Raw genomic sequence first — 135630 nt, 5'->3', positions numbered from 1 at the left:
AGTCATTTTGGGGCCTCAGACAAACACAGGCATGGGGACATCCACATCCCTTGTTCTCCCCCTTTTTCCATATGTAAGAAATACCTACTTGTACCTACTTCTTTCCACCAGTCTTCACACAGCAATGACATCCAAATATCTGGAATTGCATCTGTTAAAACAAAACCCACCCATGGTAAAATCTTATTTTCCTCAACAGTATGATCTCTTTATTGTAGGATTGTATGTTATTGTCCATTCACATGGAAGATCTGTCAGTGGGTGTCATCATTTACAGTGTCTTGCAAAAGTATTTATCCCCCTTGGTGTTTGTCCTGTTTTGCTGCACTACAAGCTGGAATTAAAATGGATTTTTGGAGGGTTAGCACCATTTGATTTACACAACATGCCTACCACTTTAAAGGTGCAAATTGTTTCTTTATTGTGACACAAACAATAATTAAGATGAAACCCCCCAGAAATCTGGAGTGTGCATAGGTATTCACCCCCTTTCATATGAAACCCCTAAATAAGAGCTGGTCCGAACTTCATAAGTCACATAATTAGTTGATTAAGATCCTCCTGTGTGCAATCAAAGTGTCACATGATCTGTCACATGATATCTGTATAAATCAACCTGTTCTGGAAGGACCCTGACTCTGCTACACTACTAAGTAAGCAACATGAAAACCAAGCCGCACTCCAAACATGTCAGAGACAAAGTTGTGAAGTATGGATCAGGCTTGGGTTATAAAAAAAATCCCAAAATTTGAATATCCCACAGAGCACCATTAAATCCATTATAGCAAAATGGAAAGAATGTGTCACCACTACAAACCTGACAAGTGAAGGCCGCCTACCAAAACTCACAGACCAGGCAAGGAGGGCATTAATCAGAGACAATTTCCACCTTTAAAGCTGTAGGTATGTTGTGCAAATTAAATGGTGCTACCCCCCCCCAATCAATTTTAATTCCAGCATGTAATACATCAAAACAGGACAAACACCAAAGGGGATGAATACTTTTGCAAGACACTGTACCTTGGTTTTCTAGCAGCTTCTTTGATAGAAGTTGTTTTTGGTACTCTGTCTTCATTTTTGTGTTACTAAAGTGAGAGGATATATTTATTCTATCCACATTCACTGGATATGAGCAATCGCGTGCTTTGATTGGCTACTCTACTACTAGGATATCAGCTCATATACCCTGAATAGAGAAAAACAAAATGGCGGAGTGTGTTGCTGAACTAACTGAGGAAGAAATAAAAACTCTCCTCAAAAACAAAACCCCAAACATTATCAAGTATTTAAAAGAAACAGAATAGCTAAAAGAATATAGTGTTAGGGTTTTGCTGGGATTCGAACCTGGTTCGTTGGTGTGATAATCCAGCAAACCCCCACTAGGCCACCAGGGGGATGACTCAAATGCAGAGGCGTGAGGCGGAAGTAGAAAAAGAATCAAAAGGTTTATTTAAACTATATACAGGGCAAAACAAAAGACAAAAAAAAAAAAAACAAAGAGTATAATCCAAAAGAAAAGCAAAGTGCAAAAATTCAAAAGCTAAGAAGATCAAAAAACACAGTACAAAGGAAACTGGAGATAAACATAACAGCACAAAGACTCCGTGACAAGAGGACTGAACTCAGGGGTATAAATAGACAAACTAATTAAGGACACAGGTGAAGATAATTAGGCAATTAACACAAAACACAGGAACAGTGGCGGCCTCTAGAGGCCAAAATAAACACGACATGAAAAGGAAATAACAGCGGCCTCTAGAGGCCAAAACAGTCCTAGTCCTAACAGGACCCCCCCCTCTAGGAGCGTCTCCTGACGTTCCCAGGGCGATCCGGATGGGCCGAATGGAAGTCCCGACATAGTTCTTTATCAAGGACATCCCGAGCAGGAACCCAGCAGCGCTCCTCAGGACCATAGCCCTCCCAGTCCACCAGATATTGCAACCCGCCGCGGACCCGGCGGGAGTCAAGCAGGCGATTCACAGTGAACACAGTCTGCCCCTGGAAGATGCGGGGGGGTGGGGGGTTCCTAGGGGCAGGGGCATACGTAGACGTCAGTACGGGCCGTAACAGGGAAACATGGAAAGTGGGGTTGATCCTCAGAGTCCGGGGCAACTGGAGCCGGTAGGAGACAGGGTTCACCCTGCGCACCACCTTGAAGGGGCCAATGTAGCGAGGAGCAAGCTTGCGGTTCTCCACCCGCAGTGGAAGGTCCTTAGTGGACAGCCAAACACGCTGCCCAGGGCGGAAAGCGTGTGCAGGTCTTCTATGGCGGTTGGCCTGAGTCTGGTTGGTTCTGGAGGTCTGTATGAGGGTCTTCCTGACCTTGCTCCAGGTCTTGCGACCTGGCTGAGAGAGGGAAAACAGTCTGCCACGAGGAGGGGTAGTCCCAGGGAGCAAGTCAATGGCACAGTCGTAGGCCCGGTGCGGAGGAAGAACGGCGGCCCTGCTCTTGCTGAATACCTCCTTGAGATCCCAGTACTCTGTGGGAACTTGAGATAACTCGGTGAGATCAGGGGGCTCGGCAGGAGACACAGGATAGCTAGAGAGCAGACAAGAGGCATGGCATGCAGGGCCCCATTCCACAACCTGGCTTGTTACCCAGTCTATGCGAGGGTTGTGGCGAGTAAGCCAAGGAAGGCCTAGAATAACTGGGAACTCAGGTGAAGGAATCAGGTGCAGGGATATTTCTTCCTTGTGACCTTGAGACTGGAGGAAGACTGGAGAAGTAACTTGGGTGACTCTTCCATCACCTAACGCTTGGCCATCGAGGGCAGACACAGACAGTGGGACTTCAAGAGGTGCAGTCGGAATATTGATGCTTTGGGCGAAGTGAATATCCATAAAGTTCCCAGCCGCCCCTGAGTCTATCAAAGCTTGACAAGAGTGGACAGACTCACCCCAGGAGATGGAGACCGGGATGTAGATTCCTTGGCCAGGGAGTCCGGGAGAGAGGGCAGGCCCCGTCACAACCCTCCCTCGGCTGGACGGGGCGGTCCTTTTCCCAAGAGTTCGGGACATGATGCTCGGAAGTGACCAGGCTTACCACAGTAGATGCAGCACTTGTCCCTCCTTCTGCGCTCCCTCTCAGATGCAGAGAGGCGAGTACGACCCACTTGCATGGGTTCTGGACAGTCACTGAAGGAGGTAGATGGTCTCCAGGTAGAGGTAGGGAGGCTGGGGGGGCTCAAGGCTTGGTGGCGTTCTCTCATCCTGTTGTCCAGACGAATAGCATGTGAGATGAGGGTTTCGAGGTCACTTGGGCATCCAATAGAGGCCAGACCGTCCTTGATGGGGTCAGACAGACCATGGTGGAAGGCTGACACCAGGGCAGTCTCGTTCCATCCACTTACTGCTGCGAGTGTTCGGAACGAGATGGCGTAATCTGCGACGCTTCCTCCTTGCCGGATGGACATGAGCTTTCGGGCTGCGTCGGTACTGATGTCTGCCTGATCGAAGACCCGAAGCATCTCTTCAGAAAACAGCTGGAAATCAAAGCACTCAGGTCCCTGTCTTTGCCAGATAGCAGTAGCCCAGGCTCGCGCCTTACCAGCTAATAAGGTGATCACAAAGGCAATCTTGCGGCGATCCGTAGTGTAGGTGGTAGGCTGAAGCTCAAAGGTGAGTTGACACTGGGTAAGGAACTCTCGGCACTCACTGTGCTTGCCGTCATACCTCTGTGGTGCAGGAAGGCTGGGCTCGCGAGGTGAAGGCAGCATTGCAGGAGGCACTGGAGCAGGAGTGGGAGCTGGATCAGGAGCAGGAACTGGATCAGGAGCAGGAGATGCAGGCAGAGATGTCAGCTGTGCCAGGGTTTTCCCAATTTGCTGAAGCAGTTCCTCGTGGCGAGCGAGGGCCTCACGTTGGCTGGTGAGCGTACGTCCATGAGCGTCCATGGTCGCTCCGAAGCGTGTCAAAGCTGCCATAATTCCCTGAAGGTTGGCCGGGTAGACAGTTGAAGCAGCCTCTGCTGAGTCGGTCATGACGGAGTCTTTCTGTTAGGGTTTTGCTGGGATTCGAACCTGGTTCGTTGGTGTGATAATCCAGCAAACCCCCACTAGGCCACCAGGGGGATGACTCAAATGCAGAGGCGTGAGGCGGAAGTAGAAAAAGAATCAAAAGGTTTATTTAAACTATATACACTATATACAGGGCAAAACAAAAGACAAAAAAAAAAAAACAGAGTATAATCCAAAAGAAAAGCAAAGTGCAAAAATTCAAAAGCTAAGAAGATCAAAAAACACAGTACAAAGGAAACTGGAGATAAACATAACAGCACAAAGACTCCGTGACAAGAGGACTGAACTCAGGGGTATAAATAAACAAACTAATTAAGGACACAGGTGAAGATAATTAGGCAATTAACACAAACACAAAACACAGGAACAGTGGCGGCCTCTAGAGGCCAAAATAAACACGACATGAAAAGGAAATAACAGCGGCCTCTAGAGGCCAAAACAGTCCTAGTCCTAACATATAGTGTTTTTTTTTTTAAATTTCTCCTCAATATCTCCTGTTCCATATTCCAGCCCAGTCGGTGGCAGTAATACACTTTAAGTTGGTTTGCCAACTGCCAAAAAAACCCTAAAGAAGATGAAGGAAACCCCCCCCCCCCCAAAAAAAAAAAAAAAAAAAAAAGACAACAAAATATGGAATAAAAATATTTGATGGTAAGAACGTATCTTTTTATTTTTCAATAATAATTATTATTATTATAGCATTTTTCACAAATTGCTACTGTAATTTCACCAGCTTGTTGACATTCTATTGGAAATGATTTTGTTGGACATTTTGTATAAAGTTTTTATTTATTGAATTTGCAAAAATAAAAATAAAAATGCTCTGTTTCTCAAAGTTACGGAGCCGTAGAGGGGACATGGTGAATAAAAAAATAACAAAGCGTGGGAACGACTTATAAGGCGTGTGCACGAGATATTAATGCGCGCGCACGAGTTATAACCCGTGCGCACGCTTTGCGGTAAGGCGTGCGCGCGGGTAGTTAAAAGTGAGGGGACGAGTTACAAATCGTTCCCTCGCTTTCATTAAGGCGTGTGCACGAGATATTAAATCGTTCCCTCGCTTTCATTAAGGCGTGAGCACGAGATATTAATACGTGCACTCGAGTTATAAAGGCGTGCGCACGGGTTATTAAAAAGTGAGGGAACGTCTTAAAACGCGTTCCCTCGGTTTATATCCAAGGCGTGGGAATGATATCCTATGTCGTTCCCTCGACTTATTAAAATATTCCCACAATATCCTTGTTTTCGTTGATCTCGTTGCCTACACACACACACGTACACACAGGCTGTAGGTCACCATGGTAGCTCCGGAAATACTAGACGCTATTTTATTATATTTTAATACTGGACTCAGATACACAGAAATCCTCGATGCACTGGCATCCCAATATGGCTTTATTATCAGAGGTGTCAAGTAACGAAGTACAAATACTTCGTTACTTTACTTAAGTAGAAATTTTGATACTTTCTACTTTACTGGAGTAATAACTTTTCAACCTACTTTTTATCTCTACTCGTTACATTTTCAAGCATTTACTTTTACTTCGTTACGTTTATAATAGTCTCGTTACTTGCATTTCATTGCGCCAATCTTTATATTACTTATATTACTTTGTCCACCTAATAAACTGCCACTCAGGGCGCTCCAAGCACACAGCAATCAGAGCTCTGACTTCAACACCGTTAGTAAATTGCGGGCTCTCGTTCGTTTGTCAGGAGTGGAATTCCCCCCCCCCCCCCCCCCCACGAACCATGCGGCATTCTCTTTTCTGAGTCAGGTTAAGTTTACAAACGCAGTTATGGTATCTTGGTGGGTGTTAGTGAGTAAAGTGACAGGTCTTAGCTTAGTAAACGTTATATGAGCTTGTAGTGTGTCGGCATTCCAGCGGCCGCCCTTTCTCTCCTCGCCTGTGTTCAGCCTCGCATTGCTGGAACACAAACATTCTGTTGACTTCTCTCGGTGAGCCAGTAACTAGTAGGGATGAGAAAGTGTTTTTCTTGCATTTTAACTGGAACCTGCTGCCTCTACTGCACGTCTCATATGAAAAAGAAAAAAACTGTAATTTTACAGTAGTGTTAGTGTAGTATTCATTCATTCATTCATTCATTCATTCATAGCATTCAAATACTGTATTATTACTGCCGTTTAGACAGTGAATGCAATGCAACTTTGGACACAAAATGATTGCCAGCATACTGCAAAAATATTGCGTTATACAATATTTTGGACATTACAATGCTGCAATCTTTTCAAATAAATCGTATTACTTTAGTTGTTTTTTCCATCTGTGTGGATCAGTAGGATGGGGTGATGTGGTCGAGACATGTTTGTGTGTGTGTGTGTGTGTGTGTGTGTGTGTGTGTGTGTGTGTGTGTTAATATATACATTTTCAATAAAAAGGTTTTGATAACTTACTTCTGAGGTATGAAGTTTTACACCATTACAACACTTACAGACAACAAGTCATTATTACTTGTGCTCCATGAAACACATTTTAATGGGTCAGGAGAATGGACTGTATGTGGACTTCTAGGCTGCGCCTTTGTCCTTAATAGCATTTTTTCCTCTTTCATTACTTTTACTTTTGTACTTTAAAGTAGTTTAGAAATCAGTATACTTTTTACTTTTACTTGAGTAAAAAGCTTCAGTTGATACTTTTACTTCATGAAAAGTATTTCTAAACCATAGTATCTATACTTCTATTTGAGTAATAAATGGTAATACTTTTGACACCTCTGTTTATTATCAGTCTGAGACACCTCAAGAGAGTTCTGAGAGAGAATGGGCTTCGCCGTCGTAGTTTTTCTGACCTAGGAACGACTATAGATTTCATCATCAGCCAACTAAATAGCCCAGGTCGCCTCCACGGGTACCGCTGGATGCACGCAAAGTGCCTGGAACATGGCATTCAGGAAAAAACAGAGGATGTACGGATTATCCTTCAACTACTGGACCCAGAGAGTGTTGCGCTACGCCGTCGTCGTACACTTCAGCGCAGACAGTACTTTTCCAAAGGACCCAATTTCATTTGGCATGTCGATTCTTATGACAAACTAAAACCGTTCGGAATCTGCATAAACGGATGCATAGACGGGTTTTCCCGTATAGGATCGTCTGGCTGAAAGCCGCACACACAAGTAGTAACCCGCGAGTGATTGGCAGTTACTATGTGGATGCAGTGGAGAGGTTAGGTGGATGCCCGAGAACTGATTTTGGAACTGAGAATGTGACTGTGCGAGACATCCAGAAGTTCTTCAGGCGTGACGGAGAAGACGACAGGGCAGGGGACCGAAGCTACATCTCCGGGGCCAGCACTGCAAATCAGCGTATTGAATCTTGGTGGGGCCAGCTGCGTAGACAAGGGGCTGAATACTGGATCGAGTTCTTCGGAGAGCTGAAGAACTTCTGGATGTCTCGCACAGTCACATTCTCAGTTCCAAAATCAGTTCGCACGATTCTCGGGCATCCACCTAACCTCTCCACTGCATCCACATAGTAACTGCCAATCACTCGCGGGTTACTACTTGTGTGTGCGGCTTTCAGCCAGACGATCCTATACGGGAAAACCCGTCTATGCATCCGTTTATGCAGATTCCGAACGGTTTTAGTTTGTCATAAGAATCGACATGCCAAATGAAATTGGGTCCTTTGGAAAAGTACTGTCTGCGCTGAAGTGTATACGACGACGGCGTAGCGCAACACTCTCTGGGTCCAGTAGTTGAAGGATAATCCGTACATCCTCTGTTTTTTCCTGAATGCCATGTTCCAGGCACTTTGCGTGCATCCAGCGGTACCCGTGGAGGCGACCTGGGCTATTTAGTTGGCTGATGATGAAATCTATAGTCGTTCCTAGGTCAGAAAAACTACGACGGCGAAGCCCATTCTCTCTCAGAACTCTCTTGAGGTGTCTCAGACTGATAATAAAGCCATATTGGGATGCAAGTGCATCGAGGATTTCTGTGCATCTGAGTCCAGTATTAAAATATAATAAAATAGCGTCTAGTATTTCCGGAGCTACCATGGTGACCTGCAGCCTGTGTGTACGTGTGTGTGTGTAGGCAACGAGATCAACGAAAACAAGGACATTGTGGGAATATTTTAATAAGTCGAGGGAACGACATAGGATATCATTCCCACGCCTTGGATATAAACCGAGGGAACGCGTTTTAAGACGTTCCCTCACTTTTTAATAACCCGTGCGCACGCCTTTATAACTCGAGCGCACGTATTAATATCTCGTGCTCACGCCTTAATGAAAGCGAGGGAACGATTTAATATCTCGTGCACACGCCTTAATGAAAGCGAGGGAACGATTTGTAACTCGTCCCCTCACTTTTAACTACCCGAGCGCACGCCTTAACGCAAAGCGTGCGCACGGGTTATAACTCGTGCGCGCGCATTAATATCTCGTGCACACGCCTTATAAGTCGTTCCCACGCTTTGTTATTTTTTTATTCACCATGTCCCCTCTACGGCTCCGTACAAAGTCCATTGAATGAATACATATAATATTTATTGAATTTGCAAAAATAAAAATAAAAATGCTCTGTTTCTCAAAGTCCATTGAATGAATACATATAATAAAACAGTTATTCCACTCAATCTCGTCGTACATGGCTTATAGCCGACTCGGTGCTATGCACCTTATCGGCTATCAACTCATGTATGACTCACTAACATGGAATAACTGTTTAATATATGTATAGCAGGGGTTTTCAAAGTGTGGGAGAGTCAGCCCCCCCCCCAGAGAGCAAATAAACAACAGCGCCCCCTTACAATTTTTGTTGTTGCTATCCTTAATGTTCCATTCGTATTTAAATAAAAAAGGTTGTTGTACACATTTTAATTTTTTTGTTTTACACATTTTAAACATCTGTGCTTTTTTTTTAAAAAAACATCTTGTTTTACACATTTTAAACATCTCATAGCATCGTTAGCTAGCACCTCTTGGCAGACAACACACTGTGGCAGTGGAGCATCTTCAGATCCAGTCCATGAAAATCCAAACTTTAAATAATCATGGTCATACTTCCTTCTTTTTTTTGCTTGGCCCAGACTCTGTCTCCTCACTCACTGTAGCTTTAGGTACTAAAAATCGATCCATTTTGTCTCTGGCAAAGGCTAGCTGAAGTTCGCTAAATGTCCGCAATAGTCAGTCCCCCCAGGATTTCGCGGGCCTTTTTTGTGATTGTCTCATCTCATCTCATTATCTCTAGCCGCTTTATCCTGTTCTACAGGGTCGCAGGCAAGCTGGAGCCTATCCCAGCTGACTACGGGCAAAAGGCGTGGTATATATAGCCTGGGCCCGCCCATCCTAAGCGTGACGCAACATGAGGGCCTGTTGTGAGCTTAGTCTGGCAAGGCAAGCTATCTACAGCTCTTCCAAGCTCCCGAAAAATTGGGAGCCAATCAACTTTGAGCATCTCCAACGGCCCTGGGTAGAGGCATGTTCAAGGCAGTGATGTAGTAGAACTGCGACCGGAAGCCATAGATTGTTTACAGAATCTATGCCGGAAGCGCTTCATTCACTAGAAACATTACAAACATGGAGCAGCGGCAAGCCTTTGACACAGCGGTAGATGCTGTATTGAAAGCAACGGGAAGTTCTCATTGAAAACGGAGCAAAGAGCAGCCCGGGAGGTATTTATGTTCTTCCTGTTACTCAAGCAGTTTCCGTCGCGTCACATACATCAGAGGAAAGAGTGATGTGATTGGTTTAAGCTTCATCACAGCCTTTTCTGGCTTTGACCAGTAGCAAACTGAGGCATTTCAGGGAGGCGGGTCAACCACGCCTTTGGGAAACGGTTGGGCTTAATATCTTTACCAGACCAAATGCTCGCAGAGCTTTGAAGTCGCGTTAGCCAGACTAGGGTATATATGTCTATGGTCTGAATAGTAACTTATTCTGGTTATTTTTCCTCACGTTGCGCCCCCCCCGAAGAACTCTGGCGCCCCCTAGGGGAGGCGCGCCCCACACTTTGAAAAGCCCTGATGTATCTTTGAGTGGTGAATATACAAGTGAATAAAGTGAATGAGTGAAATATTTTTCAACACGAGAAGATAAACTTCATATCTTTGCACCACCATGTAATGTTCTTCATATTATATAAACACACACACACACACACACACACACACACAAAAGTAAGTTAATCAAAAGAATTTTAATTTTGAACCAGTTTGTCATTTTGACAACTGATGTTTAGTCAGCGGGAAAATACTGGGAGTGACATCATTGGAGTGAAATATCAGGAATTATTATACATACAGGACACTTTTTTTATGGAATAAAACATGTAAAAGCAGGTTTTATTCATTTGATTTGATAGCATGCAATATTCTTAGCATATCGCTTATCCTACATGTATTACATCACTCTCCCCAATGGAGAATAAGCATTGAATATGGTTTATGATATTGCATGGATGTCAAGACAACATGACGTCACACCTCGGAGACGTAAAACTTCCATGCTAGCGAGCGACTGTGACAATTTGTAAACAAACATGGTTGCCAGGTTTGCTTCATTAAATATGGAAAATTTTGAGAGAATTTTAAAAGAGAAAGATGCATTGAACACCCAAAAGGAATGTGTATGTATTATAATAATAGTATTGGCTGGCTTTTTTTTGTGATATATCAGATATGTTCCATTCATCTTGCATGATACTGAAAGAGTCAAAGACGAGTTCAGTATCATGCTAGCTGAATGGAGTATATCTGATATAGCATGAAAAAAAGCCAGTAAATATTATTTAAATAAGTCACTCAGATCTGCAATGCATTTTGTATGAAAAATGCAAGTTTTTCAACACAAGAAGATGAACTTCATGTCTTCAAGCCATGTGATTTTCTTTTTATTCTCTAGATGCGTTCACAAACAAAAAGTACCCAAATTTATCAAAACAATTCATTGATTACCTCACGAGTGACATATTAATCAAATATATCATGCACTGAGAGGCTCCATTTGAAATTATGGATTCTCTGAGGTGACTGGCATCATACTATTTTCTGAGGGGCACAGACTATACCAGTCACAATCTTCACGAGGTAGTCACTACATTACAGACGCTCTTATCCAGAACAATGTACGACAAGATACAAGGTCCTTTAGAGGACCACATTGGAAATAAGTGCATTTATACTTTTATGTGTTATTTATACTTGTTTTCTATATGTATGAATTTTACCAAATCAATCCATACTATACCAAGCTCGGCAATTTGTAGTGGGAGGAAACCCATGCAGAGAAAATGCAAACTCCACACAGAAAGCCTCCCCCCATCAGCCATGAGGCTTGAACCCAGAACCTTTTTGCTGTGAGGCGACAGCACTAACCACTGCACCACCGTACAGTGAGACCATGGAATATTCCAGTGTTGTGGAAACTGGGGGTGGGGGTGATCCGTTTATGAATTCAGCATTCTGAAGCCATTTTAGCAAATGGATTTTTAGAAAGATGTATTTATTGAAAAGTAATTTAAAAAAGATAAATTCTTAACAATAAATGTATGAGACGTTTTATGGGGCCCCTAGTAGCTTGGAGCCTGAGGCACTTGCCTATCTTTGCCTAATGGTCAGTCCGCCTCTGGGTGACCTCTAGATCAGGGGTTTTCAAAGTGTGGGAGAGTCCCCCCCTCGGAGAGCAAATAAACAACAGCGCCCCCCCCCCCCCCCCCCACACACACACACACAATTTTTGTTGTTGCTATACTTAATGTTCCATTCGTATTTTTAAAAAAAATGGTTGTTGTACACATTATTTTTTTCTTTTTCACATTTTAAACATCTGTGCTTTTTAAAACATCTTGTTTTACACATTTTAAACATCTCATAGCATCGTTAGCTAGCACCTCTTAGCAGACAACACACTGTGGCAGTGGAGTATCTTCAGATCCAGTCCATGAAAATCCAAACTTTAAATAATCGTGGTCATACTTCCTTCTTTTTCCAGTCCCCCAGGATTCCGTGGGCCTTTTTTGTGATTGTTGCGGGCTAAAATGTCTGATGTTGCGGGGGTTTCCAAAAAAATTGCGATGAAAGTTGCGGTGTTTAGGTTTTTGTTGCGATTACATTGCGGGAGGAAGTGAAAGTTGCGAGAAATTGTTGCGATTTTCTCTTTTTGTGATTAAAATTGAGTGATATGTTAAATATTAAGTTATTACTGAAAAACTATTGATTAAAAAAACAAAGACACTGAGAAATGGTCCTATAAACAACTTTACCAATATAAAAGATTACCAGGACTGCAAAAATGCAAAAAAAATAGGCTTTACTTATCCAAATGCACCTGTTGGTTCAAAAGTTAAAGTGCATAGAACCTCACAGCACAACATGAAGTTACCTTAAAATATAATATAAATGCCTCAGCTTTCATGTAAGAAAAAAAAACTATTAATACTAGTACTGTGTGCAGGCAGTCTCTCCTGAAGACTAAATTAAACAATAATTATAAACTAATAAAATAAATGGCTCAGGCTTCATAGAAGAAAAAAAAACAATTTGAACAGAATCTCACAGTATGATGCTGAAGCTGCTTAAACAATGGAAAATAAAATACCATTTTGGCAAAAATGTTGGCATCCATTAATTTCTTGTATTAAGTAAAAAAAAATAAAGTGCACACAGTCCTTCACTGTAAACATAACACACTTTCAGTAACAGAATTTAAGCCTATATAAACACTGACTCACACATCATGCAATGTTGCCAGATACTGCTGACGTTTTCCAGTCCAAAATATGTTCAAAACCCGCCAAAAAGCACTTGAAACCGCCCAATCTGGCAACACTGCGCGCATGCTGCTTCTCTTGAACGTATACACGGAAGTAAGGCGGAAGGTAGTTTGTTGACGTCACCTCAAGACGACGCCAACGATTGGTCAAATTTGCGGGAAAGTTGCGGTGATTGGATATAATTGCAACACCGCCCTGAATTCGCGGGGATTGGTTGAATTTGCGCTGTAGTTGCAAATCGCAACATCCTGGAGGCTCTGTTTTTTTGCTTGGCCGTCTCCTCACTCCCTGTAGCTTTAGGTACTAAAAATCGATCCATTTTGTCTCTCACGTTGCGCCCCCCCTGAAGAACTCTGGCGCCCCCCGGGGGGGGGCGCGCCCTACACTTTGAAAAGCCCTGCTCTAGATGATTCAAGATTCAAAGATTTTTATTGTCAATTCACTATATATCCAGGACATACAGGAGAATTGAAATGCCGTTTCTCACCCTACTTGTAAAATCATCCATCCATCCATCCATCCATTATCTGTAGCCGCTTATCCTGTCCTACAGGCAAGCTGGAGCCTATCCCAGCTGACTATGGGCAAGAGGCGGGGTACACCCTGGACAAGTCGCCAGGTCATCGCAGGGCTGACACATAGAGACAAACAACCATTCACACCTACGGTCAATTTAGAGCCACCAATTAACCTAACCTGCATGTCTTTGGACTGTGAGGGAAACTGGAGCACCCAGAGGAAACCCACGCAGACAGGAGGAGAACATGCAAACTCCACACAGAAAGGCCCTCGCCGGCCACTGCACTCGAACCCAGGACCTTCTTGCTGTGAGGCGACAGTGCTAACCACTACACCACCGTGCCGCCCACTTGTAAAATCAGATTTAAAAATATATATATATTTTATATAAATTAATTCAAGCCATCCAGCATGGTGGTGTAGTGGTTAGCACTGTTGCCTCACAGTAAGAAGGTCCTGGGTTCGAGTCCAGTGGCCAGCGAAGGCCTTTCTGTGTGGAGTTTGCATGTTCTCCCCATGTCTGCATGGGTTTCCTCTGGGTGCTCCAGTTTCCCCCCACGGTCCAAAGACATGCAGGTTAGGCTAATTGGTGGCTCTAAATTGACCGTAGGTGTGAATGTGAGTGTGAATGCTTGTTTGTCTCTATGTGTCAGCCCTGTGATGACCTGGCGACTTGTCCAGGGTGTACCCTGCCTCTTACCCATAGTCAGCTGGGATAGGCTCCAGCTTGCCTGCAACCCTGTAGAACAGAATAAGTGGCTACAGATAATGGATGGATGGATGGATGGATGGAATTAGCCTAATTTGGACTGTGGGGCAAACCGGAGCACCTGGAGGAAACCCACATGGACATGGTGAGAACATGCAAACTCCACACAGAAAGGCCCTTGTTGGCTGCTGGGCTCAAACCCAGGACCTTCTTGCAAACCACTATACCACCGTGCCACCCACTAGTAAAATCAGATTTTAAAAAATATATATACAATGGTGCTTGAAAGTTTGTGAACCCTTTAGAATTTCCTATATTTGGAACCTTTATTTAAACAACAACAGGGTAGTCCAATCAGTGGCAAAATGCCTCTGCTATCAAAAGGAGCCCTGTTATACACACATATACATCTTACAACAAACAAAAACCACAAAAAACCCAATTATAATAAAATTTGACTACATTATTTACAATATATATTCAATATTCAATCTAACAATAAGTACAAAAAAGCTAAAATATAAAAGGATTATTAAATGTATAAAAGTATAATTATATTGGAATAGACCCCTCCCGAATTCGCCCGGACGCCCACAAAACAAAGGCCAAAAGCCAAGACTGAACCAACTACCCATCAAAGCCAACCTCGACCCGTGACCACCGCTCCGCGAGCATCCAAGTGAATCCGGGAAAGGTCAAATAATCATCAACTATAGTTGTAACCTATTAAAAATTATACATCCATGATAATAAAATGATTTCTTAGCCAGCTCGGTTCTTACCCTTGGTAAATGTAACATATTGCTTTGTCTAGTGAACCTGTTGTGTATGGCATTATTAAAAGTAAAATGATTTCCAAAAAATTGCGGGCAACTCCCATTAATACATTTCTTAAAAAGTTTGAACACGTGGTCGTCACGCCTATTTTGTAGGGTGGACCAATGAACTGCATCTAAGGCCCTATCACTCTCACCTATTCTAGTAACTATCCTTGCAGCACGCCACTGAAATCTCCGATACCACAGCACCCCCATACATTATCACAGTATTCAAGAACAGGGCGAATGAAAGATGTATACATAATATTCGCACAGTGTAACGTTAAATTATTCCTTATGTGCCCTAGCATACCCAGCCTTTTGCCAGCCTTAGATAATATATACTGGATATGGGAATTCCATGAAAGGCATTCATCAAAAATAATTCCCAAATATTTAAATTCAAATGCACGTTTAATAGGGTGACCACTAAATAGTATATTAAAATCAGAAACCTGTAAAAGCTTAACATAAGTTCCAAATAGCATGGACTCGGTTTTTGTGACATTTAGAAACAAGCTATTTTCACCAAGCCAAGATCCAGCCAACTCAAGGTCAACATTAAGCTTTCCTTCAATTATAGATGCAGTTGAACCAGAACAAAACAAAACAGTATCGTCTGCATACATAAGTATGTTGCATTGCCTAACGACAACTAAATCATTGATATAGATAACAAAAAGGAGAGGAACGAGTATTGAGCCCTGAAGCACACCAGAAATAATGGGCTCAGATTCTGATAATACTTCTTGAAAGTGAACAATCTGAGTTCTACCACAAAGGTAGTTTTCAAACCACTTATATTCTCGATCCATAATTCCCAAGGCAGACAACTTATGTACCCGTATGGCATGATCAACACTATCGAAGGCCTTGCGAAAATCGATAAAAACTGCCCCTGTCATATGACCTTGATCGACATTCCTACGTGTAGTGTCTGCAAATAATAATGCCATAGACTCGGTCGAATACGCCTTCCTAAAACCACATTGATATGGACTCAAGATCTTATTCTGGTTCAGATATTCATAAAGCTGAGCATGAACTGCCCTTTCTAACAATTTAGACGTAGTAGGAAGGATAGAAATAGGTCTATAATTATCCATATCCTCAGCCCTTCCTGTCTTAAACAGGGGAATAACACATGCACTTTTCCAATCATCAGGAACTTTACCTTGACATAAAGATGCGTTAATTATTTCTGTTATTGGCTTGGTAACAATATCAGCAGTGTCTTTAAGTAGACGTGGAGAAATATTATCAAGACCGACGGACTTGCCATTTCTTAACTTTCGAAGCTGCAAATGAATAGAACTCTCGGAAACGCTCTTAAATTGAAATGATGGTCGATTCACTTGAGGTGAACTAAAAGTTTTCACATTAAACGTGCTGTGAATAGTAGTTACTAAATCCCCTGTAGGATCTAAAAGACGAGCTACAACATCAGCAATATTTCTGCATAAATATGACCTAAAACATCATCAGATTTTCACACAAGTCCTAAAAGTAGACAAAGAGAACCCAGTTAAACAAATGAAACAAAAATATTATACTTGGTCATTTACTTATTGAGGAACATGAGCCAATATTACATATCTGTGAGTGGCAAAAGTATGTGAACCTCTAGGATTAGCAGTTAATTTGAAGGTGAAATTAGAGTCAGGCGTTTTCAATCAATGGGATGACAATCAGGTGTGAGTGGGCACCCTGTTTTATTTAAAGAACAGGGATCTATCAAAGTCTGATCTTCACAACACATGTTTGTAGAAGTGTATCATGGCACGAACAAAGGAGATTTCTGAGGACCTCAGAAAAAGCATTCTTGATGCTCATCAGGCTGGAAAAGGTTACAAAACCATCTCTAAAGAGTTTGGACTCCACCAATCCACAGTCAGACAGATTGTGTACAAATGGAGGAAATTTAAGACCATTGTTACCCTCCCCAGGAGTGGTCAACCAACAAAGATCACTCCAAGAGCAAGACGTGTAATAATCGACGAGGTCACAAACGACCCCAGGGTAACTTCTAAGCAACCGAAGGCCTCTTCTCACGTTAGCTAATGTTAATGTTCATGAATCCACCATCAGGAGAACACTGAACAACAATGGTGTGCATGGCAGAGTTGCAAGGAGAAAGCCACTGCTCTCCAAAAAGAACACTGCTGCTCATTTGCAGTTTTCTAAAGATCACGTGGACAAGCCAGAAGGCTATTGGAAAAATGTTTTGTGGATGGATGAGACCAAAATAGAACTTTTTGGTTTAAATGAGAAGCGTTATGTTTGGAGAAAGGAAAACACTGCATTCCAGCATAAGAACCTTATCCCATCTGTGAAACATGGTGGTGGTAGTATCATGGTTTGGGCCTGTTTTGCTGCATCTGGGCCAGGACGGCTTGCCATCATTGATGGAACAATGAATTCTGAATTATACCAGCGAATTCGAAAGGAAAATGTCAGGACATCTGTCCATGAACTGAATCTCAAGAGAAGGTGGGTCATGCAGCAAGACAACGACCCTAAGCACACAAGTCGTTCTACCAAAGAATGGTTAAAGAAGAATAAAGTTAATGTTTTGGAATGGCCAAGTCAAAGTCCTGACCTTAATCCAATCGAAATGTTGTGGAAGGACCTGAAGCGAGCAGTTCATGTGAGGAAACCCACCAACATCCCAGAGATGAAGCTGTTCTGTACGGAGGAACGGGCTAAAATTCCTCCAAGCCGGTGTGCAGGACTGATCAACAGTTACCAGAAACGTTTAGTTGCAGTTATTGCTGCACAAGGGGGTCAAACCAGATACTGAAAGCAAAGGTTCACATACTTTTGCCACTCAGAGATATGTAATATTGGATCATTTTCCTCAATAAATAAATGACCAAGTATAATATTTTTGTCTCATTTGTTTAACTGGGTTCTCTTTATCTACTTTTAGGACTTGTGTGAAAATCTGATGATGTTTTAGGTCATATTTATGCAGAAATATAGAAAATTCTAAAAGGTTCACAAACTTTCAAGCACCCATGTGTGTATAATATAGTTTAAAAAAAATTAATTCAAGCTATCATTCAAAGTTTTGACAGCAGAGGGAGCACTTTATCGGGAAATATTTCCTAAATTGAATTACGCCGCTCTTCCTGCAGGAGGCGCTGTTTATCTGTTTAACTAGCATTAATAATAAAGACAGGCTTTTCCACTTCCTCTCATGTCGCCTCACTAGGCGGAGGCGTCAGTAGAGACGGGCAGTAACCCGCTCCGACCTGTGTGTCAGTCTACGCCGGAGTTCAACCCGAGCCTGTTTTAACACCAAAAACCCGTGAGAGCGGTGTCACAAACGGAGTCGTTTGGGTTTTGTGTGAAATGTTCTGAGTGCATGTTTAAGCGCTGAGGCAGTCACGGTCCCCAAAAACCGCGATAATAAACAATACCCGCGCGCGAGGAGCGGTGTGTGTGGAGAGAAAAGACGGCATCCGGCCTGCGCGAGAGAAGAAGCCGAGGGCTGGGACTCTGCTCTCAGCGGCTCTTTTCGTTTCTGGTAAGTGTGAGATTGATAGCATTTTTAGCTACTCGTGTTTCATGTTGTTTTTTGTTGCTAAGCTAATACCGCCCCCGGATACCGTGTACCGTCCAGGCGACCGTGTCACCGCGGGTTAGACTGTAGCATAGCAGCAGCTTTCACTGAGTTAGCGTCATTCCGTCCATTTAAACACCTGAAAACATGACTCCTGTCGGCTTTATTTACCACAGGAAACATATTTATGTTCCTGTCGGGTATTTTTTCATTTGGTGGGTAGAATGAAAGCTGTTTACTAAAACAAACCGAAAAAAAGGTATTTATTCAGCCGTTAGCTGCTGAATTCCGTCGCTCCGGTACAAAATACCGATTCTGTACAGAAACATGTGAAGGGAAGACATTGTGGCAGGTTTGTGTGTGTGTGTACACTAAATGCAAGTCCTGTGTCAAAGCACTCTGTAAAGGTGGGATATGGCTTATAGTTTTAGACAGACAGACAGACAGACAGGATCCCTGTGTTGTTGTAGTTTAATTTCCCTGAATTTAATGACCACCATATGACGTTTATTCTTCCTCTTTCACCATAACAGGAATTTAAATTCTCAGCCTTTTTAATAACAAGGCCTGCTTTAAGAAAGAGAGAAAGAAAACACAACTTTATTCATCACACACTTGTGAAATTCCTCTCTGAAGCAGTGAACACACACACACACACACCCGGAGCAGTGGGCAGCCATGCTAAAGTCAGTGTCTCTCTGGGCTGTGACTAGTTGGAGACACAACAATTGCGATAAAATATGCGAATTAGCGACAATTTTCACTTGGAATCACATTGAATTGATATTCGCATATTTTATCACAATTGTTGTGTCTCCAACTAGTCACAACCCAGTGAGGTACTGGCTGAACTCGGACTTCCTGTCTCACGGAAACTGACTTGAGAAGGGTTTGTGACGGCTTTGCGACACGTTTGCAGCTATTTTGAGAGAGATTTTGTTGTGCTAATTTTTGAACATGTTCAGAATTTTAGCGGCGAAGGAGCGACACTTTGCGACTCATGCGAGGAAATTGAGAAGCCCTGCGAGTGTTTCAAGACACTTTTGAAACTCTCTCGTGAATGACTTTCGCAGTTTGTCGCAAGCTGTCGCAGCCTACACTACGTTCAGACTGCACCCTGAAACGACCCGTATCCGATTTTTTTTGCCCGTATACGACCTGTATCCGATCTGTTATTGACAATCTGAATGACACAGATCCGATTTTTTTCACATGCGACCCGGGCCGCTTGGATATGTGGTCCTAATTTCGATGCATATCCGTTATTTTCACATGCGACTGCAGTCTGACCGGACAGGTCGCATTCATGTGACCTACACGTCATCAACAAGAGACAAACGTCACTATTCTGCGTTGGCTAATCCCGCCTCTTTGGTGGAAAACAGCAATTTGCGCATGCGGGACACTTTTGGGTCGTTTTCCGTTCATATTGGAGATTGCATACAAGTCTCATATAATTGGTAATGTGAACGGCCTAACAAAAAAATCGGATTTCACAACAAATCGGATATGGGTCGTTTCAGGTTGCAGTCTGAACGTAGTGCTAGTGAGATACTGGCTGAACTCAGACTTCCTGTCTCATGGAAACTGACTTGAGAAGGGTTCGTGACGGCTTTGCGGCTATTTTGAGAGAAATTTTGTCGCGCTGATTTTTTGAACATGTTCAAAATTTCAGCGATGAAGGAGCGACACTTTGCGAGGAAATTGAGAAGCCCTGCGAATGTTTCAAGACACTTTTGAAACACTCTCGTGAATGACGTTCGCAATTTGTCGCAAGCTGTCGCAGCCCAGTGAGATACTGGCTTAATGGCGCCCGAGGAGAGAGCAGTTGGGAGTTAGGTGCCTTGCTCAAGGGCACCTCAGCCCAAGGCCATCCCATATTAACCTAACCGCATGTCCTTGGACTTTGTGGGAAACCAGAGCACCCGGAGGAAACCCATGCAGACAGAGAACATGCAAACTCCACACAGAAAGGCCCTCACCGGCCGCTGGGCTCGAACCCAGAACCTTCTTGCTGTGAGGCGACCGTGGTAACCACTTATACCACCGTGCTGCCCTTTATGATGGCATCCAGAGGCACTGGAGAGCAAATTAAGGAAAGAGTAACTCTTGCTTTACAACAAAGTGGTATCCAGCATTCTGAGCTGTTATACAGTCTGTGCTGTTCATTTTGTTGACTGATAGATGTGTGTGTGTGCTGCCAGTGAAGCATGGACAAACATTGATGTGAACCCTGGACAAACACTGATGCTCAACACTGAGGCTGTGTATTTCACTCTGTAAACTGGAATACTGGATATGGATGAACATGTTAAGCAATGTGTTTGTGTGTGTGTGAGAGAGAGAAAGAGAGAATGAATGAATGAATTACTGCTGGTGTCAGAATGGGCTGGTGGCCAGAGTATTTTTTTTTATACATCTTTTTTTAAGCTCGTCTCTTTCTCTGGGGCCCTTCAGATGGAAATGAGGGCACATTCAACAGCCTGGCATACAGCCAGTGCACAAATGACCCAAATCAAGAGCTGTGTGATGTTACCCTGTGGATGTGCATACATGCCTCGGAGTCCTCCAGTATTTTGTAACGTGACCCACATGGTAAAGTGACTAAAGTTCTTGTGTCACTTTGGAGAGGGAGAATGAGCATATCAGGAAACAGTGTGTGATGTGCGAGTTGCATGTGTACATGTTCAAGGACATACGGGCAGCTGGTGATGAGGATGTGAAAAATGGGTGATAGCCTTGTTGTAGAAAAGCAGTAGACATTTTTGTCATCTGTTGTTGTTTCAGAGTCTTTTGTAATCTGTTGTATTTGATTATGTACTGTGTGTAACACATCGTTTAGACACTCATTGAAATACGCGTGCTTATTTGTTTTCTTAATACACTTGCTTAATCACGGTTTACTACTTCTTTTGTTACAACATAACAAACCTGTGACTTAATTTGTGCTTTGCACTGTTGAAGAGAAGAGACCAAACTGGACTGCTTACTTCAAAGTTCATATCATGGGTAAATTCAGGAGCGAGATCAATGTAATTCTCCTATTTTATATTAAACTTGGGTCAAATATCTGTCACATTTTGCATTGTGTGCAATATTTTTTTTACCTTGCGCAATACCAGAAAAATTGAGTTGAAATCAAGCCATTTGAGGCGAATTCATCCGCCTCTGAAAAAACTTGGCATTTGGATTTCCCGGGAAACGTTGATTTTTCGTGACGTCACGTGCGGGACGCCTCCCTCTGAATCCTACGTCAGCGCTGGTTTGTTTGAGAGAACGACCTGGTGGTTTTCTGCAAATTTCTTCAATGTTATCATGTAATTATTAAAATGGTTAACAGATGTATCGTAGGAGGGTGTAGCAACACCTATCTTGATGGGATTAGTACTCATCGTTTCCCACATTGCGCTCAGGTGACAATTCCATATTTCAATGCAAAATCGCTAGTTGCTAAACTTGGTCTACACAGGCTGTGCACTGAAACCGTGCAAGCTCTCGTAGCCTGCTGGCGGTTCCGCAGGTGATGTCACAAATCTGGCTCCAGACTCCCTTGGGATTTTTCCAGATGCGTTTTAATTTTTTTCTGCTGTAGACAGATGGCCTTGTGCAAAATTACCCTTCTGGATGAGTGTGTAAAGGGACATTCTTTCATTAAAAAAACAACACGAATTTGGTTCAGGATATGCACTTTAACCGTTCCTTTTTAGTATTTCTTGCAAAATCTTATGTTGTGATGCATATGGTTTTTAAAAAAAATTAATTTTCTGTCTGATTTTCCTGGTGTGAGTCACTGTGGAAGCAGCCAGAGAAGAGCAGCCCAGACTTCTCTATCGCTGGGAATCCCCAGGAGTTCCCAAGCCAACTTTTGAGATATAACATTTCGACTGGGTCCTGGGTCTGTCCCAGGGTTTCATCCAGTGAGACGTGCCTGGTTGTTGCTTTAGTGGGAGCGGGCTGGTGGACATCTTTGTAATCTCAGCTGGCTGCACTTGATTCAGAGTAGCAGCCATATCACCCTATCGGAGAGTAAGGCTACATCTGTGTTAATGTGTTTTTAGTTTTAAAACGCATCACTTTTGCTGTATTTACGCCTTGTGTCCATACTACTCTAGAGTTATCATGGATCACCATCTCAGTTTGGCAGCCCAAAGGAGCTTCCACAGATTTCCAACCTCAACCATGTCCAGTGCCTTGATGAGGTTCAACATCTACAGTTGAAGCTCATCAAACCATCACCGTAACCTCAACCAGCAGAAACAGACTCCAAAACACTAGAGATTTCTGCCTCCTGAATGAGAGTATGCACGCTGGGTTAAGGAGCTCCTCACAGTACTCCTTTCATCGTTTAACAATATCCCCAGTAGAGATAAACACGCCCCTGCATTTGCTCAGCAGAGGCTGTGCATGCTTTTGCCTCCATGTGATGCTACATTCATACAATCCATCACTGACCCAAAGTGCTCTGGTACCATGTGTAATTCAGAGCAAGCTTGTGTTCATACGAAGTGCTTGCACAGTCATCTAATAACATTTTGCTCTTAACGGTTAAATCCATTCCTCCCAAGCGTGCCTCTTGCCAGCATTCCCAGTGTTGGCATGGAAGTTCCCCAGTAGCACTACGGAGTCAGAATGAAGTACTTTCATGAGTACCTGCTCCACTTTCTTCAAGAAGGCTAAATATGGTACTGAACACTGCTGTTTGGTGCATATGCAGAGTCCAAGTTTTCATCTGAAATGGCTTGCCTGTGGAAACTACCTCCAGAGAGAGAGGTGGTGTTTTGTTTTGTTTTTTTGGTAGCGTGTGCTTATTATGTAACAGAGTTTAGTGATTAACTGCAGAGTAAGGGAAAGAAAGTGGGGTCAGAGGTGCTTGTCTATCAGTCACACATTGATTAGCACCGTTTTTTTCCTTTTAGCCGTCAGTGTTTTCTGTGTGAGAGTGAGTGAGGAAGACACAGACACTGGGTAACCTGAGTACAGAGCAGCTAACAGAAGGTCAGTAGGTGCTAGGTACTGATACTCAAGCTCTCTCTCAAGGAGTTGACAGTATGGACCATTAACTTCTTGCATATGTTGGAAAGTAGGTGGTGTACATGCACACGCTCCATTTCTCCATCGTATCACCACCAAAACAATGATCTAGTTGTGAGATTACATCACACATTCTTTATTTACCCCAAACCATTTCATTAATACTGACTGAAATATGATCTGCAAGTTTGGAATCTTTTAGAAATAACCCTGCAACTTAAATTTCCAGCTTATGTTAATCAAATGAAAAGGTTTTTCTCTTTTTTTTTTTTTCCACACAATACATCCTTGTATTGATGGTTGTACAATTTGATCACACAAGTTTGATAGAATATGGCACAATTTTTCAACTAAGGTCTCTGTCAATTGCATCTGGAGCAGATGTTTGATTACCACAGGCTAGAATTCCCCTGTTATATCTGTCTAGTTTTCCCAGCACTGGAGCAGTACATGAGTCTACAATAGAGTACACTTTTCCAATAGTATCCCTGTACGGTAAGGCTAAAACCGAGGCTGTGTGTTTATTTTGAGCTACTTTAGCTATGTTGGTTACATAACCACAAATACTTCGGTCTGGAAAAGTAGTGGTGTACTTTTGAGTTATAGTGTTATGGGTTAATTTGCAAACACATTTCTTTGATTGAGGAACTATCATCTTTAAATTGCTGTAAGTGTAATCATGAATGTGCAATAGAAATTAGGTTGAAAAATTCTGTGCATATTGATTTCTAGGTTTTGTATGCGAATTGTAAAATATACAGTAGGTGAGCTATTGTTAATGTTTTTTCTTTAATGAACTGGTCATGTAACACTTTGCGCACATTTTCAGTTCATATTGCTCAAAGGGCTTATACTTTTGTGTGTGTGTGTGTCTGTGCCAGAGCTCCTTTCAGTAGACTACCATACAGGAAACTTCAGTTGCCAATGACATTTTCTGACATTTCCTTTGCTCCGGATTCTTAAAGTATCATATATGAGCAGAATATACACACCATAGATTTCACTGTGACCTTTGCTGACTGAGTAATTCAGCCCTATTTGTGCTTTAAGTAGATTCAGATCTTGTCTCAGTAAGTAGAAACGCACTCAGCTCACAGGAAGTGGGCTCTTGACTTTTTGAATGAATTTAGAAGCCACTATTTTCTCACTGATTCAGTGAGATAACGTCATATCTGTGTGACTTGATTAGCCTGAAGTGTTTGTGTGTGTGTTCTCTGAGTCATTTTATATTAACCAACTCAGCAAAGTGTCGTTTAACCATACTGGCTTATCTGCAGACATGTGAACTTTGGGCAGCTGCTGAGCATTTGGCTTCCAATCTAAGCCTGTAACTCCACATCATGTTCAATGGAAGCAATTTCAACCATGCAGAGAATGCATCACTGCATATTAGTGAGTTCTTGTCATAATTTTAGTAAAGCCTTTTTTCTTTTCTTCCACAGTTTATCATCAAAGTGAACCTAATTTAAAAGCCCCAAGCAAGCGAAATCTATGATTGCTTTCTTATTGGGTCTTGCCGTGCACTTAATATGCATGAACCTGTTAGGAGTTATTGGGGACTTTTCTAATGTCTGCATGTATTTGGTTACCTTCATCAGAGAGTTTTTAAAACTTTGTGCTTAAATGTTCTCCTAGAATAAACAGCGTAAGAAGAGAAAGCAAGTTAGTGAGTAAAAGTTAAAGTACAGTCTACTATAATCGTGTAAATAATTTTGTAGGTTTGTACACTTGTGTACCTTTTGAGCAGCATTTTTCATATTTCTATCTTTTTATTCAAACGTGTCAGTGTTTTAGTATAACACTCGGGTACCATACAGATGATGATTTTTTATTTATTTATTTATTTATTTATTTTTACAAATTTATTTTCTGGGACTTTGAATGCTAGCCCCACTCGTGTGTGTGTGTGTGTGTGTAATGTTAACCCCCCTACCCCCACCCCTCTAGGTTGTGAATTATTCCTTTGTATACTGCCACTGAGAGTCAGCCTACGTCCACATTTTGTGCGCGCGCGCACAATCAACACAGTGCCATCCAGTGCCTATTCCTTAGTCTCACACAACCTCTCTGTCCCCCTTTTCCTGCTGCATGCCATTCTCAAGCTCTGTGCCCCCATATCAGACACTGACAGATCTCCCTCTTTTCCATGCAGTCTCTTCTTTTTCATGTGTAGTCATATCTCTAAGGATGACCTTGAAGGTGTAGGTAGTAGAGACCAAACTCTGGCCTGGATTTTGTTTGCACACTTGAATAAATATGACCATAAAGCTACATAGTGCTGTTTTTATTTTATTTATTTATTTATTTATTTATTTATTCCTCCCTCCCCAATTGACTCAAAAATATTTAGGTGCACACAGTGAAGGTGAATTGGGGTGTGTGTGTGTGTGTGTGTGTGTTTTTTGGGGGGGGAGGTAGTTTACACAGTGGAATGAGCTCATTGCCACTCCATGCACATTGTTTACATTCTTTGTCAGTGCTAAGCAACAGGAGCATCACAGATCTTTTCCTTTGCTGAAATTGACTGTGTATGTCTTCATAAACAGTTATGTCTCCCAAAGGGTTTTTCAAAGTAACAATCTCCTATAATCAAGTGATAACAATGACAAGCTTTATTACTCTACATTCATAGTTCTCAAAGTTTGTGACATATTGTCAGGGGGTCTCTGATTGTCTTGGGTGGGTGGTGGTTTTGTTTTATATATATATATATATATAAAATATCTGCCACCATAACCAGAATCAGTGTTTTATAATTTAGTTATCATGTGGTTGTAAGTTTAATTGAGGGGTTGCTTGAAAGGAAATGGGTTCACTTAAAACTTGATTACTAGAAACCATCTTGACTTCAGTTTAAGTGAAACTTTAAAAATAAAACCCAGAAATTGTTAATGACACACAGCATTTCAACTCTGTATCTGTATAGTGGAAAGCTCAGGAATAAAAAGCTCTAATGGATTGTATAAATTAATATAATAGTATTTATTTGCCTTGTTGTCCTTAAAATTAAATCTGTGGCCATAAGGGAGTCCTTGAAAATTTTGTTACTCTGGAAAAGGTGTCTGGCTGCAAGAAGTTTGAGAACTGCTGCTCTACATGGTTTTATAACTATTCTGCTATTATTAACTGTTACTGTTGCAAAGGGTCACGGTCTCTGAAATCTGTCTCTTTTGTCTGTCTGTCTGTCTGTCTGTCTGTCTGTCTGTCTCGGTCTCTCTCTCTCTCTCCTCTGTGTGTGTGCCTCATCTGCAAAACCCAACCATTCACTTCCATTTGTCTTTCCTTCTTTTTTCAGTCTGGCCTCGTATGGAGACACACACTTGAGCCTTGTTCACATGAGGGTGTGTTTCCAGGGGAACACGGTTCGCCTGGTTTAAACCTTTTCCTCTCCCTCGGCTCTCTGGCCAGCCTCATCAATAGCAGGAATTCATCCGCCTTTTGAGCAACAGTGTTCTTTCGCTTATTGGCCATCTTAAAGAAGGGTGTTTGAAAGTAACCAGTCACCCTTGTGGTTTTTTTTTTTTTTTGTGCTCTGCTCTGGAGCTGAATCTCGTTCCAATCCCTACTGGCTCCATGACAGAGTTGAGACTTGCTGTACTGGGCCAGAAAGCTTCCATATACCTGTCATTGCACTGCATGTCCACAGTGAAGGTCACATAGTCACTGAAGCTGATATCTGTATACGATGCAGGTTTGAACAGATTCAGTATTCTTGCTGAAGGTTTGTACTGATTATTTGTATCTCACTTGAGGCTTAGTACTTTTTCTTTGCACTTTGAGTGCAAATTCATCTGAAGGGTCTCAGAGTACAGTCTGTCGTTTGAAGACTGCTGAGTGTTAAGACTTTGAGACCCGCTGTCCAAAACTGCATTATATTCATGGTATAGTGTGCTGTTTTTTGTAAAATTCATTTTGAAGTCCTGTGCAAAATTTTCTACCATTATGCATTGTAATAAGTAGTGCTGAAATACCCATAATGCACTGCAACATGATGATGCAAATCATATCGTGACTGGGATGGTATTTTTCTACCAGTCAGTGAGACTGTACCATCTCAAAATGGTGAGCCGATTGTACAATATACTGTGTTTACTGGAATCACAAATCCTGTTCCTTAAGTTACCGTGCTATAATGTGTGCTCTTTCAAACATAGTGCAGCTTTGATCTGGATTTTGTTGGTAGCTACAGGATGATGTACTCCTTTTACACAGTGGACTTTCAGAATTTGTGTATGAAAATGATCATGAAGAGGTGATCCATGAAACAATGTGAGCCTATATCTTTGCAAGACTGATCTATTCATATCCCATTTCGCACACGAGCATGGCACATTGCATGGCACATGGCACATGGCACATACAAAATTTTTATAAACTATAATTCATGAACACTTAGGTTGGCTGTAATTAGATAATCGGGTTTCAGCAAGCATTTGACAGTGTTTGTGTTAAATGACTGTCAAGAAACTTGTATGGGATATCCATCTAGCTACGTTTTAGTGTTCTGTGTAAATGTTCCTAATTTGTTAATGAAGACACTTTGCAAAGGAGTGCTTGGATATTATTTATTATTATTATATGAATAAGAAAATTGCCATGTTGGAAGACAAATGCATGTAAAAATGCAGCAGTTGGTAAATAGCAGGAGATGGTGGAGGAATGATTAACCATGGACAAGAGGGTCAGACTTGCTCTGTGCAAGGCTTGCTTACATTTTCATATCTGCCTCAATATACCTATTGTCCTGTCTTAAATAGTCACACGTGTCATGTGATGGGCTGCACTATTGGCTCTAGATTGATTATGAATTATGTAATTGCTGGGCAATAATTTGTGAAATGTTAACTTGAGAGAACAGGGCATGTAAAGCATTTATAATTTTAGCCTGTGCCGTTTTTGTGAACCTGAAGTGATGCTAGGATCCTTGTTTTATGAGCTTAGGTATAGTTACATTATGATGCTTTTAAAATAAATGCATGCAGTGCCACTGATTAGGAATACCTGTGTTAAAAGTACATGACCTTGTCTAATGTCCAGAGAAGTACAATGTTAAGATTGTGGTCAGAACACCTTTTGTAAATTAAACACTTTGTAATATTAGTCTGTGCTCTGATGAAAAACCCCAATATTTGCAATGCTCTATAAGGAGCCGAAAACCAAAAAAATAATTATATGGACCACCATCTCATAGCTAATCATGATAAATAGGTTTCCTTACTTGCCCTGCTGACCCTACATAGGTTTTGAGCTTAAAAACCATTAATGTCCCCAAACATCACAGAATATATATTTTTAAAAGTTAACAGACTTGCTGTATAATTATAAAAATATTGACGTTGTCCACTTTCCAAATAAATGTATTGTTTAGTACCAGAAGTTTCTGAATTGCATTATATACTTTTGCAGTTGGGCATTGAAAGCCTGTAAGCAGTTATGCCGTACTTGGACAAACTTTCTTGGACATAACGGCTCCCTTCAATTTGTATTGAGCTTTTAACATTGTCACAGAGCGTCTTAACAGAAATCTGGACGAATATCTAGATCCTGAGTGAATAAGCCAGAAGAAAACGTGAGAGGAATCCAACTTAAAAGGGAACCGGTCCTCTTCTGGGTGACACCAGATGATGGGATGATCATTGCCCTATACAGTAATATAGAGATTCAATCTTATTCTGTCAATTTTTTTTTTTACATAAACTAAGTGTTCAATAAAATCAGGCATCACAGGAAAAAGACATGGAATCTTGCAAGTAGTGGGGTTGAATTGCACACATTTACACACATGAAAAACTCAAATCAGCTGGCTGTCTATTATTTACTAATTTCCCACCAAATTTGAGAACAGCAAGATATAAGGTGTTGTCTGCCGTTCACTGTGTAGTCAGACTTCTTTTGTGCCTGAAGTTGGAGTGTGATGACCAGTCCAGGCAGCTTATTTGAGTGCTGAGCTTGTCCTGGCATTTATGGGCATATTGAGTTGTGCATACAGTGTCTTGCAAAAGTATTCATCCCCCTTGGTGTTTGTCCTGTTTTGTCACATTACAAGCTGGAATTAAAATGGCTTTTTGGAGGGTTGGCACCATTTGATTTACACAATGTGTCTACCACTTTAAAGGTGCAAATTGTTTCTTTATTGTGACACAAACAAGATGGGGGGGACCCCCAGAAACCTGGAGTGTGTATAGGTATTCACCCCCTTTCGTATGGAACCCTGAAAGAGCTGGTCTAACCAATTCACTTAAGTCACATAATTAGTTGATTAAAGAGCCACCTGTGTGCAATCAAAGTATCACATGATGTCTGTATAAATCAACCTGTTCTGGAAGGACCCTGACTCTGTAACACTACTAAGCAAGCAACATGAAAACCAAGGAGCACTTCAAACAGGTCAGAGACAGAGTTGTGAAGAAGTATAGATCAGGGTTGGGTTATAAAAAATATCCCAAACTTTGGATATCCCACAGAGCACCATTAAATCCATTATAGCAAAATGGAGAGAATATGGCATCACCACAAACTTGACGAGAAGCCCGCTCACCAAAACTCACAGACCGGGCAAGGAGGGCATTAATCAGAGATGCAACAAAAACACCAAAGATAACACTGAAGGAGCTGCAAAGATCCACAGTGGAGATGGGAGTATCTGTCCCATCTCAGCTGTGGACCACTTTAAGCTATACACTCCACAGAGTGGGACTTTATGAAAGAGTAGCCGGAAAAACATAAGAAAACACATTTGGAGTTTGTCCAACAGCATGAGGCAAACTCCTCAAACACATGGAAGAAGATTCTCTGGTCAGATGAGACTATAATTGAACAACTTGCTGTCGTGGGAAATGCCATGTGTGGCGCAAACACCAATTCCCATCACCCTGAGAACACTATCCCTGCAGTGAAGCATGGTGGTGGCAGCATCATGCTGTAGGGGTGTTTTTCATTTGCAGGGACAGGAAAGTTGGTCAGCATTGAAGGAAAGATGGATGGCACTAAATGCAGGACAATTCTGGAGGAAAAGCTGCTTGAGTCAGCCAGAGGTTTGAGACTGGCATGAAGGTTCACATTCCAGCAGGGCAATGACCCTAAACATCCTGCTAAAGCTGCACTGGAGTGGTTTAAAGGGAAACATTTAAATGTCTTGGAATGGCCTAATCAAAGCCCAGACCTCAATGAAATTGGGAATCTGTGGCATAACTTGAAGATTTCTGTACACCAACTCAACCCATCTAACTTGAATGGGTTGGACCAGTTTTGCCTTGAGGAATGGGCAAAAATCCCAGTGGCTAGATGCGCTAAGCTAATAGAGACATACTCCAAGAGACGTGCAGCTGTTATTGCAGCAAAAGGTGGCTCTACAAAGTAGTGACTTGGCGGTGGCACATGCCAGATTTCTGTTTTTTCATCTTAATTATTGTTTGGGTCACAATAAAAAAACAAAAACAAAACAATTTTCACCTCTAAAGTGGTAGGCATGTTATGCAAATCAAATGGTACTAAACCCCCCAAAAATCCATTTTAATTCTAGCTTTGTAATGTGACAAAACAGGATAAACGCCAAAGGGGAGAATACTTTTGCAAGACACTGTAGCGCTGTGTGTCGTGTGCTTGTCTTCTGGAATTAAATGTTGGCCCTGGGACAATGACAGGAAGGTTTGAGTCATCGGAGCCATTGGGGCAATAAAGAGGACTATGGGTTGGGTCGTCTCCTACTGATATAATTGAAGTGGGACAGTGGCCACTTATCTGTTGTCAACTAGCAGGTTTCAGTCCAAGCCAGTTCATGGTCATCTGGTGACTAAAGACTTGAAGTAATGGCAGTAAAGGAATTCTTATTCCCAAAAAGGAAGAAAAAAAAAAGCAACATTTACCTTATGAATCTAAGCAAGAATTTTGATCCTAGTGTATAAAGTCTGCTTGTCACCTTCTGGATTGCAATGAAAAGTGACTTTTAACAAGTGAAAGACTGACCAATGTACTGCATTAATCTGCTGCATGCTGCAGTTTAAATATGGAGTCTGCTAACTGGGGAAGTGGAGCATCCCTCAGGTGGGATGTGTGAATGCAAGAGAGAGATGGAAAAGGACAGAACACGAGCAGCTGATAGATAATGTGTGCCAGTGTCCTCCTTCTGGGCCCTGAAGTGTGACATTTGGTGTCCTCCTTCACTGACTGTTAAATCAGCTGGGTATTATTTCCATTGTGTGCAAAACCAAAACCCCATCCTGTGCTCTCTTTCTCTTTCTTCTCTGCTGTTTTTGTTTTCTCTCACTCTACAAGGTGTTGACTTATTTGGCCCAGTGACGGGTAACAAATCAAAGGAAAAACCTGAATAAATGAGTGGAGAAACTTGGTTGAAACTTGGCAGTCGCACGGTCGGCAGTGGTGATTAAAAACTGACCAGGGCCACTAAAAGTTGAGGTTTGGTTGCCCAAATGGCAACTACGATTTGAGAAGTATAAAGAAAAATTACAATAAAAATGTTCTTTCCTTGGCTTACCTTTCTTTTCTTTGCTTTCCTTTCCTCAACGAAGTTCATGAATTCTAGTAAAAGTTTAGTTCTAAAGTTCAAATTTCAAAGCTGTTTGAATTTTCAGATCACTCCACGATATTCACAATTTTCCTGAACTCTGACCTTTCCCATGATTCATTGCTGTGTCATAGCGGAAGCCGATATCTTTCTTCCAGTCCGCTATGTTGACTGTTTTGTCGCTAACTGCTAGGAAGGTAAGATCAAAGGTGATTAAAAGATGGTTACATGGGTCCCGTTTTCTGACCTGCTCTAGGGATAATACAATCAAAATGCCCTGTCCATCTACCCTCATGGAATGGATAGATGAAGTTTTAGCCCGTCAGCTATGTTGACGTCAGTTATTTTATTCTTGGGGAGGGCGTTGATGGTGAGGAGTTAAGGAGCTACAAAAGCAAGGAGGCATACAATTATCTACACAGTAATAAAATTGCCAAAATTATGTGTAAAAAGAGCGAGTTAAAGGCTGAGACTGAGCCTAGCCAGAGCAAAAAAAAAGGGAAGTCATGCAGTAGCTATCATCTGGAAGGTAGGCCATGTCAGAGTAGAGCAATTTTTGTATTATTGTATTGGTTTACTAAGAATGTAGTATTTTTATATATACTAAGTTGCTTTGGACAAAAGCGTCTACCAAGTACCATGACTAACCATATTAACCATAAGTGCCTAGCTCTAGTGTAATAGAACTCTACCAGCCTACTGTACCATAATGTCTCTTGTATAGGCTCAAGAAGCAAAAGCTCGGTCAGAGAAGCATAGGCTAACCATTTTAATGCAGGTGCAAATGCTGTCAAACTTTGGAAACAAACATACCATACTTAAATAATTCCTTGTCTATGTATTTGTCCAAGTTTCTAAAACTACTTAACTACCCTGATCATTCCAGATATTGGATGGTATTTGTAGGCTATTTGTTTACACCAGTACTTCAGCACTGGTCACGTTTGAATTCTCTTGGCTACATGCACTTGTTAGTCCCTTTAAACAAAAATGTCAGCTAAATGACAGTAGTAGGCCTCCGTCGGTCAGCGTTGACCATGCATGACGTATCCTAGTTCTTGTCTTGGTATGTGTCTGATTGTCTGGGACAGCGTCGTTGGTGGCTGAAAAGGCCAATCCGGGACAGGCATTCTTTGCCGCAGAAGTCGCATCTGTAGGTGGTTCCCTGACTCTTGTTGTTCCGCACCTTTCTGCGAGCTCACTTGTCTTCTGATGCATGCATCATGTTCTTTTTCACCTGATTTGAGCTGTTTGGGTAGGGTGCCCCTCCACTTCGGGTGGTCTGCTGTGAGGTCTTCCCAGGACAGCGTGTTTATCTCGATGGCTTTCATGTCTCTCTTCACGACATCTTTAAATCGCAGGTTCGGGTGCCCTGTGGTTCTCTTCCCAGATGACAGTTCCCCGTAGAGGATGTCCTTTGGGATTCTCTCATCCTCCATGCGGCGCACATGGCCAAGCCAGCGCAGGCGACGTTGTCGGAGCATGGTGTACATGCTGGGAAGGCTGGCTCGAGTCAGAACTTCAAAGTTGGAGACTGTCTTGCCAGGTAATGCCCAGGATGCGGCGCAGACCTCGTAGGTGGAAGGCGTTCAGTCTCCCCTCTTGTCTGGCGTATGTGGTCCATGTCTCGCTCCCATACAGCAGGGTGCTGATGACGCAGGCATTGTACACTGCTGTCTTTGTTGCAGTTGTCAGCCTGGGGTTTGTCTACACTCGGGTTGTCAGGCGGGCTAAAGTAGAGGCTGCCTTCCCGATCCTCTTGTCAAGCTCAACGTCCAGGGAGAGGTTATCGGTGATGGTGGAGCCCAAGTACATGAACTGGTGGACGACGTCAAGCTGGTAGTAGTCTACTGTGATGGCTGGTGGAGTGGCAGTGTCCTGGCTTAGGACATTTGTTTTTTTCAAACTGATGGTCAGCCCAAAGTCTTTACAAGCCATGGAAAAACGGCTCATCAGCGACTGTAGTTCTTCCTGGGTATGTGTAGCGACTGCAGCGTCGTCAGCAAATAGCATGTCCCTGATCAGCGTCTCGCATACCTTCGTCTTGGCTTTGAGGCGAGAGAGATTGAATAGCTTGCCGTCCGATCTGGTGCGGAGGTAGATTCCTTCCGTTGCTGAGCCGAAGGCATGCTTTAGGAGCAGGGCAAAGAAGATCCCAAACAATGTGGGGGCAAGAACGCAGCCTTGCTTGACGCTGTTGCTGATGCTGAAAGGCTCGGAGCAACTGCCGTTGAACTGAACTGTTCCCTTCATGTCTGTGTGGAAGGATTCAATCAAACTCTGCAGTTTTGGTGGGCAGCCGATCTTGGGGAGGATTTTGAAAAGTCCGTCTCTGCTGACCAGGTCAAAGGCTTTGGTGAGGTCAATGAAGGAGACGTACAGGGGCATCTGCTGTTCTCTACACTTCTCCTGGAGTTGTCGGAGGGAGAAAATCGTGTCTACGGTTGACCCTTCTGCGCGGAAACCACACTGTGACTCCGGGTAGACACGTTCAGCCAGCTTCTGCAGTCAGGTCAAGATGACCTTAGCAAATACTTTGCCTACGATGCTAAGAAGGGAGATGCCTCTGTAGTTGTTGCAATCACTTCTCTCGCCCTTATTCTTGTAGAGGGTGACAATCTTAGCATCCTGCATATCCTCCGGTATGGCTCCTTCTTTCCAGCACTGATGGAGGACTTTGTGAAGAGGGTGCAGTAGGGAACACTTGCACTGTTTCAGCAGGTCTGGAGGAATCCCGTCACTGCCGGGGGCTTTTCCTGAGGCCAGTTTATCGACAGCCTCGCTGAGCTCTTCTACTGTTGGCTCTGCATCAAGTTCTTCCATGGTTGGCAGGCATTCAATGGCGGCTAGTGCTGCGGAGGTCACCGTGTTCTGTCTGGAGTAGAGGTCGGAGTAGCGTTCCACCCATCTCTCCAACTGTTGTTGCTTGTCGGAGATTATTTCTCCAGCAGATGGCTTGAGGGGTGCCGTTTCGCTCTGGGTAGGGCCCAGCGCTTTCTTGATGCCGTCGTACATGCCTCGTGTTCCCTGATATGGCTGCTTTCTGGATGTCGTTGCTGAGCTCCTGCCAATATTCGTTCACACAGTGTCTGGCAATTTGTTGAGCCTTGCTCCTAGTAGCCCTGAGAATTTGAAGGTTCCTCTGGCTTGGTGACCGCTTGTATTCTGCCAGGGCGGCGCGCTTGGCTTCTATGACTGGGATCATCACAGAGGACTTTGCTTCAAACCAGTCGTGCGTCTTTGTGGTCCTCTTTCCAAAGGTTGCCAGGGCAGTGCGGTGCATTGTGTTCTGCAATGTTTCCCACTTTTCCAGGGTAGAGTCTCCTGTCTGTGCGGTGTCAAGTTCCTTCTCAAGGGCTTCTGCGAATTTCTGCGTCAGGTCAGGCTGCGACATCTTGCTGACGTCGATGCGAGGATTTCCTTGTTTTCCTTGAATGATGAAACCTCTTTGGGTTCAGCCTGATCTTGCAGCACACTAAGGAGAGGTCTGTGTCACAGTCAGCGCTGTGATAGGAGTGTACATGCAGGACGCAGTTGATAGCTGAGCGGCGAACTAATATGAGGTCCAACTGGTGCCAGTGTTTTGAGCGCGGATGTCGCCAGGAAACCTTATGCTGGGACTTGGTCTGGAAGTAAAAAAATTTTTGTTTAAAGGAACTTGTTAGTCCCTTTAAACAAAAATGTCAGTTAAATGACAGTAATAACTGAATAATGTACAATATCTAGCTAAACAACAATTACATCGAACTAATATTGTTGATTTCTGGGGGCATAAGTTAAACACTAATTTTTTTTGTGTTCCACAAGAGGAAATTTGAGACCCACTTTATTTTGGTCTGGGCCACTAAGAATTCAGGGATACTGGCCCGAGTGGCAACCAAGCCATTGAGGTTAATTTTTAGCCCGGTGTAAACTCATGCTTCCAAACAGCTGTCCTGCCTGATAGAATTAGGCAACACACTGGCATGTATATGAAGTCTGAGCAGGCCCAGCTGACCTGAATGTTGAATCAATATGGCTCTGACTTTGAAAGAGTTCATTATTTGAGCCAGAGCTTCAATCACAAAGCCTGGTCAGCTGACTGTGTTTCAGTAAGAATAATCACTAAAGTGACATTTGGCATTTAGATCTTTGGGAAAGATATAAAGTTGGAAATTGTGATGTGGTCTGGTGGCTGTGTTATGTTGTGGGGGACGTCACTGTAAATCAATACGAAAAAATTATTCTGACTGATCACCCTTTTTATTCCTTTGATGAAACATTTCTATCCTGAATAAAATGGTCTCTTTCAGGAAGTCTCTGCCCCATTCACAGGGAATGATTGCTCTCTGAATGGTTTGAGAATGAAAATACTGGAAATCCTATTGGGTGGCCTTCAGTCACCAGAACTTAAATAAACATCTTTGGGAGATTTTGGGGTGACATGTTAGAAGGCAGTCCCCACCAACATCATCAAAATGCCACTTGAGGGAATGTCTTTGGAAGAATGGTTATCGTCTCACCTGTACGGTTCCACAGATTTGTAGTCACTGATCGGTGCCAAGGTGCACTGAAGCTGTTCTGGTTTGTGGTTGCCCAGCACCTTACTAATACTTTCCTTTCATTTGTGACTTGTCTGTAAAAAGACATAGTTTGTGTGTTGAGAAAGTACAGCAGCAATATCATGCTAGAGTCAATCATGGAGATTAGATGTGATTATCCACTTATCTACTGCAAATATGCACACGCTTGCAGAAAATCTTTCAACCATTCTTTACTGTTTATTGTGGCAGGTGGAGTGGGTTTGTGAGTCTGTGTTTTAAGAACGGATTGACGGACAGGCTGTGTGTGTGTGTGTGTGTGTGTGTGTGTGTGTGTTCAGGACACAAATACCTAGAGACATGCAAATTACTGTTAACGTTACCTGAGAGACAGTTGCTTTAGTAGCATTGACCTAGGAATATGCCGTTTGTACGTCAGCCAGTCTCTTTTTCTCTTGTTCTCGCTCTTTCTCTTTTGTTCTCTTGTCAGAGTTTACTGACATTAGGACACACAGTCTGAAAGTTCAAGTCCTAAATCTTAGTGCTGTATTCTTTTCTCTGTTAATTCTCAGCCTTTGAAATGTCACACACAGAGATTACGTAAGGGATGATGTACGTTCATGTTCTGACTTGCTTACAACATTGAGAGTCTGTGGCAACATTCCTGTCCTTACAGCTACTGGGGAAAAATTTAAAAGACCACTTTACAATCCCAGTTCCACCCCTGCACTATCATTAGTTTTGGAGTGCCCTAGACTGGGTTGTATCTCTTCCAAACAGAGCTGCAAGGGTTATGGGCTGAAATCTTTACCTAGGAAGTGGAACACCACTTATGTTAGTAGCTGACGATGTTGCATAAGTAATATACCAGTGATGAGTAGGGGTGGGTATTGCCAAGGACCTCACGATACGATATTGCGATATCAAAATTTTGCGATGTATTGCAATATTCTACATAGTTCACTTAAAAATGTAAAATGCATTATGCATCTTAAAATCCGAGTTGTATGTACATCAGATGATGGTGATAATTCATGGAACAAACTGAATCAAAACAATGTAATTCTAATTATCCATGCCATTTTATTGTAACTGTACAAGCGCAAGTTACAACATATTTGCAGGAACAACACACTGTCTGAAACACATTGAAAAGTGCAGTGTGCATCTTAGTCTCCCTGAGCACAATTATGAAACAGTGCAGTGTGGGTTAGTGTCCACACACTGAAACTGAATTGAAACCTCAGTGAATCATGTTCCTTCTGAACTTAGAGTAAATACTCAAAATAAAATGCAGTGTCTCTCACACACTAAAATTGAAAATGCAGAATAAAGTGCAGCTTCTTGCCTTTGGCCTTAAATGACAAAATTAAGTTCACAGTTACAGTAAGTCACACATCACTCAAGTAGATGGGAGGACTTTGGCGCTGTCCAGTGTAGTTTGCTTCGGGTCGGGTTTCGGTGGCTCCGGCTGAGCTAATATGTCGGGGTGGTGTCGTGCTAAGTAAGGCTACATCCACACGACAACGGCAACGAGATGTTATTAAAAAAAATATCGCGTCCACATGGGTAACGGATCAGTAAAATATCAGGTACATATGGCAACGCAACGCTTGCTGAAAACGATGCAATACACATGCCATACCTCTAGGGGCACTGTAAGACGGTCCCTTCGGAGACACCAGAACAATAGAAGTAGTAAGGATGCATGCGCATAAACTATTATGCGCAAGACTTCATATTAGCCACAAAGTCAGAAAAATCTGTTCGTAAAATTACGTTATAATGACCAAATACAATGAAAAGTGTTTTTCCAGTCTCACCTGTGAAAGGTAATCCCATGTGATCTTGTTTGGACGGCAAACCTGTTGGTACAGTTAAACGCAGCACATGAATGAGGCATCTTTATTCTCCGCTTTGACCCATCCAATATGGCGGCGAGGATGACGTATGATTCTACGCGGGAGGCGGCGTCTTTAATGGTCCAGAATAAATTGAATGCTACACGTTGATGGATTAATTTGTTCTTCTACGCCCTTTTTGAGGAATGTATTGTAGGACTTAAACCAACATCTGAAGAGGTGAGATCACTCCTTTTTTTTTTTTTTTTTCCCTATTTTTGCTGGCGGGATTGACTCTGCCCTAAGGGCAGAGTCTCTCTCTCTCTCTCTCTCTCTCTCTCTCTCTCTCACTTTGCACCATTACACAATAAATATTCACAGTGAAAATATTTTGTAAGCGCGTTTCATGAACCAAGTTATAGGATTTGTTGACCACTCGCATCGAGTTCGTTACACTTCTACCCGGCGTGAAGCACATGTAGTTGTGACGTCATCGTAAACAAATCCGTTCTACTCATCCAGACGACTTCGCAACGGCGCCGTTGCCAGATCTTTCCACTCTGGAACCCGTTCTCAAAAGATTTCGTTTTGGGGCACCCAAAACGCCGGTGCCATGTGGACGCCAGGCCGAAACGATAAACAATTTTATCGGATTCACCTGAATCCGTTGCCGTGTGGACAGGGCCTAAGTTTGTTGTTACCTGAATATCTAATTAGAGCGAAACAGGTTTTGCAAAGTGCGTACTCTTTGTCCAGCTCACTGTTTTGTTTTGTTTGGTTTTTTTCCCCCTCCTTTCCTTTGGAATCCAAAGTACCTCCAAACATCTGCCTTAAAGTTCGGCGGCGTCTTTAGGTTTACGTTAACAGCCATGTTTGCTTGTGTTTTTTTTTTTTTTTTTTTTTTCCTCGCTGCAACTGCCGGGGGGAAAAAAGAGAAGACGAAGAGTGCCTTGCAGTGAGGTAGCAGCACAGCAACACCTCGCGGAGCGGAGGTGCGGAAGTCGTACTGGGTTTACAACCCGTCTGAAACATGATTTATTATTTGAAAAAAATATCGATATTGAATCGGAAGACAAAGTATCGTGATATATCGCCGTATCGATATTTTTGCCCACCCCCTAGTGATGAGGCATTCCCATTCCGGGCAGAGGTTTCCACAATGCTGGCACCAGGTGTGGTGTTACCAGTTTCATAGACTGTAATCATCATGCTCTGTTTGATGAATAAAAAGAAGCGCAGGAAATTTTCTGCTGGATCATTTTTCAAGCTTCATACATGGGACATGGAAATAACGGTCACTCACACCTCGTTGTTTACACAAAGTTTTGTTACCTTGTGTCAGTGCTTATTATAACCGGGCCAATTGCATATTCCTTTGTGTCGCTCCTATATTACTTAATTATTCACCAATGGCAAGGTGAAGATCGGTGAATAATGACCAAGACGAAGTAAAGGTTATTATTCACCGGTATTCACTGAGGCAGATAATTTTTAGTATAAATACACCAGTGATTATTTAAAAAATAATCGCATTTTAAAATTATTTCAAACTTCAAAAGCGGCGTGCAAATGTAATAACGGCACGTGCAGACTTGTCACTTATCTACACTGAGTCACATTAAAATGCTTTGTTTTTTAAATGGATCAAATAAATCACAATTCCACCTTACCTTTTGAATAGTTTTAGACCAAACTTCATAGCATCTTTAGTGCTTTTAGGAACAGTATTTTATTTCATATTTGTAATTCTTCCTCACTTGCGGCGATTGGCAGCCATTTTACTGAGCTGCTCGGGGTAATTGAAAAATGGTCCAAATTTCTCAATCAGCACATGCGATTTTCTATAATCACATCCTGTATTTACAGTAAAGTAAGATTCCAATGAATAAAAAAAAAAAAAATTTGCATGGTTTTGCGAGGGTGCCCAAAAGGGAAACCATATTTAGAACAAACTTGCTACTCCTGCTTTCTCCTGAAGTGTTTTCTTTTGTTTCGCCTTCATCAGGGTAGTAAAATTCGCTTTCGCTGTGAACGCTGTCATTATCGCTATCCATGCTGTAAAATTAATGCTATTATACTTAGAAATGTGAATAAATGTTGACAAAAAATTGCTACCATGTTTGTTGTGAACGAGCGAGTCGCCAAAGGTCCGTAACCGAGGTCCAGATCGTAGGATTCCAGACTGCTTGGAAGCCAATCAGAGCTCACGATTTGATGGAAACCTGACCGCGAAAAAAATAAATACATTTTATGGACTTCTTTTTCTGTACCACTAGCCATACACTACCCCATTTAGAGTCTGCATCTGAAAATGCTTTGTGTGGAGAGCTAGATAACCACTACCCCTCGATCCTCAAAAGAAATGGGATACCCTACCCTACGTGGGAGAAAAATGGAAGGGTAGGGCTGGGGGGATTGGGAAATGGCCTTAATGGTAACTGCTATTAAAAGTGGTATCTTTTTTTTTTTTTTTTTTTCCCATGAAAAAATCTGAATAGTTTAATTCAGTGGCAGCCTAGGAAAGGGACTTGAAATTTTGACATTTTCTACTATAAATAGTTCTGAGAACTGGTTTTCCTGAACTGGCTTTCCTGAACTGGCACATGTAGAAGTAAAGTACTAGCACTTTAAAATCTGTTTACGCCCCAAAAGTGCAATGATTATAATTTTAATACCACTGAAATTGCACCTCACGCACCTCCTACATTTCATGACCTAATCTCAGCGCTCGAAACTAACGGTGTCCCGACGTCCCGGGGACCATAAAAAATGTCATCGGGACACAAAATTATCATATCTGGGACAATCCCGGGACAATGGAAAAAAATAGATCTAGAAAAAAAGTTCTACATTAATATTATTTACAAAGTCGTAACACATGCGTAGACATTCACCTAATTTGTCAATTTTAATTTTAAAACGTTAACAGCGAAAAATACATAGTAGCTACACTTTCGATGCACCTGCATCAGTAGGCTACAGAGCAGCGCATTCTGTTCTAGAATCTTCGTCCGGAGTCCGCATTATATGGACTTGGAATGGAATTGCTACCGCACACGCTGCGCCGACTCTTGCCAGAACAAAAATGCTGAAGTGGTTGAAGCGGACCGACCGCGGGGAAGAAACTGAAAGCCCAGACATAACGTCTCCGGGACCTTCAGGATCCAAAGTGTCATCGCCTGGTCTGCAGGCAACGCTAGCAACTGAATGAACTTAATGAACACTGTTAGACACGTTATAAAATACAACAGGAATGATGTGGATGATATTGACGGAAGATACCGTTCAACAGAATAAGTGAGTTTTCTTGGTGTCTTTCTAGTTCAGAAAGTTTAGTCAGTCAGCAGCACAACTAGGCTCGGACCTGGCACTATGTTGATGTTGCTAATTTGCACCCACGTTTCGGCAGCGAAAGTTCATAAAATGGATAACGGAAAGTTCATAAAATGGATAACAGAAAGTTCATAAAAATGGATAACGGAAAGTTCATAAAAATGGATAACGGTAATGGTGAAAATTATAAGTTGGCCTTATAAGTGCCAACAGATATTCAAGGTATAAGTAGATGAAATGAACATAAAAGGGGTCTTATTTTCAACTAAAGTGTACTGCAGATGTAGGGAGTTGAAACATTTTCTGAATGAGCTAGTTGGCCCCTTTAAATAAACGGGTATCTATTCATACAGTGAGATCGCCAAAGTTTAATAAACTGAAAATGCAATAACTGTAATTTTGAAGTAGATGATGTATAGGACATGTGTCGCTTGTGTCTTGTGACTTATTGTAAAAATAATAGGGTTCAAAATCACATAGTTACAAATATAATAGTAACTTCATATGATAATATTAACCACTGGTTATTTCAGAGAGGAAAAAAATGGGGACACTATTGCTTCCATTCGGGACAATACAACACAGAATTCGGGACCACTGGGGGACACAAAGAAAAAAAGTTAATTTCGAGCCCTGCCTAATCTACTCATGGAAAAACGCTAAGTACTGCCAAATTTTACTCACTTGAGTGATCTATGTTCACACTAACATATCTCATTAATTCAGTCAGTTGTGTTCTGATGGCTCAATTTTGTATTTATTAGATAATTAAAGCTTTGAATAATTGTCATCTGTACAAAGTGTGTAAGCGTTCTTTTGCTTTGATATTGATATGATGGCGCAGGCCTGTCATGGACATTTTGACAGCTAATATCCTATTTTTTGAAAAAAGTGAGATCACACTTGACTAGCAAACATCTTTAGACAGACTGACCTATATAGTTTAACGTAGCTCCTTACTCAAACCAGTGCAAGGTTAGAAAGTAATCTAAAAACAATATTTCAGATCAACTGTAGTGACCTCAAATAGCTGCAGTTGTCATTGCAGCGATAGCTGTATCACTAAAGCCTGCAGCATACAGATGAGCACTCTTAACACACCATGATGTACTTTTATAACAAATCACTTTTTCCCCCCAAGTAAGCTTTCTGTGGGTGTGTTTGAGAAATTGTGGTCAGATTTATGCAAACGAATCTTTACCCATCATGCATCATTGGTTCTAAAGTTTTAATACAAGATTTATTGCAGTTGCAATATAGTCACAATATGGATATTTATTTATTTTATTGTTATTATTATTATTATTATTATTATTAGTAGTAGTAGTAGTAGTAGTATCATTGTCTAACATGCAGTAAAGGTTATAGACTCTGAGCCTTGATTATCAGAGACTGGGATGAAAGTGAGCTTTCTTCCACTCCCAGGTAGGGGATGTTGTGTTCTTATCAGAACTTGGCCACAAATCGCAAGTGATGGACTGAAATCCTATCTTCAGCTCTAGGTACATATGTATTGTCATGCAGTCCTTTTTAACAGCTCTAGATCTCCTGCGGTTTAAAAGATAAGATGTTGCATTAACACAGTCTGTAACATGTTTAACTTCCTGTTTGATCTTCATTCTTGCTTGCACTTTTGCTTTCTTCTCACATAACTAACCAAGCGCAGACCTTTGGGCTCTTTCTTTGTGCAAGCACTGCTGTGATCGCCTGTTCGCAGGACCCATTCATCTTTCTTCATGATGTGTTGGTGTGGGTAATTGAGTTGAGGCACACACAGGAGGCATTGTATGCATTTGTTCAACCTGGATGGGTGGCTGATGGAGACATTTTTAGATTATTATTGGTCTGTGTTCCTGTATGTTCTGTTCAGTAACAGCTTACTGACTGTGAGCTTATATATTGGCATAAACATGCTAGATAACGCTGTGCCATCACAGACCCAGTGGAATAATGTTTAGTGTGTGCTTATTTTAAGCTTTTTGACTTAAGCTTCAAGCGCTATGACTGTCTATATAGTTATGATTTAATTCCACCCAAATCAATATTTGTGTGGGATGATGGAGTGGGGATGCATCCTGAAGTCATATTTTGTACTGATTTCTCTAGAGTTCTTTTAGACCCATTATTCTGTCTCAAATATCATGAAGAGGTCAAACCTCCCCTCTCCAGAGTTCTTGTTTCGTGTGTGTGTGTGATTTGTATGAATTTGTCTCCCGTTGGTTGATTACGGTCATTATTCATGCTGACCAGTCCCTGTACAATTTCTGACTCAGACAAAGGATATCGCACTTCCTGTGGTTGTCATTGAAACGCTGCTGATCTGTGAGCTGCTGATGGGTTCATATTTGCAATGTGCCACAATGTGAATCAATATTCATCTATGCCCTAGTGATCCACAGTGGAAGACGGTGTATATTTGGCATTGAAGTTGTCGAAGTTTCATTAACTGGTTTACAATGGGATGATCTAGGGATTACAATCTAGTGGAACTAGAACATAAGGTATTAGGCAGAGACCCGTCCACCCGTAAATTTGACGGGCAATTGCCGATTTCAACGGGCAAGTATACACACAGACGGATACTGAAACGGACGATAATGCCGAAAATTTTCGCACATGAGTACTCCCACATGTCATCCGATAAATCCAGTTATGTTCCGCCCACACACGGACTGGCCATCGGGAGTAGCGGGAGTTTTCCCGGTGGGCCGGTGGTTCAGCGTGGGCCGGCGGAGAAAAAAAAAAAAAAAAAAAACAGTTGCGCGCTGGCCTTTAATATGATAAGCAATGTTAACAGTTTCTTTAACAAACTGTTAACATTGCTTATTACAGTTGCGCGCTGGCCTTTAATATGATAAGCAATGTTAACAGTTTGTTAAAGAAACTGTTAACATTGCTTATCATATTAAAGGCCAGCGCGCAACTGTTTTTTTTTTTTTTTTTTCTCCGCTGGCCCACACTGAACCACCGGCCCACTGGGAAAACTCCCGCTACTCCCGATGGCCAGTCCGTGTGTGGTTCCGCCATCATTTACAAATCGTAAGAAACACAGTTTAATACGAAAAATACTGAAAACTTGAAATGAAAAATCAGAATATTTCATCGTTTCCGCCATTTTGGCCCGCACTGAATCTTGTAACATGCGGACTGAATAAATCGCGAATTCTGATTGGTCGAAAATTGCCAAACACCCTGCGTTGTAGTTTCCTCTTTCTTGGCGGGAGAACCGCATTTTTTTTTGCTGACTCACTCTTCTGGATCAAGATGAATCCCAACAAACGCCCCAAATTGAATGTGACAAAAACTGATTCGTTTTTCCACAAAAAGACAGAAAAGGTATGTGTGATACATTGATTAACAAGGGGGTTTCATTGGGGTATGGTAAAATAGAATACTGTTGGTTTTTTTTTATTATTAAATACTGTAACTAGATCAAAAGATTATATACAATTCATTGTTGTTTATTTTCTTTTCACTTTTGTTACCAAATCAAACACCATACATACATCTGATACATTCAGGAGTGAAACTGAAAAAAATACAAAGTAAAAATATGCAATATTTCTGATCAAAAATTACACGCCATTTCACCCTGAAAATGTCCTAGAATGCAGGAAATGAAGTCTAAATTTCAAAAATTTTCTGGGGGGGCATGCCCCCAGACCCCCCTAGAGGGACTTCGCGCCTGCGGCGCTCGTCTTCGCACCTGCGGCGCTTATCAGGATTATATAAAATATTATTTTTGACTGGTAAATTTCTTTTTCTGCCTAATACCCTACTAGAACAGTGTATATTTTCATTTTATTTATTTATTTATTTATTGGTCTTGGTACGAGTACATGTAAAGAGATGTAGAACTTTATTAAGGATTAAGGTAAACCCCATGATTTTTGTAATCAGTTGTGCTTGATCATATTTATATTTTAAGCAGAATTTTTCATGATGTACCTTACTATCCTGTATTCTTTAGATATCCATGTCTGTGACTCAGAATAAGACTGTCCAATAAGCAAATAAATAAGCCACCGTATATAATGCAGATATGCACATTAAGTTATGAATGGGGAACTTGTGGATTAATTCACCTGAATGATTACAAAACAGTGCAATAATTAACCACCAAAATCGATTGTTTTTAATTGAAGAAGCCAAAAATATGATCATGGTATAATATGGTATGATTAATTGAGCAGGACTTGTAGTGAGATTATCGGTCTGTCTGCTGTTGGCGTGTGGGGTAATATCATTATCCTGTACTACAAAGCATTACAGGTGGAACAGGTGATGTAGTTGATTACAGCTAAATAAAGCACTGATTTGATTTTGCCTTTTCCACCACGGATAGCCATGAAACGGAATTTTGGAAAAATTTACAAGGACCTGAGGTGGTTTAAGTTTTAGATTGCAGAAGCCTGCAAATGCATGACGTGAGTGTATCTGACTGACCATGTGGCTATGATAATGTGCAGTTTCTCTGGTTGCCTTTTATCCCCTTCCACAGTAATTGTATGTCGTGAAAGTTTAAATATTAATTGTTTTGCTGTTTGAAATAGATTGGAATCGGATCAGGAGTTTTGTATCTCTCTCGCTCGTGTGGGTTTTTTTTTTTTTTAAACCTGTCATTTTATTTTCAGTTAAGACCTGAATCCATGCTACGTAGATATGTGACCAGTGTTTCAGAATAGCGTTAATGTGGCGAAGATCCACTAAATTGGTTTAAACATCGTGTAGATTAGCAGATACAAGACTCTTAGTCGATATGTCCACCATTTTCCCCCCTCCCTACCTCTCCATCCTGTTTCCTTCCCTCCCTTTCTTTGTTCTGTCACTCATCAGGTTTGTCTGTAATTAAGATAAAGACATTGCAGATAAAGATAAATGGAGCAAAAATCAAATGTGTGCTAATGCACCTACTGTTCTAGGGTTAGCCTGTGCACGTGCGCATGCACAGATAGATACGGGTGGATCTGATGACCTAGACGTCACAACAGACACACCATTTGTTGTGGTTTCCTCTGTTTCAGGTTACTGAATGTCTGTGTGTAAGCAGCCTTTGGCTTTGGAGGTGACCTAGTCAGGAAAACTAAAGCACTTTTTATGGAGAAATATAACAATAAGGGGTAAACATTTGATGAGTAGAGAGACAACAGAAGAAAAAAAAATAACAGTAGAAATGGCCACAGTCTGGAGTGCTTCTGAAATGAAGGAACCATTTCCATTTGTGCCAGGGTCGCAAGGTGAGTTGGGGCGTGTGTGTGTGTGGGGGGGGGGGGGTGTTTTTTGCGGGGTCATCAGATGAGTGGTGCAGTGGGTAAGGGATGAATCACTTAGGCCAAGTTTACATTAGACCGTATCTGTCTCGTTTTCTTTGCGGATGCACTGTCCATTTACATTAAAACGCCTGGAAACGCCGGGAAACGGGAATCCGCCAGGGTCCACGTATTCAATCCAGATCGTGTCTGGTCCGGTGCTGTGTAAACATTGAGGATACGCTGTGCTGAGCTCTAGCTGGCGTTGTCCTTGGACAACGTCACTGTGACATCCACCTTCCTGATTCGTTGGCGTTGGTCATGTGACGCGACTGCTGAAAAACGGTGCGGACTTCCGCCTTGTATCACCTTTCATTAAAGAGTATAAAAGTATGAAAATACTGCAAATACTGATGCAAATACTGCCCATTGTGTAGTTATGATTGTCTTTAGGCTTGCCATCCTTCCACTTGCAAGTGGTAAGTGATATGCACTGAGATCACACACACAGCGGCTCAGTCCCGAATCACTGCTCGTGCGCTATACTCGCGCGCTCTGTGAGCTGCGCAGGGCCGGAGTGCGCACCCTCCAGAGGGCACTCGCTGTTCAGGGCGGAGTGATTTGGAGCGCAGGATGCCTGCGGAGCCGAGCGTATCCGTGTATTGGTGTTGCTGTGTGCACGCGAATCGTGTATTGGTGTTGCTGTGTGCATGCTAATCGTTTTAAAAACGTTAATCTGATGATCCGCTGATACGGTCTAATGTAAACCCCACCTGAGCCAATCACCAGCAGGATCCAGGATTGTGGCTTCATTAGGGGGTATATGCAAATGTTAGCCCTGGTAAATACTAACGGATTTTCAAGTTGTGTGTGGTGGGTTTTTTTTTTTTTTAAATAAATGTGAGACCACAGATGTAATGACATATTTAACTGATTTTTAATATTTTAATCTCAAGAACTTGCGTACCAGACAATTAAATTGAGACACAGGACCACATACTTGATTTATACTGAATGATTTCAGTGTGTGATTCCAGGGACTTGGAATCTCTCAGAAATTCACTCTGAAAAGCTCAGAGTTTGAAGTACTTAAGGTGGCCGAAAAAAAAGGCGGAGCACTCTGAGAAAAATAAGACTGCAGTGCGTGCTCTTCTCATTGGGAATAACTGAGATGCTGGCACTTGGTGGGGACAGGGAACGCTGTATGGACACCTGCTTTTACATGTTTTGCAGCGTGAGCTAGTGCAAGCTGGCATCGTGTACACAGGTGGAGAGGAGAGTGAAACATGATCATGAGAAATGTAATTATTTGTATACGTTCTCTGACCTTCCACTGCTTTGGAGATGCTGTGCTAAATGTGACCCTTACTGGTCAGCTCGCTCTCTGCTCAATATTCCATCATTTTTCCTTTCATGCTATGCAGTTTCTAGTCATCGTCTTTCAGCTGTTCCTGTTCGAGGTCGCCACAGCAGATTATCATCTGCGTATTTGATTTGGCATAGGGCTTTTATTTATTTATCTATTTATTTATTTATTTTTACACTGGATGCCCTTCTTGGCACAACCCTCCCCAGTTTGTGTAACTCCAGTGGCTGGGTATTTTTTTTTTATTTTTTTTTTTTTACCTAATCTGCATATCATTTGAACTGTGGGAGGAAACCAGAGCTCCCAGAGGAAACCTGCACAGACGCAGGTAGAACATGCAAACTCCACACGGAAAGGCCGTGAGGTTTGAATCTTCTTGTTGTGAGGCAACAGTGCTAACCACCGTGCTGCCCCACACGCCACAATTTCTAGCTGTAAATACTGGAGACGCCTTCCATAAACATTAAGAAAATGTCTCATAACAGAACCCTTCACCATATTAAAGATGTATTTTACTTGTTTATTTTTAGCTTTAGATTGTGTGGAACGCCTGCCATATAAGTCTCTGTGAAATAAGTTACTGTGCTAATAATAACAGTCTATTAATATAGACCTATCGTTTTAGTTACATCTGGTTTTTGTTATAGAAAATCGGTCAGAACATGTTGATTAATCACAAGAATTTAACAGTACTGTGGTATAAATAGAAAATGAAAATCATCACAGCTACACCGTTTAAGTGACTTCTTCTCCACATGAGCAGAAATAGCAGCCAGTAATGTTGCATTGAGCCGCTTTAGCTGCTGGTGCAGAGCATTCGGGTAATATTAGAGTGTGATCCATGTGTTAAGTTTGTGTGCGTCCCTCCATCTTTGTTTTATTTCTTTTTAATTTTGCATTGCTTGCCTGCCATTTGGCTCAAAGAGCTTTGAGTTGCTGTGGTGATTTCATGCCTTTTACTTAAATACAAAGGCATCTTTCTTTCTCTCTTCTTAATTCACTTTTTGCCTTTCTCTCTCTGTCCCACCATGACAACCCCCACCCCCTCCAATTTTTTTTTTTTTGGGGGGGGGGAATAGATTAGATTCTAATCTGTGAGAAACAGAGGATGCTGATCATTCTCAGGGAGGAGGGTTGCCATAGTGATGAGAAGAGATTCTTATGTTTCTGGGAGAGAGGGAGAACAGCAAGTACCTTGATAGTCTAGTCAGAGAGGGCAATTCCAGTGTTTATGAACCTTAACACCGTTTCTGCCAGAAATCTTCATAGTAAGTGTAACTGTGATCTTAATCATGCAGTCTTTTGTTGACATTTAGGTGTGTGTCTGTGTTGTGCTTATATGCCTGTGTGGCTGAGGGGAGTGTATGGAGCTGCCTAACCCAGTTTTCTCCCTCTGTAGACTGTGATTAATGAGGCTGCTGTGTGATGCTGCAGTGTTTGAAGTCAGACATTAATCGAGCTCCATCTGTGGAACCACCAGACAGAAAAACCAAGCCCTTGCAGGAGTGTGCGCGTGTAGTATGTGCATCTGTATTTCTGAATATTAATGATTGGGAACATGTTGCTCCTAACATTCTGCTCCTAAACTACACCGGTAAAAAACATAGCCCAGTTCACATCTAGTTAGGGGAAAGATGTGTCAAATAAACTTTGGCACGTTGCTTCCAATTGGATGTTAATTGGATGTGAAATAAACAAATTTGTAATCTTCAGTATAATAGGTCTGCGCTCTCTTTACCCCAAGAATAATGGAGCTAACAGTACTCCAAAAATGAGACTTTATTTAAAACTGATGGCTAAGCTGCACGGGCTTTCTCAAAGTAGAATCACATGAAAGAAGAGAAGTGGAGGGCCTAATTAATTATTTAATTTGTGTGTTTTAGAATTAGGACCCTTGAATGCTCATAATTATCATCTATAGCTTCATCACACACAGGCTTTATTTGGACTGGGCCAGTATGAGCTCTCTGAAGGCAATAAGAAGTAATGTATGTGTAAAAGCACATATTGAGACATCTGTAAAAGCAACCCCTTAATGTTTTGGATTTTCACAGGCAGGTTTTAATGAACTAGTGATTAGAGAGATTGGGAATTCACTGGAAAGTACTAAGACACTCACTGAGCAGTGGAGAGAGGGGAGTAATAAACAGATGCCTAGAAAATACAAAAACTGTGAAAGGGAAATGTTCATATTTTAAGTTTCTAACATTCCCTCGCTCTGAAGTATTTATAACAAGATTGTTAATCAAAAAATTGCTTTTTCTTAGTGATGTTTTGCTGAATTGTCTCGCCTGTGGCGGCACGGTGGTGTAGTGGTTAGCACTGTCTCCTCACAGCAAGGAGGTTCTGGGTTCAAGCCAAGCGGCCGACGGGGAGCCTTTTCTGTGTGGAGTTTGCATGTTCTCCCCGTGTCTGCATGGGTTTCCTCCAGGTGCTCCGGTTTCCCCCACAGTCCAAAGACATGCAGTAGGTTAACATGGGGCAGCCTTGGGCTGAAGTGCCCTTGAGCAAGGTACCTAAAGGCCAATTTATGCTGACAACCCAGTCCTCGTAGATAGCGTCGCATACGGTGTCTGTGTAGCCCCCCCACCTTCGCAGACGCTCTGCGCGCATCTCCCAAATTGTGACCACCGCAGAAGCCTCGCAGACAAGAGGGCTCTGATTGGTCCACTCTACATCTGCTGTACACGCACTTCCGCTTCCCTACTTTCCCGGTTTGTTTTGTTTTCACGACCGGCATTTTTAAAAACACGAGCGAAGATGGAGCAGCATGAAGAGCGGTTGACTGAGGAAGTACGTACATCTATACGACTCCAGTTCTAGTCATTATAAAAAAAAAAGTTCTAGTCATTATAAGTAACCGGAGGATAACCACACCCACCAACTACTCCTAGCGACTTCGCGCCCCCTTGCGTTGTGCCGGTGAATAACATCGCACACGCCTATTACTCCCCGCTCAACAATAAATTATAACTGTCTGCGAAAAGCTATCTGCGAAAGCCTTGTCGCAAGAGCATGCAGAGGCCTTAACCCCTAACTGCTCCCCGGGTACTGTAGTATGGCTGCCCACTGGGGTGTGTGGGGGGGGAGGTGTTCACTGCTTCAGACGGGTTAAATGCAGAGGATGAATCTCACTGTGCTTGAAGTGTGCATGTGACAAAGGTTTATTATTCTTCACTGTCATGTATCCTTTCACATTCTCTAAAAAAAAAAAAAAAAAAGAGTACAGAAAAAAGTTGAACAAATGACTAGTCCAGGTGTCCAGGACGAGCAGGTTTTCATGTCTGGGCTGTTACCTCATAGTTGCCCTGTGGACAAATAGTGCTGTTTCAAGAACAAGAAACGGTAAAATCTTTTCTCCTTATTGACTTGCACTAAATAAGTTTTCACTTGCTCTGCATGTTGAAGTGCATATCATGGGTAAATTCAGGAGCAAGATCAATGCAATTCTCCTATTTTATATTAAACTTTGGTCAAATATCTGTCACATTTTTGTGCAATTTTTTTTACCTTGTGCAATACCAGAAAAAATCAGTTGAAATCAAGCCATTTGAGGCGAATTCATCCGCCTCTAGAAAAACTTGGCATTTGGATTTCCCGGCAAACATTGATTTTTGTGACATCACGTGTTGTCACATCCCTGGTGTTGTCTTTGTCATCTTCACTACTTGAATCGTCATCAAATCCAAACAGATGAAGCCCCAATTCTGACATCTCATCATATTCTTCATCCAAAGGTGAAGTAACATTGCGCTCAGGTGACCATATTTCAGTGCAAAATCCATATTTCAGTGCAAAATCACTAGCTGCTAAACTTGGTCTACAGGGGCTGTGCACTGAAACCGTGCAAGTTCTCGCAGCCTGCTGGCGCTTCCGCAAGTGACGTCACGAATCTGGCTCCAGACTCCCTTTAGATTTTTCCAGACGTGTTTTATTTAAATTTTTTTTTTCTGCTGTGGACAGATGGCCTTGTGCAAAATTACCCTCCTGGATGAGTGTGTAAAGGGACATACTTTCATATATTTAAAAAAAAAAAAAGAAAAAATAAATTGGTCCAGAATATGCCCTTTAAAGCTTTATCAAATCAAGTTTATTTGTACAGCGCTTTTAACAATAAACATTGTCGCAAAGCAGCTTTACAGAATTTGAACGACTTAAAACATGAGCTAATTTTATCCCTAATCTATCCCCAATGAGCAAGCCTGTGGCGACGGTGGCAAGGAAAAACTCCCTCAGACGACATGAGGAAGAAACCTCGAGAGGAACCAGACTCAAAAGGGAACCCATCCTCATTTGGGCAACAACAGACAGCCTGACTATAATATTAACAGTTTTAACAGGTATAACCCTCAACTGTCCTCATGGGGCCGTCCTTGACAGGAGCGGTGCGATAAAACTCCGACCAGACACAGGGCACCAGGATGGATCAAGCAGGTCCGAGGGGCAGAAGAGGCCAGCATCTCAATCCCAGGATCAACATGTAACTCAGAGGGACAGATGGGGGGGGAGAGAGAGAGAAAACACGTTGTTAGGTATGCCCTAAAAATGACAAGTATTAAATCTGTGTGGTAGGCTCGCAGAGACGAGAGTCTTTACATCAGGCATAACACACAATGGCATGTTAATATGGTAAAAAATATATCATGACCTGCTCTGGCTGGATGCTTGATTGGGTGATGGGAGCACACTCCTCAGCAATGATGAGATGCAGATGGGACCCTTAGGCCTGGCCAAGACAATTCAGTTACATTTCACCGGGTCTGGGACATGCGACAGAATGTCTGACGGCCGATTCCCTGCAGGCTACGATAGCCAGTCGAGGTCCCCACCGTCTCCACCAAAAGATTTCCTGTTGACTCCATGTAACTCAGAGGGACAGATTTGGGGTGGGGGGGGGGAGAGAAAGAAAACACAGGTGGTTAGGTTAAGCTTTATGCGCTTCACACTGGTGTGAGGTACTTTAGTGCTGTAACTGTAGCACATGCTTTTGAATTCTGAAGCCTGCTATTCTGTAAACATCAGCCAAGGAGTGATCGACGTGACGCAAACATTTTTAGTAGCACATTGAATAGTCAGATGACACATGCTCTTTTTACAATTGGTAGAATGCAGGTATGTGGAAACACCAATCAAAATAAAGTTTGACACACAGCTGTCCTGCGCCTCATAGTTAAACATTGCAATACAAGATGAAGATTCCAGGGAGACCTGACTAAAATCTTTTACATGTAATGTGAAGAGTGATCAGCACATCTCATAGCCAATGATTTTGCTGACTTTTTTTTTTTTCTTGAGATTGAACACTCATCTCATCTCATTATCTGTAGCCGCTTTATCCTTCTACAGGGTCGCAGGCAAGCTGGAGCCTATCCCAGCTGACTACGGGCGAAAGGCGGGGTACACCCTGGACAAGTCGCCAGGTCATCACAGGGCTGACACATAGACACAGACAACCATTTACACTCTCATTCACACCTACGGTCAATTTAGAGTCACCAGTTAACCTAACCTGCATGTCTTTGGACTGTGGGGGAAACCGGAGCACCCGGAGGAAACCCACGCAGACACGGAGAGAACATGCAAACTCCGCACAGAAAGGCCCTCGCCAGCCACGGGGCTCGAACCCGGACCTTCTTGCTGTGAGGCGACAGCGCTAACCACTACACCACCGTGCCGCCCAGATTGAACACTGTGCTACTTTAAAAAAAAAAAAACCTCACATAATACATTGCAAGCTTGTTAACTAGTTCAGTACACTCATACAGACCATGAGTATAAGAGAATTATCTGCTTCTCACTTTTATTTTTTTAAAAGTGAGAAGCAGATAATTATCTTATGCTCATGGTCTGTATTAGTGTACTGAACTAGTTAACAAGCTTGCAATGTATTATGTGAGGTTGTGGTGTTTTTAATAGATCATGCTCAGTCTCTGGGTAACTAAAACATCAAATGAAGCACATTGAAGCTTGCCTAGTGGGCTAGCGAATAAATTTGATTTGTCCAGCCCTGCAGGCCAGTCTTGTAATGCCAATGATTCAGAATGCCTGATCATGTCGCCCTGATGCAGTTGTGGCCTCTTCTGTAGCCTGCCCACTTTCCTGCAGGCTTACCCACAAGACTCATGCTGTTAGGGGCATGAGAGAGTGCCAGACTAGCATGGCATGGAGGCTCAATGGAGAATAGAGGGTAGAGGAACAATAGCCGGCACTGTCCTGTGTACCATGTTCTCACTAGCTAGGAATGTACCAAGAGCGTATCTGAGCACTGCAGCCCTGTTTTTTTTTTTTTCTTTCACATCTTGACTCAAAGGTAAGGGAAGAGAAAGGGAGTTGAAGGTGTTGCAGGCTTTCATGAGGTAGGTGTGTGTGTACTTGAGCTGTGTTTTAATGAGGTGGCCCCCAGCAGAGTAGAAAGTGCTTAGCTTTAAAGAAGCAGCCCATTTCTGCTCCCTTGTGTGCCAACATCAAAGCCTGGTTTCTCATGAGGGGTTGGTTACAAGTGTGTGTGTGTGTGTGTGTGTGTGTGTGTGTGTGTGTGTGTGAGGTGAGAGATGAGTGAAATACCTATAATATAAAGTGTAGAGGCAGTGAGCATGTGGGGTTTGAACTGTAATTCTTGCACCGAACCCACCGGAATGTCGACTGTTCCTTGTGGTAGGATTTCAAAAGGAGTGGGATGCTTTTAGGCGGGTGTGTACAAAGGGGTGTTAGTGTTCAACAACTGCAGTGTGAATGAGCCGCAATTGTACATAAGTCAACTCGATCATATTCATTTGTTTCATGAGTATTGGCCATTTAAACTATGCCAGAAATGAGCTTCCTGCTATGCATCTTTTTGTGAATCCTAAAGAATAAACTTGTACAATGCAGAAATTTCATTACATATGAGTTAAACAGACCCCTCGTCAATCTGAAGAAATGACTAGAGATAATGTTTTGCATTGAGCGGACAAGATCCCTGTGAGATTTTTTTTTTAATTTATTTTTTTAAATTGTATTTTTATTTTTTTTAAACCTTAGTGTATATCCTGGACCAATATTTTGTGTTTTTTAATATGAAAGTATGTCCCTTTACACACTCATCCAGGAGGGTAATTTTGCACAAGGCCATCTGTCTACAGCAGAAAAAAATAAAATAAAACACGTCTGGAAAAATCCCAAGGGAGTCTGGAGCCAGATTCGTGACGTCACCTGCGGAACTGCCAGCAGGCTGCGAGAGCTTGCACGGTTTCAGTGCACAGCCCGTGTAGATCAAGTTTAGCAGCTAGCAATTTTGCATTGAAATATGGAATTGTCACCTGAGCGCAATGTTACTTCACCTTTGAATGAAGAATATATGTCAGAATTATTTCTTACCCTGGCAACAGTCAACTTGTGAATTGCCAATTTTCTTGGTCTTTTTCTTGGCTCTGCTTGGTCCTCGGCTTCGAGGGCCTCAGTGGATGTGGCACTTTTGCCTTCTGTCAGGGGAGACGAACATGGCTGGCTCTTTTGGTGACGCTGACACAGATGGAGACGGTGTTGCTTTGGGCATTCTGACAGATGGAACTGCGTCTTTTTCCGGATCAAGTTGCCTTGCGAAGCCCATTTCCCACTGCAAATAGTTCTCAAAGTCATCGGGCCTTGTGAAGTGAGCACCGCAAATAATGCTGTAGTCTGTAGCATGTAGCCAATTTTTCTGGGTGCCTCGCACGAAGCACTCCCATTTCTCTCTCGTTGCCCGGTCTTTTGGAAAACAATGAGTACTAATCTCATCAAGATTGGTGTTGCTACACCCTCCTACGCTACATCTGTTAACCATTTTAATAACTATGTAATGGCGAAGAAATTTGCAGAAAACCACCAGTTCGTTTTCTCATAAACAAACCAGCGCTGACGTAGGATTCAGAGGGAGGCGTCCCACACGCGACGTCACGAAAATCAGTGTTTGCCAGGAAATCCAAATGCCAAGTTTTTTCAGAGGCGGACCAATTCGCCTCAAATGGCTTTATTTCAACTGAATTTTTCTGGTATTGCGCAAGGTAAAAAAAAATTGCACAAAATGCAAAATGTGGCACACATTTGACGAGTTTAATATAAAATAGGAGAATTACATTGATCTTGCTCCTGAATTTACCCGTGATATGCACTTTAATCAGTAAAGCTCTTCTGGGAGCTTGGTGTCCCTCTTGCAGGCCCTGTGTATCAATTTGATATTTAATTCAGCGTCTGAGAAGCAAAAATTTTCAAGGCCATATCTGCTTCCTGGAATCACAACTATAACCTTGGCTTTGCTTGCTTTCTGTTTAACCTCAATTTCCCACAGTATACGGTGATATTTTCAGCCAAATTGTTTTGTTTGAATTCTTTACCCACAGATGATGCTACTTGGACACTGTGTGTGATAATTTTGACTTGATTTTAAATTGTTAATTTGTGAGCATTCACCACATGGAAGTTTCCTTTTTAGAACTCAAGTTACTTTTAATAATAAGTGTGTGCGTGCTAGTTGGCGTAGTCACGGCCTGTCTAAGCAGATCTCGCACATCGGAATGACAGCTGGTCATACACTCAGTGCGTTTACATGCACATAGAGAGAATCGAATTTCTGCCGTCGCTCGACTGAAATCAAAGTTCAAAATGCCATGTATACACCTTAATTCGGCTGAAATTGAACCGAACTTGATTTCTCGGAATCGAGCTACACGACCTAGATTATGCGATTTCTGCCGAGCTACTTAGTGCATGTATACCCTATTGGGCTACGTATTCGAGCTACTTACTTCAGCACTGCCCCTTCCGGAAGTGACGTTTGACAAGACCACAAGCGGGAAACACAACAGCCTCGGTCGGCATGACAACGAATCATGACAATGGCATAAATCTTTTTTCTTTTTGTGGCATTGTTTGCACTGTTAAAATTTAGCTCACTTGCTGTATCACCAAATACATCTGTACAGCTGTTGCATAGCTGTGAATTGTGTACATAAACAAGTCATTGTATTTGTGTGTGTATGTGTGTATATATATATATATATATATATATATATATATATATATATATATAAAAAATAAGTGTGAGATATATATATATATATATATATATATATATATATATATATATATATATATAAAATAAGTGTGATATATAAAATGTGCGTGTATGTCCAACATCTGAAGAATGTCAATAAAAACAAAACAATTGAACTTTGTGTGTTTTTATTAAGACACAAGTTAAATTGTAAGCAAAAAAAAATATTTTTTCGTAAGCAAAAAATGGACTTTAGAAAAATATATACAATTGTGCAAAATAAGTTGTCTTACAAAACAGTGGTCTGCGCAGGACAGTTTGTAGCCATACAGTCTGTTAGAGCAAGCCTAACAGCTTGAGCACGGAACTTGTGAACACGGAACTGCCAGATTGGGCGGTTTTAAGTGCATTTTGGCGGATTTGAACATGTTTTGGGCTGGAAAACGTCAGCAGTATCTGGCAACACTGCTGATAACTTTGTTTATACTCTTGAATAGCTCTTCATGACGACAACCGGAAGTGTACCAACACGATGGGGCGTGTAGCGCCACCTGTGGCTCAGGTGCACAATGTACCTCACACAATAGCTCGATTCCCTTGTGTGCATGTAGGATTGGATTTCTCTGGCACCCCTGCTGGAACCCTTAGCTCGATTACCGACAGCAGCTCTATTTGGATGTGCATGTAAACGCACTGAGTGACTGACTGAGCTTCAGGGTGTGTTCTTACACGTGGTTTTACAGTCAGTGACCAGCTGTTTTAAGATGTGCTCCATCAGCATCTACATGGGGGTGTACATCTTTGTGTGCACAGGAATATGTGCATGTTTCTTCTGTAATCTGTAGAACAGGGGTACTCGGCCTTTTCTGCTTCAAAGCCCACCTATTCATACTTGTAATGAGTCGGGATCCATTAAAAAAAGATTAAGTGTTTTTGGCTCATCTACTCTATTAGAATCTAATAATCTATTGTAAAGTGTATTAATGGGATGCAACATCACTCCCTGTCACAGATGGGAGTCCAGGAATTAAGTAAATGCAGCAAAAACAAACTGTTTTTAATGATCGGTATTGTGTTTAAAACTGTATGGATGTGCCAGAAGCCAACATAAAACCATGCATGCAGGGCATTCTCACGCAAAAGGGATTAATGGTCCAAAAGTGGAGTCTGGTTGATTTAACACAAGAACTTATTGCCATGTTTGTGTACAGCAAACAAGCAAGTTATTAAAACCAAGAAGTACACTCAAAAGAAATGGCTATAGAAACCATTCAATGGGCTAGATCCTTACACGCTAACAAAGAAGGATTTTTCCTATGAAAGAGAAATTTAGTAGCTAAATTTGACATTAGTAGAATATTTTCTACTCCTTTTCAGGAGATTAAATGTTGCTCAGTTGGGTTAAGGTCTGGTGATTTTTTTTTTTTTTTTTTGGTCAGTCTGAAACCTTGCACGTTTTTCCCCTGAGGAAGTCCTTATGTTGGGCGTGTGTGTTGTCTTGCTGCATGATGTTTCTCCCAATTGGCTGTACTTCCCTGTAAATTTAAAGATGGGGGTTCCTCTGTGTGGGGGGGGTGTTTGTGTGTTTTTTTTTTTTAATATAAACAATTCTATTCTGGCCTTCTGAATCTCACTACAGGAGTTTTCTTCTGACTCCTTGTTTTTCCTCATAGCTCTCATATTGTCATCAATTGCTGTCTTTTCCTTGGTCGAACTGCCTGGTTAGTACACTGATGGTTCTTTTCTTTTTCAGGACATTCCAAATTGCATTAGCTTTGCCCAATGTTTGTGCAATGGCTCCGTTTCATTTTCCTCCTTTTCTCTGCTTCCAAATGGCTTGCTTCTCTCCCGTAGACAGCTCTCAGGTCTTTGTTTGTTCTTTTTCACAACAAATGCGGTCTTCATAGGTGAAAGCCAGAGCTCAACCCGAGAGTAGACATTCAGAGTTATTAATTGTTTAAACAATCGAGCTAGCAGGGCACACCTGGACAACAAGAAACACTTGTCAGTATCATTTTCCAATATTTTTGAGCACTTGAAAAATAGATGGATTTAAACAAAAGGCGCAATGTTCGAAGTTGTTTAACACATTGAAATGTAAAATCAGGAAATGAAAGCTGAACTTTTGAGCTCTTTTCTTTTGCTGATCTTCAACCCAGATGTTGGTGTCTAGCAAAAATAAAAGAATTGGCTGTTCCACTGTTTTCAGAAGGGACAATATATTAGTCCAAATCAGGAGAAAACAATAATTCGGATACCTCATTTTAATACAAGCTAATATCTTGAGTTTTATTATAAGCACTTTATTGTACGGCTTGCGGCTGCACAAGTGTTGTTGTTGTCAGATAATAAGGCCAAAAAAAAAGTGTGTTTCCGGTAACCCGACCGATCGAGAATTTCCACGTCGAAATTGCCGACCGTCAAGTTTTTATTACAATATTTTAGTGTAAGCGGCGTTAGTTTGTCGTCATTTTTTGTTTCAACGCATTCAAGTTGTGAAAGAAACGATAAAAAGTGAAATGTTTCGCCACTTCTATCAGCCCTCCTGCATAAACATGGAAGCGCACTTGTATACTGAAGGAGGAAGGGAAAACTGAGCCGAGCCACCATTTTGAATCCTCATTCACGGCTGTAATGCAAATTGCTTCCTCTTCAGTATACAAGTGCACTTCCATGGCAGGGAAAAACACTACATTTTGCTGCCTATGTAGTCCCATTTTTATACAAATAGGAGTCATTCAGGATTCAGCCGTATTTTTGCTCGACCCAAGTTCTACAGTAGGCTAGGCTAGGCCGTCTGCTTTTAATGGAAATAGCCTAGCCTAGGACGTTATTTTCACGTTATTTCTTGATAAGGTGTTTTCACATTATTACATGATAAATATATTGTAAAAACATGATAACTTTGTTAACAATATCGTTTCACGTAATTACTTGATTCTAAGCCAAATTTTTTTTTTTTGAGTGTGGCAGCAATACGCTTCCGTAGATCATAACTCGAACTCTTGCGATATATTTTTTTTTATTCGTTTAAAGATTTAAAACATTTTATTATGATGTGTGGTATAAAGGATTCTGTGCCAAAATACTATTTTGTAAGATGTTTACTTGTGTTAATTTTTTCGAACAAAATAAAAAAAAAAAAATTAAGAAAAAAAACCTTTTTCCTACCTACCGACCTTATTTTAGTATTTCATGTTACCTGAAACACACTTTTTTTTTTTTTTGGCCTAACATGCCTAAGCTTTACCTGTGCGATGAACACAACAGTTAACTACAACCTCCAAAAAGCGTCACTTCTCACAGTCCTTAAAAACACTCCTCTATTTTATTGTCTGGAGTTTGAAACCTGCCAAATGCTTTTTGGTTTGGTTTGCAGTTTTGTTTTGACATTAGACAATAGAGTGAGTGCTTCCTGCAGTGTCTTTGTACTGAAGGAAAAAAGTGCAAAAGCTTTTATTTTCCACAGGATGTAATAGAATCTTTAACATGTCCCAGATCCATCAGATACTCCAGTAATAATTAAATTACCCACCTCTCCATGTGAAGGTAGTCTCATCTGAGTAGGGCTTTAGAGAGCAACACTGGTGAAAATCACTACCTGTTTATTGGGCGCACTTACTGCCAGGGGTTTTAGCTTCAGTGGAACACCATGACCTCTATCCGTGTTCTCTGATGTATCTAATCTTATTGGAAGCAGTCACCCCCCCCCCCCCCCCCCCAAATAGATAAACAATCCTTCCCCTCCATCGTGTTTGTTAAATTTCCTTGCATGTGAGAACGTACTTGGCAATAAAATTGATTGTAATTCTGAGACTGGACACATGTTTAGTGAGTAACAGCCCAATGTATTTGCTGTTAAATATGTCAGTTTAACATGGTTCTTTCTAGCACCCACATGTATACTTTTAGATTTTACAGGTCCAGAAATCAGACTCCAGCTGAAGCCTATAACTTCAGCCAGATTGTAAGAGCGTTTCATATTTCTTTCAATATGTCCATGCTGACTGTGCAGCTTCATTCAGCAGGAAACACCTTGTCTAGGGAGGTAGCAGAAATGTTTCTGCCTATTGTGTGTGTGTACACACATACTTGTGCACCAGAAAAGGCCCTTTTATTAAGAGTGGAGTTACTGTGATGCGGAGTCACTGACTGTTGCCCCCCCCAGTATTCGCTTTTTGTCATCCTACTTGTCTCAAAATCCTCTTCCCGATTGGGCCGTAAATATGATTACAGTGTAGTGCTTAGTCTCTGACTTGACTTGCCAGTCACTGTAGATATTCGGTGCTTTCCAAAATAGTGTTGTAATTACGTTACCTAATATTTGATCACCTCTAATTTACTGCATTAAAGACCATGCCTTTGTCAAATTTTCACCAGGCAGACAGGATTATGAAATCCCTAGCTCGTATGATGCAGGTATGTAGTATAAGCAACTATTGGTTAAAATGAGTGCAGCTTTGCAGAGAAGTTGTGGCGGATTGCTGTTTTCAGTTCCTTCCCATCCTATTAATTAGATCTTTTCCTGCTCAGAGCAGTTTGTTTGTTGATGTCTGCAAGTGAGGTCGTGCAAGTTCTCGCGTATGCTTGTGTGTTTTATTAATGTGTCGAGGTGTCTAGAACCACTGAATTCTGCCTCCCTTTTAATGTTTTATTAAAAGCCTCTTGGTTATTCATGACTGAAGGTGTCGTCCCCCCGCACCCATCACATGACCCACTTTCAAAGTCGTGTGTGTGTGTGTGTGTCCCCCAAAGGAATTTGCAAAAAAATTCAGCAGCGCATGGATACAGCCACAGAGTCGTGTCTCTTGAATTGCATCCTTCAAATGTGATTTTTAAAATTTGATCTTAATGAGAGAACTATTTCAATCATGCTGCTATTTCCTAGATATAGCCTTTGTTAATAATGAATGCTTTCCCCCCATCCCTAGGCCTCCATTGCCTCAGAGGCCCATGGAGAAGATGAAGCGGATTAAGAGGCGTTTGTCACTCACACTGCGCGGCAGTCAGACCATCGACGAGTCCCTTTCAGAACTCGCTGAGCAGATGACCATAGAAGAAAACAGCAGTAAGGACAGTGGTGAGTGGGACTGAGGGTGTTGGTATGCGTGTGTGCAGTTTTGTGCTGCTTATGAATGTCTGTCCATCCTTGCAGCTCTTTTGTGTTTTGTTTGTGCTCACTTACAGTTGGCCTTTATGCCGGAGATTTCTGGCTGCCTTAGCACTTTTTGATTAGTTTGAGTCATAACTGTGCAGTGGAAAATGCCTTTTTTTTCTTTTTTGTATGTCACTATATGTGTCAGTCTACAAATAATGAAATTATTCGAGAGTGAGATACTTCCTGTGTATATTTTAATTCTGTGTTCAACACAAGTTGACATGTAATGATGAGCATTAATCTGTACATCAGGGTCATCCGTTGCATTTGATGAAGGGTAGCGATAATTAATTAATCCCCATTAAAATTATTCTTAGAAGTACAGTTTATTTGAAATGCCACTGCTACATGAGACAAAATCTCCTGTACTTTCCTTTAAAAATGAGCAGTTAACCATGTGACTTGGCTTTTCACTATTCCTTTTCACTAGTCCTCACTTACTTTCTCACCTCACTGTGTTTGTTTTAATTTAATTAAACATTTATTTATCTTTGCTATAGCAATAAAATATAAAAATACATGCATATGTACATACATTATGTCTGGGGAAACGCTACAGCTTGCACCAATTACAGTGGCCCCATTGTACCTAATCTGCATGTCTTTGAACTGTGGGGGAAACTGGAGGACACACACGGGGAGAACATGCAAACTCCACACAGCCACACCCCCTGTTGGCTGTGAGATCTGAACCCAGAACCCTCTTGCTGTGAAGCGGCAGTGCTAACCACTGCACCACACCATGCTGCTCATGAAGCTGAAGCTTCTGAAGCTTGGCCTAACAGCATTTTGTCTTTTTCTGTATACCGGTAAGTAGCATTTCAGTCTTGATAGTAGGACAGTACTCGGGTCTGTCTGTCGTTGCGCCACCCCCGCCCCCCAGCCTTTTAAAACAAGGTCTACATAATGTTAACATTAAAGTGCATATTCTGGACCAATTTCGTGTTTGTTTTTTATATGAAAGTATGTCCCTTTACACCCTCATCCAGAAGGGTAATTTTGCACAAGGCCATCTGTCTACAGCAGAAAAAAATAAAATAAAACGCGTCTGGAAAAATCCCAAGGGAGTCTGGAGCCAGATTCGTGACATTACCTGCGGAAGCGCCAGCAGGCTGCGAGAGCTTTGCATGGTTTCAGTGCACAGCCTGTGTAGACCAAGCGCTCCCATTTCTCTCTCGTTGTCTGGTCTTTTGGGAAACGATGAGTACTAATCCCATCAAGACTCGTGTCGCTACACCCTCCTACGATACATCTGTTAACCATTTTAATAATTACGTGATAACGTTGAAGAAATTTGCAGAAAACCGCCAGGTCGTTTTCTCATAAACAAACCAGCGCTGACGTAGGATTCAGAGGGAGGCGTTCCGCACGTGACGTCACGAAAATCAGTGTTTGCCAGGAAATTCAAATGCCAAGTTTTTTCAGAGGCGGACCAATTCACCTCAAATGGCTTGATTTCAACTGAATTTTTCTGGTCTTGTGGAGGGTAAAAAAAATTGCGCAAAATGTGACAGATATTTGACCAAAGTTTAATATAAATAGGAGAATTACGTTGATCTTGCTCCTGAATTTACCCGTGATATGCACTTTTAAACTGTTGGAGGATGAGCTGTGGCCAGAGAAAACTTGCACTCGACACCATTTGAGGTTCTCTCTTGCCTAGTAGTTTCACCCTCTTGAGGATGTTCTTTGGGGTTACGTGTTTTACTCCAGAATCACTTGTACTTTGACTCCATTATGAGTGTAGCACCCCCTAATGATTACACTTCCTCCAGCCCTTTCCCTTAGTTGTGCCTCTCTTGTTCTTTCTACAACTACCTTGAACTTGCTTCTGGTAGAAACTTGGTTTTGCCACAACTGATCAAATTTATAAGTCAGTTACTAAGTATAAAATTTGTCAAATTAATTTACTTATGGTGTCTTCTTAATTTTCAACATTCGTGTTCAGTGTGTTAACTCGCAATCTACAAACAGTGGAATGGTATCTGGGTTTTATTTATTTATTTTATTTATCTTTTTTTAAATTCACTGACCTATTTTATACAGTGACCCTGAGGGAACTCATAGCTGTGTAAGTTGGACCACCAGACAAGTTTAAGATCAAATTTGGTGACCAGTCCTGTGTTTTGGTTGTATGGTAATGATATTTAAAAAAAAAAAAAAAGTGGCAGCTAAAATGATATATAAACTAGTTTGCTAGTTCAACACATTTTGTTTCCTTTTGGCTGTAATATGTTTGTTATTCTAACAAAGTTTCTGATGTGACAGATGCATATTGCTGCCGTCAAAAACGTCAAATGTTCTGACCTTGCGTTGATGCATCTTATATTTTTTGAGAAGTTTAACCATGTGGTGAATGCGAGTTGTTCTAGCGTGAGAGTTAAATGAGTGGTGTACTGCATTTTATTTTGCCTTTCGTCAGTGTTTCCCAGATACCTCCATGCTCAACGTGAAAAGATTGTGTTGTCTACGTGCACCAAGTAATCCACTATAAAGTTCTACCATCGACCAGATTGCTCCTTGGGTATATGTAGTGCAGCAGGCTGTGGGATTCAGAAACGCACACTGTAGTTAGAGCATCGTGGTCCATTGCAATACTGCAACTATGAAGCACGTTATGTTTAGATATACTTGAAAAGTGAAAAGGTGTTTTGCAAAAGTCTAAGGGGGGTTCCTCCCCTTCTCTCTCCTTCCCTGGTTGTTGAACCTACTTGTCTGCTGGAAATAAATGAATGAATAATGGGGGGGGAGCCATTACATTAAATTTGTTCATGCATCTGTGAGCATGGGATGTTGACCTACACAGCCATACATGTCAACCTTTGGTCAATCAAACCTGTATAACCAACCTCCAAAATCCGTATTTCCCTTATAAAATCCGTATAAGATGCAAATTAAAATAATTTACCTAAAATTTGAATGATAATTAATGATATATCCCAGTTACTTTTTATTCAATATTAATAACAATAAACCTTCAGAATGAATACAAAGCTCCAATGTTTGACAAAAACACAGTGTTATCAGCGTAGTTACGAAGGAAATACTTTGTTGTTTGGAGACAGGTTTCACCGAGCGGCTATTATGCACGAGACTTCATATTAGCCACAAAGTCAGAAAAATATGTTCGTAAAATTACGTTATGACCAAATACAATGAAAAGTATTTTTCCAGTCTCACCTGTGAAAGGTAATCCCATGTGATCTCGTTTGGACGGTAAACCTGTTGGTACAGTTAAATGCAGCACATGAATGAGGCATCTTTATTCTCGGCTACTGTCTAGACGCTATACCAGAGACGGTTGAAGAATCTCCACTTTGCCACATCCAATATGGCGGCGAGGATAACGTATGATTCTACGCAGAAGGCGGCATCTGTTTATATGTCTATGACTTCATGGTTGGCGGGATTCTCGCAATGCGGTGTGCGCATGATCAAAAGTGGAACAAAGTCTCGCTACCACAAGATAACGCGCGATTTCATAAGACTCTTTACTGGCTGTCTGTGGTGTACAGTACGTTTGTAAATGTTATGCGCTCTTATCATCGTGGGAATTGATTATAGTGCTAAATATTGAAGTTTTTTTTAAAGAATCCGTATAACTTTATTTATACGCCCGTATACTACGTTTATTGAATCAAATCCGTATAAAATACGGACATTCCGTATAGGTTGACATGTATGCACAGCACAGATTGTGTCATGGCAGAAGTGTCATCACGTACTATGTTTTGCATCACTTGGCAGCATAATGCCAAACATTGTATGACTACATAGGTGTTAACTGATTTTGTTAAATTTAAAGGCACAGGGGAAAATATTCAGTCTCTTTTTAAAAATTATCTGTTAATGTAAACATTGTGGCTGGGGTGGGTTTTTAATTTTTATTTATTTATTTATTTTTTGAACTGGCTAAATATTTAATTCCCTAAAATATCATTTTAAAGAAATTGTAATAATTGAATCACACACAGCTTAATCTGACTAGTTTGTGGTGACCTAACTGATTATTCACTATTAAATAACCAGAGCTATCTGAGAGTAAACATGAGATCTGCTGTTAAACCGGAGATGCAGATGTACCCAAGAACTCGTGTTCCTGTTTTTATCAGCAAAGACAGCCATGCTATTAAGGCTGGAGGGAGCGCATTATTTCTTCTACTTCTGTTTTTGTCCCCCCTTCATTTATTCTTTGGTTAGTCAGATGGTAATTACATAAGTCACCACAGCCCTGTGAGCAGGATTTGTGAAGTGCAGTGCATGTGACACAGAGCAATGGGCAGAATTGGCTCCTCTGCCTGTGGGTGATTGATGGGCTTCGTTCGTAAACAGGCTGGTTCAAACCGAGCAGTAAGATTTACATGAGGTCATTAACTGTGTAAAACCATCCCACTTTCCTTTGCTACCTGGCCTGAGGACATCTTGTGTGATTCATAGCCAGTATCTTATTGCACTTGATATGCGTTTTGCTTTGGCTGCTGCTGAAAAGCTTTGGTGGAAAACATTACATGTTGTGGCTCTTGTGCCTTGATCGACTCACCCGAGAGGGGAAGTGCAGGAAGGTGTGATTTGAATAGCGTCTGGTCCATGGCGTGCATTGTCAGGGCATGATGCATGTGAGCTGGCTAATTTCATGCCTGAAACCTTCCTGAAGGTTTTCTCTTAACTACACCTCTAATGAGGAGAAAACCCCTATAGTAATCCAGTAGAAGGCAACAGGAAACCACGACTGTAATTATTCCCTCGAACCTGATGGCTGGAGCTGTCAGAGTGGCCACGTCACTGTAGTGATATTCTAAATAGATAGCGATACACCTGTAATGGTAATGAGGACACATGCAGCTTGCAGCTTCTGCTAATCACGCAAAAAAAGTATTTCCGTACTACGTGTGCGCGCGTGTTATGTCTGGTAGTGCTTATGTATACTATTTATGGGTTTTTACTGACCAGACAGAGCCTTATCTTATTTATCTTATTCAATCTACCTCAAGTAGATAAGATGTGTGCTTTGGCTATTTCCTTCTCAGCTGTTCCTTACAATGCTCGTCTGTGTATGCAAACTAGGGCTGGAACGTTCCGTTCGCAAATGCTATTGAATTGTAATGACCCACAATTACACTTTAGCAATAGCACTTCCCTGTACGCTTGTGTGACGTACTGGACGTTGATGGTAAAATGTTGCTTTAAATGTTAGGATTCTGTCCTAAACTTTTAAAGTGCATATCACGGGTAAATTCAGGAGTAAGATCGATGTAATTCTCCTATTTTATATTAAAATTTGGTCAAATATCTGTTGCATTTTGTGCAATTTTTTTTTACCTTGCGCAATACCAGAAAAATTCAGTTGAAATCAAACCATTTGAGGCGAATTGGTCCACCTCTGAAAAAACTTTGCATTTGGATTTCCCGGGAAACATGGAAAAAAAAAAAGACTGGACAATGAGAGAGAAATGGGAACGCTTCGTGCAAGGCACCCGGAAAAATTGGCTACATGCTACAGACTACAGCATTATTTGCGGTGCTCACTTCACAAGGCCCGACGACTTTTACCCCTTTTCCACCAAATCAGTTCCAGGGCTGGTTCGGGGCCAGTGCTGGTGCTGGTTCACAACTCGTTCAACTTGCGAGCCAGCTGAGAACCAGTTTGCTTTTCCATAGCTCGCGGTGCTAAGGGAAGCCACGTCATTACGTCGCTGTATACGTCAGTTACGTCGTTGTATACATCAGTTACGTCGCTACGTTTGCATAAACCTTGGCGCGAATATCGAAGCAAAAACAACACGGAAGAAGCAGCAGCAGCAACAATAATAATAATAGATGACTTTGCGTTTGTACAGCTGCTGCTTCTCATCGCTTAAAAATGGCAATCTTTTGCCGTCTTGTTATTGTTGTTGGTCTTAACTCTGCCCCCCACTAACGTAAGCGGTTCTTTCCTCTGGTCCAGCAAAGAGTTGGTGCTAGCCTGGAACCAGTTTTTCTGGCCCCAGAGCCAGTTCTTTGTCAGTGGAAACAGAAAACCCGGTTCCAAAATAAGCACTGGCCCCAAACCAGCCCTGGAACTGCTTTGGTGGAAAAGGGGCTTTTGAGAACTATTTGCAGTGGGGAAATGGGCTTTGCGAGGCAACTTGATCTGGAAAAAAACCACGCAGTTCCATCTGTCAGAATGCCCAAAGAAAAACAGTCTCCATCTGTGTCAGCATCACCAAAGGAGCAAGCCGTGTTCGTCTCCCCTGACAGAAGGCAAAGTGCCGCATCCACTGAGGCCCTCGAAGCCGAGGACCAAGCAGAGCTGAGAAAAAGACCAAGAAAATCGGCAATTCACAAGTTGACTGTTGCCAGAGTAAGAAATAATTCTGACATCTCATATTCTTCATTCAAAGGTGAAGTAACATTGCGCTCGGGTGACAATTCCATATTTCAATGCAAACTCGCTAGCTGCTAAACTTGGTCTACACGGGCTGTGCACTGAAACCGTGCAAGCTCTCGCAGCCTGCTGGCGGTTCCGCAGGTGATGTCACGAATCTGGCTCCAGACTCCCTTGGGATTTTTCCAGACACATTTTATTTTATTATTTTTTCTGCTGTAGACAGATGGCCTTGTGTAAAATTACCCTCCTGGATGAGTGTGTAAAGGGACATACTTTCATATAAAAAAACAAAATTGGTCCAGGATATGCACTTTAATGTAGGTAGATAAATACGTACAGTAAACCTGAAATGTTAATGTTTTCTTGTCCCTGATATCTAACTGCATTTTACATGTCTCAGGTAATCTCTGGATTATTTTATTTTATTTTATTTTTTTTGGCCAGTGAAACACTTTTAAACAATTTGTTCTGACAGCACAAGTGTGTAGATGTGCACTTTTTTTTTTTTTTTTTTTTTAAACCCAGGATAAATCATTTTATAGAATTATTTCTCTCTGACTAGATGGTGTTGGGTGAGGTGACAGGATTGTTACTGTTTTAAGTTTATCGGAGAGATCATTTACAAGACCTAGCGATTACATAATCATCTGAAGTTGAGCATCATTTTCTGTTTCTCTGTTCGCTTCAGTAAACACCTTCTGCCACCCACACACACACACGCACACATGTTTTAGGGCTCAGAGATGCCACAGAGGCAGGTTCTTCAGGGGTTCACTGACGACTGAGAGCTTGTCATTCTCACTTTAGCTCCGTTGCCTAGCAACAAGCCACGGTGAAACGACACGCAAGGAGTCGCCTAGATATTATGCGCTTATACCAAAGGAGTCAAACAAAACGGCATTATTTTTACTTTGTTTTTTAAATGGAAAGGAAGTGTGTTCATGATGATGAAGGTTGAAATAAAGAACTTCTGCCATATAGTGACTTGAAATAAATCAGAGACCAAAATTTCTCTGTTTAGGAGCTCCTGTTTATCAGCTTATGTAACCCAAAGTTACACAGTTCTGTAACCATGCAAGAGTGGATTAGAGGTTAAGAGGGTGATGTCATGTATAGGACAGCAGGACAGGTGGTGTTGGCAGGAGTGTGTGCAGGCACAGGTGGGAGAGACAGGTGGAAAGTGGAGGACACGGACGTACTTTTCATACAGAAGCACACGGTAAGTTTTCGGATAGAGAATCATAGTGGAAGCTGATCTGCTGTTTGTTATGCAATGACAAACATTTTTGACAGTAATTTAAGTGCACTTAAGATAAAATGTAAATATCTGTAATTGGCCTGTACAAATGTCTCAATTTGTAACCGGAACTATGAGGAAGGTTAGCCTGGCATTATTCGAGGCAGGACCTCCTGCAATTGTCTCAACTATTTTACCTGGTATTTGATCATTTTGTGTCATGGATTCACTAGCTGTGATGACTTGCAAAGATTTTTGAGAGTCCAGGTAAATATATTGCATCCCTACGAGAGTCTGAATTCCAAATCAGAAATACTGTGTTTCCTGACGGGAAATTGGTTGTTACAATAGCCAGCTTTACATTGAAACTGATTTTGAAAAAATGTTTTTTCAAATTGCAAGAGCTACACTTGGCACACTAGCACTGAATTAGCAAACATGCTGTACTATTGAGTGTCCTAAGTTTTACCAAAGAAATTATACCCAATAAGAACTAGTGTGTGAACTGACCAACCATGTGTCATGCATGACACAAAAGCATAACTACTCGTTTTAGCTCAACAAGGATTGAATGTTAGCAAAAAAGATGAGCACTTCATCTGAGCGAGTGAGTGAGAGGTCAAGTGGAGGAGTTGGTGACCTGAAAAACAATAGCGTGTGTGTAGTGGGGGTGATGTTTTGATTTCAAGGGGGACTTCTTCAAAAATGGATAGTGTGCACAGGATGGTTCTGGTATTAAACCACACCTTAGCCACAGTTTCCAGATGTGACTGCCAGGGAAACATCAGCTACACAGGTGTTGAGGAGCATCATACCACATGACAAAAGCTCACAAAGTCACCTTGAGATAATGGATGCTAGTACATAGTACTTCTCTGAAGACATAGTGCTGATTTGCAGTGTCTAAAGGTTTCTTGAATCCTCTCCAAACACTTTCTTTCTTTTCTTTTTTGCATCAGCTTAATTAATATATCAAAAGAATAATGCACTGTAAAAATAAGGGATGGCTTTTTTTTTATTGCAGACATGGAGACCTTGTATAGTTTTAATGTTTGTTTTTAGCACAGTGATTTTTTTTTTTTAAAATAAATATAACATGCATCACTGCCAATGTGCGTCAATTCCCATTAGGTTCCTAACCGTTTCAGACGTTAGATTTTTATCCCTCCCCAAGAAGAAGAAAAAGCCCTAATTTTGTTTAATAGTATTTTAAAATATCCCTTATATCCAACAACCACCTCTGTCCTTTCTGCTGAAGGCATAAGGGACAACAAAGATTTTTACATGTGGGCAATTTCATATATTTATAACCCAAGCACTGAACAAATTCAGTGTTTTCCCCAGAAAAAAATTAAAGCCCTAAATTCTGGCATGGTAATGCACAGACAATTGAGTGCTGAAGGCGCGAACCGAAACTAGGGGGATCTGGGGGCATGAATAATTGTGTAATGTTTATACAATCACTTGTTGATTTTTATGAAGGGTGCCAATAAAGCTGGAGGTAGGGCTGTGCGATATGGGAAAAAATGAATATCCCGATACATTTTCTCCATTTCACGATATACGATATATATCTCGATATATTTAAATCTCCTCTAAAGGACCCCATGAAATCTAACTTTTACTCTTTACTGTTTTCACTACAATCCCTGCAGATTAAATAACATTCTTGGTTAATTTTACAGGTGGTTTTCAACAACACATTTTAAATTTTCATGTTAGTGATTAATCACAATTGAGTTGAAATAAGACTATTTTTATTCAACAAAGATGTGGCACAAACTGCAAAAACAATCTTGAAAATTGCAACAAAGGGGCAATTCAATACAGAGCTGCTCAGAGCTGAAATCAATAAAGTGCAAGCTCAACACTGAGACATTTAGCCTAAATAAGAAAAGTGCTCATTCATTAAATTATTTTAAAATAATAGATCTCCAAGCTATTAACCTGACTACTGAGAACCACTGGAACATTCACAACAGAGAGAGAGAGAGATTGAGGGAGAGAAGAGAGAGATCTGCAAAACATAATTTCTCTCTTTGCACACTTTTGAACTGAATGTTTTCTGGCTCTGCCTCTCAGATGTGTATAATTCCTGTATCGCCTTCTCTGTAAAATGTCTGCGACCAGGCAACTCATATTTGGGATCGAGTGTGTTTAGTAATTTTTGGAAGCCTCGTTTTTCCACTATACTAATTGGGATCATGTCTTTGGCAATGAAGTTAGTGATCGCATCCGTTATAGAGCTCCATCTCTGACTCGTTTTCTCATATGGGGTGGCTTTGGAGAACGAGGCCGCTATGGTCGTTTGTTTAGCTTGTGGGCAAGTAGTTCGGAGTTTAAGAGACTCTGCATACTGTACCGGGTGAGTTTCAGGTGATGGAACATATTTGTAGTGCTGCTGCCTTTCGTGATGACGTTTTTTTTTTTGCACACTTTACAAACTGGCATTTGCTGTTCCACGTCCTCCTCGCGATATCCAAAAAATGCCAGTTGACTGACCCCTTACTAGTTCTTTTAGGAAGTAATTTGTCGCTGAAATTGCCAGAGCTTACACGGTAGCCTGTGCAGCACCAGCGATTGCACGAACTGAGTCAGCGCTGTAAACCGGAACCAGGAAATCTTCCCGCCGGCAGTGTTGCCAGATACTGCTAACGTTTCCCAGCTCAAAATATGTTCAAAACCCGCCAAAATGCACTTAAAACCGCTCAATCTGGCAACACAACCGAAACTAGAAAATCTTCCCGGAAGTTCCTTTCAGCACCGGGATTGGTTGGCGAGTGCGTGACGTTATTGTTTTCTTTACCCTTAGGCAGCCTCTCACGTTACTGCGTGAGGGACAGAGAGAAAACCACCGGAAAAGGTTTTAAACAAACACGAAACAAACGCAAGTCGGAAGATGACCATAAAATACTCGATAGTTACGATATAATAATTTTATGTATCGCACACAGAATTTTCGCAATATATCGAGTATATTCGATATATCGCACAGCCCTAGCTGGAGGACAACTGACTTTTTAATGGATACTTGCATAATGATGCAGGTGGCATTTAAAGTCTGTGATAAGAGCTTTAACAACAATAACAAGCTCATGAGTTCTGTCTGAGTTTAACAGGTAGCTTACCAGAGTGTTTTCCAGTCTCTGTGGACCATCCAGTCTCCAGATGTTCTTACTGAAAAAATGTAGAGAAGTTCTGCAAATTCTTTCACTCCCCTCCCAATTAATCAGACCCTATCTATTACTCTTTTTAATTTTTCAACATTTTTGTAATTTTTGGTCATTGTTGGTATTTGCACATGTGCAGAATGTATTATGGTGGGAGTTAAATTTGGATGATCCCATTCAATTTATTGCTCTGTTTAACATATTATTAACCAGAGTTGTCCTAATGGCTTTCACATATTTCTTTCTATTCTGATGTAGGTATACACATTGAGGATTTGTTTTTTTGTTTTTTTTTTTCCAGATGAACTTTCAAGCTGGTTATCAAAATCTGTTTGCAAAATTAAAAAAATTAATTGGTCCCTACAGACTACATCCAACACTGCTCTAGTTATTTAAATCTGAAATTAAAGCTAGACAACCTTTTCCATTTCATAAAATCGGTGAGATTTAGTTCCCTCTAAAATTTGGTCATTGTGAGGTGTTTATTTCTGTAATATCTCAACAAAAAAAACCCAGACCATTCTGTGGCTGGGAAGTTATTTAATTTGAGGGGATTCCTTAGCAAATAATGTGCATGAAATTGCTTGCTTTGTGCCGTCAATCAGACAGACAGAATCTGTGTGCACATGCACAGGTTTACCTTCTTCTTCTGGGTTTTACAGCAGCTGGCATCCAGTGTCGCATTACTGCCATCTACAGGTTTACCTTGACTGTGCACTAAGTGTTACATCATTCTGTCGCTAGACAAACAGCTGATCACACCAAGGTGCTCGCTGACCACTGATATTTATTAGTTTGGTCCTGCGTTTCCTTTCCTTTGCAACATAACATCTTTTCTTCTCGCTTTCTGTTACTGTAGTCGGTCTTTCATGTTTCATTTGTGTCCTCCATTTTTATCCCCTGCCCAAATGAAGTTTTGGAGGTGGATATAGAGATGGGGTCCGTCTGTCCGGTCACGTTTTCGTTTCCGGGCCATATCTTTACTGAAGATACCTTCATGAAACTTTGTATACATATCAAGGAACATGTGAACTGGTGCCTGTTACTATTTTGGATTTTTGAAGAAAAGTATCTTTCAAATTTTTACATAAATAGATTTTGACTTAGTTTCTAAGAGCAGTGTTTGTTTCCGGAGCATGTATCCAAAACTATTTGTGATTATGGATTTAAAACTTTGTATGCATGTTAACAAGGTGATGTAGATGTGCCTTTTCATACTGAGAAATTTTAATTTTTCATGTTTCCATGGAAACAGTTTCAGACTTGGTCTCTCAGGTTAGTCTTAGGGGTAGGTTTTATTTCCGGTGCAGAACTTGAAAACTATGAGTGGTATGGTCTTGAAAGTTGGTATGTGTGTTAAGTAATGTATATGTGCCTTTTGATACTAAAGAAATGAGATTTTAATTTTTACCTCACCTGGACCAAAGGTCCGGTGGGCTTATGCCATGGGCTGCTGAGGTCAGTGTAAAGAGGTAGGGTTGGTTTCTTGCAGCAGAACTTGAAAAAAATGTGACCTAATATCTTGAAACTTGGTATATCGTTGGTGTATAGACCCCTTCGCATGTTTGTAAACAAACTGACCATTGCCAGGATGCGTGCGCAGCCTGGACCCAGAAACAATGGCGCTGCCCATAGACCGGCATTATGAGCTCTGATTTATGCCAAACAATTGTCGTTACAAGATCGAGAATGCTACATAAATAAGTGAACTCTAACAAGTGGACATCGCCTACCGGATCCGCATTTAATTAAAGAGTGGACGGACGATGTTAGTAAGTTCCCTGGTATACAATGGCCAGATACTGTATATACTCGTACCTTATTGACAAGACTTCAGTGTACACCCACGAAAAACTTCGTGCCTACAAGTCTTTAGACGCATATGATTGTGCGGGCATGTACAACTTGATTAACAATGGGACATTCATATTCATTTTGTTTTAATCGAATTATGCCAGTGATGTGATGGCAATGTGGCTTTAGCTACAACAGCAAATACCAACACTAAACAGCAATTTGCAGGAGGTAATGGCATGAAAGGAATGATAGTGTAAAGAGTGCAGCTAAGAGAAATCAGAGCTGCGTAAAAAGCGAGAGGCAGAGACCAGAAATGAAACTGAACGGGGCGGGAGCTAGGTTAGAGCAGTCAACGTAAGTTGGCATTTAGAGTGAGGGCACACAATTTTACCTTTCCATCCTTGCTTTAAAATTGTGATTTTCGGCATACACAAATAATGATGGCACAAAATCTGGACTGCTTGAGTCAAGCAAGACCTCTCCTACAAACAAAATTGCATGCAAAGCTAAGTTAACATGCTAACAATATTCATTACATTGTGTAACTATGACCCAGCTAATCAGACAAACGTTACCAAAGTATTTTGCTACATCAATAAACGAAGACTAGAAAGAATAAAAAAGAAAGATTTAATAAATAGCCTGATCTTACCTGTGATTAAGTGGGCGCTGCAAACCCGCACATTTTTGATGGTGCTTTCATCCCAGTCTACACGTTTGATGGCTTGTAGCCATAGACGTCGGCGATTTTTTTTGGAATGGGTGAGATCCTGCTGGAATTCTGTACATTTTAACCCCATCACTGCTACGATTCTGACACCCGACAACACAACAACTAGGCATTTCTAAGTCTTTTTTGAGTCCAGGCTGCGCGCGCAATTTCCTCTTGCGTATGAATGACGTTTACTGCGAAGGGGTCTATAGGGCGGGGGATATAGATGACTGTCATTTGTTCGCTCCCATTTCAAATTTGTATCCCACAATGCCTTGTGCAGACAGAGAAAGACTACCATGTGATGCATGACCTATGATCTTGAATTGGGTCATGGTGAAGCAAGAAAAAATAGTGCAGAATTTAGGGCCACGTGGCCTTAAATTCATTAATTGTTCAAGTAAAAAAATAAATAAAATTGGAAGTATGTAATTTGAATTCAATAGCTTTCGGTTCACTAAACAAAAATAATTGGGTATCGGGGAAAATTCTTTTTATGACTGAAGCTTAAAATCTGAACAACAGTCTACCTTTAAGCAAGACGTTTTGAACCATTGTGGTAGCTGTACTGGCGAGTTAGCTCGTTTTATGAGGTGTTACAAGATTCTCATAGTATATGGGGTGGGAAACAGGATACTTTTGAGGGGGCACCCTTTTCTGACACATAGGACCATTGGAGCATATAACTTTCTGGTCTGTGTGTGTGGTTTAAAAAAAAAAAAAAACTCGGGTTATCTGTAATTACCCAACATTTTCATCCATTTGCCATCTTTAAGAGGAAAGCACAGAGTTGTACTGAATGCTGAAATAAGGGGGGAAATACCGTGTAAAAAGACGTGCTGTGCTGGGATCAGCTGGCTGGTGGAGTTCATGTGGCTTCGATATGTTCATTGGTAAAATGCTGTCATGGTGACTATGGACCAATCACCCAAGGCTTTCCAGATGCTGACAGTCATATCTTAGTTCAGAGGAATGTTGTCATAGCAACAGTTGTGATTTTTGGCTTTTGTGAGGATGAAGTATAATTGGTAGGTTAGGTGATCCTCTTTCAGTCATAAAATGTTTACTAGAGTCACACAGGCGGCATGGTGGTATAGTGATTAGCACTGTCGCCTCACAGCAAGAAGGTTTTGGGTTCGAGCCCAGTGGCCGACAGGGGCCTTTTTGTGTGGAGTTTGCATGTTCTTCCCGTGTCTGTGTGGGTTTCCTCCGGGTGCTCCGGTTTCCCCCACAGTCATATCTTATGCAGGTGAGGCTAATTGGTGGCTCTAAATTGACCGCAGGTGTGAGTGTGAATGGTTGTTTGTCTTTGTGTTAGCCCTGCGATGAACTGGCGACTTGTCCAGGGTGTACCCCACCTCTCGCCTATAGTCAGCTGGGATAGGCTCCAGCTTGCCTGTGACCCTGCACATGATGAGCAACTACAGATAATGGATGGACGTACTGTATAGAGTCACACACAGTGGACCTTAATTTTCATTTCACTGAAAGTTGTTTTTGTTCCATATATTTTGTACACCATTTTTTTTTTTTTAGTTCTGTGGATCAACGTGCATGTATATGAGACATGTTGCATATACTTGCTGACTTTGTTGTTGTTGTTGTTTCAGAGCCCATAGTGAGGAATGGACGGCCACCCTCATCTCATAGTATGCACTCATTCTTGCACCAGTACACGGGATCGTTTAAGAAGCCTCCTCTCCGCCGGCCTCACAGCGTCATTGGGGGCAGCTTGGGGTCCTTCATGGCCATGCCACGCAATGGAAGCAGACTCGGTAATCCACCAATCCTCATCTCCAGTATATGGATTATAGTAATTGACTTTCTCTTACCCCACCACACACACCACCATTCATGTTATACACGCATGTAGTCTACTGAATCACATTCCTTGAAGGAAGATGAGATTTAACATATTAAATCAGTCAGTGGTTATGGCCAGTGCGGCCACAATACATCACATGCTTCTTCTCAAAGGAACACCAGAATATTATGTCATAACATTCAAACAAGAACATCTACATTCCACTCTGAGGATGTTCACATGCATGGGCTGTAAAGTAACACTGCACTACAGTGTATATTTGAACAATAAAAATGGGCCATATACATAAATTGTCGTGTGATGTAACTGGAATGTTAAGTTATTTACTGTGGCTATAGTAGGCTAGTATAGACAGATTCTTCATCTTGGAAAGTGGGGCTTAATGGTTTAATGATTTTACGTATGTAATTATATTAATAGCCTAATTTCAGAGTTCTGTGAAGAATCCCGTCCTATGTAAACGTACTAAAATGTAAACGTGAGCTCATGAGAGGTGATCACATGAGTTTAGTTGTTACTTGATAAGTGATTTGTCAGAGAAGCTCAGTAAACTGTCATGCATTCATTTCAGGTCAAGTTAATGTAGGAAGAAACCTTTTCAGAAGGCTTTAACATACAGCACTGAATGTCTGGTACTGCTCTGAAAAGTAGCATAGCAGTTGGAATTCAGTTAAACTAAACACTAATTTTGAAGGCAAGACGTGAGCTATGTACCGCACATGTTTACATGCAAAATGGTTTGCCAAGCCTAATGAATTCTTGCTAATTGTAGATTTTGAGTGATTGGTTTACATGTCCCCTAAATCTAAAGGCATGAGGAATTTGATGTGCATCATATTGTTTTTTGATGTATATCCCATCAGTCATCTTGTCTTAGAGTATTTAAAAAGCATGAGCATTGTTTTCCTTGAAAGACCAGTGTTTCATGGCCAGCTTGTCACAATAAATATTAGAGGTTTAAACAGCTGATTTTTGCTTTTTCTCTCCATACTGAACTTTAATATGGGCTTTTGGTCGCAAGGTAACACACAGTTTTTTGTGCAGGAATGCTATGGCCCTTTTCCACTACCCTTTTTCAGCTCACTTTAGCCCGACACGGCTCGCGTTTCGACTACCTCAGAACAGCACGACTCAGCTCGCTTCAGCCCTGCTTAGCACCCAAAACTAGCACGGTTTTGGAGTAGGGCTGAAGCGAGCCAAACCGAGCCGAGTGGGGCTAGGGGCGTGAGGAGATACTCCCCTGTGCACTGATTGGTGAGGAGGAGTGTCCACACACGCCCCGCGAGCACGCTGGGATCTGTAAACACCGTAAACCCGGAAGGAAGAGAATTACGAATTACGAGAATTTCTGAAGCCATATGCGCCTCGCCTCATCTATACGCTCTTGCCAGTATCTGTTGGCGTTGTCGGTGACAACAAGCCACAGCACCAAGACCAGCAACACTAACGACTCCATGTCCTCCATTTTTATTGTTTACTATCCGGGTCGTGAGACTACCGCTTAAAAGGTCACTGATGTCACTGTTTGTGCCGCTTAACGACATCACGTGACGTCCACCCACTTTCGCTAACTCCACCCAATGTGTCCACCCACTTCCAGCCAGCACGGTTCAGCGCGGTTGTAGTCGAAATGCAACTCCAGCAGCCCCACTCAGCTCGACTCAGCCCAGCTCAGCACGGCACGGCTCAGCCCAACTCAGCCGCGTTGGTAGTGGAAAAGCGGCACTAGACAATGTGTGCACACATCAAGTTAATTAGCAAGACTAGTTAGCTAACCAGTGCTCTGCAAACATTAGATCATTAGAATAAAAAATAGATTGCTAAATTCAGCTGAGCATGTAAAGTTGTGCAGTTGTGTTGTTGTAGGCTGACCAATTTTACAAGTGTATAAAAAAAGCTAATATAAAATTAGGTCCTACCTAATAGTGGAGCTTCCATTCAAATGGAAACAAACAACATGCAACAGATGTACTTTGATGCGTTTCAATTTTATCACGAAGATAAATTTCTCCAAACTCGCATGTATATTATTATTTTTATTACTATAAACTACAGTGTGCTTTAGGGATTTATAGCAAAATGTTTTGAAAACAAAAGCTACACGATTCATGAAAACACTGATTGACTGGATTCAGGTCAACTTGTCAGATCCTGAAGGATTTCGCAGTAATTTCAAAATCAGCATCACTATTTAGAATTAAATTCCTACAACTCATCATTTTTATTAATTCATTTTTTGCACATTTTCTTTCTCTTTCAGCTTGTCACGTTTCTTGTGAAAGATTTCTTTGCCTTTCTCTAGCTCTTTCACATTTTTGTTTTATTTTTATTTTCCCTCCCCTTTCTTCCTCTGTCAAAACTTTCTCTTCCCGGTTTTGACTTCATCTTTCTCTCCTTGGCTAACTTGTTCTGACATCTTTGTAAAGTTTGTATTAAAGTTTGTAAAAATGATTTTGTGCTGTTTGAGTTGTCCTCGGTGAAAAAACACGATAAATATGAAATTATCTGTAGACAAAAATAAGCTATGTAGGCGCACTCGCGCTTCTAGTTCCCGCCAAAATCAAACAGCCAATCAGAATCTCGAGGGGCACGGACGGATGGATGGACACGGCTGGGATCCATGTGTGTCCATGAGAAATCAACTCGAAGGGAAACCTTTTTTTTTTTTTTTTAAAGTATGGAGCTTCACTACAAGTCCTAATATGTTGTGGCCTTGTAAGACCATGGTGCTGGAGAACTGGCTTCAGTATCTGGAGTGTTTTTTCTGAATCTATTCTTTTTAACATACTTAAATGGATTGTCTTTGGATATTCAATTTGGATTGAACTTTACCAGCTTACTTTAGTTGTTCAGATGCAAAAGAAAAAAGGGGGAGAAAAAAGGGTGATGTGTACACTAACGCCGTTACCAGTTCTAAGAGGTAAATAATTATCCTAGCTTGCTGTCTGTATTTTTTTAATTTATTTTTTTAATCAGCAATAAAAAAGTTTGATTTGACTCTGCCCAGGAAGACATTTCGTTGCCTTTGCTGTAGCTCCGGAAGCAGTAAATCAAGAAACAAGGTGCTGCTTGTGTGTGATTTGACGATATGCATCCACAGTTAAACTAGGATGTTGCGTTGTGTGCTGGTGAATGTCCCAAAACTAACACTGGAATATTGCCAGTTAAATTTACATTTTTTTATAAAAAATTTCATTAAAATGCTTATTCTTTCTTTTCAAGATGATTGTTCGTATTTATTTTTCTCACTTGTCCTCTGAGCTGCAGTCCGATTTTTACTTCCCGACCAATCACTGTCATTTTCCTAAAAACCGTTATTAGCTTTTTCAAGATTGCCTCAATGATCACTGAAAGGTCCTGGCAACACTTCAAAAGTAGTGTGCGTCCTGTAATATTGCATGTAAAATGGGCACTGGGGTTTGAGGGAGCAAAAAAATAGTGTGAAGGCATTCTTACAGAGTTCAAGACTTGGTATGTATACTTGCTTTGTGAGCCCAGAGGCTATTTGAAATGTATGTATTATAAACTGTGGCCAAGAAGCTCTTGTTGAGTCTCGGAAGGGAAAAAGTCAGGGACTCTGGGTTTATATGTGCATGTGACCTAATGGTTTATCAGTGCCACTTTTTTTTAGTACAATGGCTCTCTGTAAGGCGCTTTACATTGTTTTATCTGATGCTGAAGTGTTCTGTATTTGGTTTAAAAAAAAATAAATAAAATCAGTGTCCCTGAGTAACAGACCTTTTGGCTCCTTGTGAGGTTGTTATTCAGTTCCTGTGTGTATCAGTAGCTGAAATCTGGTTCTTGTGAGAGAATTTCAGTCAGTGTGAGCATGGTTACGTTAACAGGAAATGACTCAGAAGGCTGTTTGAAGGTGAGGCAGCAGGAAGTTTGTCACAGCCATTCTGTTGCTTGCAAAGTGTGTTGGTGTGTGGTTTCCCCTCCTGCAGACATTATTGAAAAGAGACTGACATGTCAAGACGTGCTTGACGCTTACAAAGCTATTATCATCGGTTACCTTTGATGTTGGAAAAAACATGGCACACACACATGAGAAACTGAGATGTACACCACTTCTAATGTCAATATTTCTCTAGTTTGTAATGTCAATATATTTCTAGTTTGATGGCATGAGAGCTGAGAGAGGGTTGACCTACTTATATGTTCTTGGTAGCTACCATACAACACCTGAGAAACCACAGCAGCATGTATGCTCAACAGAAAAAGAGGACACCGAGGAATGTTGGAAGGCTTCTTGTAGAAGACCTGGCTAAGTAATTGAGAGTTCCTTGTATAAAAGTATAAAAACTGAGCACAAGGTCAATAGGTCTTGGTTAAGAGTGAGAAACATTGATAACTAGTGATTAAAACATCTATCTGTCTGTCTGTCTGTCTGTATTTTATTTATTTATTTTTTTGTTATTCCATGAAATCGAATCGTACATGTAGCCGACCAGGGGCATAGCACCGAGTTAGCTATAAGCCATGTATGACGAGATTGTGAGTGGAGTAACTGTTTTATTCCGTCCACGTTCACTGGATTTTGAGAACTTGAGCATTTTTATTTTTTGCAAATTCGATAAATAAAAACTATACAAAACATCCGACAAAATAATTTCTGCTTAGAACGTAAACAAACCGGTAAAATGACAGTAGCAATTTGTGAAAAATGCTATAATTCTTGAAAAATAAAGATGTGCCCTTACCATCAAATAATTTTATTCCATATTTTGTTGCCTTTTGTATTTTTGGGAGGTTTCTTTAGGGGTTTTTTGGTGGTTGGCAAACCAACTTAAAGGTGCTTTACCGCCACCGATTGGTCTGGCATGTGGAACGGGAAATATTGAGGGGGAAACAAGCAAAGAGCTATATTCTTTTAGCTATTTGTTACTTTTAAATGCTTGATAATTTGGGGGGTTTTGTTTTCGAGTAGAGTTTTTTTTTTTTTTTTTTTTTTTTCCTTCTTCCTTGGTTAGTTCAGCAACATGCTCCACTATTTTGTTTTTCTCTACTCATGGTATATAGGCTGATATCCTAGTAGTAGAGTCGCCAATCAGAGTGTGTGATTGCTCATATCCAATGAATGTGGCTAGAATAGAAAAAAATTAGTTTATGCTGTAGTGGTATGCCAAAATGGATATATAAAAATAAAACACACGCGCACGTCCTCTTTTCTCACTTCTAATTGGCTTCACCCATTACTGTGTGGTCTCAGTGAAACAGCTGCCTTATCATGCTGGGCTCCTGTCCTCTCATCTCCTCTCCTGTCTCCTCCCTTCCCCTCTGGGTGTAATAGGAGATGAGGAAAGGGTAGCTGGATGCTGTAATGGCTGCCCCTGAGGTTATGCACTCTTTTTGGCCATCCTTTGGATAAAAGGTGGGAACTTTTTTTTTTTTTTTTCCTCAGATAAAAAGCGCTTGATAAAAGTGCTGCTCACGATCACAGCGGCCACACATTCATGTCATCAATCTGATTTTGCCACCTCGAAAGCATGGTAACTTCTCGTTCCCTCCCACACGACTAAATGCACAGCAGGTTGAATGAGTTGGCCTTTTTCCTCATCCCTGCTGTCTGATGTGTGTGAGATGCAGAGATGAGAGATTTCTAAAACCCTGATTATACCAGAATTTCACCATTTGGTCAGCACCAATAAGCAGCGTTGTGCTTTTATGCAAGAGAGATGGTCTGAGGACATGGATAAACACCACACACACGCACGCAAGCATAAGATCATCTGCACAAAACGACGCAAGTTTTATCCTTTCTCTGAAAGGTTTCCGGTGTGATCCACAGAAAATGTCCCTCTGAACAAGTGGTGTTTTCTGCTTTGAATGTATGATTTTATAAAATTGCCAATGCATTAGAGTGAATGTAGTAATTTGAGACATGCTTTGGAACATAAAAGAATAATGGCAAATCTCTAATGGTTATACAGGCGGAGTGCAAGTGAATGTGTACACAGGCCTTTTTTTTTTTTTTTTTTAATAAATTGTGTTTAAGTAGGAATGAGGGGGGAAAAATAAGGTCCTTTTTCTTAATTCCAAGGTTGGGGAGCACACACATGCTTGTATTGTTGCCCAAATCAGTGCCATCAAAGAAGCCTTTATTTGTCACATGTACACTCATGCACAGTGAAATTCCTCCTCTGCATTTAACCCATCTTGAAGCAGTGAACACATGCATGCACATACAAGTGAGCGCACGAACACACCCAGAGCAGTGGGTAGCTACAGTGATGCTTGAAAGTTTGTGAACCTTTTAGAATTTTCTAGATTTCTGCATAAATATGACTTAAAACATCAGATTTTCACACAAGTCCTAAAAGTAGATAGAGAACCCAGTTAAATGAGACAAAAATATTATACTTGGTCATTTATTTATTGAGGAAAATGATCCAATATTACATATCTGAGAGTGGCAAAAGTATGTGAACCTTTAGGATTAGCAGTTTGAAGGTGAAATTAGTTAGGTGTTTTCAATCAATGGGATGACAATCAGGTGTGAGTGGGGGCACCCTGTTTTATTTAAAGAACGGATCTATCAAAGTCTGATCTTCACAACACATGTTTTGTGGAAGTGTATCATGGCACGAATAAAGGAGATTTCTGAGGACCTCAGAAAAAGTGTTGTTGATGCTCATCAGGCTGGAAAAGGTTACAAAACCATCTCTAAAGAGTTTGGACTCCACCAATGCACAGTCAGATTGTATACAAATGGAGGAAATTCAAGGCCATTGTTACCCTCTCCAGGAGTGGTTGACCAACAAAGATCACTCCAAGAGCAAGGCGTGTAATAGTTGTCGAGGTCACAAAGGACCCCAGGGTAACTTCTAAGCAACTGAAGGCCTCTCTCACATTGACTAATGTTAATGTTCATGAGTCCAGCATCAGGAAAACACTGAACAACAATGGTGTGCATGGCAGGGTTGCAAGGAGAAAGCCGCTGCTCTCCAAAAAGAACAATGCTGCTCATTTGCAGTTTGCTAAAGATCACGTGGACAAGCCAGAAGGCTATTGGAAAAATGTTTTGTGGATGGATAAGACCAAAATAGAGCTTTTTGGTTTAAATGAGAAGCGTTATGTTTGGAGAAAGGAAAACACTGCATTCCAGCATAAGATCCTTATCCCATCTGTGAAACATGGCGGTGGTAGTATCATGGTTTGGGCCTGTTTTGCTGCATCTGGGCCAGGACGGCTTGCCATCATTGATGGAACAATGAATTCTGAATTATACCAGTGAATTCTAAAGGAAAATGTCAGGACATCTGTCCATGAACTGAATCTCAGGAGAAGGTGGGTCATGCAGCAAGACAACGACCCTAAGCACACAAGTCGTTCTACCAAAGAATGGTTAAAGAAGAATAATGTTAATGTTTTGGAATGGCCAAGTCAAAGTCCTGACCTTAATCCAATCGAAATGTTGTGAAAGGACCTGAAGTGAGCAGTTCATGTGAGGAAACCCACCAACACCCCAGAGTTGAAGCTGTTCTGTATGGAGGAATGGGTTAAAATTCCTCCAAGCCGGTGTGTAGGACTGATCAACAGTTACCGGAAATGTTTAGTTAGTTATTGCTGCACAAGGGGGTCACACCAGATACTGAAAGTAAAGGTTCACATACTTTTGCCACTCACAGATGTGTAATACTGGATTATTTTCCTCAATAAATAAATGACCAAGTATAATATTTTTGTCTCATTTGTTTAACTGGGTTCTCTTTATCTACTTTTAGGACTTGTGTGAAAATCTGATGTTTTCGGTCATTTATGCAGAAATATAGAAAATTCTAAAGGGTTCACAAACTTTCAAGCACCACTGTATGCTGCAACACCTGGGGAGCAGTTGGGGATTGGGTGCCTCACTCGAGCACTTCAGCCAAGATGCAGAGGGAGGGGAAAGTGCTGTTCATTCACTCCACTCCCCTCATATTTTTCCTACTGGTCCCAGGAATCAAACCGGCGACCTGTTGGGCCCAAAGCTGCTTCTCTCACCTTCAGGCCATGGCTGTCCCCAAGGCTGCTAGAGCAAGAAATCCAAAAGTTCATGCAAAATTAGTTAGTTGATGCAGACAGTAAAAACACAAGGTTCTATTGTGCTATACTACACTGAAAGGTTTTGATGGGCTCTAAATAAACATCTACAGAATGTTGACAGGCCTACATCTATTGGGTTGATGGTGCAGTTTAGAAGAGACACTGGGGAAATCATGTGCCGGCCTGCTTTAATGCCTCCACAATTATCCCCTTCCCCAAAAAGCCAAGGATCACAGGATTGAATGACCACAGACACATTGACCTGACTTCTGTGGTTATGAAATCATTTGAGCACCTTGTGCTTTACCACCTTAAAGCCATCATTGGCCCACTCCTGGACCCCATGCAGTTTGCCTACAGATCTGCAGACAATGCAGTCAACATGGCTCTTCATTCCATTCTCCAGCACCTGGACTCCCCAGGAACTTATGCTAGGATCCTGTTTGTGGATTTCAGTTTTGCCTTCAACACAATCATCCCGGCTCTTCTGCAGGACGAGCTCTCCCAGCTGAGCGTGCCTGACTTCACCTGCAGGTGGATCACTGACTTCCTGTCTCACAGGAAGCAGCACGTGAAACTGGGGAAATGTGTCTCTGACTCCTGAACCATCAGCACTGGTTCCGCCCAAGGCTGCATCCTTTCTCCTCTACTCTTCTCTCTGTACACCAACAGTTGCACCTCCAGTCATCAGTCTGTCAAGCTCCTAAAGTTTACAGATGACACCACCCTCACTGGACTTTTCTCTGATGAGGATGAGTCTGCCTACAGGTGGAAGACTGATCATCTGGTGTCCTGGTGCAGGCAAAACAACTTGGTGCTTAATGCTCTAAAGACAGTGGAGATGACTGTAGACTTCAGGAGGAGCTCTGCCACACCCTCCCTCATCACCCTGTTTGACTCCCCAGTAAGCTCTTTGGAGTGTTTCTGCTTCCTGGGCACTATAATCACTCAGGACCTTAAAGGGATAGTTCGGGATTTTTGACATGAATCTATATGGTATCCCCGTCAGCAGTGTCGTGCATCCACACTGACTTACCCCCGACAGTGTTCTGTGAGCCTAGATATTGTACAGTGTTGGTCAGTGCACAAGTAGTTCCGGCAGGTTTCCTGGGGTCTGCAAAGTAACACGTTTTTCTTCTCAAAACAGCTCGTGTTCGAATGAGTGATTTATTAGCATAACAAAACCCTTGTAGTCCAAAAAGTCACACCTTGTAATTGCTTGGGGCTACTTTCTCTCAATAGCGATCAGTGCGCGCTGTCACTGTTAACAGTTGTGTGTGAGCTAGCCAACAACTTTCATTAGTTGTTCGACAGTGTTTAGCAGCAGCAAATTGCTTTCCTCCTCAGTATACAAGTGCGCTTCCATGGCAGGGAAAAAAGAAACTACCACTGCTGCCTATGTAGTGCCCTATTTATACAAATAGGAGTCATTCAGGATTCAGCCATGACACGGAGCAAAAACATGGCTGAATCCTGAATGACTCCTATTTGTATAAATAGGGCACTACATAGGCAGCAGTGGTAGTTTCTTTTTCCCTGCCATGGAAGCGCACTTGTATACTGAGGAGGAAAGCAATTTGCTGCTGCTAAACACTGTCGAACAACTAATGAAAGTTGTTGGCTAGCTCGCACACAACTGTTAACAGTGACAGCGCGCACTGATCGCTATTGAGAGAAAGTAGCTCCAAGCAATTACAAGGTGTGACTTTTTGGACTACAAGGGTTTTGTTATGCTAATAAATCACTCATTCGAACACGAGCTGTTTTGAGAAGAAAAACGTGTTACTTTGCAGACCCCAGGAAACCTGCCGGAACTACTTGTGCACTGACCAACACTACAATATCTAGGCTCACAGAACACTGTCGGGGGTAAGTCAGTGTGGATGCACGACACTGCTGACGGGGATACCATATAGATTCATGTCAAAAATCCCGAACTATCCCTTTAAGTAGGAGACAAATACCTGCTCTTTTCACCAAGAAAGCACAGCAGGAGGACGTACTTCCTGCGACAGTTGAAGTTCAGTTTTCCAAAGACAATGATGGTGCACTTTTATAACACCATCCTCACCTCCATTACTATCTGGTACGCTGCTGCCACTTCCAAGAACAAAGGCAGACTGCAGCGCATCATTCGCTCTGCTGAGAGGACGATTGATTGCAACCTTCCATCTCTTCAGGACCTGTACGAGTCCAGGACCTTGAGGAAAGCGGAAAGGATTGTGGCTGACCCCTCTCACCCCGGACACAAACTTTTTTTTGAATCACTCCCCTCTGGTAGGAGGTTGAGGTTTTGGTTCCAATGGACCTCACCATAAGGCCAGCTTTTCCCCACTGCAGCTGCCTCATCAATAAAGTCAAAGACCCCCCACTGACTCTAACCTCACACTTCCAGTCTGTGACATTAATGCACTTCGTCTCTGAACTGTGATTTTGCGTTTTCGTGGTTGTCGTACATCTTCATTTTGTGGAATTTTATTGCACATTCCCGCACACACTGTACAGCTTGGCTATTTATTGAACCCATTGCAATGGCACATTTTTCTCACACATTCATGTCATGACTCATGTGACTTTTTGCATATTCTGGGACATACTGTACAGCTTGGACTTCAAAACAGCCCATGCACATACCCCTTAAATATGTCTACTTTTTCAAATCAGTGTATTTATTCTATTGATATAAACAACTTTTGTCTTTTTAAATTCTTCTCTGTTCAATCACCAAAGCAAATTCCTTGTACATGAGAACATACTTGGCAATAAACTTGCTTCTGATTATGGCGTGTTTATTTCACAATACAGATTTCCATTTTTCTCTGTGTATATACAGATATAGTCCATGAGAACTTAAAGATGGGATCTGATGGTGAAAGCGATCAGGCATCAGGAACCTCCTCAGACGAGGTTCAGTCACCCACTGGAGTGTGTCTCCGCACCAGGACGCATCGCCGCATATCCATGGAGGTAAGATGTTCGTTCTTTTATGCATGAGAAGTCCTGTGTAGTCAAACAACACAAGAACGGACTTTGGCAACTTTGACTTGAGTCAGAAAATTACATCTAAATGTACATGGGAGAAAAGCACTCCTGTTCAGAATCTGATTTTCTGGGTCACCCCATTTAGGTTCTACAAATTACCTGCCTGTAGATGTTGCCTCTCAGGTTGCCAGATTTTTCTTGAGCTTGAGATGTGGATTTTCAGTATTGCCTACACCAGGGGTTTTCAAAGTGTGGGAGAGTCAGCCCCCCCTCGGAGAGCAAATAAACAACAGCGCCCCCCCCTTACAATTTTTGTTGTTGCTATACTTAATGTTCCATTCGTATTTTTAAAAAATGGTTGTTGTACACATTTTTCTTTTTCACATTTTAAACGTCTGTGCTTTTTAAAACATCTTGTTTTACACATTTTAAACATCTCATAGCATCGTTAGCTAGCACCTCTTGGCAGACAACACACTGGCAGTGGAGCATCTTCAGATCCAGTCCATGAAAATCCAAACTTTAAATAATCGTGGTCATACTTCCTTCTTTTTTCAGTCCCCCCAGGATTCCGCGGGCCTTTTTTGTGATCGTTGTGGGCTAAAATGTCTGTTGCGATGAAAGTTGCGGTGTTTTTTAGGTTTTTGTTGCGATTACATTGTGGGAGGAAGTGAAAGTTGCGAGAAATTGTTGCGATTTTCTCTTTTTGTGATTAAAATTGAGTGATATGTTAAATATTAAGTTATTACTGAAAACTATTGATTAAAAATACAGACACTGAGAAATGGTCCTATAAACAATAGGCTGGTACCAAAATTCAAAAAAGTGCTTATTTAAGGAGTTAAAGGCATTTTTGAGACAAAGTCAGCAAACAGTCTTATTTTGTCAATTTGGGTGTGCCGAATTCAAGTCTGCAATATGCCGAGCTCTATCTGACCTCTGTTGACCTCTAGAGGTCATTGAACTTTGGGCCTGTAAACGTCTCAGCTGAACCCAGTTTCTCAGCTTTCTAAGGAATGAAATGTACTAAAATGATTAATGAAGTTAGCAAATGGCCTTGTTTGTTAAATGTTTGGGTGCTGAATTCATTTTTCATTTGTAAAACGACATATGACCTCTGATAACCTCAAGGTCATTAAACTTGGCCTATAGGCCTATGCATTTAACGGCATTTTTAAACTGACTTTACTCCCCCAAAAAGAATATGAACAGACAAAAAACAAATAGAAAGGAACAAATACAACATTAAATGCCAGTCCATGTACATGTGACTTACTTTTCACAATGAGAATGCCTAGGCGATCACCTTACATAACATTGCATTACATTTAGCGGTTATTGTTTATACAAAGCTACTGAAAAAAGGACAGATTCAGCAGCATACAAAATGTGGGGGCATAACAGGGTATACAGGTTAATCAGGGTTAGTATATGACAACAAAGAAAAAAACTCTCATATATACTAACCCTGATTAGCCTGTATGCCCCCACATTTTGTATGCTGCTGAATCTGTCCTTTTTTCAGTAGCTTTGTATAAACAATAACCGCTAAATGTAATGCAATGTTATGTAAGGTGATCGCCTAGGCATTCTCATTGTGAAAAGTAAGTCACATGTACATGGACTGGCATTTAATGTTGTATTTGTTCCTTTCTATTTGTTTTTTGTCTGTTCATATTCTTTTTGGGGGAGTAAAGTCAGTTTAAAAATGCCGTTAAATGCATAGGCCTATAGGCCAAGTTTAATGACCTTGAGGTTATCAGAGGTCATATGTCGTTTTACAAATGAAAAATGAATTCAGCACCCAAACATTTAACAAACAAGGCCATTTGCTAACTTCATTAATCATTTTAGTACATTTCATTCCTTAGAAAGCTGAGAAACTGGGTTCAGCTTGAGACATTTACAGGCCCAAAGTTCAATGACCTCTAGAGGTCAACAGAGGTCAGATGGAGCTCGGCATATTGCAGATTTGAATTCGGCACACCCAAATTGACAAAATAAGACTGTTTGCCGACTTTGTCTCAAAAATGCCTTTGGGTGTCACAATTCTGGATTTTGGTACCAGTCTACAACTTTACCAATATAAAAGATTACCAGGACTACAAAAATGCAGAAAAATAGGCTTTACTTATCCAAATGCACCTGTTGGTTCAAAAGTTAAAGTGCATAGAACCTCACAGCACAACATGAAGTTACCTTAAAATATAATATAAATGCCTTAGCTTTCATGTAAGAAAAAAACTATTAATACTAGTACTGTGTGCAGGCAGTCTCTCCTGAAGACTAAATTAAACAATAATTATAAACTAATAAAATAAATGGCTCAGGCTTCATAGAAGAAAAAAACAATTTGAACAGAATCTCACAGTATGATGCTGAAGCTGCCTAAACAATGGAAAATAAAATACCATTTTGGCAAAAATGTTGGCATCCATTAATTTCTTGTATTAAGTAAAAAAAAAATAATGTAAAGAGCACACAGTCCTTCACTGTAAACAACACTTTCAGTAACAGAATTTAAGCCTATATAAACACTGACTCACACATCATGCAATGTTGCCAGATACTGCTGACGTTTTCCAGTCCAAAATATGTTCAAAACCCACCAAAAAGCACTTGAAACCGCCCAATCTGGCAACACTGCGCGCATGCTGCTTCTCTTGAACGTATACACGGAAGTAAGGCGGAAGGTAGTTTGTCGACGTCACCTCAAGACGACACCAACGATTGGTCAAATTTGCGGGAAAGTTGCGGTGATTGGATATAATTGCAACACCGCCCTGAATTCGTGGGGATTGGTTGAATTTGCGTTGAAGTTGCAAATCGCAACATCCTGGAGGGTCTGTTTTTTTGCTTGGCCCAGACTCTCTCTCCTCACTCACTGTAGCTTTAGGTACTAAAAATCGATCCATTTTGTCTCCGGTAAAGGCTAGCTGAAGTTCGCCAAGTGTCCGCAATAGTAACTTATTCTGGTTTATTTTTCCTCACGTTGCGCCCCCCCCCCCCGAAGAACTCTGGCGCGCCCCACGCTTTGAAAAGCCCTGGCCTACGCAATTCTTTAAACAATAGCATTTAGCATTAATCCCCAAAATATCAAGTGATGGGGGGGAAATTTGGACTGAAAAAGCAGGTCTCCAAACATTTTACGGTCAAATATAATACAAGCAAAAGACATTTTAACAATGAAGACACAAGTCAAATATGATCTATGAATGAGAAGATGGTAACCGTTGAAATAAACAGCTAATAGAAGGCTAATGTATTGTGTATGTAGTCTTACTTGTAATAATGCATGAATACTCCATAGTGGCTAGACCAGGGGTTTTTTTCTGAGTGAGTGTGGCATTCTTTTTGAGCTTTCTAATTATTTTACAGATAAGAGCCTTAGGTTCTTATCTCATTATTAAACATACCGAATTTAAGGCCTCCGACTGAAGCGTACAGAATGCTTTCTTTTTGCTACACATACTTAAGGGATCTGATTCTAGCTGCATGGATCTCTGCAAGCTGTGTGTGTGTGTGTATATACATGTGCTTGTTATATGGGTACGTATGCTGTGTGGATATTACCCTGAATAATCACAGATGGAGTGGAGGTGTGTCACAGCTGAGTTTTATTTTTAGCGTTGGGTAGGTGGAGGGATTTCTCCAGTTCTACCTTTTTTTTTTTTTTTTTTCTGCTCCGTTGCATCAATTCATTGTCACACCCCGTTTCTCATGATGTTCTTCTATTTCCTGTTTGATCATTCTGCATCACTACCTTTTTAATTCTTTAAGGGCAGCGCTTTTGGAATTCCAGTGTCTTAAAGGCTTGCAGTGCAAGGATTGTTGGTGTCTGTTTTGGTTTTGTGTTGAAAGGCATGGGTTTCTCAAGCTGCAAAGCGAAATCTTTGACTTTAAGTTCGTGATTTTCAATAAAATGTAAACCCAGGTCCAGCTTTGCATGATCATAAAATTAACAAATCTCATCTCATTATCTCTAGCTGCTTTATCCTTAAGTCTTGCTGCTGGTCTCACTGATGAGTTGGTTTTCAGGAGTGAATGCTGGATGTGCTAGTTGTATGTTTTACCCTCTACTGTTTAGATTGTGCAACTGCACACCATGCGTATAGGTTGGCAAAAACATATTTGGCAAAAATGTTCCTGTTAGGGCAGAAAGAGAATTAAAAGATATTAATAACCATTGATGCTCGTAGTATAGACAATTGTGCATGTGTCATTTTCTTAGGATGTGAATAAACGCCTGTCTTTACCTGCTGATATTCGGATTCCTGATGGTTATCTGGAGAAACTGCAGCTAAGCAGCCCATCCTTCGACCAGCCGCTCAGCCGCCGATCACGCAGGGCCTCGCTGGTGAGTGATTAAGCATGTTACTGTATTCTGAATTCCTTGCTATTGAGTTGCAGTCGAAAAGTAACCGATTCTTAATGCATTCAGACCTTAGACAATTGTGCATCAATTTACACAGCACCATAGTTTGACCTAATCTTACAAAAGATCTGGCATATAAATTAATTTTATTGAAAGGTCTGGAGTACCGAACACATCTAATGAAAAAGAAGCAAGTGGCCAATTTAAAATATAAAATGTATAATGGAGATCCATAAAAACCGAATTTCCATTATAATTGCATTGCGACAAAAAATCATACACTATCTGCACACACACAACCATGTCAGCATTTCCTGAGAGACATGCAGATTCATTCCTCTCTAACCTGTTTCCAAAGCATTTGTTACTATGCAGTGTGGGCCAACACTGCTGTTCTGTAATATTTCAATCCATTTTAAAGCTCAGTGAACTTTGTTAAAGGCTTAACCTAGAAGGCCATCCCTTTTTTTTAAAAAAAAATTGTAATAAATATTTACATTTTAAATATTTTAAGTATTTATAAAAAAGGCTGTTTGTGCAAAAGATGTTGATCTGGGCAAGTCAAATGAAAAACCTTAAGTGTGAGACACCATTACAATTGAATCAGTTTTGTTTCTTGAGTAATCCCATCACTCATTAAGCACTGGAACATTTGCATTGAATAAAAAGGAATGAAATTAAAATGCACACTTGTGGCACTTGTTTGCAATGAACAATGCCAAATATAAAAATTTTTTTTTTTGACTCACTCTGGTATATTAAACATTTTGTGCTGTTTGTTTTTGTATTTTAGGATGGCCAATTTTTGTCCATATGTAAATATTTTAAGAACAATTTTGAATAAAGCAAGAAATGAACAAGAAACAAATATTACAATTGTTTAAGTTTTAATGGTTTGAGTTATTCTGTTTCACCTGGTTTATAATTCACTCCTTGTAACTGAATACAGCACAGAGAGAGCCTCATAGCAACTCGCATCACACGCTCTGGGGTATCTGCCAGAACAAGTCTCCTGTTTGACATAAGGGCTTGTGATGTCATGCCACCTTCAGAGTGGTTTAAGTGGAGACAGTGACACAGCCATGAGTAATGCATTCATTAACGTGTGGCCTCACTTGAGTCTCCTGGTGGTGTTGATGCCCTCCATATTGATTCCCCTTGAAATAATCCAGCCTGCCCAGCGTGGTCTTAGTTTTCACATGATTAACTACCAGCCTTACAGTACCTGGTCTGCTAGACCACATACATTTTTGACAGCCACTGTATGAAATGTTTTTCAGAAGTGTGTGTGTGGCAGGTCTGTGCTGAAAATTCATGTCTGAGATGGTGCTAATACCAGCAATTATCTAAAGTCAGGTGTTCTCTACTATATGTAGCAGACATCTGTGGATATATTCACTCCTCCATCTTAGAGTATTGGTTTAATATATTGGTCTCTCCAGCCGTAATTGGATGGGATTTGATTGACATGAGAAGCAGGTTATGGATCCTTTTTTGTGGTTTTGTTTTGATGTTTTCTTTACTTTAGAAAATATGTCTGTCCGACTGCTGCTACTTACCGTTTTTAGTCAGTTAAGATGAAATGTTTCCGGTAAATATGAAATACTGGATATGGTATAAGAATCTCTGTACAAAAAGTCACTAACACTTTGTGTTGTACTGTACAGTCCCACAGGTTGGTTAAATTAAATATAAGGCCTTCAACCATCCGTATAAAGCTCCACTCTATATTTACACATGCCACAATATTATGATTGACTTTTTTTTTTTTTTTTTTTTGTGAATTAATTCAAAATGTGTGATGCAAATATCTTGTCTTTAAAACGCGTAATGCATAACTTTTGCCTTTTGGCTCATTTAATAGTCAGGCTGCCTGTTGTATCTTCACATGCTTTGTTTGTAATGCAGGACTGTCAGATGAAAGTGGCAGATTTGTTTTGTCCAAGATGATAATAGAGGGAGCTATAAGAAAGGAATAAGCACACCAAAGCCAGTAACAGCCTCTTTGAAATTGTGCAGTTGTATAGTAATCATAACTGTAAGCAAAACAAAGACCAAGTTAAACCACACAAGTGTTGGATGGACCTAGTAGGTGTAGTTAATCCTCTTAATCCTGCTGTTTTGATTTCATTCAGCGTCCTAATATTGTGCATGGAGAGAGCTAACGCCAGGGTCAATGTTCTAAGCAGCTTGGTAGGTCTGTCTGTCTGTCCATCCTTTGTGAACCTAGAAGGTTTTGCATGTGAAAGGCTCTCTTACTCTGGTGTCTGCGTTTTCTTGGTATCCATTGTTCTTTGCCATTATCTGGCTCTCATTCCCACAGTGTATGTGAATATGGGGGGAACAAAAACGAAGTGTGACCTTGTCCTTGTTTATCTTCTAGCGCCCTCTGGTGGGCTTTCCTTGACTGCAAACTTATGCAGTTTTGAGTAGGATTAATTAGCTTGTCAGTGAAGTGAAATTGGCTGCTGATATCAGGGCCATTAAGCACACACTAAACATGTGTCTGTGTGGTAACGTGTGCTCAGCATGTACAAGCCCATTCTCCAGCAGCAACTGTTTATTAATGACATTTTCTGTCCATTTGTAGTCAGAAATTGGCTTTGGCAAACTGGAAACCTACATCAAACTGGACAAGCTTGGAGAGGTAAGTCTCTCCTGTGATGTAGGTACTGCTTCCTACTGCTGCATTTATAAACGTTTGAAAACATTTAGTTTTTAAACTAAATATCCATTAAACATTAACTTTTTAGGTATTTATTTGCAGTGTATGATGATGCCTGTGACCACTGTAATCTGTCTCCTAGATATCTTTCGATATCGTCTTACTTAATTGTTCCTACTTAACGTGATTATTTTAGGGAACATATGCCACAGTTTTCAAAGGCCGGAGCAAACTGACGGACAACTTGGTAGCTTTGAAAGAGATCCGATTAGAGCACGAGGAAGGGGCACCTTGCACAGCCATTAGAGAGGGTAAAGACTGTTTCTCCTTAAGATTTACTGTTGTATTGCTAGGGGTTTACCCATCTAAAAATCAGAAACCTATTCATCACTATACAAGCTGTTTTAAAAACATTTGAAAATGTGTATTTAACCTTATTGTCTGCAGGAATTTGCTAACAATTTATTTATGAATGACTAACTTTTAAATTCAGCCCACATTGTCAGATGTGCTGTTGTACGACAACTTCTGACCAATCTGATTTAAGAATTAATGTCCACAGTTTTAATCAATCTTGTGAATATTGTTCTTATCTGACTGAAACTGGTGCACATGGAAAATACTGCCTAAACAGTTAGCGTATGTATGCAGCACGACCTGTTAATCTTTTCACTTTATCAATTACAAAAGGAAGCATTTACTACTTCATGACCGGGGCGAAAGAAGTGATTAACTGTGCAAAATACCCAGCAACAACTTCTGCCATTATATGTGTCTAAAAAAAAAAAAAGCACAGTCTTAAATTAACTGATGATAAATGTCCTCGTGCCTCATGTCGCCATCTACATTACTGACTTTGAGCTAGTTTTGGAGTTAAAAACAAGAGCACCATGACTTGCTCTGGAATACTGCACAACATCCATCATACTGTGTCCTCATTAAGTTGGTTTACCCTTAGACTAATGTGCCATGCTCTTCAGGTCCATGTTTGGTTACATTATGGTGCCCTCCAAAAAAAGAAAAAAATGAAAGACTATTATAAGCACACACACCCTTTTTCCCAATCAATGTAAGGTAACAAACATATCAGTTAAGCATGCAATACAACCATTCAGTGGTCATTTGTGAGCTTATCAGCTGTTGTTCCTGCACTGTGTTGAGTAAGGTAAACACTCAGACTATAATAAAACAAATCCGTATCATGGTCTTTCATTTAAATTATTCTGTGCCTAATAGTTTACTGTTTCGTTATCAGTAACACGTACTGTATAATGGTAAATTAATGGTTTTTTAAATTTTTCTTCTGCCTCAGTATCATTACTGAAGGACTTGAAGCATGCTAACATTGTTACGCTTCATGACATCGTCCACACAGAAAAATCCCTCACACTTGTCTTTGAGTACCTGGTAAGAGAGCAACTTAATCCTCCATTGTAGATCCTTCGAAGCATGTTGCCCTGTTGAGTTTATCTTGTGTTACAAATGCCATTATTTTCCTCAGGATAAGGATCTAAAGCAGTACATGGATGACTGTGGGAACATCATGAGTATGCACAATGTGAAGGTACAATCCCCTACACACACACACACACACACACACACACACACACAGGCTTTGTTTGGACTGGGCCAGTATGAGCGCTCTGAAGGCAATAGTACAAACCCCATTTCCAGAAAAGTTGGGATATTTTCCAAAATGCAATTTTTTTTTTAAAACCGTTCGTAATATCATTGAGCCCTAATAGGCTAGGGTATGACAAGTAACTTGTTGGTATGAAAAGTACATTTCTTTGTCTTCATTTTGTCTGAAAGTTATAATAACTTTTGCACTTAAATTTATGCTGGTCTGTAAATGAAACACACACACACACACACACACACACACACACACACAGGTTTGCTTATCCTCTGTAATCAAAAAATAATAATTAGGCTCATGAAGATGCACATAAAAGCTGCATTATTTGTTGCCAAACATTTAAAAATATTTATTTAACGAGACTAGCCACATGTCCTTACCTTCTATGAATTGGCCTATATTCTTAATGTTAAGGGGACAGTATGATTCTCTCAAAAAGCTGAAAACCTGTGTACACACCACACATGCAGTAATTGTGTACTACAGGTAGCAATCCTTTCTGAGGATTTGCAGCGCCACATTACTGAAGATGGTTAAAATAAGGCACTCTGTGTACCCATCAAAAAAAGTAGTGGATTTTTGCAATGAAATGTTATTGCATTTTGCTTTTAAAGCTTGTATCTGATGGTTCTAAAAGCATATAAATAAGCTTCGGTTTATATTTTGGTGTAGATTTTCCTGTTTCAGATCTTGCGAGGACTGGCATACTGCCACAGACGTAAGGTTCTGCACAGGGACCTGAAGCCACAAAACCTCCTCATCAATGAGAGAGGGGAGCTCAAGCTGGCAGACTTTGGTATGTGGCATACTCGTGTACAGGGCTTTAGACTTCAGGTGTTTTCCCATGGATACTGTGAACCATTTTTAAAAGCAGTGGTTGCTGTATTTGAATTGCTTGATTTTATTTATTTGCTTTTGTATATTGCAGGTCTGGCCAGGGCCAAATCTGTCCCCACTAAGACGTACTCAAATGAAGTGGTAACTCTGTGGTACAGACCTCCTGATGTGCTACTCGGCTCTTCTGAATATTCCACGCAGATTGACATGTGGTGAGTGTGTATACATGTCTGTGCAGAGCTTAGCATTATCTTATAAGCCTTTTATGCAATCCCACTGTAGGTACAATTGAGGTCAGCAGTTTACATACACTCCATGGACATGATCGTCATGGCAATATTAGGCTGTGACTGAGTGACTGACTAAAAAGTGAGTGACTTAGATAAACAATTGGTGCACAGGTTTTACTTAGGGCCCGAGCACCGAGGGGCAGGCCTATGGCCTGCACCATAGGTGCAAAGCCCTATTTTTTTCGGCATGTTTTTTTTTTTCTTTTATATAAATAAAATATAATAAATTCACCCCCACCCCCAGGAAAACTAATTTCTGAGGTACTTGTGATGCCTGAAAACTCATGAATTTTGCCATATTGATTAAATCTGCATAAAATCACAGTTACGTTGCGCAAGGGACTGGGCGTGGTCCCAGAGCTCTATAGCACCCCCAAGAACAAGCTGTGGTTGAGATGAAGTTGCTCGGATCGGCACGAGATTTGGTGTGATCGATACTCTTGTGATACAGGACAAGGTTCACTTGGATGTTTTTGACTCCGCCCAACAAGAAGTCAGCTAAGTTGGATGGAATGTGGGACTTTGAAAATTTTCCGTGCTGTTTTGAGGGGCTTCCGATGACTAAAAACTCAAATTATGTACATACATTTGTCCTACGATATAATTTAAGTTGTTTTGATAAATTAGTCTAGGTGGGCTTTATTAACGCCATAGCGCCACCCAGGTGCGTAGCCATCGCTTTAGAAGTGAGGGGGACAAATTGTTCAGAGGTCTATTGAGTGATTTATCATCCTCTCGCATTCAATTGCACCTCTCCTTAGCAGCTAAAGAACCACAAACAGCACCAGGGAACCAACTTTAGTTCTTTAAAATGATAGACTATCAAAATCTAAAGTCAAAATCTATAAAGTAAAATTTATAAATAGAATTAAGAATAGTAGTAGTGACAGCTAGTTATATTCTCTTCTCACCTGTGACCCTGCATAATCATCCCTGTTGGCCTCTGGTCCACTGTCTCCTCTCACCCTGCTCTTTCTATTGTGGCAATAAAGATTAAAAAAATATGTGGAAAGCAACATTTTGAAATAAAATTAGGAATACAGTAATAATAATCAGCAAATTCATGTACTTTAAACTTTAACTACCACAAATAAATTAAATCTTTACAAAAATAACAAAGGAACACAAATACATTTATATTCTTATTTTCTACCCAGAAGTGAATAATCTTAGAGTAGCCAAAATGGTAACGTTACTCAAGTAAGAGTATTGTTACTTTAGAATAATATTACTCAAGTAAAAGTAAAATGTATTTTTTGCAACAAAACAACTCTTAAGAGTACAATTTATCCAAAAAGTTATTCAAGTAAATGTAACTGAGTAAATGTAACTAGTTACTACCGCCTCTAAGTTAGCTAGCTAGCTTAACTAACTAAATTGACATCTATTTGTCATCTTTTAGCTACATTCAACAGCATTACTCAACTTACACGGTTTGTTTGGAAAAAGCTGTCTAAAGTCTTTAGCCTCTTGGCTGGTTTGCTGAACATACAGAAGCACTGCCCAGACCTGAATCACACCAAAGATACTCCTACAATATTTTCTAAAGCGTCTCTGATAACACATGACAGCGGTGTTTGTTTGCCGCCTTAGCTCCGCCTGCTCATGATGCGTTTAGAGGTGGCTCGGAAAAACGCATTTCCACATGTTAAAAATGAATTGAGTAGTTGTAATGGCTGTAAAAAGTGCGGGGGGCAGAGGGCACAAATACGGGAAGTGCGGGGGACATGTCCCCCGCGTCTGCTATGCCCATGGCGCCACCTAGTTCAAAAATAGATTTGACGCCTTGTACATATTTGAAAACTCATGAAATTTGGTATACATGTCAGTCATGCCCACTGCTACTCAGCCATAGGGGCTTGACCCCAGGTGTGTCTGGGGGACTCCATAGTGCCCCCATATGTCATTGAGACTCCTGCCCGGTATATAGTTTCACCTATCCGTGTCAGATTTGGTAGGTGTGTGGCGTGACCTTAGACGAACAAAATTGCCTATACATTGCATCAGCCATACTCAACAGGAAGTGAGAGATTTTTGGTTTTGTGCATTTTGACATGTGTTGCATTTTAACGAACAACTCCTAGGTGGTTTATTGGATCCATGCTATATTTGGTGTGCGTCATGTCAAGATGTTGCTGATGTTAAATTGCAAAGGGATTTGCAATATGTCACAAGATGTTGAAATGGCGAACCAATAAATTTGTTACACCACGCAAACAGGAAGTGAGTCATAAATTCACCATGCATTGCCTGATATGGCTCAAACTTCACAGGTTATAGGATATCGTGGTTCTGAAGATATCCACATGGCCAAAGATACCCTTTGGTGTAGCGCCACCATTTGGACATGGACAGTCATGATTCCATTGCCAGAATGTGTTACATTTTGATGTACTCTTCCTAGGTGGTTTGTTGGATTCATGACATATTTGGTATACGTCATGTCAAGATGTTGCTGAGTTGAAGTTCTGAAGGGATTTGCGATATCTTTCAAGATGTTGAAATGGTGAACCAATACATTTGTACGTTTCCCCATGCAAACAGGAAGTGTGTCATAAATTCACCATGCATTGCCTGATGGAGCTAAAACCTCACAGGTTATAGGACATCAGGGTTCTGATTATATCCCCATGCCCAAAGTGAGCCTCTTGTGTAGCGCCACCATTTGGATCTGGACAGTAATGATTCCATTGCTGAAAAACTCTGACTCATGAAATTTGGTACACTCATCAGTCCTGGCCACTTCTACTCAGGAATAGAGGCTTGTTCCTGGGTGCAATGCCCTATTGTTTTTGGCATGTTCTCGTGTGCAAGGGCCCTTTATTGCTGCTAACGGCTGTATTTTATTTTGGGTTTTCTGAAAATTATATATACAGGGTGAAAATTATATATACAGCACCCTCAATATTTTTGGTTTAATGTTCCTTAGCAAGTTTCACCTTGACCAGATGCTTTTGGTAGCCACCAACAAGCTTCTAGCAGAATTCTGTTTGGATAGTTGACCACTCTCTAGTTTTCAGTAGGGTTGAGGTCACACTTGATGCTTAATGTTAGCCTCCTTTATCCAGTCCACAGCCAGCTTTGATCTGTGTTCGGGGGTCATTGTCCTCTTGGAACACCCAGTTGTGTTCAAGTTTCAGTTGTATAGTTGATAGTTTGAGGTTATGCTGAGGAATTCTGAGGTAGTTCTCCTTCATCCATTTAACATCCACACCCAGTTATGCCATTGACTTTGTGCAGTGCACCAGTTCCACTGGCAGCAAAACGGCCCCAGAGCATGTTGCTGCTATCGCCACCGGGCTTGAAAGTTAATATATTGTTCCTTGGTACCTTTTGTCTATTGTTATTTTTAAATGCGCCACACAAATATGACTTGACTCTGACTCTGGTCGTTGTGGTCAGACAACTCGATCTTTGTCATCTGACTGTAAATTTTTTTTTTTTTCTCCAGAAGGCTTTTTCTTTGTCCATATGGTCAGCTGCAAACTTTAGTCAAGCTTGAATGTGTCAAATTTGGAGCAGGGGCTTCTTTCATGGATAGCAGCTTTTCTCTGCACTGACCTCCTTGGACCTTCCCATAGTATGGTGCTGATCAATCCAGTGAGTGAGTGCTGTCAAACAAACACCCTTTTTTATGTGGCACAGAGAAACTACCAGCTGTAATCAGTCATGATCACGAACAGGAAGTTAAGAGCCCTTGGCAGTTTTGGGACTTTCATCACCACTGAATTAATAATCTAAATGAGCATATGAAAATTTTTGTGTATATAATTTTGACCATGTGTTGATTTTCAATAAATGAATAAATCAACCTGTGCACCATTTTTGTTTCTTGTAAAATATACATCTTTAAAATGATTGCTCTTTGAACAGTTCAAAGAACATGGCAGTATTGGGCTTTCAGTCATGTCCATGATGACTGTATGTAAACTTCTGATCTCAGTTTGATGTTGCTTGGGATGTTTAGTTTTAAACTGCATGACAGTCAAGCAAAGTTAATTCACACTGTTGTTGAATTATTTACGATTGGCCAGAAGTCAGTTTTTCCATAACATCCTGATTGAGTGTATTGCTGGCTGTAAGCAAATCTTAGATTTATATTAATGTTAAGTTTATTTTATTGATTTCATTTCTACTGTAACAACTAATTCACTGGGATTTGCAAAACGTTTTGTATTGGCTGCACAAAATTACTGACCAAAAGGGACACCAGTGAATTCTTACATTTTGTAAAATGTTGTATGCCACTCTGAATAAGAGCATCTGCTAAATGCCTGTAATGTAATGTAAAAATCCACACTGCGAGCCAACTGTTAATTGAGATGATGGATGTTGTAAACATGACAGGTCCGCATCTACTATGAGCAGGGGAAAAAAAAAAGATTGCTCATGCTGCATTTATGCTGTAAAAACAAAGCTAGAACCTGTATTATTGGAGCCATGACAAATAATAAAGGCATAGTTCAGAAATTCCATTACTCTGTGCAAAGGGGAAAATCCCTTAAAGACTTGGAGAGTCATTGTAACTGTGAGTGTGCTGTATCTTGTCTGTCTATATAGGGGGGTTGGATGTATATTCTATGAGATGGCTGCTGGCCGGCCACTCTTCCCGGGCTCAACAGTGGAGGATGAACTGCATCTTATCTTCAGGCTACTGGGTATGTGCACACGCACAGTGAGACACCCCATGTCCCTGAAGTTAAATTGAGCAGCCTGTCGTCTTCGTGATGAAATGCACACTTTAAATCGAGACATTACGATGGGCAGATATTTTTCTGCCAGACATTACGTGCTGGAGGTGGTGTTTACCTGCTCGAGAAACAAGCAGGAACATTGAGGTTGGAAGTTAACCAGAAATTATGTTGACTTGACAGACCAGACAGGAAGTAACCTCAGTGAACTTCAAATATTATAAATGTGTAGGAGCTTATTATCCAAGTCTACTCATCGTTAACATTTCACTCGGATTAAAAATCAGAGATTAGAAACCTTTAAAAAAAAATTGATACAGAAATTAACTTGATTGCAAAACACAACAGCCAGTTTGAGCAGTTATACCATTAAGTCACCTATGCAGTAATTTTATGAAATGCTGGTCAGTAAGAGGTTCGTTGTGAGAGTGCTTTTATAGTGCTTTATTTTTGTCCTGTGTTGACCTAAATTGCTGTAGTTTGAGGCACGTTCAAATAAAGTCTCTGTCAACCACACTCAAATTTTGTGACACACATGCCTGCCCTTTGGGTTGCTAAAAGTGTAGCTGGCTGACATTTTGGAATAAGTTATTTTCCTGAGTTTCAACATGCTGGGTGTTTGATTAAATCACACATCTCCATCAGCAATTAACTTGAGTGAAACTCATTTATTTTGAATACATGATATATATTTGAAAATGCTCAGACATGCTAATTATTCAGGTTGCTTTAACGTAATTTGGAAAAAAAAAATTGGCTGCTCAAAACCTTGTTTGAAAACAAAAGTATTTTATAGTGAGGAGTAAATGGCTTGTTGAGGCAGTGTCGCAAATTGCAGCCATGCAATTATAAGGTTCTCTGACCATTCTAAAGTAGATATACCTTTTTGACCATCTTCTAAACACTTAAAGGAGATAAGCAGAACCTTTTTATTTTTAAATAAATTTGAGTGGATAGCATCTCCACTCTTGACTGTTGTATGCTGCATAAATGGGAATTAAAAATGTATATTTTTGAGAGTTAAAATCGATGGCAAAGTTGTCATTCGAGCTGCCCCGCTGAGCCAGCCAGCCCCGAGTGCGTGACGTCACAGTGGTAACCAGTTTTAAGGCCGAGGCCTTTGACAGCTATCGACCAGAGTCATAAAAATGTATGGTGAAAGTGAGAAATAACGTTACTGACTTGCTCAACTAAGACTGATTTGACTTCATTGATTGTGGCAATATGTCATGCCCTGTTCCGTCCCGGGTTCTAGCAACAACCCTTGGCTCATGCTCCGGGAGGACTGGTGCAACTGAACTTATTTTCCCTTTTCTTATGGCTTTATTTTTCCTTAATCGTTGGGACTGCACCCTCTTTCAATATGGGCTTGTAGCCAACGCTCCAACAGATCAGAGGTTTCGTATGAGTCCTCAGTAAAATGTGCAGAGCAGAGGAGAGACCACTTCATAGGCACCCAATGTGCCTGTGAACTTCTCACAAAACACGTCCAAATCTTTGCAGTTTGAACATTCTTGGGCCATGAATGCAACATAAATCCACCTTCCGTCGTGTTGCTGGCACATCTACTTGGCATGGTGATAAATTAGCTCAAAATGGAGGATCGGAGTTGCAGTCAGCTCTGTGTTTTAGTATAGCGTAAATGCCGATGAGACCGCTAGACTTCCTGCGGTGATGTTACGGACGTCAACGTCATTCACTCAGACCGCTACCTATATGAATCACTTTAATTGTAAAAGTTACTATATTAGGTTTATTGTTAATGCTTAAAACTATTCCTGTGCCATTCTTGAGGTCTCGAGGCTTTTATAAACGAAAGTGAGGCCATGGTTCTGCGTATACGCTTTAAGCAATGTTTTAGTGTAAAACCTGTGATGTATATAAAATGGAAATAAAATTTATCCTTAAGACATATAAAATCTCCTAATTCCAGGGTCTCAATGTGTTTAGAAAGTAGGAAATGCACACCTTAGTTAATTTTATTAATATGCAAATTAAAATGCCTTTAATCAAATATGTACTAATCCCCTTTTCTTTGTTAAATCAATATCAAATTAGAAGACCAGCAGTATTTTGCACAGCCTGCATTTGTAATGATGAGCAGAGCTACATACTTAAGAGCATATGGTGATGCATTGACCTGATTTTTGATGACTTTTACGACCGTATGATGCATGTGTACAACTACAGGGAAACTGTAAGTGTAAAGCAACATATATCAAACATTTGACCACCAGACGAAGTTTCTTTCTTTATTTGCATAAGAGAGATGTATATATTTTTTTAATTTAATTTGCTTTTGAAAAATAACTAACACTGTAGCAGCCCTTGGCATTAACACCAGCAGAGTCTCTGATGGGTGCATATGCGTTTTATTCCTCTTGAGCACAAGTATAGCATCACACCGGACATCAACCACTGTACACCATGAAAACTAAAGAAAACAAAAAAAATGAACATGGTTGTAAATAAATGTAATTTTGCAGAGTAATGTTTACAGACTATGTTCTAAACATTACAAACCTTGCCCCACTCAACCAAAGGTGCAAACTTCAAGTTACCCAGACGTGCACCATTATCCTCTGCGCTTAAAGTCTCGTGCTAAATTACATTTCAGTCAATGCATTGAACACAAACAAAACGCACTCAATAAACAGCATGCGCACTTTTTATATTGTGCATGAATGGCATATTAGGATGACCGACAGCAAAGCTTTATAACATACCCTGCTAAACCTCTGATGGAGGCACATGGTGAATATAAACACAGTAGTAAGCGTCTGTAGGATAACAAATACAGCTTCTTGGGCTGATGGCTCTGCCCGTAACATGAATGAACGCTCTGGCTGTCACTTATAAACACATTTTAAACTCATTGGGCGCTCCACTTTCAAGCAGTGCCGTGTGTGTGTGTAAAGGCTATTACCATATGTGTTATGATGCAGAAACACTTGCATGTTGGCCGGTTAGCTAATGCAGTGAGTAGAGAAGATTTTAATCTTAAAAACAGGTCTCAACATTTAATTTTAAAGTACTACATGCTGTTGTGGTTTGTGCTGTAGGTACGCCCACAGAGGACAACTGGCCAGGAATCTCATCTATTGAGGAATTCAAATCCTACAACTTTCCCAAATACAAACCACAGCCCTTCATCAACCATGCACCGAGGTGTGTGAGTGCGTGTTTGAAGGGGTATATCTCTTGTACCTCTTTATATTTCCTATCTTTAACTCTTTACCCCTTAAAGCAGTTGCTACAGCCACCCTTGTATATGTATATACTGTTCACCCTTAGAACATATTTACAAGAAAACAAGTCTAAAGACAAGGTTTTAGACAAGGCGTCATATGTCGTCATTATGGGATATACACGGGGTCATCATATGTTGTCATTTAAGGGGTAAAGAGTTAAGTCTTATTATACACTAACTACATGGGGAAAAAATAAAATGATGAGTTTCATATAAATTACTAGATAAAAATGGTCCTGGTGTAAATAATGGATTGTACCTAAGGTGTATTTTTGTTCTTTTATGTCTTTATGATCATTAAGTTTATCTATGGGCTTTTCAACATCATGACAATAATAATAATAATAATAATTTATATAGCACCTTTCTCACACCCAAGATCACTTTGCAATTAGGGAAGGAAGGAAGGAGGGGGAAAAAAAACTTTTGTTTCAGTAGTAAGTGTGAATTGGACCAAATCATAGGATGGCAATTTGACACTTTATGTTCAGGAGTAAGTGCTTGTCTGTGTATATTCAAATCTAAAGGGAACTTTCGATGAAATTATAAGACTTTTTTAGTTAAGCTTTCCTGTGTTGTCACGGTCTTTTGTTTATCTTACCACTTGCTGCTAGTGACCATGACCTGTATGCGTGTGTATGTGCCAGTAGGGCAGGATATCCTGTGGAATTTTTTTGAGGCTGTTCTTTTCCTTCCTCTAATTTGTCACTCCACTGGTGGTCACCACACTGAGCCTCACCCTGATCTTCCATCTCTGTCCCTTCTCACAGGCTAGACACTGAAGGAATTGAGTTGTTGTTGTCATTTCTTAAGGTAAGCACTTTAGGTGCGAACCACACACATACACACTCACACTGTGTGTCTCTGTGATGTCATACGGCTGTTTTCTGCCTTACTCACTGCCTTTTTTTTTTTTCTTCCTTTTCTCCTCCTCTCCCCCTTTCCCCTCCCCCTAGTACGAGTCCAAGAAACGAATTTCTGCTGATGATTCAATGAAACACACTTACTTCAAGAGTCTGGGCATGCGCGTGCACACACTGCCTGAGAGTGAGTTTAAAAAAAAAAAAAAACACTACATAGAACACGTACCCATAGTGTATGTGTATATACACAGTCCAGTCTGAACAAATTGGAACAGCAAGGTCAATTCTTTTCCTTTGCTGTATACTGAAGAAATTTGGATTTGACATCAGTAGACAGAATTTCAGCTTTCATTTCCTGATATTTATAACTGGATGTCTTAAATGGCTAAAACATTGACAACTTTTGTTTGAGCCCACCCATTTTTATTTTAATTGTAAGCATTGTGCTCTGCACCTGCAGATATATCTATATTTACACTGAAAGAGGTGCAACTACAGCGAGACCCTGGCTACCGGAATGCCTCATACCCTGAGACAGGTGCGTGTTTGTAGTGTGTGTGTGTGTCTGTACTGTATATCCATAGGCACATTTCCTTAAATGGGAGTTTGAGCAAAATGTTTTGGCAGGTGATAGAAATGGCAATTCAAACTAATCTGAATTAATATTGTTTTGTTTATTTTAGCAGTCAGTTTATTTGAATCTATAAGTGACTAGATGTATTTGATTTAAAAAAAAAAATACTGCACTTAGTGTCATGGAGAATGAGTTTGTACTAAATTTTTTGTGGGGAGGGGGGTTATCACATGTATCTCTTAAAACAAGCTTAAAAATTAGATTAGGAAACAATGTAAAATATAGCTGCTGGCGGCAATAAAGGGCCCTCACACTCGACCAAGCCTCTATCCTGGAGTCGCAGTGGCCACTACTGATGTGTGTACCAAATTTCATGAATCAAAGTTTTTAGGCAATGGAATAATTACTGTCCAGGTCCAAAGGGTAGTGCTATACCGAAGGGTCAAATTGGGCATGGGGATATCATCAGAACCATCGTATCCTATAACCTGTGAATTTTTAGCCATATCAGGCAATGCGTGGGGACTTTATGACCTGTTCGTGTGACATAACACAAATTTATTGGTTTGCCATTTCAACATCTTGCAAAATATCGCAAATCCCTTTGCAACTTAAAATCAGCAACATCTTGACATGACACATACCGAATATGTCATGAATCCAAACCGCCTAGGAAGAGTAGATCAAAATGTAATGCGTGTTTTGGCAATGGAGTCATTACTGTCCATGTCCAAATGGTGGTGCTATACCAGAGGGTGTCTTGGGCATGTGGATATCTTCCGAACCACAATATAACCTGTGAAGTTTGAGCCGTATCAGGCAATGCATGGTGAATTTATGACTCACTTCCTGTTTGCGTGGCGTAACATTATAAATTTATTGGTTTGCCATTTCATCATCTTGTGACGTATTGCAAATCCCTTTGTAGTTTAGCATCAGCAACATCTTGACATGACGTATACCAACAAACCGCCAAAGACAAGTTTGTTAAAATGTAACGTGTCAAAATGCACAAAACCAAAAATATCTCCCTTCCTGTTGAGTATGACTGATGCAATGTATATGCAATTTTGTTCAGCTAAGGGCACTCCACACGCCTACCAAATTTGACATGGATGGGTGAAACTATATACCGGACAGGAGTCTCAATGTCTCATCCAAAGCTATAAATTTGAATAACATTTTAGGGGGCGCTCTGGTGTCTTCTAGCCTCACCCAAGGCAAATGACCTAAGAAGAATAAAGTTTTGCCCTGTTTTCACAAGTGCACGAAATTTGAGTTTTCGAATGTTCCCAAGGTGTCAAAAATCTGTAATTATAGAAAAAGAATAAGAAGAAGAAACGGAGCCTTTTCTACAGAGCCTCTAAAGGTGTGTGTGTGTGTGTGTGTGTGTGTGTGTGTGTGTGTGTGTGTTAAATTGTATTTATTTTTTTAAAAACCCTGTACCTTTCGGGGCTCTGTAGAAAATACCTTGAGCTCTATATTTGATGGAAAATGTATTAAAAGATTTTTGTAGTTTTAAGGTCCATTTGTAGCATTTCTTCACTTTTTGGGTGTAATTAATTGCAGAGACTGGTTGAGACAAAACTCTTAAAAAAAAAAAAACTGGTAAAATTAAAGTTTTTGTTTTGTCTTTCTCTTGCTTGTATTATGTGCATGTTGTCAAGGGAAACTTGGCTAACGATAACAATGACCGTCATAGCTGATCTGATGCAGTGTGTTTGTCCAGAAGAGGGAGCAGTGGCCCAGTTTTTAACTTCTGAATACTAAGAACTACAGTATATGGGCTTTGAGGCAGATTTGTTTTTGTATAGTTTTTAATGTAAATTTACTATGCAGCAAGTCACTGACTCTTCTCTTTCTCCCTCTAGGAAGCAGCAAGAACAGAAGACAGAGTATGCTGTTCTAAACACTGGCTCTAACAAGCACACTCGCACAAGCACATGCACGCACACACAAACAAGCACACACAGTGGATCAGGATGATGGCGTTTGCTCAGCAACTGTCTTGTACAGACTAGCCTCCCTACCCTCTTTAGTGAGTGTGTGTGTGTAAGGGTGAACAGTGGGTGAGGGGGACTGACCAGTCTGGCTCTTTCCCATCCTCCTCCTGTGTCCAGCATGCAGCCAGTCCCAGTGACAAAACACAGTGATGCCCCTGCCCCATGTCCGCTTCCTCAAGGAAACACATTGGAGATTAGACTGTGAGAGGGGAGCGTGTATATACGTGTGTATGTGTGTGTATTTATTGAAAGGTTGTTGGGCTTTCCCCCCCTTGCTGCTAATCAACTACTGTCTCCTTGTAACCTTCCCTACTCTCAGGCAGCCTTCCTGGTTGCGGACACATCAGTACTGCCTTCAAGGATTTCATTTAAAAAAAAAGTTATTGTTATACTGGATATACTTATGTTTAATAATGTTCATCTTGCAAATGTCATGTTTGTCATTGGCCACATTTTGAATTGCATCCTTTTTTTGGCATGGTTATGTAGAAATTGTAGTTCCTACACACTTTATAAACGCTGTAAAAAAAACCTCACTCCCATTCCAATCTCCAAAGCTCACTTTGACATTTGAAATGACCCAGAGCCTGGAGAATAGACCCTCCTCCTCTCTGACAGTGAGCCATGGATGCAGCAAGTGTGTAGCTCATTCAGGGAGACAAACTCTCAGGTGTTCAGCCTAGTGAGAGAGCGTTAAACTGTTTTTAGATGCGATTAAATCATTTGTGACTGTCGCCACGTTCATTCAGCATTGTGAAGCAAGCCGTGATGTGGTGGTGGAGGACCAAGCTGTGAGAGGGGAATCAAAACCACTGGACCAGCAGTAGTCACGTGATCTTTGCTGAAATGACTGAAGACCTTCCATATCTTCCTCTTTGAACAAATGTTCTCCTTTAGTGTCCTACTTGTCCTTTTCCTCAGTGAAAACTTTCTGCCTGGACTGAAGTGCTTGTATGAATTTTTTTCCCCTTTGAGAGCAACTTATTCTAATGCATCATCAGTGATTTGTACAAAATTAGTCATGCCAGATCTCTGGAGTGTGAGAGGCCAGGGAGATCACACTGTACAGAAGCTTGTTGCACCATGCTAGTAAGTTTTCTGACGATGCATTAGTTTCCTTAACAGTATTAAGATCTTTTTTTTCTACATTTTGATTTGTCTGTGAATAATAGTATAACAGTGTGGCATGTTGGAGTCCAACTGTCTCACATTCATTCTTGAACTTTATTTAGGGGGAAAAAGAGAGAGGAAAAAAAAGTGTGAAAAATACAGGAACAAAAACATGGCTGCAGTGGACCAATACCTTCCTCCTAATATTTCTACACATGAAGAAATTATTTCAGACAGAGGTTTTAGATTACAGACTCTTGTTTTTGAACTGACATCTCTGTTGATTAATATTGTAATTTTGCAGTTGATTGTGACTGGAGAAGCGTGCGTATGTGTATAGATGCATGGAACGCCTGGTGTCTTGTAAACCTCGCCTCTGTGGAACACTGATGCGCTCAGTTGAATGTCAGCTGAATTGACCATTTAACTCTTTCTACTGCAGATATTTATTTCTCTTGATCAGTGAAGTAAACATGGTCTGTTTCCTACGGAATCCTCTCTTCTGTCTCTGTATGAGTGTGTCTAAAGGGGTTTGTTTTTAACACAAATTTCAGAACAGGCCATTGCACAGCATTCAATGCTTTCCTTTTATTGAAAACAGGCACATTTCTTTGACTCTTAGAAAGCAAAAATATAAAATTAATATGAGAATACATTTGTTTTCAATTCTGTAATGAAAAAATAACAAAGCTATTACAATGATTTTCTTTCCAATATGGTGATGGAATTCGTCCATTACAAAACATTTTTTGAATTTTTTTAAAAGCAGGAAAATAATACATATACACATTCTTACACAAAAGGCACAGCCGGTAGTTTAAAGCACAGTGCATACAATATAATATACGATGTCAGACAAATTAAACAGAAAACCTGATTCACAGCCTCAGAAGGTGATTACAAAACCAAAAACAACGGGGAGGAACAAACTATCTAATATGGGTTGTAATAGGTATGCTCTCATAGCTCTGCAGTAGGAGCGTCACTGAACTGAGTGATGAACATTCTGATAAAAGCACCAATGCCAGAGGCACTAAATGTTATCGTCGAATGATTGTGAATTAGAAACCCAATGATTCTGCAGCCATCCATGACTGGGAGTGTGATTGGCTTTGCTCTGTGGGTGAGCAGGATGGCGCAGGTGTCTTTCTGCATCATTCAAAAAGACACCGACACCTCTGTGCTCATGTGTGTATAAGGGATTGGTTAGATAGTGCTTTCAGCTGCCTGTATTTTAGCAGCAGACTAATATGATGCAGGAGGCATGTGTCAACCTTCACCACATCACCCAACAGAACTAGCTTGTGGGTGGGAATCTGCAATGACTGCAATTGAGGGGAGGGGGGGAAAGTAGGACTGTGGGAGGAGTGTGTTGTCTGGAATTCAATGGTATCTTTGGTGTTTGCCAAATGTGGGTTGTAATACATGGAGGACTCTATGTAGATTATTGTGGTCCTGCATGTCAAAATATGACTTTAAAAAAATGCTGAGACACTGATTTGGACGATACATTCCCAGGCTGAGTTTTTCCAACAGCTCACTGGTGCCACTTTGCTGTCTTTGGCACAATCATGAGTTTTGGGCTAGAAAAAATGAAATCTGCTTTCTTTAAAATGTTGGATGTGGTTATTTTTGTGGTAACTGTAACCACAAGGAGGTGTAGTGCAACCTTGACTTTTTAGCAAGTATTAATGTGTGTTTTTTTGACCAGGGTTTGGAATCAGGATTTTGGAGTACTAGATGAAAGGAGAAGCGAGGAAGAAGAGGATGAAGAGTCCAGGTTGGGGAGAGGCACAGGGAGAGGTCCGTTCAGCAGAGTAGGGAACTGTGGAGAGAAATGAACAAATTACATCATCAGCTCAGCAATCCACAGAAACTTACCTGTATGCCTACACTGATGTGTTACTGATTTTACGAGCAAAATCGGTAGGGAGATTTTATTAGCATTTGTCAATGGGTTAAAAACTGTTTAAAAGAAAAAGAGCATACGACTTCAACTTGAGTTTTTTGTGCCTTTAACTTTACAGTTTTTACGTAACTACACAAAAAGGACTGCATGCTTGCTCTGACTGAGAAGCTTGCTCACGCATGCGCACACAAACACGTTCATAGCCAGCCCCTTATGACCACTAATGCATCATGGTAATGCTAGGAGAGGAACTTCCTGTTATGAGAGAACTGAGCATACACAGTCAGTCTTTTTCAGTTATCACCCCCTCCCTACTTTAACAGGAAGCTGCCCCCCACCCCCCGTATCCAGTGTGGAGAGGAAACATCTGTAGCTTATTTCCAAAGTGCATACACACACACACATACAGATACACAAGTAAATCCTTTTCCCAGAGTGACCTTTAGATAAGGAAATAGCATGTAAGAGCGGCTAAGAATAAAAGACTGAAGAGCAACAAATAAAAAGAAAAACATCCAAGCCAGGAGTTTCCAATAACAGCCAAGAACTGAGCAATAAAACAATCACAACCAGCCAGAAAGCTCCTTATGCCATTGCCTGAGGAAGCGAGTGTGAACAGTGTGTGTGGTAGGTATAGTGTGGCGGAAGTGTATATTTTTAACTGTCACAACCATTGTCAAGAAGGTTGCCTCAGTTACCTGATCTGCTTCCTGTTGTGCTGTTTGCAGTAAAGCCACACCCTACTCCGCACAAAGCAACATCCATAAACGCGTGCGTGCACACATACACCTTACACACACTGTGCAGACAGTCTCCCTTGAGCCAGAACAGGAAGTATCCACAGGATTTCCCCTCTCTCTCACATGAGCAGTGAAACATGACACCAAACAGAAACACACTCCCTGAGCAAAAAAGTACATGCAATCCACCACACAATGATCCTCAATCACACATTTACTCACATCACACACACTTATCTACTCATGTAGACCTTCAGCCCAGTGCTTATAATAGGAAACACAGTTAACTGTCTTCACAATGAAACATTTTCCCCTCATTTCAAGATGCAGCATGAATGCATAACACACCTACTGTACCCAGCATTCTCCATCTTGAACATTTACTTTCTTCCATTTTCCCTATTAATGTGCATGATGCTGAAGCCATTTATGAGGGTTGTATGTATACCTGGAAGAGAGAGCCATGTCCCTGTAGTCGTGCTGGGCTAAGAGGAGCGACAGGACTCAGACTGCTCCAGAAATGAATGGAGGAGAGGAGAGGGCTTGGAGCCAGCAGCAAACCCGAGGGAGTCTGCAGGCAAGAAGAAAATAATAATAATAAAAAAAAAACCACCACACACGATCAGTGAGGGAAGATTCAACTTCTGATTACATTTGTAAAATGTCACACTGTGGGCTCAGTGTGTGTGGGCGTGCGTATGGTTCTTGTTTTTGGCGAGAGGGGAAGTGTTGCTCAGGATCAAAGTCCATGTTTCATGCTTTCTCTACAAACGAGAAATGTGATTTACAAAATGTAGATCTGACTACTACTACACTAACTATAAATAAAGAGTTGAATATGTTCAAATACCAGTTAATGGCAGGGCCACTGTGTTAGTGTGGATACTTTTGAGTCATCTACAGGATTGTAGATATCAGCAGCTACTTTTACAACACAGTGCATGTCATAATGTGATAAGCATTCCAATAATACAGCACAAAGTTGACAAAAATATTTTAGCCTGTTTACTGCAGCAGGAATAGCCTCCGTGTGCCTTGATGGTGCTAGTTGCTTTACGGTAACTTACATAAATAACCCATTACAGACAAGATGTTATTTTGGTGCAATTTTAAAGATTAATTTGGGTAAAATATGATTACAGACTGTCCTCTGTCCAGGTCAAGACTATCGCACCTTGGAACCTATTTATCTATCGCTGTAATTACTGAATAAATCATAATAGTTATTGAATAATAGGTTGAGAAGTTTCAGGGGATAAGATATACTCTTTATACTGTTTCATGAATACCTTTCAGGAAATAGGGCTTTTTAAAACAACTAATTATCCCTTTGAGTGCGTGAGAGAGAGAAAGAGAGAATATATGAATGTGTTGCTCTTCAGAGGTCAGAGACCTTGGATTACCAGCTTCCGGCCACTGAGAGACACATGAAATCAATTTCATCTCTCTCCTTTTCTCTCTCTCCTCACTCTCGCACTCTGTCCTGTGTCACTGCACTGTAGTGGGCAGGATTACAGGCATATGGCTTCACTTATAGATCTCACTCCTCCCTCCCGCTCTCTCCCCTTTTCTCTCTTCCTGTCTCACTCTCTCTTTCTGTTAAAACCCTGCCTACTACTTACCCATTATCCCTTAAATACCTAAACTTGTGGTATGAAAGTAGAAAACAACACAGAGGAACTCTGTATGTACGTGAGGGTATGTGTTACCTGTGCAGTAAAGAAGGCTGGTGTGAGGGACCCTGAGGGCAATGCAGGGCTGTTAAGGGCAATGGAACCCAGGTCACTTCCTGAAAGCAGTATAGAAGGAGCTGAGATTTCCAGACCTTTGGGTTTCCGAGCTTTGGGAGGAAGTCCATTGGTGCTACTCCTCCTCTCATGGGGCGAGGCTTGCACCTGGGCTCGCTCCCTGTGGCCGGATGATAAATTGAGAGGCTGAGCGTTCTGCTCCGATTCGTCCATCTGAGCCTCTGGGCTCAGCCTCCGTAAGTAGGACGGGCTATGAGATGGGGACGATGAATGAGAGGAATTAGGGGAGGCTTTTGAGCTAAAGAAAACCTCTGATGAGGTAGGGGCAGGAGAGGAAGGGAGGGGCATTGATTTCTCTGACCGATTGGTGACAAACCTAATCACAGTTGGTCCTTCTTCCCCTCGTTCCACCCCTCTCCGTTTCTCCACTTTGACTGGATGCAGCAGTGGAGGCGGGCCTTGGAGGGAGCTAACAGTAAAAGATGAGTACAGGCCAGAGTTAAGATATTCGTTCCTGCCAGCGGGGCTTCTCAGCGATGACAGGGAGTGTTTTGGAGATTCTTCCCCCTCCCCTCCATCAGACTCGGCCTCTTGTAACATAATGCTGCCCCCTTCTCGGCCAAGCTCCACCGCCTGGGGATCCATTTTCAGGATGTCAGGAAATGAGACAAACTTATACACAAACTTCTGACCAATCACCTTCTTTATAATATTCTGCAAGATAAAGGAAAAACAACAAGAAATAAACCATTAATTATATTTTAATTGTGTTCATGATTTAAGTCTAGCTTAATTATTTCAACAATTACCTGCAATACTGCTAAGCTCACTGTCTAGATAATGTTAAATTTCATTTTATATCGACTCAGATGCATTGAAATTACATAAATTCCTCCCAATTATTTCTTACTTCAAATATTCAACCAATAAATTAATGCAGGCTTTTTATGTATAATATAAAAAAGACAAGGCTGTTTTCTGTTTTAAATAAACAACTCATTTATAAACCACATTAAAACTATTTTAAATCATTGAGCATGCCTTTTCATAGATTGCACACTTTATGGTTTCTTTATTGATTCATTCATCTTTAGTAACTGCTTTATCTTCCTCAGTGTCATGATTGATCCAAAACCTCTGCGTGAGGTGGCAATACACATCACAGGGCATCATACATGCACACATTTCACACCTGGGGGAATTTAGTGTCTACGCTTCAACATGTTTTTGGGAGGAAAACAGAGAACCTCAATTAAACCCATACTGACAGACAATGTGTGAAATTCTGCACAGACAGTAACCTGAGCTCAGGATCAAACTGGGGACTCAGTAGCTATGAGACAGCAACACTATCCACTGCGCCACTGTGCTGCCCAGCATGTATTCTGTACAAGTTAATTTTAAAGCTCAATATAAATCACTCAATTATTGTGTCTAAGGAATACCTTTGTACATTAATACACAAAGAAATACAGGTTTATAATGTTCAACATAATATTTTCTCTTTATTTAAAATGCCAGTATATGAACCAGATTAGAATTATTTTACTCTATCCCATGAGCGTATTACCTTGTCGTAGTAGTAGCGCAGAGCTCGGCTCAGTTTATCATAATTCATATTTGTTTTGTTCTTCCGCAGACCCCAAAGTTTGGCCACCTCCTCCGACTTGAGCAGCTTGAACTCGCCATCATTAGACGTCCAGCAGATCAGGTGCTTATGGCTCTGGTCCAGCAGCAACTGCAACAGGAACTGCCACAAGGTGATGGCACTCTCCATGTCTGCTACACGCCCAGCAGTCAGAGAGAGAAATTCATTGTAACTGCATCTTTAACTTCTGCATTTTCTTCTGGACTAAATACTGAATGGTCTGAGAATAAGCTGTGATTTGAATGACAAAGCTTCAGCAGTTTAAAGCTCGATTCTCTACGCAAGTAGGTAAATAAATATTTCCCATCAGTACACACCCAGAATGTCATACAATTCCTGAACTTCCTTCTAGCATAATTCATCAGAAGTAAACTAGACTGTGTGTATTTGTTAGGTAAGCACAGACAGGTTTATCAAATTGCTGAGATTATTGAGTTTACGGACATGTGGTTTCCTTACATATTTGCTGACAGCAAGACATGAGTGATCTGTAACTCAGTTCTATTACACAATTTCCATCTATCAGGAATAACCATAAGCTTTGTGTCTGTGTGGATTTGTTCTATACACGAAGGTGCTGCTCAGTCAAATGATCCTAAATAGTTTAGTTGGGCTTTAACAGACACTGTGGCACTTCCAGACCATGGGTTATATGATTATAGAATGGATCCGTTTTCTAATATCCACAAATTTTTAGTATCAGGGAAACCTCTCACAAAAAGACTGAGATACGAGTGAGCTTTGCCTCTTCTATTCTCACTTTTTGTGACTCATACATCAATCCCACAGAAACTATTGTAATTCTCCAACCATTATTCACATTTACAACAACTAGGAGCAAAAAAAGCCTCCTCGCTTACTGAAAAAAAAAAAATTTAACCAGGCTTTGCCCTCCCTCTAACTCAGCAAGCATTTCCTGTTCTGTTGCATATTAACAAACCGTCTAATAAACAACAACAGATGAGCAACCAGGAAAGCGGCGCTGATCTGGGGACAGCGAGACCTTACTGGAAACAAACATGAGTGCTCAACTACTAATCTGAGATCATCCAGTATCATGTGAAGGATTCTCTAAGAAGGAAAGCAAATGTAAAGAGCAAGTTAGTGCCATATAAAAACATTTACAGTTAGAAAAGAAGGCCAAGGTAAACATAGCAGTTGTCCAATTCAGGAGGGTGGCAAAGGGTGTGGTGCTCATGGGAAAAGAAAACGAGAAGGTGTAAAGGGAAAGTAGTAGGAGATACACAAAGAGGAAGGCGGGAGGTTAAAAAAAAGAAAAAAGTGGTAGAACAAGTATTCAAGAGACATCATGAAATAAAATGGGCTGAGTAGGGTGTAAGAAGATATCTCCATGAGATTAAGTATTAATATGTCTCAAAACCAACTGTAATAAAATGAGCAGAAAAGGATACTCCTGATGCACACATTCACACACACACACACACACTGAAATCACTGGCAGGCAGGACAATACAAAGATAAGAACAGTGAAGCACTTCATCTTTTCTGACTAATTTAGAAATCCTGAGACAACACACAGCACTGCTTTCCTTGCAGTGTCCAGGACAGGACAGTGACTGTAATCGCACTCCACAGGATGTCTACAGCTTCAAAACAGCTCAAATTCAAACCAGATCACAGCTCCCAGAATGCCTTATTGCCTCACACACCACATTATACAGAAAATAGAGCATGTTTTCAGTGTCAAAATAGCATCATTAATATTACAACTGATCCACTGACTCCATATCAGAAACATTTCTGTGGGGATCTATAGAGAGGGTTGGCCAGACATGCAGTGTGTGTGTGTGTGTGTGTGAGCGAGACATATTCAGTGGCAAGAGAGGCTCAGTGCTTCACTCTGATTTAGTGTCTCACCGGAGAGAACATTAGATGCTTTGTTCAAGCTGCTCACTAACTCAGGGCACACAGCCTGACATAGACTACAACATCAGAAAGGAGAGGCTGAAGTATATCGAATCCCGCCATATGCCTCAAATAGCACTGCAGGCCTTAAATGAGCAGTTTGTCACTTTTAGACCCCTCTGCTGTCTGTGAGACAAAATGAAATTGCACAGAATACACTGATAAGCTTTCCTCTCTCCCTTCAATTGATCCCATCTGCTTCTTTCACATCACACTTTCCTTTCAAAGGCACAACTGAGCAATTTTTTCCAGTTCAAGTGGGCCAGAAAAATATAAATACCAGCATGAAATATATAAACTGTAGATTTGTGTTGAAATATCGAGTCCACATTTTTCTGAGGTGTCTTTAAATGTATACACTACCGTTCAAAAGTTTGGGGTCACTTTGAAATTTCCTTATTTTTGAAAGAAAAGCACTGTTCTTTTCAATGAAGATCACTTTAAACTAATCAGAAATACACTCTATACATTGCTAATGTGGTAAATGACTATTCTAGCGAAGGCCAAGTTTACATTAGGCCGTATCTGTCTCGTTTTCTTTGCGGATGCACTGTCCGTTTACATTAAACCGCCTGGAAACGCCGGGAAACGGGAATCCGCCAGGGTCCACCTATTCAATCTAGATCGTGTCTGGTCCGGTGCTGTGTAAACATTAAGAATACGCGGATACGCTGTGCTGAGCTCTAGCTGGCGTCGTCATTGGACAACGTCACTGTGACATCCACCTTCCTGATTCGCTGGCATTGGTCATGTGACGCGACTGCTGAAACACGGCGCGGACTTCCGCCTTGTATCACCTTTCATTAAAGAGTATAAAAGTATGAAAATACTGCAAATACTGATGCAAATACTGCCCATTGTGTAGTTATGATTGTCTTTAGGCTTGCCATCCTTCCACTTGCAAGTGGTAAGTGATATGCACTGAGATCACACACACAGCGGCTCAGTCCCGAATCACTGCTCGTGCACTACACTCGCGCGCTCTGTGAGCTGCGCAGGGCCGGAGTGCGCACCCTCCAGAGGGCACTCGCTGTTCAGGGCGGAGTGATTTGGAGCGCAGGATGCCTGCGGAGCCGAGCGTATCCGTGTATTGGTGTTGCTGTGTGCACGCGAATCGTGTATTGGTGTTGCTGTGTGCACGCTAATCGTTTTAAAAACGTTAATCTGATGATCCGCTGATACGGTCTAATGTAAACCCCACCTAAATTCTACTAAATGTCTGGTTTTTGGTGCAATATCTCCATAGGTGTATAGAGGCCCATTTCCAGCAACTATCACGCCAGTGTTCTAATGGTACAATGTGTTTGCTCATTGCCTCAGAAGGCTAATGGATGATTAGAAAACCCTTGTACAATCATGTTAGCACAGCTGAAAACAGTTTAGCTCTTTAGAGAAGCTATAAAACTGACCTTCCTTTGAGCAGATTGAGTTTCTGGAGCATCACATTTGTGGGGTCGATTAAATGCTCAAAATGGCCAGAAAAATGTCTTGACTATATTTTCTATTCATTTTACAACTTATGGTGGTAAATAAAAGTGTGACTTTTCATGGAAAACACAAAATTGTCTGGGTGACCCCAAACTTTTGAACGGTAGTGTATGATTATTCCATGTCCATGAAGATTTTCAGTCATCTAAGGTGGGGTTTACATTAGACCGTATCAGCGGATCATCAGATTAACGTTTTTAAAACGATTAGTGTGCACACAGCAAAGCCAATACACGATTCACCTGCACACAGCAACGCCAATACACGGATACGTTCGGCTCCGCAGGCATCCTGCGCTCCAAATCACTCCGCCCTGAACAGCGAGTGCCCTCTGGAGGGTGCGCACTCCAGCCCTGCGCAGCTCACAGAGCGCGAGTGGAGTGCACGAGCAGTGATTTGAGACTGAGCCGCTGTGTGTGTGATCTCAGTGCATGTCGGGCATGCACGTCACTTACCACTTGCAAGTGGAAGGATGGCAAGCCTAAAGACAATCATAACTACACAATGGGCAGTATTTGCATCAGTATTTGCAGTATTTTCATACTTTTATACTCTTTAATGAAAGGTGATACAAGGCGGAAGTCCGCGCCGTTTTTCAGCAGTCGCGTCACATGCCCAACGCCAGCGAATCAGGAAGGTGGATGTCACAGTGACGTTGTCCAATGACGACGCCAGCTAGAGCTCAGCACAGCGTATCCGCGTATTCTCAATGTTTACACAGCACCGGACCAGACACGATCTGGATTGAATACGTGGACGCTGGCGGATTCCCGTTTCCCGGCGTTTCCAGGCGTTTTAATGTAAACGGACAGTGCATCCGCGAAGAAAACGAGACAGATATGGTCTAATGTAAACTTGGCCTAAGGTATGATGAATGTCTTGGCAACTGGACTTCCTAGATTTAGCTAATGAACCATCTGATGAAGCCTCTCGGATGAGCTTTGAAACACGCAGTTCCTAAACTAAATAAACTATATCCGCCTACCTACCAAGGTTTACTACTGTAAGAAATAATTATAGGTCTATTACACTTTTTAAAATGACATACTGCAACTTTAAACTTCTGAAAGCCAATTTCATGCCAAAGGCAACAATAGGGTATACTATTGGAACTGCCTCGAGGATTTGTTCTTCAGATGAGACACAATAAATGATGTACATTAGGATGCTGGAAGGAGCAGGCTGAGATGTAGTGTAGGATGAGGTATGATTGGCGTTGCTTCATAGATTAGAAAGCAGGTGGAAAGCAGCTGAGAGTGTAAAAGAAAGTGGACAAAAAGGTGGTGTTTCTTATTAAGGGTGGGACCTGCATGTATAAGAGAAGGGTCAGTACAGGAGTAACAATATTTAATGCATAGAGTTGTGTGTATGTAGCACCATTTTGTGCATATGAAATATTTGTATAAACCCAATACAATAAACTAGGGGTTACTTAAAGGAGTTTTTAAAGATGAGTGATTATAGGCCTCTAATAATTTTATAACAAATAATTTTAAGTACATTTAAATGATCACTTAGAACACAATGCAAGTGATTATTTTCTTCATTTAACATGTGTGTTCACATTTTTCCATAATATAACTTCTCTCCATCCTCAGGCCTCAGCCAAAACAGAGCTGTTCAGAGCTCTTTTCACCTAAATATCACCCAGAATGCACTTACATTTCAAAAGAGTGATGAAGTTAGTCAGGAAGAAAGGAAATACTTGTTTTCATTGCAACTCCAATTGACTGCTCAAGCAAGAGAGGGCTCAAAAATTACAAATGGCTCCTTTAACACATTTCTGTCTTTCCTTTGTTATCTTCTTCCTCTACCTGTCCCACGATGCAGTGCTTGCTGGCTGAGACAGACTGTCGTAAACTCCAACCCACCCTGCCGGAATGAGTTACAAGCACCAGAGGGCATGATGTAACTCCAGTTCAATCTACTGTCCTAGGACTGCAACTGCCACACACATGCATGAATGATGAGACACACTATAATGAGTAGAGAGAAGAGACTAATTATATGACAGGGAGACGGAGAGCAGGGGGAAAAGAGAGTGACAGAGTGAGAGTGAGTGAGCCAAGCATGAAAATAGGCTGTCTGACTCACTATCTCTGACAGTTTTATTGGCGTAGAGGGACTCCCTGATTGGCTTATTTTCGGAAAGTCTTGTTTCTGACATGTTTCTGTCTAACCCACACCAACTAACATTCCCACCTCTAGCACACATTTCTTCAAATTGCCCCAAAAACTTCAGCAGTAGGGAGGGATTTACACACGAGGTGGACTGGCTTTGCAAGCTGAACCATCACCACATTGATTGGTTTGGATGTTTTCCTCTATTGCCGCTATGCAAAAGTTTCGTTAAATTCTAAACTTGGAGACCACAGAGAGTGAGTAATTGTGACACACACATGCATCGATGTAGTCCAGGATGCTTGTACTGTGACAAAGGAGAATGTGGTCAGGAAGGGCTCATACTCTGCCAAGATAGACTGCAGTTATTTGCCAGGAAGGTCAAGACACACATATACAAACACATTCCCATTCGCTTGTTGTCGATCATACCTTTGCATACATTAAAAGGTTCGACTTTTCCATCTGATGAGGTTTGTAGTCCCTTGTGACACTAACGCCTCAATCCAAATTAGACAGTTTTCTCTCTCACACCTGGCTGCCCTCTTTTAAACCTCAAACGAAGCAAAATAAAATCGTTTCCTGCTCTAGCATCCTCCGAGTCGAGCATTTGCGTTGAGCAACCGTAAAACTGTCCGAATCAGGACTTCCTCCAATTCTCCTTTGAAAGGCGTCTTCCTGGGAATGCTGCTCCTAAACTGAAAGGTAGGAATTCCTGCTGCAGGGAGCCAGCCGGAAACATGGGGACAGTGGGGCTGCACAGACATATGGCACAAATGGAAGATTTCCTCTTCCCTTCTGGGCTGAAGCTTAACGTATTGTAGGGCCAAGCAAATGACTCATCCACACATACCATACAGTTTCACAACAAACATGAAATGACTACTCTGCCTTTATGCATTTATCCTGTATTTGCTTAGTTGTGATGCATGACGGTGCCTGAAAGTGACCAGATCAAACTGAATCCTTCATTTAAAGCGTTCACATTAATTACTGTCAGCAAGGGTTAAAAGATAACGAACATGAATTTGGATATGTAAAACATGCAAGTGCTTTTTTTTTGTTTTTAAATCCAATGTAACACTACAGGTTATGTGAAGGATAACTTTTGTCTAGAAGTAAGTAACTCCCAAGTTCAAATGCTTCACCCCACTCCCTTTTCTCAGCAGAGTCCAAGTAGTAAATGGGGAATGCTAGTTCAGAAAGAGAAAGAAAAACAAGCAACACACAAAACCAGTGGACAACATGGAGTGCACATTCACAACATTTCAACCTGGGATGAGTGTACACATGGGGTGGTGTTCTCCAGGATGTGAACAGTGCATGCTCGAGTGAGTGAACCAAACCCCCTACTGATTGGGGAAAAAAAAAAAAAAGGTGTATACAGGTTTTACATATGTATATAGACGATGTAAACTTTAGAAGCCCCAGTGGTTGGTTTTAATGGTTGTGTGCACGCAACAGTTTATAGGAGCCAAACTCTGTCTGTCCCTCAGCCACAGCGCGAACGGAAACCCGTAATGAGATTAGTTGCTGTGTGCAGACATGACTGAGCCATGACTAAACGCGCGCCTCTTCCTGCTCACAGTGGAAAAAATTCAGCAGGCTGCTCCAAGAGAGAGCCTTTCAGATCACCCACTACTCTTCAAGAACACAGTCAGAGTGGATTTCAGAGCTTCAGTGGCCCAGTGCAGTCCAGCACACCTTGAATCAGGTGTATAAGCAGGCACATTAAACCACAATTGGTCATCACCTGAAATCATCAAATCACACATGTGCCATGCCATGCCATGTCCGGCCACTTTGTCTGAGTGAAATTAAACTGATCAGAAACCAAGTGTTTACAGGGAGTGACCCAGATGAAGCAGAGGGGAAAGGCAGATCGGCCCTACTGCGGACTGAAGTTTCTTTGTTGGTCCCAGTGACTCATTTTCAAGACGCTGTGCTGCTGCCAGTTTCTATCCGGAAGCGCATGGCAATTAGTCTGCTGCTGCTGCTGTTTCCAGACAAACCAGAAACTCTGCTGGTGCTTTTAAAGAGCCAGACGGACATTTTTGGCTTGTTTCCTTCAGTGGATTATAGACTTAAGGGAAAATGAGCACAGAAACTCAGGAATAAGGCGCGTGCGTTCGGTATTTTCATGCGTAAAAACAGTAAAGGACTGCCACTGAGCGCTCACTGTCAAAGTAGTACGTACGCACGCACGCAAGCAGGCACTCACAATTTCGTAATTTATTCAGCAAACTTCCACACACACCGCTACATAATTCATATTTATACAACACAGAATAGAACATTCCTTCCATTTCTCCAGAAGTATTCAACATTCCCTGTGTTATCATTTAATAATATTGATCAAAGTAAATATGTGTTACAGAAGCTATGTGTAACATACCCGCTGGTTATTTTTCCCCCGTCCTTTTAATGTGTTAAAAAGAATTCCGTAAAATGCCCTGTTTTTCCATGCTGTCGGCGTCTCGGCAGCACAGTCCGACTGTAATGGGATCCTTAGTCTCTCTCTCTCTCTCCTCTCTCTCTCTCTCTCTGAGCAGGAAGTTGGGGCAGGCAGACAGAGAGCCGGCTCACTTCCTCTCCCGTTCTGTTCCCCAGGCGCTCGGCCGTCTGTGTAAACACGCTTTTCCTCCTCTCTCCTCGCGCCCGGCCCACTGAGGGCCAACACACACACACACACACACAGCAATATTGTAACCCGAATCTGTGCCCATAGCCGCTGCTCCGACTGACGTCACCACCTTCCTGCCAGGACCGCTGGGAGGAGCGCGTGTTCCTTCCTTCGCGTGTGCGTGCGCTCTTTATTACACCGACCCAACCTGATACTTCAAAAATAATTTTATTCTTAGTGTTTTTGGATTTTAAGAATGTCTGTCTTATAAGGAAATGGAAAGGCTAAATATGTCGCATCGGTCTCATTTTCCCTCCCCCCCAGAATATTTTGATTATTACTGACATATTGTTATATAATTAATTTCATAAGTACTGATATATTGTCTCAGGATTTCATTAAATGCATGTAGTGCACTAAACATAATGCATGACTCATAAAATGTAGCCTGTGTATTCAATGTGGACGATTAAGAAAGATTTATCTTGACCAGATTGTATCCATGAAACAAACAAACAAGCAAGCAAATTCTCTGTGTGTGTGTGTGTGTGTGTGCTGTAAACTTTGCTGCTTGTCAGACTGAGAAATGGACGATTCACAGGGGAGTGGACCATCTTCTAGTTTCCTGGAGGGAAATCCTCAAAGTGACGGAAAACGAGCCCATATCCCACCAAACACACAATGCGACCAGCACCGCGCTTCTCTCCTTATTTATCACTCTTTCTTTGTGTCTCTCATGTAGTGCATGTCTGCTCCAGTTCCCTCAAACAGTCTGTACGAAATAGCTGTGGATGGTAATGATGAGTTTCTCCGCCCATGAGGACGTGTTTGTGGGGAAATGTGGAGGACACATGCAAGCAATTAAAACTGGACCAATTATGAGCTCGCATTCATTTCCACTCAAAGCGCGACATCTAGTGGAAGATCTGGAAAGAGCAACCCAAAATATACACACTGAAATACAGTATTAACTGTGACTGGGTGGTGTAGTTAGTGGTTAGCACTATCGCCTTACAGCAAGAAGGTCCTGGGTTCGAGCCCAGTGGCCAGAAAGGGCTTTTCTGTGTGGAGTTTGTATGTTCTGTCTCTGTGTGGGTTTGCTCCAGTTTCCCCCACAGTCCAAAGACATGCCGGTTAGGCTAATTGGTGGCTCTAAATTGACCGTAGGTGTGAATGGTTGTTTGTCTCTGTGTCAGCCCTGTGATGACCTGGCGACTCTTGCCCATAGTCAGCTGGGATAGGGTCCAGCTTGCCTGTGACCCTGTAGGATAAGCGGCTACAGGGTCGCGGACAAGTTGTAGCGGCTACAGATAATGGATGGATGTGGAGACTGTGACGGACCAAACGCTGCATCTGTTTGTCTCGTATCCTGTCATATCTTTTTAATGTTTTATACAGGCATGAGTGTTTTACTGGGAAATACACTACTCATATTTTTCATACAAACTACATCTGGGACATTGAGTGACATATTTAAATAATACTGGCTGGCTTTTTTTCATGGTATATCAGGTATATTCCATTCAGCTAGCATTATATTGAAAGAGTCAAAGATGAGTTCAGTATCATGCTAGCTGAACTGAATATATCTGATATACCACAAAAAAAAATCCATTATTATTATTATACATACACCAGAGGGGGACCGTCAGGGCCTTCTAGGTAGAGGTCTGCGCGGGACAGAATTTTCAGTCCCACTCCCGCTCGCTCCCGCATTGTGTCAGTCCCGCTCCTGCCTACTCCCGCAAAGAATTATGATTTTCAGTCCCGCTCCCGCCCGCACCTGCCATATTTTGTCCCGCTCCCGCCCGCAAATCCCGCATGATGCAGACGTTCGCGTTATTTCTCACGAAAGTTCTTGTCATTGGCTTGGGGAATTAAACATGCTGAGCTTAGCTGAGCTCTCCACTGATCGATCCTTCATTTATTGTAAGTTTATTGTTTAGACTCTGACATTCTGCTGACACATTCCAAGTTGAGCACTGCATGCGCTCATGATTGACAGCTCTCGCTTTGATTGACAGCTCTCGCTTTGCGCACTCGCACTCCCACTTCCGAGTCTGTGGCGTTATGATTCCAACCGCGATTTCATTCTCCTCTCATATGAAGTGCTGCGCAACCACAACCAGCTCCTCAGATTATACACTGTCTATTTCTAGCTTTAAATTGAACAATCTGTGCGATACACAGTCCTTTTTAATACTAGTTAATACTTTTTAATACTTTTTAAAATACTTTTTAATACTTAGGACTAATACTCTTGACTTTTTAACGGTAAATGTACCTCTTTTTAAAGCAGCACTTACCGTACTTCTGAAGCACTGTGAGCTTCACTAGAGGAGCTCTGCTCTTCTGCCATGATCGGAGATCTCAAACACGGAAGAGCGGAAAGGAATCGGAAATGTACGCAAGATTAGACCACATCCGCAAATTTAGGCATCTTAAAATGTTTTTATTAATGCCAAATAAAATATCCAGCACAAATTATATATGATAGACATAAATTAATAATTTATAAATTTTATTTTAAACATGTTTTTAGTTAGCGGGACTGCAGCTTATCACCTCTCCCGCCTGCGCCCGCATTGTGCACTCCCCCTCCCGCCCGCGCCCGCAATGAGCTTTCAAAATTTGTCCCGCGCCACACTGCTTTGCGTCGGGTCCCACGGGTCCCGCGGGACTCCCGCGGGAGTGCAGGGCTCTACTTCTAGGCCTTCAGAGAAGACCCAAACATATCAGCATTTCAAATGTTATATTTAATTTCTTTCATTCTTTCATTATAATTATTTTCTTCTAATTCTAATTTGGCCTCATTTTCTATCAAATTTGCTTCAGAAATTAAAGGGTTACCGTCCTGAAAACATTCAAATAGAGTTATTCAATGAGATTTTTTTGTTTTCTCTATGCAGAGAAGAGTTTTGAGCTGGCTCACTCATTGGTTAGGACTTCATTGTCGGGACAGAAGGCCATGGCAGTATACGTTTATGTAGGAAGTGACAGATGAATTAACCAATCAGATTTTGATTTAAAGTGGGAGGGACCAAAAAATTTAGGCCAACGTTAGCTTAACCGCGAGTCAGCACAGCAATGAAGTAACCTTCCAGCCTGTGTAGCATTCATCAGTAGTGTTAGCGAATGCTAATAAATCGGTCAAGTCAGCGCTAGCAAGTAGCACAGGCGAATGACCGAGAAATTAAGATTTCTGATTTCTAATAGTAACGGTTCACCATTGCTTGTCAATATGCATGAAGAATATCTAATGAAGTTTTAGTAGCCTTTTGGGTGTGCAATGCGTCTTTCTCTTTCCCGGCAAGCAAAGAAATGCTTCTGCGCATGCACAGCAAAAATCTTTCTCACTGAATATTCACATCAGCTCTGACATATGACGTCATGTTTTCTTGACAACCATGCAGTATTGTAAACCATATTACACGCTCATTCTCCATTGGGGAGAGTGATGTAATACATGTAGGATAAGCAATATGCTAACAATATTGCATGCTATCAAACCAAATGAATGAAACCCACTAGAAGGGAATAGAATACATGCTTTTATTCCATCGAAAAAGTGTCCTGTATGGAAAATAATTCCCAATATTTCACTCTGATGATGCCACTCCCAGTGTTTTCCCGCTGACTGGATGGCCGTTGTCAAAATGGTGAACCAGTTCAAAATTAAAATTCTTTTGATTAACTTGCATTTTTTTGTGGATGTGTTCATATAATATAAAGAACATTACACGGTGGCACAAAGATATGAACTTTATCTTCTTGTGTTGAAAAATATTTTCACTTGTTAATTTCACTCACTCATGATATATACATTCACTACTCAAAGATAAACTTCATATCTTCACACCACTGTGTAATATTCTATATATACTGCGCTTTTAACAGTAGACATTGTTGCAAAGCAGCTTTGCAGAAAAATAAAGATTTTAAACATATGAACTAATACATTTATCCCTAATACATGTATTTGTCCCTAATGAGCAAGCCTGAGGCGATGGTGGCAAGAAAAAACTTCCTGAGATGACATGAGGAAGTTGTGTTTACAATTTTAAAATCTTAGAATATTTAACTAAAGTTATGACATTTGGCAAACATCCATTTATACAACTTATATTTTTCTAATTTTTGAAACTGGGCAGTTGAGGGTTAAGGGCCTTAAACAAGGCCTCAGCAGTGACAGTTAGCAGTACTGGGATTCAAACTCGCAACCCTCCTATGAGAAGTCCAGTGAGCTACCATCACCCTGAACATATTAACCACTTGAATATTTGAATATATTTAAACGGAGATTTTGTATGGTGAATATGTTTAAATGGTGATCATTTGTGACTTTTACTCCAAGTCAATTTCGGCTCCATGCTTCTTCAATTAAGTCAAGTCAAGTTTATTTGTACAGTGCTTTTAACAATAAACATTGTCGCAAAGCAGCTTTACCGAATTCGAATGACTTAGAACATGAGCTAATTTTATCCCTAATCTATCTCCAATGAGCAAGCCTGTGGCGACGGTGGCAAGAAAAAACTCCCTCAGACGACACAAGGAAGAAACCTCGAGAGGAACCAGACTCAAAAGGGAACCCATCCTCATTTGGGCAACAACAGACAACATGACTATAACATTAACAGTTTTAACATGAAGTCAGTTTTGTTGATGTTATAACTCTTCATTGATGGGAACTTGAGTGCAAAACTATTCAAGACAACTGCAGTCCTAAAGTTAGCAAGCCAACTGTAGTCCTCAGCCATAAAAGCATTATTGTAAGTGTCCAGAGCATCCTCCAGGTGTGACTTTCAACTGTCCATATGGGGCCGTCCTCCACAGGAGCGATGTGATGAGACTCCGACCAGACACAGGGCACCAGGATGGATCAGGCAGGTCTGAGGAGCAGAAGAGGTCAGCACCTCGATCTCAGGATTGACATGTAACTCAGAGGGACAGATGGGGGGGAGAGAAAACACAGGTTGTTAGGTATGCCCAGTGTCACCTGAATAAGTAGGAACAATATACATTTTGTGATGAGTGCAAGCAGGAACTCCGGTCTTTAAATTAAATTAAAGACTTTGACACAGTATCCACACTTTGACCTGAAGTATATTCACTCTGTACTTTTTCCACTGGGTGGCACAGTGGTGTAGTGGTTAGCACTGTTGCTTCACAGCAAGAAGGTTCTGGGTTCAAACCCAGCAGCTGATGAGGGCCTTTCTGTGTGGAGTTTGCATGTTCTCTCTGTGTCTGCATGGGTTTCCTCCCACAGTCCAAAGATATGCAGGTTAGGTTAATTGGTGGCTCTAAATTGACTGTGAATGGTTGTTTGGGTCTCTGTGTGTGTCAGCCCTGCGATGAGCTGGCGACTTGTCCAAGGTGTACCCTGCCTCTTGCCCATGGTCAGCTGGGATAGGCTCCAGCTTGCCCCCTGCTACCCTGCACAGGATAAGTGGTTACAGATCAAACAAACTTTTTCCACTCCTGCTTGTATTTTTGGCTTTGACAGAGCCCTTAGCCCTGCTAATGCTGCGGCAAGGCTATTAACTTCTACTAGAAAATATGACCACATAACACCTGTTTTGCAAGAACTGCACTGGCTGCCTGTTAGATTTAGAATACAATTTAAAATATTATTATTAACTTTTAAGGCTTTGCATGGCATGGCGACATTTTATATTACTGATTTAATTAATGTTAGGCAATATGCGAGGTATTCGTTGCACTCAAATGCTAGCACTGTTTTATCATTTCCCCAAGGCAAAATGTTACGCACCTTTGGCAATCGATCTTTTAGCGTAGCAGCACCAAAACTCTGGAATGAGCTTCCTGTTGACCTCCGTAATGTTTCATCTTTAGAGGCTTTTAAATCACGTCAAAAATCACATCTTTTTAAATTGGCTTTTAGTTATTAGATTACTAAATTTATTATCTTTCCTTATATATATATATATATATATATATATATATATATATATATATATATATATATATATGTGTGTGTGTGTGTGTGTGTGTGTAGAGTATATATACAGTATATATATATATATATATATATATATATATATATATATATATATATATATATAGGGCAGCACGGTCGTGTAGTGGTCAGCACTGTCGCCTCACAGCAAGAAGGTCCTGGGTTCGAGTTCAGCGGCTGATGAGGGCCTTTCTGTGTGGAGTTTGCATGTTCTCCCCGTGTCTGCATGGGTTTCCTCCGGGTGCTCCGGTTTCCCCAACAGTCCAAAGGCATGTAGGTTAGGATAATTGGTGGCTCTAAATTGACCGTAGGTGTGAATGGTTGTTTGTCTCTATGGTGGGGTTTACATTAGACTGTATCAGCGGATCATCAGATTAACGTTTTTAAAATGATTAGCGTGCACACAGCAACGCCAATACACGATTCGCGTGCACACAGCAACGCCAATACACGGATACGCTCGGCTCCGCAGGCATCCTGCACTCCAAATCACCCCGCCCTGAACAGCGAGTGCCCTCTGGAGGGTGCGCACTCCGGCCCTGCGCAGCTCACAGAGCGCGCGAGTGAAGCGCACGAGCAGTGATTCGGGACTGAGCCGCTGTGTGTGTGATCTCAGTGCATATCGGGCATGCGCAAGTCACTTACCACTTGCAAGTGGAAGGATGGCAAGCCTAAAGACAATCATAACTACACAATGGGCAGTATTTGCATCAGTATTTGCAGTATTTTCATACTTTTATACTCTTTAATGAAAGGTGATACAAGGCGGAAGTCCGTGCCGTTTTTCAGCAGTCGCGTCACATGACCAACGCCAGCGAATCAGGAAGGTGGATGTCACAGTGATGTTGTCCAATGACGACGCCAGCTAGAGCTCAGCACAGCGTATCCGCGTATCCTCAATGTTTACACAGCACCGGACCAGACACGATCTAGATTGAATACGTGGACCCTGGCGGATTCCCGTTTCCCGGCGTTTCCAGGTGTTTTAATGTAAATGGACAGTGCATCCGCGAAGAAAACGAGACAGATAAGGTCTAATGTAAACTTGGCCTATGTGTCAGCCCTGCGATAACCTGGCGACTTGTACAGGGTGTACCCCGCCTCTCGCCCATACAGTGGTGCTTGAAAGTTTGTGAACCCTTTAGAATTTTCTATATTTCTGCATAAATATGACCTAAAACATCATCAGATTTTCACACAAGTCCTAAAAGTAGATAAAGAGAACCTAGGTAAACAAATGAGACAAAAATATTTCACTTGGTCATTTATTTATTGAGGAAAATGATCCAATATTACATATCTGTGAGTGGCAAAAGTATGTGAACCTCTAGGATTAGCAGTTAATTTGAAGGTGAAATTAGAGTCAGGTGTTTTCAATCAATGGGATGAAAATCAGGTGTGAGTGGGCACCCTGTTTTATCTAAAGAACAGGGATCTATCAAAGTCTGATCTCCACAACACGTGTTTGTGGAAGTGTATCATGGCATGAACGAAGGAGATTTCTGAGGACCTCAGAAAAAGCATTGTTGATGCTCATCAGGCTGGAAAAGGTTACAAAACCATCTCTAAAGGGTTTGGACTCCACCAATCCGCAGTCAGACAGATTGTGTACAAACGGAGGAAATTCAAGACCATTGTTACCCTCCCCAGGAGTGGTCGACCAACAAAGATCACTCCAAGAGCAAGGCGTGTAATAGTCGGCGAGGTCACAAAGGACCCCAGGGTAACTTCTAAGCAACTGAAGGCTTCTCTCACATTGGCTAATGTTAATGTTCATGAGTCCACCATCAGGAGAACACTGAACAACAAATGGTGTGCATGGCAGGGTTGCAAGGAGAAAGCCACTGCTCTCCAAAAAGAACATTGCTACTCATCTGCAGTTTGCTAAAGATCATGTGGACAAGCTAGAAGGCTATTGGAAAAATGTTTTTGGATGGATGAGACGAAAATAGAACTTTCTGGTTTAAATGAGAAGCGTTATGTTTGGAGAAAGGAAAACACTGCATTCCAGCATAAGAACCTCATCCCACCTGTGAAACATGGTGGTGGTAGTATCATGGTTTGGGCCTGTTTTGCTGCATCTGGGCCAGGACAGCTTGCCTTCAGTGATGGAACAATGAATTCTGAATTATACCAGAGAATTCTAAAGGAAAATGTCAGGACATCTGTCCTTGAACTGAATCTCAAGAGAAGGTGGGTCATGCAGCAAGACAACGACCCTAAGCACACAAGTCATTCTACCAAAGAATGGTTAAAGAAGAATTAAGTTCATGTTTTGGAATGGCCAAGTCAAAGTCCTGACTTTAATCCAATCAAAATGTTGTGGAAGGACCTGAAGCAAGCAGTTCATGTGAGGAAACCCACCAACATCCCAGAGTTGAAGCTGTTCTGTATGGAGGAATGGGCTAAAATTCCTCCAAGCCGGTGTGCAGGACTGATCAACAGTTACCGGAAACGTTTAGCTGCAGTTATTGCTGCACAAGGGAGACACACTAGATACCGAAAGCAAAGGTTCACATACTTTTGCCACTCACAGATATGTAATATTGGATCATTTTCCTCAATAAATAAATGACCAAGTATAATATTTTTGTCTCATTTGTTTACCTAGGTTCTCTTTATCTACTTTTAGGACTTGTGTGAAAATCTGATGATGTTTTAGGTCATATTTATACAGAAATATAGAAAATTCTAAAGGGTTCACAAACTTTCAAGCACCACTGTAGTCAGCTGGGATAGGCTCCAGCTTGCCTGCGACTCTGTAGGACAGGGTAAGCGGCTACAGATAATGGATGGATATTTACAGTTATAAATGTTTATTTTTATTTACTTTATGATGTTTATTCATGGCGGCACGGTGGTGTAGTGGTTAGCGCTGTCGCCTCACAGCAAGAAGGTCCTGGGTTCGAGCCCCGGGGCCGGCGAGGGCCTTTCTGTGTGGAGTTTGCATGTTCTCCCCGTGTCCGCGTGGGTTTCCTCCGGGTGCTCCGGTTTCCCCCACAGTCCAAAGACATGCAGGTTAGGTTAACTGGTGACTCTAAATTGACCGTAGGTGTGAATGTGAGTGTGAATGGTTGTCTGTGTCTATGTGTCAGCCCTGTGATGACCTGGCGACTTGTCCAGGGTGTACCCCGCCTTTCGCCCGTAGTCAGCTGGGATAGGCTCCAGCTTGCCTGCGACCCTGTAGAAGGATAAAGCGGCTAGAGATAATGAGATGAGATGAGATGTTTATTCATGGGCGGCACAGTGGTGTAGTGGTTAGCGCTGTCGCCTCACAGCAAGAAGGTCCCGGGTTCGAGCCCCGGGGCCAGCGAGGGCCTTTCTGTGTGGAGTTTGCATGTTCTCCCCGTGTCCGTGTGGGTTTCCTCCGGGTGCTCCGGTTTCCCCCACAGTCCAAAGACATGCAGGTTAGGTTAACTGGTGACTCTAAATTGACCGTAGGTGTGAATGTGAATGGTTTTCTTTGTCTATGTGTCAGCCCTGTGATGACCTGGTGACTTGTCCAGGGTGTACCCCGCCTTTCGCCCGTAGTCAGCTGGAATAGGCTCCAGCTTGCCTGCGACCCTGTAGAAGGATAAAGCGGCTACAGATAATGAGATGTTTATTCATTTTTTTATTTAAATTTTTTAACTACCATTTTGTAATGCACATTTGATCATTTTTATGTAAAAGGCGCAGTATAAGTCATCCATCCATTATCTGTAGCTGCTTATCCTGTTCTACAGGGTCGCAGGCAAGCTGGAGCCTATCCCAGCTGACTATGGGCGAGTGACGGGGTACACCCTGGACAAGTCGCCAGAGCATCACAGGGCTGACACATAGAGACAAACAACTATTCACACTCACACCTATGGTCAATTTAGAGCCACCAATTAGCCTAACCTGCATGTCTTTGGACTGTGGGGGAAACCGGAGCACCCGGAGGAAACCCACGCAGACACGGGGAGAACATGCAAACTCCACACAGAAAGGCCCTCGCCGGCCACTGGGCTCGAATCCAGGACCTTCTTGCTGTGAGGCGACAGTGCTAACCACTACACCACCGTGCCACCCGCAGTATAGACGACCCAAGTTGTTATCAGCGCTCAGTTCAGAAGCCTGCATCTCTGATGGTATGGGGTTGCATTAGTGCGTGTGGCATGGGCAGCTTACACATCTGGAAAGACACCATCAATGCTGAAAGGTATATCCAGGTTCTAGAGCAACATATGCTCCCATCCAGACGACATCTCTTTCAGGGAAGACCTTGCATTTTCCAACATGACAATGCCAAACCACATACTGCATCAATTACAGCATCATGGCTGCGTAGAAGAAGGGTCCGGGTACTGAACTGGCCAGCCTGCAGTCCAGATCTTTCACCCATAGAAAACATTTGGCGCATCATAAAACGGAAGATACGACAAAAAAGACCTAAGACAGTTGAGCAACTAGAATCCTACATTAGACAAGAATGGGTTAACATTCCTATCCCTAAACTTGGGCAACTTGTCTCCTCAGTCCCCAGACGTTTACAGACTGTTGTAAAGAGAAAAGGGGATGTCTCACAGTGGTAAACATGGCCTTGTCCCAACTTTTTTGAGATGTGTTGTTGTCATGAAATTTAAAATCACCTAATTTTTCTCTTTAAATGATAC

At 41.3% G+C, this 135630-nt stretch overlaps 2 protein-coding genes across 3 annotated transcripts; one reads left to right on the top strand and one right to left on the bottom strand.

Annotated features, from left to right (window-relative positions):
- The first annotated feature begins 18007 nt into the window (after positions 1–18007).
- cdk17 (cyclin dependent kinase 17) lies at positions 18008–111306 on the top strand. The gene is made up of 17 exons (XM_060903212.1): positions 18008–18330; positions 62172–62320; positions 77292–77456; positions 88368–88501; positions 92748–92873; positions 95482–95538; positions 95753–95867; positions 96869–96963; positions 97058–97120; positions 97868–97991; positions 98124–98244; positions 102883–102980; positions 106076–106181; positions 107034–107076; positions 107220–107310; positions 107587–107664; positions 109572–111306. Exons 2-17 carry the CDS (start codon positions 62194–62196, stop codon positions 109607–109609), a joined length of 1581 nt encoding a protein of 526 aa, XP_060759195.1. The 5' UTR covers positions 18008–18330; positions 62172–62193; the 3' UTR covers positions 109610–111306.
- A 75-nt stretch (positions 111307–111381) lies between these two features.
- On the bottom strand, positions 111382–125129 carry elk3 (ETS transcription factor ELK3). 2 transcript variants are annotated; one of them, XM_060903214.1, is made up of 5 exons: positions 124789–125129; positions 116781–116992; positions 115172–115924; positions 113911–114033; positions 111382–112638 (listed from the first exon to the last, which is right to left on the bottom strand). In XM_060903214.1, exons 2-5 carry the CDS (start codon positions 116985–116987, stop codon positions 112534–112536), a joined length of 1188 nt encoding a protein of 395 aa, XP_060759197.1. In that variant the 5' UTR covers positions 116988–116992; positions 124789–125129; the 3' UTR covers positions 111382–112533. The 2 variants fall into 2 exon arrangements, with proteins under 2 accessions (XP_060759197.1, XP_060759198.1); XM_060903215.1 differs by having other exon boundaries at positions 116781–116989.
- Positions 125130–135630: the final 10501 nt, after the last annotated feature.

Source organism: Neoarius graeffei, chromosome 21 (assembly GCF_027579695.1).
Source record: "Neoarius graeffei isolate fNeoGra1 chromosome 21, fNeoGra1.pri, whole genome shotgun sequence".
Taxonomy (NCBI): domain Eukaryota; kingdom Metazoa; phylum Chordata; class Actinopteri; order Siluriformes; family Ariidae; genus Neoarius; species Neoarius graeffei.
Note: the sequence above shows the minus strand (reverse complement) of the source record. Positions and strands in the feature narration are given on the sequence as shown.

Coding starts and splice junctions, on each gene's coding strand:
- cdk17 (XM_060903212.1), top strand. CDS start 62,194: ATGGAGAAGATGAAGCGGATTAAGAGGCGTTTGTCACTCACACTGCGC. Junction 95,868..96,868: donor TTGCACAGCCATTAGAGAGG/GTAAAGACTGTT, acceptor CTTCTGCCTCAG/TATCATTACTGAAGGACTTG. Junction 97,992..98,123: donor GCTCAAGCTGGCAGACTTTG/GTATGTGGCATA, acceptor TGTATATTGCAG/GTCTGGCCAGGGCCAAATCT.
- elk3 (XM_060903214.1), bottom strand. CDS start 116,987: ATGGAGAGTGCCATCACCTTGTGGCAGTTCCTGTTGCAGTTGCTGCTG. Junction 114,034..115,171: donor CAGCCTTCTTTACTGCACAG/GTAACACATACC, acceptor TCTTGCCTGCAG/ACTCCCTCGGGTTTGCTGCT. Junction 112,639..113,910: donor GACATGGCTCTCTCTTCCAG/GTATACATACAA, acceptor TTCTCTCCACAG/TTCCCTACTCTGCTGAACGG.